Source organism: Felis catus, chromosome F1 (genome assembly GCF_018350175.1).
Source record: "Felis catus isolate Fca126 chromosome F1, F.catus_Fca126_mat1.0, whole genome shotgun sequence".
Taxonomy (NCBI): domain Eukaryota; kingdom Metazoa; phylum Chordata; class Mammalia; order Carnivora; family Felidae; genus Felis; species Felis catus.
The window spans coordinates 68,405,200-68,527,095 of NC_058384.1; the positions used below are offsets into that span (position 1 = coordinate 68,405,200).

The window sequence follows — 121,896 nt, forward strand, 5'->3', positions numbered from 1 at the left end:
CGAGGCTGCCCTCTCCTCTTATGAGGCCCACATCATGGAGACGCCTCGTGGAAGGAGATGTGTTTGGGAGGGGGGTGGTACAGTACGTCCAATCCCTGGGGGCAGACTCCGGGGGGGGGGGGGGGGGCCGGCTTACTAAAGCCGGAGGGAGAGCCTTGCACCAAACCCGGCCTTGGTCCAGGAAACTCCCACACACGTGGTCCGGGAGATCCAGAGAACCAGGTACCGGATCGGGGTTTAGGAGCTTGTCCGCACACGGGTCCGTACCGGGGTGGGGATGAGGTGTCTGACGTCACCGCCGTCCCCTTTCCCAGCTCCTGCAGCATCTGAAGAAGATCATCTCCGACCTGTGTAAGCTGTACAACCTCCCTCAGCACCCAGATGTGGAGATGCTGGACCAGCCCCTGCCGGCCGAGCAGGTGAGCAGTCGGGGCTCTGGGCCCGGTGGATACCTGTTCGCGGAGACGTGCCTGCGGTAATTCCTCCGCACTTCCAGCCACTCCAGACACCTGCACGGGTCGCGACTCTTGGCCCTTGTCCTTCAGGTGGGGATGTAGCTAGATGGGCACTGGTGCCCCCAGAACTTCCCCGGGGGCAGCGAGCTCCGTGTCGAGAGGAGGGGGAGTTTTTACCACTGGCGGTAGCAGTTGGTGGCCTTTGGGGACCCAGGCTGCTGGGGGAACCGACGGCTGGTGTGAGTCTAGAGACGATCGAGTCAAGGAGAGGCTCCTCGGACCGGGACGCGGGAGGTGGGTCGTGCGGCCCCTGTCCTCTTAACGTGTGCACGTGGTAGGAGAAGGACGGGCCGGTAGTGAGGTCACTCCCTGGGCTGTGGCTCCATCCTGACCGGCTGGCGGCACGAGGCAGGGACACAGCCGCCAGACCCCGGGCTCCAGGGCGGAGGTCAGAGGCCACGTGCTGAGGCTCTGATCGCTGTCTTTCCCTCCCGGCCGCAGTGCACACAGGAGGACGTGTCTTCGGAGGACGAAGACGAGGAGATGCCTGAGGTAGGGTTGTGCCCCGGGGCGGCAGTGGCGGGAAGCTCTCTGTCGGCAGCACTGAGCACCCGCTGTATACAGCGTTCCAATGTAGACCGGGGAGAGAAAGGACTGAGGACGGGTTTACTGGCCTAGAGGAGCGGCCAGTGTAGTGGGAGACAGGCCCCCCGCAAGCACCGAGGACAGCCAGGTGCTGAGGTCTTTAAGCCAAGTAGTCCACGAGGTCACTTTAGGGGCCTTTGGAGTCAGACCTGGGCTCCCATCCTGTACCCAACTGGGGAAGTGACTCCCCCAGCTGCGGTTTCCTCGTTTCCAAGGCAGCTTGTGACACCTAGTACGTATGAGCGTCGTGAGGGTGAAACGCGGCGCCGCGTCTAAAACGCCCCACGTGGTCTCTGACGAATACTAAGTAACTTTGGTCCGTTCTCCAAAAACGTAGGCGCTTTTACAGAAAGTAACGTAGTAGTTAAGAACCCGAGCTTCGGAGCCACTCGGAGTCCGACTCACATCTTAGCTCCGCCGAGGGTTGTGCGGCTTTGGGCACGATGATGAACCTCAGTAGGCCTTAGCTTGCTCCTCTGTAAAACGGGAGTAACGGCGGAACAGCAGCACGGCGATTGTGGGACGTCAGCCGGGGCGTGTGGGGTCCGCGACAGCACCCGGCTCGGGACAGGTGTTCGTGGATGTCCGCGGCTGGCGTCGGAATTAGGAGGTTGGTGGTAGCTGCGTTGTGCCATGGTGAGGACGCCGCTCCGGTGACACTTCTGCTCCTGAGCGGCTCTGCTGGGACCTTAGACGCACGAAGGGCCGTCACACATCTCTCGGCCGCCGGCCTCTGCGCCGCCCCACGCACAGCGAGCTCCCTGCCCACCTGGGTTGGGGTGGAGGAGGGCCCAGTCCTCTTCCTGACCTCCTCCACCTCGTTCCCCTTGGCATAGGCGCCTCCGCAGACCTGACCCGGGCCCCGCGCCCACGGGGAGGGCGGGAGACTCGTGCCCCCGTCTTCACTACTCCTGGGAATCGTAGCGACCCGGTGAGAAGTGAGTTCTGAGCCACGGTGTCAGGCCAGCGTCATTCCAGGACTACAGAGGGGCCGCTGCTATCAAGGGAGAGTGTCAGGGACAGCTGGAGAGGGGTCGGTCTCGGGGACAAGATGGCCGAGTCCCCACTTGCCTTCCTGGGTCCTGGCGGGGTCCTGCCGCCTGAGACCGACCAGGAGATTTTCTTGGTGGGCGTGGGGCCGGGGCACTCTGGACCCGGAGCTGGCTGTGTCCATCCGTCGGCCTGCTGGACCGACCATTGTCCTGTACCCTTTGACCCCGGCCAGGTGGGACCGGGAAGGCAGTGGCCCTTGTGCATAACCTGTGTTGGTTCTTTCCTCCCCACCCCACCCCACCCCCGTCCCGTGCCCCCCCAGGACACGGAAGACCTAGACCACTATGAGATGAAAGAGGAGGAGCCGGCTGAGGGCAAGAAACCCGAAGACGACGGCATCGGCAAGGAAAACTTGGCCATACTAGAGAAGATCAAAAAGAACCAGAGGCAAGATTACCTGAACGTACGTGCCTCCCGGGGAGAGGCCGGGCCGAGGGGTTGGAGGGTCCTGGCCGGGAGAGGCCGGGCCGAGGGGTTGGAGGGTCCTGGCCGGGAGGGGGGGTGGGGAGAGGCCGGGCCGAGGGGTTGGAGGGTCCTGGCCAGGACGGAGGCCGGGGAGAGGCCGGGCCAAGGGGTTGGAGGGTCCTGGCCGGGAGAGGCCAGGCCGAGGGGTTGGAGGGTCCTGGCTGGGAGGGGGGTGCGGGGAGAGGCCAGGCCGAGGGGTTGGAGGGTCCTGGCCGGGAGAGGCCCGGCCGAGGGGTTGGAGGGTCCTGGCTGGGAGGGGGGTGCGGGGAGAGGCCAGGCCGAGGGGTTGGAGGGTCCTGGCCGGGAGGGGGGGTGGGGAGAGGCCGGGCCGAGGGGTTGGAGGGTCCTGGCCAGGACGGAGGCCGGGGAGAGGCCGGGCCGAGGGGTTGGAGGGTCCTGGCCGGGAGGGGCGTGCGGGGAGAGGCCGGGCCAAGGGGTTGGAGGGTCCTGGCCGGGAGGGGGGGTGGGGAGAGGCCGGGCTGAGGGTTTGGAGGGTCCTGGCCGGGACGGAGGCCGGGGAGAGGCCGGGCCGAGGGGTTGGAGGGTCCTGGCCGGGAGAGGCCAGGCCAAGGGGTTGGACGGTCCTGGCCGGGAGAGGGGGCGGCTGCGGGGCATCCGTGTCGGGAGCAGGCCCCTTCTCCGGGTGGGCTGATCCAGGGCGCCTGCCGGGCCGCCCCCCTGTCGCGCGCGGCCCCCACTCAGGAGCCCGGATGTTTGTGTCCTGTTCCTCGCAGGGGGCGGTGTCTGGCTCGGTGCAGGCCACTGACCGGCTGATGAAGGAGCTCAGGGATATCTACCGGTCACAGAGTTTCAAAGGCGGTGAGTGCGGGGCGCCAGGGGGCATCGGAGTCTTGATTTCGGCTCAGGTCACCACCTCATGGTTTGTGGGTTTGAGCCCCACATCGGGCTCTGCTGACAGTGTGGAGCCTGCTTGGGATATTCTCTCTCTCTCTCTCTCTCTCTCTCTCTCTCTGTCTCCTCTTCTCCGACTCGTGCATGGGTACTTACTCTTTCTCCCTCTCAAAATAAATAAACTTAAAAAAAGAAGTTCTGGGATACGTGAACGTTTATGAACTTTCCAGTCCCAAGAATGCAGCTTTTCAAGCTATTGGCTGAGACTGGGTGTTTGTCCATCGGGGTGAACCTGGAGTCTTTGATCTGTGTTCTGTCGGCCCGGGAGGGGGGTCTGCATCGGGGACTGTCCCCCAACCATCCTAACCGCACCTGTCGTCTTCCCTCCTTCCAGGAAACTATGCAGTTGAACTCGTGAATGACAGTCTGTACGATTGGAACGTCAAACTCCTCAAGTGCGTGGGGCTGGGCAGCCAGTGGGGGGGGCGTGGGCATCTCTGGGGTGCGGAGGGGCTCATCCCTGAGCTGCCAGCGGTTGGCCGGGAGAGCGGGAGCCGGGACCAGGGGTCTGAGCCCAGGCTTGTTGCCTCAGAGTCGACCAGGACAGCGCTTTGCACAATGATCTCCAGATCCTCAAAGAGAAAGAAGGAGCCGACTTCATTCTACTTAACTTTTCTTTCAAAGTAAGGCTTCTGTTTGTGCGGCTCCCCCCGAGCCAGGCTCCTTCCCTGCCCCGCAGAGGGCGGTCCTGCAGGCACTGGCCCCTCTGATTTCTCTCTTTCCTCTCAGGACAACTTCCCCTTTGACCCGCCATTTGTCAGGGTCGTGTCCCCGGTCCTCTCCGGAGGGTGAGTGGCTGCTCGGCAGGGGCGGGGGGTGGGGAAGGGGTGCGGAGCTCTTGACGGGCAAGCCGCCGACTCACCTCCCTCCTGCAGGTACGTTCTGGGCGGAGGCGCCATCTGCATGGAACTTCTCACCAAGCAGGTGAGCCTGCGTCCCGCGGTGGCCCAGGAGGGGCTGCGCTGACCGCAGCGCACGCTTGACGCTCGGGTGACAGGCAGGGCTTGCGCCCGCGACCCACACGGACAGCCGAGGGCTGGCCCCGAGGTGCCCCCGCCGGTGGAGGGGGGCGGTGTCAGGCATCGGGGCCCTCCGGACACCCTCCTGACCCGCGCGCTCCGGCGCCCCCGTCCCCAGGGCTGGAGCAGCGCCTACTCCATAGAGTCTGTGATCATGCAGATCAGTGCCACGCTGGTGAAGGGGAAGGCGCGAGTGCAGTTTGGAGCCAACAAAGTAAGCCGCCCGGCCCCGGCCGCTCGCGCCCAGGGCCGAGGGCCGGAGGCCTCCGGCTGGTCGGCGGGGAGGGCGGTGGGGCCGTGGTCCCCAGGCAGAGGGTCCTGGGGCGGGAGCCGGGGTCTCTGGGGGGCAGCTGTGGAAGGTGGCGGCCGTCGGGCCGCGGCCGGCCGTGCTGACGGTGGCGTCCTGTCCCAGTCCCAGTACAGCCTGACGAGAGCACAGCAGTCCTACAAGTCCCTGGTGCAGATCCACGAGAAGAACGGTGAGGCCCGGGCCCGGGGGTCGCACTTCCCGCCACAGCAAGGACCCCTTCCTTGGGTTTCTAAGCCTTTACCGCCCATCACACGGCGCCTGCCCCCGTCCCGCTGTTCCCCCCATTCCCCCCATTCTCCCCCGCCCCCGTTCTCCGGAGAAGGGCCCGAGGGGGTAGCGTCCACACCCCTGCCCCGGAGAAGCACCGCCCGCCCAGCACACGGGTGCAGGCCCTCCTGACCACCCTTCCAGAATGCTCGTCTCACTGGGTCATCTCAGGTCGGGCGCCTCGTTCTCCCCGTCTTCGTGGCCTCCAGCGGGCAGTTTCCCAGCTCCCCGACACCACCTGCGTCCCGATGACCCCGGAGGTGCCCTCCCTCGGTATTGGGGCCAGGAGGGGGGGCTGGGGCCTCCACCCGGTGACTGTCCCCTCACTTTCTCTGCAGGCTGGTACACACCCCCGAAGGAAGATGGCTAAGCCCGGGGAGCCGCCCTCCTCCTCCCCAGGCGCCACTGGACCAATTACCTTTGAATGCTGTGTTCGGATCTCACGCCGCCTCCGTGGTCCCTCCCTCACTTTTCCCGGACGTGACATAGCTCTGCCTCTCGCGGGACAATGACGGCTATTGTAGGCGCTAAGGGAAAACAGAACTGTCAAGTACTCAAGACTGACTTACAGACCAACCAACCACCTGGCTGGAACCCCTGCTAGCAGGCACTCTTATAAAAGAAACTTTCGAGCCTCCTTATATTGCTGGAAACTCAGCTGTGCTCCAGACTAGAGCCTCCTTACCTATGCTATGGATTTTTAATTTATTTTCTCTTATTTCATGTACACTGCTTTTTTTGGTTACAGTGTATGATGGATGTGTATGAAAAAAATGTATCTTTGGGAAAACAATTACAGTTTGTTAATTTGAAGATGCTGGTCTTGACTCCTCTTTTTCTTCCCGCCTCCTGCCCCCCCCCCCCCGCCCCGCCCCGTGCCTCCCCGGCAGTGGGGGAGGGGCAGGGCCCAGCCGGCCAGGGGAGAGGCTGGAGCACTGGGCTCGCCCCCAGGTCTCTCCCCGCGGCCACCAGCACTTGCCACCCCCCCGCGAAACGCAAAGCCCAGCATAGCTGCTAAACCACAGCGGAGCCAGCCGCAACGATGACCTTGATTCTTAGCACTTTTCTTCCCTAGTCGCAGATGTTTCCAAATTTCTAAGAAAAAGATAGATTTTAGAGGCCGCTTCAGAGAATTGCTTCTACATGAATCGAGGGGGTGGGGGGATGAGGCCCTCCCTGGGGAAGGTGGCTTCGACCAGCTCCCAGTGACTGCGGATGCCCCCTCGCTCCGGCCTCCCGCCTCATCTGGGCTCAGCCCGGAAGCACGTCGTCTGGCCCGGAGAATCCGGGTTCTCTGAAGGCGCTCGCCTAACGGGTCCTGCTGGAAGGGTTAGCTTCGGGGGCTCGCTCTGTACCCGGGTTCCCCACCCGGGCTCTGGACACTGCTGGTCCGGGGCGTGGGGTGGGGGGGAGGCCTGCCTCTGGCCCCGCTCACGCACGCTCGCCTCGGGGCTGCGGCGGCCCCTGGGGACTCCTCTGCCTGCAGACTGGGTGCCGGGCCAGGCGAGGCTAGCGCAGCCGCTAGTGTTAGGAAGCCCGGACCCAGGACGCCACCTGCGAACCTGCAGCCTGCCAGCACCCCGCCCTGTCGCGTGGGGGACCCGGCCGGTCTCCGTTTCCTCGCACGGATTTGAAGCCCCGCCGCGGCTGGACAGCTGCCCACTCCGCCCGGGGCTGCGCTGACTGCCCACGCCCACCTGATCTGGGTGCTGACAGACGCGGAGGGGGCCCCCGGGGTGGGAGGGGGGCGGGGAGAGACCCGCCAGAGAGCGGGGGAACTTACACCAGCCCTGAGCGGGGTGTAGACTGTGTTTTTAGTAACGTGTGTCCTCTGTATAATGTATTTTGTAATGTATTTTTCTCACCTACCAAAGGATGAAACAAAATTATTTAAATAGTTTGGCTCTAATAAAACTAATTACTTTTTTATTTGTAAATATTTAAACAATGTCTGCACCCAACCTGGGGCTGGAAGTCACAACCCTAGCATGAAGAGTCACGTGCTCCACCAGCCACGGGTCCCACTAATACAATTATTTATCTTTTTTAAGTCTGTTTATTTTAGGAGAAAGAGTGTAAGCACAAGCAGGGGAGGGGCAGACAGAGAATCCCAAGCAGGCTCCATGCTGTCAACAAAAAAGAATCGACACGGGGCTCAAACCCACAAACCGTGACCTTGTGACCTGGGCAGAAATCAAGAGCCAGATGCTTAACGGACTGAGCCACCCAGGCGCCTCACTAGTGAAATTGAACAGCGCAGGGGCGCCTAGGTGGCTCAGTCGGTTGAGCGTCCGACTCTTGATCTCAGCTCAGGTCTGGACCTCAGGGTCATGAGTTCAAGCCCTGCACCGAGCTCCACGCTGGGCATGGAACCTGCTTAAGATCTTTTAAAAATAAAGGAACAGAGGGGTCCATGTTCCCGGACATGAGGGGGAGCGCCAGCTCTGGTGAGTGGAGACCAACTCGAAGGGAGCCCTCCACCTTTCCGCTCAAACTCCACTCCCCCTTCCTGACCTTGAGTCGAGGGCTCTCTTGAAGCTGCAAAGCACAGAAGAGAAACGAGGCTGTACCGTCCTGAGCATGGAACGCCCAGGGCTCTTCTCTGCACCAGGACAAACGAGCTGCTCAGGACGGCGGGGTCCCGGGGGGCCGCGGGGGGCAGGCACACCACAGCGGCTCTGGTCTCACAGGGCAGGGCCGGGGACGGTGGCCACACAGAAGGATCAACACCCAGATTCACGAAACGTGCCGGCATTTATTCGAGGTGACCGCTCGGCGCTTAAGTGCTCCCCAATCCCACCCGGGAAGGCCAGGAAGACCCGACGCCGGGCCGCTCTGTTCCTCAGAACCACAGGGCAACAACGCCCATCCTGTCATGCTCCGGGTGCACAGAGGAGGCGTGGGGAGGGCCCGCCGGCTGCCTCAGGCTTCAACCTCACGGAGGCTCCAGACACAGGACACACGGAGACGTCTGCCTCTTCTGAGGGGTGAGCTGGGGGCCAGGCCACGTGCGAGTGGCAGCAGCTGTGGGTGCCGGGGCCTCTTCGTCCCAAGGTCTCGAGAGTGCAACGCGTCTGAGGACGGGGCAGGCAGACTGGGACAGGGAGGGCGCACGGTGGCCGTGTCATTTAAACTCTCCGAACATCAGGATGCCCGACTGGAAGAGAGAGAGTCGGTCTTCGTGGAAAGGAAGGACCGCCCGGCCCGTCCACCCAACCCCTGGAGAAGTTCAGTTTGTTTCTTTAGGGGAAATGCCAGGTGACGGTGCGGCACGGGAGGGCGCACAGACAGACACGGGGCAGGTACCTCCAAGTTCAAAACACCAGTGACGGATCGCCTGGTCCGAACTCACAATGCCTGCAGAACGCAACAAGGGCACCTTGGTGGCACCAGGTCGGGTCACAGAGAAGGAAGGGGAGGCTGCGGTGGCTGCGAGGACATTGGGGGGGGGGGCTCCTGCTACAGGGCCCGGAGAAGATTGCTGGTGGGGGGGGGACCATAAAGAAAGAGCATGTAAAAGTAGGTCTATTATCGTCGCTAAAATTATTGCCGGGATCTGGGATTTTACATCGTCCGGTGGGAAATCCTGGGGACAGAAGGCCGTGTTTGTTCAACTCTGCTCTCGGGGTTCTGGCGCCAGGGTGGACGCTGGAAGGCAGGGAAGCCTTCACCAAGCGGGGCAGGCGAGCGAGGGCGCTTGCCAGAAACCCACCCTCTGGGAGCCCTTCCCCCACTCAGAGCCCGCCCACCCGCGCCAACCCCGGGCCTCCTGTGTGTGTAAACTGGCCTCACGGAGGGGACCTCGGGTCTGTCCCCAGCTGTGCTGTTTCGTTTTTACGAAAGTGAGGAAGTTCCTTTCACCTTTCTGAGCCTTATTCTCCTCATCCTTAAAGGGGGACATCGTATACCTGGGCCTGTGACTCCCCAGCCTGGGCAGCAGGGGCCCTGTGCATGCAGTGACCCGAGACGACCTCTGGGTGGAGCCCACGCCCCGGGGGCGCAGCCGTCCGAGGCCCCCTGGCCGCTGCTCTTGGGGGAGCGCCTCTCCATCCTCCTTCCCTTCCTTCTTCACCGCCGCTTCCCCTCCTGAACTGCCCGCCCCCCCAGCATTCTCTCCCCCGTTCACACTTCATCTAACCCGACCCCGACCCCGACCTCGACAGAAGCACAAAGACAAAGGCCGAGAAGAGGCGTCTCCATCCCGAGGGTGTGGAAACCGAGGCCCGACAGGCGTCTGGCCCCAAAGAAACCACGCGTGTCAGGAGACCCCGTGTCCGGTGCTCATCTATCGTGGCTTTCAGATTCTACTTTTCCTCTGAACAGAACCCTTTCCCGGGGAAATCAACACACATGAACCAGACAAAAGCTGAGCAGCTCTGGCAAGAGTTTGGGGGGGGGGGGCCCTGTGCCCACAAGCAGGCCCTGCGGTCCCTCTCAGGCACCCAGCAAATACGCCAGGGGCCGATCCGGAAATTGGGGTGAGATCACAGAAGACACCCCGAAAGGCACCCAGAGGCCCCGGCCCCCCTCAGCTGCCCCCTGGTCACCCCTCTGGTCGCCCCGCAACCCCCCTCAGCTGCCCCCTGGTCACTCCCGGCTGCCCCTCAGCTGCCCCCTGGTCTCCTGGTCACCCCCCAGCTCCCCTCTGCTGCCCCCTGGCCTCCCCTCAGCTGCCCCCTGGTCTCACCCCTGGTCGCCCCCGGCCACCCCTCAGATGTCCCCTGGTTGCCCCCTGGCCGCCCTCCAGCCGCCCCCTCCCCGGCCGTCCTGCTGAGGCCCCTTGCATCTCAGGAGGGTGGAGGGCGGCTCACCTTTGTCCAGCATGAATGGCTGAGTCAGAGGGGGGATGGCCCTGAAGTTGTCACTGTCCAGGCCGCACAGGGACTGCACGGGGAGGGTGGCCGACCGGCCGAGGTCGACGAACATGACCACAGCCCAGGCGCCCGCCCCGTCCAGCACCCAGCACCTGGCCGAGGGAGGGACGGGCGAGGGGACAGTGTTCAGCCACCATGGCGGCCCTCGACGGGGCGGCTGGAGGTCGGGGCCAGGAGCACCTTCCCCAGCCGCGAAGTGTGTCAGCAGAGGGACCTCGAGAGGACGCGGCAGTGGAGAAGCCAGAGTCCAGGGAGGAGGAAGCAGCCCCAGGGCGCTCGCCCGACCCTGCCTGGCTCACACCTGTCCCAGGCCGCCCCAAGCCCCCGAGGTGGCACTGGGCCGCACGGTGGAGTCAGGCAGGCAGGGCCAGCACGTGGAACAGCGTCTGCGTGTTCAGGCGCCGGACCCGCAGGCCGCACGAGGGACACACGCGTGTGTGGACGCCACCCCTCCGCCAGCACGGCTCGTCTGCCCTGCGCGACTGAGGGCGAGCAGGGAGAACCGGCAGCACGCCCTCCCCGGCAAGGCCCCGCAGCCCGAGGGGGCGGCCAGCAAGCCCAGCCGAAGGGGGTCCGAGGGACGATACGGGTCACCAGCAGCCCCACCTCCCCTCCCCTCCGACGTGGTGATGGCGGCCGGCCAGCCCCGGTCCCAGAAGCATCCCCTCGGCAGCAGGGCGTGGAAGGAAGGAGCCTCTGGGTCAAGAGCCGGAGCAAAGGGCGGGAGGGTGGGGTCTCCGCCAGCAGGAGCCCCCCTCCCCCGCCGCAAGACAGACAAGTGCCCGACGCCGAGCAAGACAGCGCCGTGCTGGGGGCACGCCAGGCCACGGCGACTCCCCGTGACCCAGGACACAGTCCTCACCCCCAGGCACTGCCCCCCGTGTTCAGGCGCACCCCAAACCTCCCGCCACTCCGCCAACCACCGCCTCAGCCACACGTGCTCAGCAAGCTTTGAAAAGCCCGCCAACCACTCATCCCACAGCGTTTCCGGTCACACTCTGGCGTCCCCGCCCGGGGACCCACACCTACCACGCCGGCCACAGGCCACCACCGCACAGAGCGGGGGACGGCCTCAGAGCCCGGATCTGCTGGCAGAGTTCCTGAAAACGGCCCCCACCCCTGCCCCACCTGCCAGGGGCCAAGTGACGTGCAGTCACATTTCCCTGGGGGTGGCGCCGCATCTCGGCGTACCTCAACTCCACGGGAGCCGCGTACAAGGCTGCCCCCCAGGTCTCGGTCGCACAGGGGTCACGAGGAGCCTTACGAGTGAGCCGGGTACAAGCTGGAAAGCAGACGGTGGAGTCCCGCAGGCCCCAGGACCATCGCTCGACCACCACACCCCTGCCCCCCTCAGACGCCGGCCCTGCCCTCGGAGGCGGAATGACGTGGGGGGTGAAAGTACTCTTTCCACACCTCAGCCTCCGGACCCTCAGCTGCGTGCGTCCCTCTCTGGATGGGTCTCCGCAACCCAGAAAGCACCCTCGGGGAATAGGAAGGGATTCCTCCTACACTGGCACAACCCGGGGGCGCTGCTGGGGTGGGGAGGTCGGGAGCTGCAAAGACATATCCTGGGCACAGAGGGCAGCTGGGATCTCCCGGGAGGTCCTGGCCAGTCCTCGAGCAGAAGCTTTGTCCAAAACCTACAAAGAGAAAACGTACTGGTCAGTGTTTGTTTCCCTCCGGGCAGACCTGGAGACAGAAGGCATCGATGGCATCCGACTTTGGGGCTCCCCCACATTCGTGCATGCTAGGACCCTGAGCCGACCCAAGGAAGGGCATCCAGACACAGGGAGGTGGGGAGGGCAGCGGCCGGGAGGGCTCCACCAGGGTCACAGGATCCGGGACCGCGGAGGGAGAGGGTCACGCTGGAGGCCAGCTGGTGCAGAGAGAGGCCGGGCGCCCCTCCTCTCACCGCAGCCCTGCGCCCCCCAAGCCGCGCTGGCGTCTCCGGCCCCGGGCAAGCCCACGAGCTGACCGCTGCCAGAGAACGCAAACGGCCACCGTCCCTAACGGCCACAAGGCCACAATCCCAGCAGACGTTTACTTCCTTCTCTCCAGACGGACACCCCTCACCCACTCCCCTGTCCTCAAACTCACAACACGCCCCACTCGACCTCTGATGCAGCAAATACACCTCAGACTCCGCGTCCGGGTGTCCGACCCGAGTCACCGTCGGGGACTCTGCTCGGACGTGCAGGTGACGGCCACACGGGACGACGCTCAGCCTGTCAATGTCAGGAAACGTGTCACCACCCACCTACTGGCCCAGGCCAGACTCCCCTCTCTCCCCAGCTCCGGAAGTCAAATCCATCGGCAAGCCAAGCCAGCAATTGCTCCAGAGCACACAGAGCTCGCAGACCCCCCTCTGCCCGCCCTGCCCCAGGACCCCAGCAGCGGCACCCATGGCGGCGGCCCCCCTCCCCCCAGGACCCCAGCAGCGGCACCCATCGCGGCGGCCCCCCCTCCCCCCCCAGGACCCCAGCAGCGGCACCCATCGCGGCAGCCGCCCCGCAGACTACACGGCCCCTCACACACCGAGCTCAGATCCCATTACTCCCGATCAAAACCTTCCAACAACGCCCCGCTGTGCTCACAAATAAAACCCAGAGTCTCCACTGTGACTCAGGAGGCCATGATCTGACCCTCCTTCCCACACGCCTCCCCTGTGCCCGCTCTCCCCTCACCCCTGCCAAGTCACACACTGCGGCATCTGCACATGCTCCCTCTGTCTGGAGTGTTCTGGAATGTTCTTCCCCTGGCCTTCACACGCTTGGCTCTGACCTGTCATCTAGACCTCGGCAAAGGTGCCTCCCTCAGCGTCATCTAAAGAAGTGACCCCCCTTCATCACAGCGCCTCACTTTATTTCTGTCTGGCATTTTCCTACTTATTTACTGGTTGACTGTCGGTCCCTTCCCGCAAGCCCACAGGCATGGCGAGAACCTGGGTCATATTTGAGGTGGCCCCGCAGCCGAGAACACGGTCTGCTCGGCACACACACAGACGGAAGGGACAGAAGGGACGGAAGGGACGGAAGGGACCTGGGGCCGGGTTCCCTCTTGCGCAGCGTGAAGCTCACCTGAACCGATGTGAGGGTTTAGCGGGCTGGCACCGTCTCAGTCCCGGCCCCAGAGCGGACGGGCCCATGCCGGCAGGCTGGGTACCAGTGCAGGATGGGGGCCTCGGCAAGTTGCACCTGCTGCTGCAACACAACAGCTTCCCACGGCAAAGCAGCTGGAACGAGGCCCGCAGAGCCAGCGCTCCACGAGACCAACCGCTGACGCGGAGCAGCGAGACCAGACCGATCCTGGCCCGGAGCCACCTGTCCTGGAGCTGCAACGGCCCCTGGTGCCAACGGCCCCCCAGCCAAGCCCGGGAGGCGCCTTCTTAGAATCTCCTCCGCTCCCAAGAGCCAATTACCGGCAGTGACTCCAAACTGAGAATCGTTAACATAGAAACATGTAAAGCCATTCTTGGTCTAATTATTATTCCCCATAATTTAAGAGAGAAATACAACAATCCCATCTTGACAGGTGGTGAAATTAAACTTCAGGAGAAAATCCACAATTATGATCCGGCCGCCAGACCAGGCACGTCACCCCAACAACCCTCAACGCCTCGGGGTGTATTCCTGAGACAGAAGGGGCCCACTTCAATTCACCACAAGCACAGTGACCCTCATGCCCAGACCCCTCGACAGCCGCCAACAGTCTTCCCTTTGTTCTGGGCGTTTCCACCAGCTGCTCGAGTGCCCTGGGAGCTGTCGCCTGCCCCCGACTTAAGCCGGCGAGTCCGAGCCGTGGGACAGAAGACGCAGGACACAAAGGTCAGCGACCACAGCTCTGGGGTGGAGGGGCGTCCAACCCGTCTCCGGACACACCCCAGGGAGAAGCGCTCACACCGGCACGTGCAGGGGTGCGGCCTCACATAACCCTCCGAACAGCAGAGGCCTCTCTGCGGCCTCCACGTCCCCACGGGGCCACACACTGGGCCAGTGCTGGTCACTCTGTGCCGTCTCTTCCTGGGGACCCTGTTTGTATCCGGGGAGCTGATGGGCACATCCTGGCGGAAATTCACACCTACGGCGGTGACCCCCAAGCCCTGTCACCCACGCACCACCCCTCGCGTGTCTGCTGTGAGCAGGTACATAGCAACAGAGATAAAAGACCCCAGACCTTGCTTGCTCTCGGGGACCCCACACGAGGCACCCCGCAAACGCGGATGAGGCATGTGCTCGGCCATGAAGCCCACAGTTCAGTAGGTGCAGTAAGTACACAGGGGGTATTATGTCTGCTGACTGTAGGGCAAGGAGGGGGACAAAGAGCGCCCCGAGGGACAGGGGTCACAGTCCTGAATGAAGTGAGAGAGCAAACCCCGCACACATGGGGCCAGAGCTGGGGACGCGCTCGGCACGTCAGGACCAGCGCTGGACCTCCTGAGACGGGTCTTCCTGCCTGGACTCAGGCCCCGACTCGAACCCACGGGGCCGCCTTGAATCTGGGGGGATGTGCGAAGATGGCGGCACGTCCAGAGGGCAGAATGTCCTGGAACCACCTGGAGGGATCTCAGGCGCATTCTGAGAGAGACGCCAGCCACGAAGCGTGCACACAGCAGGACCCCATGCACACGAAACCCTACAACAGATGAACCTCACCGAAAGTGACAGGAAGCAGGCGAGTGGTGGCCTGGGGCCACAAAGGGGGACAGGAGAGCCTTCTGCAGACCCAGAATGTTCCATGTGCACCACCGTCGACCCAACTAACAGTACACCTGAAACAGGTTCATTTGATTCCGTGTAAATAATGCTTCAATTAATGCATCTATGTACTTTGTGTACTTAATGCTCCAATAAGGTTGTTTTATATAAATTGATTAAACCTGGTCGTCTTGCTTTCGCCAGCCCTCCAGCGCTCCCATTGCTGTGTGACTATGAATCAAGTTATGTGCTATGAAAAGAAAAAAGGTTCAAGATTTTTAGAAGTTATGTTATGATTACTTTTGTTCTTACACAACCTCCTCCAGGTATTAACTGTTACTTTTTTCTTTCTCCATTCACTTGAGTTTGCTTAAATCCCTGGCTAAGGTCTCCCACACCCCCGACTCACAGCCTCTCTCCACCCTGGTCTCCATTTTTCTTCATAGGCCATCACCCTGGAGTCTCACACAGTCCTGCTCCGTCTGGGACTGGCTGTTGCATGGACATTCCCCAGCGGTGGGAGGGCTCTGGTCCATTCTACTGGAGCACATCCCTCCATAGTTTTTTGTTTTTTGAGGTAGGGGAAGGGTGAGAGAGAGAGAATCCCAAGGAGGCTCTGCACCGTCAGCACAGAGCCCAGAGCAGGGCTCGAACTCACAAACCACAAGATCATAACCTGAGCCGAACTCAGGAGTTGAATGCTGAGTCACCCAGGCACCCCGCCCCACTTTATGGCTCTTTGAGAACACGGGTGTGGGCCATACATCTTTCGAGACCCTACCTATCAGAACAAGTCCCAATTTTACCTTCACTCTAGAGTAATTTAAGAATAGATTTGGGGGGCACCTGGGTGGCTCAGTCGGTTGAGCGTCCGACGTCGGCTCAGGTCATGATCCCGCAGTCTGTGGGTTCGAGCCCCGCGTCAAGCTCTGTGCTGACAGCTCAGAGCCTGGAGCCTGCTTCCGATTCTGTGTCTCCCTCTCTCTCTGCCCCTCCCCTGCTCAGGCTCTGTCTCTCTCTCTGTCAAAAATAAATAAACATTAAAAAAAAAAAAAAAAAAAAAAAGAATAGATTTGGGTTGGGAATGCAAGCTGGTGCAGCCGCTCTGGAAAACAGTATGGAGGTTCCTCAAAAAACTCAAAATAGAACTACCCCACGACGCAGCAATTGCACTACTAGGCATTTCTCCACGGGATACAGGTGGGCTGTTTCGAAGGGACACACGCACCCCCATGTTTACAGCAGCACTGTCGACAACAGCCAAAGGACGGAAGGAGCCCAAATGTCCCTCGATGGATGAATGGATTAAGGATATGTGGTATATATATATATATATATATATATAGAGAGAGAGAGAGAGAGAGAGAGAGAGAGAGAGAGAGATGCAATGGAGTATTACTCGGCAATCAAAAAGAATGAAATCTTGCCATTTGCAGCTACGTGGATGGAACTGGAGGCTATGATGCTAAGTGAAATTAGTCAGAGAAAGACAAAAATCACAGGACTTCACTCATAGGAGGACTTTAAGAGACAAAACAGGAACATAAGGGAAGGGAAACAAAAATAATATGAAAACAGGGAGGGGGACAAAACCGAAGAGACTCTTAAATACGGAGAACAAACAGGGGGGCTGGAGGGGCTGTGGGGGGGATGGGCTAAATGGGGGAGGGGCACTAAGGAATCTACTCCTGAAATCATTGTTGCACCATATGCTAATTTGGATGCAAATTTTTCAAAATAAAAAGTTAAATTAAAAAAAAAAAGAATAGATTTGCGTTCGGACATTACGTTCTTCCAAAATTCAGGGACACGACCCCATCCTCCACCCGCCGATGTGGATTCTCTCCCTGAAGCTTTATCCAATATTCTAAAATATTTCCACAACACGTCTTGGTGTAGCTCTTACTTTCCCATTCATTATCATGGGTACTGGCTGGAGGCTTTCAGTCTGAGAGCTCACATCCTTCACCTCTGGGATATCTTGTTCTAACACTCAGTGCTTCCTCCCTGGTGCTGACCTGACTCTCCTGGGGGTGCGGCACCCCCCCGCCCCGTGGCTGAGCCTTTAATTGTCCCTTTTCTCTTTTCTAAAACAATCCTACTACAAAAGATTTTAATTGACACATCCTGTTCCCAAAAAGCAGTAATAAAACTTGACAGAACTGTTAAAGACCAGCATCTCAGGATACTAGAGGTTGACCAGAAGCCTTCAATGCACGGAGAGCCCTCGTCGGGCACAAGACGGAGCTCCTCCCGGCCGCTGGGCAGCAGGTGGACGAGCCTCGCGAGTCTGGCTGTCGTAGAACTGGCGGTCCCCGGCGAGTAGATGGGAGGGCCGCTCGGCAGCCCGGGGACGCGCCCCTGCGGCTCTCATGCCTCCTTGTCTAGGAAAAACCTATTTCCAGCTCTTACCTAACCTTCTATCAGGTTGTCTCCTTTTCTCATCGATCTCCAGCTTTGACTTTTCTTTTTTAGAGAGTGAGAGCAGGGGAGGGGCAGAGGGAGACAGAGTCCCAAGCAGGCTCCACGCTCAGCACAGAGGCCGACACGGGGCTCAATCCCACGACCCTGGGATCATGACCTGAGCCAAAATGAAAAGTGGATGCTGCACCCACTGGGCCACCAGGTGCCCCTCTTTTTGCTTGTTTTTAAAAAACATCCTTGGGGCACCTGGGTGGTTTGGTCCGTTAAGCGTCTGACTTCAGCCAAGGTCATAATCCCGTGCGATTCAGGAGTTTGAGCCTCACATCGGTCTCTCTGCTGTTAACACAGAGCCTGCTCAGATCCTCTGTCCCCCTCTCTGCCCCTGCCCCGCTCGCACCTGCTCTCTCTCAAAAATAAACAAACATTTTAAAAAATTCTTTTTAAATGTTCTGGATCTTAATCCAGAAAAACGTTTTGCTGACAGTAAATACTTCAGGCCCTTCGACAACGTGGTCCCTGCCACTGTGTAGAAGTGGAGACAAAGTGTAAATGGGTGAGGCTGTTTTCCAATAAAACTTTGTAGACACTGAAATTTGAATTTCATATAATTTTCATGTGTCATAAAATAACATTCTTCAAAAAAAATTTTCGCCATTTAAAAATGTAAAAACCATTCTTAGAACTTGTACTCTGGGAAGATGCTATAAATGTACCTTTCCCTATTCCTTCTGCTAAACACCGGACCTTACACATAAAACAGACAGAAGGCAACTCTGACCTTGGGACCAAAGGACAACATGGTGATGAATTCCCTGGGTTTTCTTCCCGCCTCCCGTGTCCTAGACTTAGAGCCAAAGAACCCACGAGCGCCAACAGGCACAGACCGGAAAAGCCCCAACAGAAGCCTGCTCTCTCCCGCGACGGGACCAGAAAAGGGGAAGCCTCGCGTGGCAGCAAACTTCCGAACAACTGTTGTACTCCAGCCACACACACACACACACACACACACACACACACACACACACTAGCCCCGAGTCCACGCACCCAGCAGAGACAGCAGGGAGCCCGCGCAGCCGGGACAAGTGAGCCCACAGCTCCCACCCAGTTATGTTGCAGAAAGCCGACGGGGCAGGCGGAACTCTGTCCCGCTATCCAGTAATGACACGGGCCCCTGCCACTGGGACCGGTGATGGCCACTGGGGAAGTGGACACCCACAGCACACAGCACTAGGCGCCCCTGCCCCGAAGACCGGCAGTGTCAGAGGAGTGCTGTTGGAGAGTCAGGACTCTCCTGAGTGGTGACCAAGCCACCTATAGCGGGTACCAGGGGAGACCCCGTGCAGAGCCAGACCTCCTAACCCCACGACAGTAAACGGGGCCTCATAAGGGGAACCTGAATTTCTACGTCAGCCGGCAGTATCGATGGGGCACCCTGCTGGAGCCGAGTCAGAGAAAGCCAGGTGAAACAGAAGGTTTGCACAAAAGCTAAAGTCTCGGGGCGCCTGGGGGCTCAGTCAGTTCAGCATCTGACTTCAGCTCAGGTCATGATCTCGCAGTTCATGAGTTCGAGCCCCGCATCGGGCTCTGTGCCGACAGCTCAGAGCCCGGAGCCTGCTTCGGATTCTGTGTCTCCTTCTCTCTCTGCCCCTCCCCTGCTTGTGTGCGTGCTCTCTTTCTCTGTCTCAAAAATAAATAAACATAAAAAAAAAGCTAAAGTCTCATAGTAAGTAAATGTCCAGGTTTCAATTGAAACTCACTTGTCATACCAAGAACCGGAAAAGTCTCAAACCAATGAGAAAAGACAATACCTGCCAATACCAACATCAACAGATGTTAGAATTACCCGACAAACATTTTATTTTTATTTATTTTTTAAACATACATATATATGTATATATATATATATATAAATATATATATATTTAAATTTACATCCACATTAGTTAGCAAACAGTGCAATAATGATTTCAGAAATATAATCCAGTGATTCCTCCCCCATATATAACCCCCAGTGCTCCTCCCAACAAGTGTCTTCCTTAATGCCCCTCCCCCATTTAGCCCATCCCCCCTCCCACCACCCCTCCAGCAACCCTCAGTTTGTTCTCCGTATTTAAGAGTCTCTTCGGTTTTGTCCCCCTCCCTGTTTTTATATTATTTTTGTTTCCCTTCCCTTATGTTCCTCTGTTTTGGCTCTTACAGTCCTCAGATGAGTGAAGTCATATGATTTTTGTCTTTCTCTGACTGACTAATTTCACTTAGCACAATACCCTCCAGTTCCATCCACGTAGCTGCAAATGGCAAGATTTCATTCTTTTTGATTGCCGAGTAATACTCCATCGTATATATAGACCACATCTTCTTTATCCATTCATCCGTCAATGGACATTGGGCTCTTTCCATCCTTTGGCTATTGTTGATAGCGCTGCTATAAACATGGGGGTGCATGTGTCCCTTCGAAACAGCACACCTGTATCCCTTGGATAAATACCTAGTAGTGCAATTGCTGGGTGGTAGGGTAGTTCTACTTTTAATTTTTTCAGGAACCTCCACACTGTTTTCCAGAATGGCTGCACCAGTTTGCATTCCCACCAGCAGTCCGCACCCTCACCAACATCTGTTGTTGCCCGAGTTGTTAGCCATTCTGACAGGTGTAACGTGGTATCTCATTGTATTTCCCTGATGAGGAGTGAAGTTGAGCATTTTTTCATGTGTTGGCCACCTGGATGTCTTCTTTAGAGAAGTGTCTATTCAGGTCTTTTGCCCATTTCTTCACTGGGTTGTTTTTTGGGTGTTGAGTTTGATAAGCTCTTTATAGATTTTGGATACTAACACTTTATCTGCTATGTCATTTGCAAATATCTTCTCCCATTCCGTCAGTGGCCTTTTAGTTTTGCTGATTGTTTCCTTTGCTGTGCAGAAGCTTTTTATTTTGATGAGGTCCCAGTAGTTCATTTTTGCTTTTGTTTCCCTTGCCTCCGGAGACGTGTTGAGTAAGAAGTTGCTGCGGCTGAGGTCAAATAAGTTTTTGCCTGCTTTCTCCTCGAGGATTTTGATGGCTTCCTGTCTTACATTTAGGTCTTTCATCCATGTTGAGTTTATTTTTGTGTCTGGTGTAAGGAAGTGGCCCAGGTTCCATTCTTCTGCATGTCGCTGTCCAGTATTCCCAGCACCACTTGCTGAAAAGACTGTCTTTATTCCATTGGATATTCTTTCCTGCTTTGTCGAAGATTAGTTGGCCATACGTTTGTGGGTCCATTTCTGGGTTCTCTATTCTGTTCCATTGATCTGAGTGTCTGTTTTTGTGCCGGTACCATACTGTCTTGATGATGACAGCTTTGTAGTGTAGCTTGAAGTCTGGGATTGTGATGCCTCCTGCTTTGGTTTTCTTTTTCAGGATTGCTTTGGCTGTTTGGGGTCTTTTCTAGTTCCATAAAAATTTTAAGATTGTTTGTTCTAGCTCTGTGAAGAATGCTGGTGTTATTTTGATAGGGATTGCATTGAATGTGTAGATTGCTTTGGGTAGTATCGACATTCTAACAATATTTGTTCTTCCTATCCAGGCGCATGGAATATTTTTCCATTTTTTTGTGTCTTCTTCAATTTCTTTCATAGCTGTCTATAGTTTTCAGTGTATAAATTTTTCACCTCTTTGGTTAGGTTTATTCCGAGGTATTTCATGGTTTTTGGTGCAATTGCAAATGGGATCGATTCCTTGATTTCTCTTGCTGCTGCTTCATTATTGGTGTAAAGAAACACAACCGATTTCTGTGCGTTGATTTTATATCCTGCGACTTAGCTGAATTCATGGATCAGTGCTAGCAGTTGTTTTTTCTTTCTAATTTCTTTAATCTTTATTTATTTTTGAGAGAGACAGAGTGCGAGGGAGGGAGGGGCAGAGAGAGACACAGACACAGAATCTGAAGGAGGCTCCAGGCTCTGAGCCGTCAGCCCAGAGTCTGATGCGGGGCTTGAACTCACAAACCATGAGATCATGACCTGAGCCAATGTCTGACAACCAACGGAGCCACCCAAGTGCCCCAGTTCTAGCAGTTTTTTGGTGGAAACTTTTGGGTTTTCTATATAGAGTATCACGTTGACCTGACAAACATTAAAAAAAAATTTTTTTTAATGTTGATTTATTTCTGAGAGAGACAGAGTGTGAGATGGGGAAGGGCAGAGAGAGAGAGGGAGACACAGACTCTGAAGCAGGCTCCAGGCTCTGAGCTGTCAGCACAGAGCCCGATGCGGGGCTTGAGTCCATGAACTGTGAGATCATGACCTGAGCCAAAGCCAGACACCCAACCCACTGAGCCACCCAGGCGCCCCAGACCTGACAAACATTTTAAAGTAGCCATGATAAAATGCGTCAACAAACAATTACAAATACCCTTAAAAAGAATGAATAAATAGAAATGCTCATGAAAGAAATAGAAAGTCTCAGGGAAAAAAAAAAGATATAACAAATGGGGGAATTTAGGGGTGTGTGGGTGGCTCAGTCAGTTAAGCATCTGACTCTTGGTTTCGGCTCAGGTCACGGTCTCACAGTTCATAAATTCAAGCTCCACACCAGGCTTTCTGCTGTCAGCAAGGAGCCTGCTTCAGATCTTTCTTTCTTCCTTTCTCTCTCTCTCTCTCTCTTTCTCTCTCCCTCCTCCTCCTCTCTCTCTCTCTCTCTGTCAAAAATAAACATTAAAAAAAAGAGAGAGAGAGAAAAACAATTTGAATGACAGTGGGTTTCTCATCAGAAACCATGGAGGCCAGAAGGAAATGACATGCTATTTTTCAAATGCTAAAAGAAAAGATCTGTATTCTTAGTGAAAATATCCTTCAGGAAAGAAGGGGAAATTAAGACATTCTCAAATGAAGGAAAACAAAGAATTTGTCACCAGCAGACCTACCCTTAAAAAATGGCCAAAGGAAGTTCTCCAAACACAGAGGAAATGATAAAAGAAGGAGCTTTGAAACATCAGGAAATAAGAAAGAACATGGTAAGGAAAATATGGGTAAATACAATAGGCTTCTTTCCCTTGAGTTTTCTGAATTATGTCTGACAGTTGGAACAAAAATTATAACACTGTCTGAGACGGTTCTAAATGAACACAGAGGAAATATTTAAGACAATTACATTTTAAGTGAGGAGAGTAAAGGGAAGTAAAGTTTCTATACTTCACTTGAATAATGTCAACGGGCGTAGACTATGATAAGTTATGTGCAAATAATGTAACATCTTCAGTTTTTTTAATGTTTATTTTTTTATTTTGAGAGAGAGCAGGGGAGGGGCAGAGAGAGGGAGAGAGAGAATCCTGAGCAGGTTCTGTGCAGTCAGCACAGAGCCCAGTGTGGGGCTCAATCCCACAAACCACGTGATCCTGACCTGAGCTGAAATCAAGTCGGACGCTCAACTGACTGAGCCACCCAGGCACCCCACATCTTCAGTTTTAAGATACACTTAAAAATGCTACAGATAAATCAAAATTGAACTGTAAAAAATGTCCAAGTAAATGACAGGAAAACAGAGAAACAAAAAAACAGGAAAAAATAAAATGGCAGACTAGAGTCCTAACATATCGATAATTACATTAAATGTAAATGGTCTAAAAAATTACAAATTTAAAGACAAAGACTGTCAGTGTGGATTAAAAAACATGATCCAGGGGCGCCTGGGTGGCTCAGTCGGTTGAGCGTCCGACTTCGGCTCAGGTCATGATCTCACGGTGTGTGAGTTCGAGCCCCGCGTCGGGCTCTGTGCTGACGGCTCGGAGCCTGGAGCCTGCTTCAGATTCTGTGTCTCCCTCTCTCTCTCTGCCCCTCCCCTGCTCATGCTCTGTCTCTCTCTGTCTCAAAAATAAATAAAAACATTAAAAAAATTTTTTTAATAAATAAATTAAAAAATAAAAAACATGATCCAACTATATGATGTCTACAAAATGCTCACTTCAAACATAATGATATAGTCAGGTTTAAATTTTTTTTTTTCAACGTTTATTTATTTTTGGGACAGAGAGAGACAGAGCATGAACGGGGGAGGGGCAGAGAGAGAGGGAGACACAGAATCCGAAACAGGCTCCAGGCTCTGAGCCATCAGCCCAGAGCCCGACGCGGGGCTCGAACTCACGGACCGCGAGATCGTGACCTGGCTGAAGTCGGACACTTAACCGACTGCGCCACCCAGGCGCCCCTAGTCAGGTTTAAAGTAAAAAGATAGGAAAATAATAAAATAAAAAGACAGGAAAAGATATGTCATGTAAACATCAATCAGAGAAAAGCAGACATACCTATTTAATATCAGATAAAACACATCTCAGAGTAAAATCACTAAGAAGATCATAGAGAGGGATACTAGATTAATCCATCAAGAACACATCACAATCCTAAATATATATGCAGCAAACAATATATGATGTGAAAACTAATCGAACCGGAAGGAGAAATACACAAAACCACAATTATAATTGTAGACTTCAACACCGTTCTCTCAACAACTGACAGAACGTCAGCGAGGAGAGAGAAGAACGCAATACTATGAACCAACAGCGTCCAGTCGATGGGTACAGGACACGGTGCCCAACAGCTGAATACACATCTTTTCAATTGTCCACAGAACATAGGCACCAAGGCTATAACCTGGGCCGTGAAGTAAGTCTCAATTAAGAGAACTCAAGTCATATGCAGTGTGCTATCTAACCACAGCAGAAGTAAACCAGAAATCAATAGCAGAAAATATGTGGAAATCTCCAAATACTTGGAAACTAACATGCTTCCAAATAACCCACAGAATGAAGAAATCAAAAGGAAAACTAGAAATATTTTGAGCTGAATGGACATTAAAACACAAATTAAAATTAAAAACAATATCAAGGTATGAGATGTAGATAAAGCATCACCTAAAGAGACATTCATAGCATTAAAAGCCTGTATTGGGAAATAAGAACGCTTAGAAATTACTCACCTCAGCTTTGACCCTAAAGGAAAAACAGAAGAAGAAAAGCAACTGAAACCCAAAGAACACAGAACAAAGGAAGTAACTGACATAAAAGCAGAAATCAAGGAAAAACAATAGAGGAAAATCAGTGAAACAAGGACTAGTTCTTTGAAAGGATCGACAAAATTAATACAAAATTAATCCAGCAAGACTGAAAAAGAGAAAGAGGGGACAGATTACCAATGTCAGGAACGAAACAGGACAGACCCCAGGACATCCAAAGGACGTGAGTGAAGGGAGTGCCGAGAACAACTTTGCAGGGACATCCACAGGCCAAAACGTCAAGCATGCAGTTAGACAACTTAGGCAACACTTACCCTTCCTCAAAAACTCAAACTGTCACAACCCACCCAATCTGAAACAGATCGTTGGAATTAACGATTAAAGAAACTGAACTCGTAATTAAAAGCGTTCCAAAACAGAAATATCCAAGCCCAGATGGTCTCACTAGAGAATTCTAGCAAACAATTAAAGAAAAATTAACATCAGGTCTACACAGTCTCTTCCCAGAGGAGGAAACTCTTCACAATTCATTTTATGAAGCTGGTATCGCCATAATACTAACACCAGAGACACTACAAAATAAATGAAAACAACTACAGACCAACATCCTTCATGAAAAATGCAAAAATCCTTAACAAAGTGTTAAAAAGTAATTTAATAGTAGTATTAAACGTTAGGAATTTGGGGCTCCTGGGGGCTCCTGGGGGCTCAGTCGGTTGGGCGTCCAACTATGTCAGCTGGGCTGACAGCTCAGAGCCCGGAGCCTGCTTCGGATTCTGTGTCTCCCTCTCTCTCTGCCCCTCCCCCGCTTGTGTTTTCTCTCTCTCTCTCTCTCTCTCTCAAAAACATTAAAAGATGTTGAAAAAAAGAAAAAGCAATCACTATAATCCACCATATCAACCAGCTAAAGAAGAAAAATCACACGATCACATCATCCAATACAGAAAAAGCATTTGACAAAATTCAACATCTGCTATTGGTTGAATTATGTCCCCCCAAAGCATATGTTGCAGTTCTAACTGCCAGCACATTAGAATGTGGCCTTGTTTGGAAACAGGGTCTTTACAGAGGTATAACTTAAAACAAGGTCACTAGGGTGGTCCTAATCCAGTATGACTGCGTCCTTATGCAAAGAGGAAATCTGGACACACAGACACAGAGGAAAGACCATGTGAAGACACAAGACTTGAATGATGTACCTGTAAGCAAAGAACACTGAAGATCACGGACAGATCGCTGGAAGCTAGGAAGAGGTGGGGACGAGTCCCCCACAGGTTTTAGACGGACACCTTGACTTTGGACGTGGAGCCTCCAGAATCATGAGAAAAGAAATACTAGTTTATGGTTTTTTTTTTTTTTTTATAGCAGGGCTAAGAAACTAATACAAACCCCATTCGTGATTAAAACTGTCAAAGATTAAGAATAGAGAAGAACTTCTTCAACTTGATAAGGAACATCAACAAAAGAGCTATGGATGACATTGTATTTCATTGTGGAAGACTGAACAGTCCCTACCCTAAGGGACTGAGCCAAGGGCTCCCAGACTCCCTGTTCTAATTCAACACAGTGCCGGAAACTCCAGCCGGTACTAAGGCAGAAACGTAACAGAAGGCATATAGGTCACAAAGGGAAAACAAGAAAACCAAAAAACCGGCCCTATTTGCAAACGATGTGATTGTCTACATAGAAAAACGAACACAGGTATAACGCAACTCCTATCGGAATCCCGGCCAAAACTTTGTAGGCACAGGCAAGATTATTCTAAAATGTATAGGCATAGGCAAAGGAACTAGAACAGCTAAAACAATTTTGAAAAAGAATAAAGTGGGGATGGGGCGTCCGTCTTCCAAGTTTCCACACTTCATAGACAGCCACAGTAGCCGAGGCTGTGTGACCCCAGCGCAGGCAGAGATCCACGTATCAGTGCAAGAAACTGAGAATCCAGAAATAAAGCCACACAAATATGCCCCCACTGATCCTTGATAAAGCTGCAAAGGCAATTTAACGGAGAAAACGGTCTTTTCGACAAACGGTGCTACAGCGGTTGGCCATCGATAGGCCAAGAAACAGAAAAGAGAAAAGAAACAGAGGAAGAGAGGAAGGAAGTTACCCTAAGTTTCACGGCTTATACAAAAATTAACTCCAAATGGATTGTGGGCCTGGGGCACCTGGGTGAGTCACTTAGGCGTCCGGCTCTTGGTTTCCGCTCAGGTCACGACCTCACCGTTTGTGAGTTCGAGCCCCACGCCGGGAAGTGTAGGCTCATCATTTCTTTTGCCCATTTTCTAATTGGATTGTTTGGGTTTTTTGTTGTTGAGTTTTGAGAGTTCTTTATATATTTTAGATACTAGTTCTTTGTTGGATATGTCGTTTGCAAATATTTTTCTCCCACTCTGTAGCTTTTCATCCTCTTAACAGGGTTATTTTTATAGACTAAAGTTTTTAATTTAAATAAAGTCCAATTTATCGATTTTTTCCTGTTTCTCCATTTACAAATGGTGATTTTATTGTCACGACTAAGAGGTTTTCGGCCAGCCCTAGATCCCAAAGATTTTTTGCTGAAAAAAAAAAAAAAATATATATATATATATATATTATATATTATATATATATATATACATATATATATATTTATTTATTATTATTATTATTATTATTTTAGGGGCACCTGGGTGGCTCAGTCGGTTGAGCATCTGACTCTTGATTTCAGCTCAGGTCACCATCTCATGGTTCATGGGATCAATCCCCATGTTAGGCTCTGTGCTGAGCATGGGGACTGCTTGGGATTCTTTCTCCCTCTCTCTCTGCCCCTCTCTCTGCTCACTTGTGCCCTCTCTAAAAATAAGTATTTTTTAAAAGTTACATTACTTTACACTTTTTAAAGCCCACAATCCATTTCCTTAAGTTTATTTATTTATTTTGAGACACAGAGAGAATGTGCACCCGCAGGCACCGTCGAGGAAGGGGAAGAGGGGGAGAGAGAGAATCCCAGACAAGCTCCGCGCCGTCAGCGCAGAGCCGGACTCCAGGCTCGATCTCACGAAGTGTGAGACCATGACCTGAGCTGAAATCAAGACTCAGACGGATGCTCAACTGACTGAGCCAAGCAGGGGCCCCATTTCTATAACCTCCTTGAAGTCCTGAAATTGTACAGAGAAGTTGTTGTCAGGGGCTGGGGGGTGGGGGCGGGGATGGGAGCGGAAGTGGGCGTGTCTATAAAAAGGCCACAGGAGGTAGCCCTGCGGTGGCAGAGATGCTGGTACGTTGACTGTATCAATGTCAGCACCCTGGTTGCAATACTGTTTCAAAAGATGTTACCATTGGGAGAAACCGGGTGAACAGCACACTGGGCCTCTGTGTACTGTTTCTTTTTTTTTTTAAGTTTATTTTTGAGACAGAGACAGAGCATGAACGGGGGAGGGTCAGAGAGAGGGAGACACAGAATTCGAAACAGGTTCCAGGCTCTGAGCTGTCAGCACAGAGCCCGACGGGGGGCTCGAACTCAGGGACCGTGAGATCATGACCTGAGCCGAAGTCAGATGCCCAACCGACCGAGCCACCCAGGCGCCCCTGTGTACTGTTTCTTAAACTGCGTGCGCATCTCCAATGACCTCAAACGAAAAGTAAAACTGAGAAGGAAAAAAGCCTTCCTCGCTTGCCAACAGGACAAAGCCGGGCGCCCAAGGGTGCGGACCTCGCTCCCGATCCCTCGCTGGTCGTATTACCGCAGTAGGTTCTCCCAGGTTTTGGCTTGAATTTATCTTCCTTTACGTTATCTTTCAAAAGATAAGCTCTTAACCTTCTTAATTCGTGCATCTTTTCTTTTTCACTGACCTCTACATCTTAACGAATCTTATCCTATTCTGAGGCCATAGAGATTCTTCTACATTTTTTTGGTAAAGGTTTTAAAGTTTTGTCTTTCATATTAACTCTAGCCAACCTAGTGCCTACTTTTGTGCAGGAGGGAAAGCAGGTTATAGTTTCGCGTCCTTCTACTTGAATACGCAATCGTGCCCGATCCGTAACGGGCACGTTCAGCCTTTCGCCTCAGACCCACAGCTACAGGAATACGGACGGCTGCTGCATTTCCCTGAGCCTCTTTCTGGGGCTCTCTGTTGTCTGGCATTGGTCACACCGTCTACTCGGGCCAACACCGCACCTGTCGGCAGCACAAGGCCTCCCACCTTCCTCTTCAGGAAGAAGGGTCTGAAATACTCTGGGCTTTTGCTCTTCCGTACAAATCGTGGAACCAGCCTGTCCCATTCCTGAGAAAACCCTGTGGGAACTTTTATTGGAATTCTACAGAAGCCAGAGGTAGTTTGGGGACAGTGACTCTGTGAAGTAACTCTTACAGCACCTTGCTAGCCACAGACTAGGAAGGAATCAGCTTTGCTGATTTAAGTCTTCCTTAGAAAGACTTTCAGTAGGGGCGCCTGGCGGGCTCCATCGGTCAAGCGTCAGACTCTTGATTTCAGCTCAGGTCATGGTCTCACGGTTCATGGGCTCTGTGCTGACAGTGCAGAGGGCTGCCTGGGATTCTCTCTCTTTCTCTCTCTCTCTCTCTCTCTCTCTCTCTCAAAATAAATAAAAATAAACTTCTTTTTGAAAGAAGACTCTCAGTCAAGTTCAGGGGCACCTAGGTGGCTTAGTCGGTTAGCTTCCGACTCCGACTCAGGTCACGATCTCGCTGTTCGTGAGTCTGAGCCCAGCATCAAGCTCTGTGCTGTCAGCGTGGGGCCGGCTTGGGATTCTCTCTCCCTCTCTCTCCCCCTCCCCCTCCCATAGCTGTCATTCTTCCATCTGTTAGTGAAAAACATTTATGGTTTCCTTAATAGTAAACTACTTCTGCATTTGCGGGGGGGGGGGGGGGGGGGGAGAAACCACTTGTCATGATACACTACCTTCATTAGCCAATTCTGACTGTGATCATTTGGCCAACGATGTGTTGAGAGACGTTGCCTGTGTATTCATGAGTGAAACTTGCCGACAATGTTTCTTTCTGATGCTATCCTGTCTGGTCTGGTTTCGGGGTTATCATCCTGGCCTCACAGAATGAGTCGGGGAGTGTCTCTATTTTATTCTCTGGAAGAAGTTTTGTAATACTGGAATTTCCTGTCCCTTGAAAATTTGGTAAATTTGCCCGTAAAACAACTGACCTGAGTTTTCTTCGTGAGAAGATGATAACGTAGGTGGGATTCAACTACTTTGCAGACCATCAGGGTTCTTCTGTTCGTTTTAAAAACGGTGCTTTCAGAAGTATGTCTGTTTCTGGGGCGCCTGGGGGGCTCCGTCGGTTGAGCGTCTGACTTCGGCTCAGGTCATGAGCTCACCGTCCATGAGTTCGAGCCCCGTGTCGGGCTCTGTGCTGACAGCTCGGAGCCTGGAGCCCGCTTCGGATTCAGTGTCTCCCTCTCTCTCTGTTCCTCTCCCTCTGTCTCTCTCTCTCTCTCTCTAAAATAAATAACACATTAAAAAATTTTTAAAGAAGTATGTCTATTCTAAGTTTTAAAATTACAGCATCTTACATTTTAGTTCCTGCTGGATCTATAGCTATGATCTCTTTTTCATCACTAACTTATTGACCTTCTCCTCTTTTCTCGATTAATCATGCTATTTTTTTTTTTTTATATTTCACTCATTTCTTTAAAGAATGACATCTTGGCTTTACTGATACCCCTACTGCAGCTTGGTTTTTATGTGCCCCACCCCCCACCCCTGGTTTTATGGGGCTACGACTGGCATAAAACTACAGCTTTGTTTACAAAATTTTAAATTAAAAACAAACGTTTTTAAAATTTTTGTCTGCTCCCTACTCGGGTTTATTTCCTTTTTATCTACTTCTCCAATCAACTCTTAGCTTCTGAATTTTCAACCTGCCTTCTTTCCGCATGAAGCGCTCAGTGCTGGGCGTGTCCTGCTTCACCGCACCCCGCAACTTCTGACGCTAAGTTTTCCTGTTCAGCTCTAATTTATTTTTAAATTTCTGTTAGGATTTCTTCTGTCACTCGTGCTGTTGACTTGGGGACGGTTTCTCTAAATTTCCAAATGTACAGATATTTGCGTTCCTCTTTTGACTACTTATTTCTAATGTCGAGGTAGCTGGAGTGGTCCTGGGAAACCACGTCATCCCCACGGAAGCCACGCCAGCCCGTGACACTCATTCCTGGTGCCCGACTCTAGCGTGACACGCCTCACTGTTCCACCCAAACAACTCCAGACTTGGACAGAATACAGGAACTGACCGTCTCTGGCCCACGCTGGCAGCTGTGGGCAGAAGAGGGCAGTCTGTCCGAGGGAAGGAAAGTGGGCTAGGTGGGCACCACCTTTGCTCCGGCCTGCTGCCCGGGGCAAGCGTGGAAAAGCATGGGAAAGGGAAGCAGAGAGGGCAGTTAGCGGGCGTCTCTCTGGGCAGAAGAAACACAGGTAGGAGCGTGGGTGCCAGGAATCGTGGGACGGGGTACCGGACAGGAAGGAGCCCCAGAAAAGCCCCAGACACGTAGGGGCCCCCCTCAGGCCCTGAGCCCTGAGCTGCGGGTCCGGAGAGGTCCCGCAGGGGAGGGCGCTGTCGGGAGGGGACAGGGAGCCCAGACAGGGACACGATCAGCTCCAACAGAACCAGAGCAGGGAGACCTCGGTGAGCACCCTGAGACCCTCCCCTGAGACCCTCCCCTGAGACCCTCCGAGGCCAAGCCAGGTCCATCTGGAAGAGCAGGAGAGCCAGGTTCAGCTGGGAGTGGGGTCTGCAGGATCAGCCCCAGGGGGTTAAAGGAGGTAAGGGCCTTTGAACTAAGGCATCCAAGCCACGAAGGGAGTGAAGGGTGGAGAGTGTCGAACAGGGAAGGAGCGGTGGGGGTGGCGGATCCGGGGCCTGACGTGCCCCATCGCTGGACTGGGGGTGTAGAGCCCTGGCCTCTCCAAATGCGGGCCCACCTGGCACTGGGGCAGGTCCTCGGGCCTGGACACAGGGCCCGCGTCTCTGCGGCCCGGACTCAGCCCCTAGGCTGTGTCTCCTGCTGCTCAAGTCTGAGAACCACTCCCACAGAAGGAAAGCACGGGGCGGGGGGGGGGGGGGCACCGGGCCGAGCCACAGCCAGGGGAGGGCAGGACTGTGAAGGGGGCAGTAGTCTAGGAAACGAGGGGCTGGAGGACGGGTCATCCACACAGACGCCGAATTTGAGTGACCACAGGAGAGGGCGACAGTGAGCCAGATGCCGAAGTCACCAGAGAGCAGGGGCGTGACACAGGGACAACCCACGGGGCCAGGCTTCGGGAGAAAGGGAGACTTGTAGTTTGAAGTCCTCCTTGCGGCTTCCCACCCACCGTCTGCTCCCACCTCCGGCCGCCCCGCCCCACTCGCCCCTGCCCTGCAGACGGGCCTCGGGTTCCGCAACCGCGTGCCCGATTTTAAAGCCACGTTTCCCAGCCTCCTCGACTTAAGGCCAGGAGTCACAGTTCTGTCCAACAGAACAGAAGCGCGGTCGTGGCCCAGGCTTCCGAGGGGTGCCTCTCATGAGGACACAGGCACTTTGCTCTACCTCCCCTTCTGCAGGGACCGAGCCTCCCGCCGCCACAGGGAGGAAGGAGGAGACGACAAATCTCACAACCTGTTCCCCAGGTCTCAGGTCGCCCGCCGGCTGATCTGCCATCACCTGAACGCACACACAAGAAAACCGTGCAGGGCGCAGGCTCTGTGCAAGGTGCCGGGGGTCCAGACACGAGCCTGGCCTTCGGCTGGAGCTCAGCGCCCAGGGGGCCGCAGGCAGGTCAGGGTCAGAGGCCACCGCAGGGCAATGGGTCAGACCCAGAACTGGAGGGAAAGGAGGTGGCCCAGACAGGCTCCCAGGAGGAAGTGGCTTTTGAACGGATGAGGAACGCAGGCTAGGTCCCTCTCATCTCTAGGCTGCAAGGCCACCGCGGTCTGGTCTCATCTGCGTCCCGCACACACGCGAGCCTTATGCCGAGTGATGCCGCGCAGGCGGCCCGGCACCTGGGCCTCAGGGCCCAGCGGGGGACACACACAGGCGGCGCAGGGGAAGAGGAGGCTGCTTCTGGGCCAGGCCCCCCCGCCCCACTGCCCCGGATGTGGTCTGGCCTCCATCCCCAGGGCCCCCGGGCCCCTCCTGCCCCCTCCTGTCCCTGGGCCCCTCCTGCCCCCTCTGGCTCCGGCCCTTCTTCCCCAAGGCCGGGGGTGCTCCGCCGCCCATGGTTTGGCTTTTCCCGGACCTCCTCTCCACTCTGACCAGCGCCCTCCACCTCCACCTCCTGTAGCTTCCGACCCACCCGGTACCCATCTCCTCACCATGATGAAGATCAATCTTTCCCCACAAAATTTCATTTTGGAAAAACGTATATTTATACCATCTTTTTATTTTATTTTTAATGTTTATTTATTTTTGAGAGAGAGAGCATGAGTGGGGGAAGGGCAGAGAGAGGGGAGACACAGAATCCGAAGCAGGATCCAGACTCCAAGCTGTCAGCACAGAGCTCAACGCGGGGCTCGAACCCACGAACCATGAGGTCATGACCTGAGCCGAAGTCGGACACTTAACTGACTGAGCCACCCAGGTACTCCATGGTATTTCTATTTTTAGTATTTTTCTTTAAATTTTTTTACAGTTATTTATTTATCTATTTATTTATTCTTGACAGACAGAGGGAGACAGAGCACGAGCAGAGGAGGGGCAGAGAGAGAGGGAGACACAGAATCCGAAGCGGGCTCCAGGCTCTGAGCTGTCAGCACAGAGCCCAATGCGGGGCTGGAACTCACACACCGCGAGATCATGACCTGAGCCCAAGTCGGATGCTTCACCGACTGAGCCACCCAGACGCCCCATCAACCACCTTCTTTTAAAAGCAGCTCTTACCCACCTAAAATCACTCTGCTGGCTTAAGAAAGAGGGACGCATAATCTGAAACTAATTTTTCTCAGTCTGCGTGCTTATGTTACGTTTAAATTCAACGTTTCTCATTTGCTTCAGTTTTAAATATTTAACATTTATCACACACGAATTCATAAGATGAGGAGCACCAAGCACGTGTGCCCGGCATTTACAACGTGTGAAACGTGTTCACGTACCTTATCGCACTCGCCTTTACAATCATGCTGCACGGTACGTTATTACTGTCCTTTCTCTGAAGCACAAGGACTGGAGAGCCTAAGTGACTTCCCTCAGGCCACACAGCAAATTTAGAGCAGAATTCGAACCCAGGGCTTCTAACTCCAAATCCTACGCTCTTTTCATTGTATCACACAAAACCACAGCGTCCTTCTCTTCAGATTTGACCATTAGTAAGTGAAATAGGAAACTAACATTTTTACATCTTCTACAGCGAGTGTCAGGAAACCACAGCCTTGAGCCAAATCCGACCCACCAGCTTTCTGTAACTGAAGTCTTACTGGAACAGAGCCGCACGCGTTCCCGCACTTCCAGCCGCTTCCACGCGGCAGAGGAGAGGATGTGCCGGCAGAGCACAGAGCGGCCACCATCTGACCTCTGACCCCTTACGGAAAGAGCCGGGCAGCCCGCGTCGTGAAGCCTTGGCTCTCACTCTGATCGTGCGTTCAGCCGAGAGTCGCTTTTTCTTTCCTTTTTAAACCACCAATGCAATGCCTGGCCCGTCCCAGAGGGACACAGCGAGAATCTCTGGGGCTGGTCCTACAGCATCAGTGTTTTTTAAGAGCTCCCCAGGGGATTTTAATACCAGCCGAGGTCAAACACTACGGTTCCACGGGATCGTGCAGATTCAGAAACACCGGTTTCCAGGAAGTGTGCTTGAGGGTGGGAGGAGAGAGGAACCACCCCCACTGCACACGCCCTCTGACCCCACCGTCTTTCCACCTGCGAACTTCGGCCAGGGTCATCGCCAAGGTCGCCCATCCGCAGGTGCTGTGCACGGCGACTGTTGTCATTAGAACTCCTAGAATCGGAAGGCAGGCCCCAATGGTGAGATTTTTTTTCGGCCCCATACTTTATTTAAAAAAATTTCTAGTGTAGACTTGACAGGAGGCTCGGTACACTGGAGCTAAAATTGCCTCCTGTCTCCTACGCAATCTTTTGCACCTCATTTTAAATAATGAAAATAACTTATTAGAAAATTTTAGTTACGGGGCGCCAGGGTGGCTCAGTCGGTTAAGCATCCGACTCTTGATCTCAGGTCACGATCTCACGATTCATGAGTTCGAGCCCCGAGTCAGGCTCTGTGCTGACCGTGCGGAACGTGCTTGGGATTCTCTCTCCACCCTCCATCTCTGCCCCCCGCCCCGCCCCGTGCTCAGGCTCTCATGCACTCTCTCTCTCAACATAAATAAGTAAACATAAAAAGTTATTTAAAAATAAGATTTTTTTGTTATAAAAGGACTGAATGTTTATTACAGAAACATAGAAACTACAAAACGAAGTTTAAAATATACGTACTTTCCGCTTCGTAACCTATTTCACTTAATGATATATTCCTTTCAATCAACCACTACCAAAAATACCACTTAAGGGGTCTCCAGTCTGCTACTAAGTCAGGCCCCAGCATTTACGGACCACTGACTTCACACCAAACAGGTGGAGGTTATGCCGTGACCGTCCACGCCATCAGAACGCAGCCAGACAACGGAGGAGCTGCTGAGGCCGCTGGGGGCGTGTGGACCGAGTGGCCCTGATCCCACACCCGGCACGCGTCCTGGAGACACTCACATGTGTGCACGTGGACACATTCAAGCCAGTTCCCTGAAGCTCTGGTGACAGCAGAAAAAGCTGGGAAACTACTCATTTGAACCATGCAAAACTGAACAGACTTGTTTGGTAACACCAGCCATTTTGTCCCGTACAACCTAGGTGTGTGTGTGTGTGTGCGGACACAGACGTGTGGTTATGAGTGTATCGGGGGATAAAAGCCACAGACACACACAGACGAGGGACTGCCAGCGTCCCCACGGCCTGTGTCCCCACCTCGCCAGTGGCCACGCCGCCCCCAGATGCCTTCCCAGCCCGCGCCCTGCACCACCGGGACCCTCCCGGGCTCTGCTGCTCCCGCCCAGCTGGCCACCGGGTTCCGATTTCACTGGAAACAGAGATGAATCAGAAGGGAACTCTGCACGCGGCCAGCCCCACATCGGTCATCTCCCTGCACCCCGGGATGCACCCCCACCGGGAAGACCTGTCCTTGCTCTGGACGCCGCCTCTCCCAGCTTCTCAAGGCCTTGGACACATCATTCCTCTCGCCTGCCTCAATTCACCTGCTCCCTGGACAGCAGGCGGAGGCACACTGGTGCCTGCTGTCCCCACACTGATACCTAATGCCCTCCGCCTCACCCAACACTTCAGGTGCCATGAACAGAGCGCACAAACCCCTCTCTCCCGGGGCTTCTCTTCTCTGGAGAAGACAACAGGACGAGTGAGTAGCGCGCCTGGTGAGTCTGTAAGTGAAACACACAAAGTCAGAGAGGGGACGGGAGGGAAGGGACGGAGGGCTCGGCAGCGGCAGCGTGGCCAGCCAGGCCCTTTGAGAGACTGACAACTGAACAAAGAGCGTGAAGGGCGTGGTGAAGCAGGGAAGGGGGGGCAGCAAGTGCAAAGGCCCTGGGGCAAGGAGGCCAGGGAGGCGGAGCAAGGGAAAGGGATGGGAAGGAGGTGCAGGCTCAGGCTGCAGGGGACGGCCCAGGCGGGGGGCCCAGGGGGCTCGGCTCTTCCTAACAAGAGGGAGGCAGCGGAGTAAAGACCTAGGACCTACCTCCCGACATGGGTTCGCCGCGGCTGTGGGGATCAGGGCAGAAGAGAAACACAAGGAGGCCGTGGCGACCCAGGTGGGATGATGGTGACATGGGACAGCGTGAGGCAGCGGGGGGCATGACAGTGTTCGGATTCTGCGGATGCTGAACTCTTCGTGACAAAACATTCCGCAGACACGGAGAAAGAGAGCACGATGAGCCCCCACGAGCCCATCCCCACGTCTCAAGAACCATCGACATCTTGCCGGAATGGTTTCCCCCACCCGCCCCCCCACTTGCCGAAGTCTCACATCCTCTCCCCCGAACAGTGCGTGTGCGCATCTCAAAAAAGGGCATTTTCTTATGTAAATAGAGTGCCGTTACCAAACTAAAAAAATTAAGGATAACTTTTTACTATCAAATAACGGGCGAATTTCACCAAGTGTTTCAGAAATACCTTTTCGTGGTCTTGTCCAAACGTCTACTCGTTGTCATTTCTCTTAGGTCTACATAGGTCTGCACCAGACCTCTCAGCCCCCCAGGCCCCTGTGTTTGGAGGCAGGTCGGCCGTCCTTAGACAGGGGTGCTGTGGCAGGGGCCGCACGAACCCCGTCTCTCCTTCAGACTGGAAATTCACAACTGAGTTTTAGATACGGGCTATTCTTGGCTAGAATACTTTAGAGACGGTGTGATCTTCAACAACATTGAAGGGAGCTTACACCCGTTCGTCTCACTTTTAGCGATGCCGAAGTAATCAGCAAGTGTAGATGGTGATGGCCTGCTCCCTCCATCATAAAACGGCCATCAACATCTGACCCAAGCAGGGGCGCCCGGGTGGCTCAGCCGGTTGAGCCCCTGACACCAGCTCAGGTCACGATCTCGATGTTCATGAGCCCGAGCCCCGTGGCGGGCTCCGTGCCGACAGCTCGGAGCCTGGAACCCGCTTCGGATTCTGTGTCTCCCTCTCTCTCTGCCCCTCCCCTGCTCACGCTCAGTCCCTCTCTGTCTCAAAAATAAGTAAACATTAACAAAGAATTGTTTTAAATATCTGATCCAAGGAGTTCACGAGTCTGAAACAGGCATTTTATTACGGCTTACAAAATGATTCTCTACTCCCATGGTTTCTTCTGCGCCTACGAGCCAGAGTGTGGCTTAAAACAGCAACTGTAGGGGCGCCTGGGTGGCTCAGTCGGTTGAGCGTCCGACTTCAGCTCAGGTCACGATCTCACGGTCCGCGAGTTCGAGCCCCGCGTCGGACTCTGGGCTGATGGCTCAGAGCCTGGAGCCTGTTTCCGATTCTGTGTCTCCCTCTCTCTCTGTCCCTGCCCCGTTCATGCTCTGTCTCTCTCTGTCCCAAAAATAAATAAACGTTGAAAAAAAAACCAACAAAACAGCAACTGTGCTGGGAAAGAGTACTTATTCATTCCCTTTAACGACCAAGTTTTATGTTAACGAATTACTGTCTTCCCACTTCCAATTTTGTCCAGTGAAGTTTATTTCCTTCTCCTTTCTTTAGCTGTCATTACAAATGATTGCTTTGCTACCATCAGGAAGTTGTAGTTTTTTGTTTTTTGTTTTTTGTTTTTTTTAATGTTACTTGAGAGAAAGGCAGAGAGAGGGGGAGAGAGAATCCCAAGCAGGCTCTGTGCCCAACACGGGGCTCCATCTCATGAAACGTGAGATCCTCACCTCAGCTGGAATCGAGAGTCGGCCGCTCGACTGACTGAGCCACCCCGGGGCCCTGCCATCGGTGAGTTTCAACCAAATGCAGTCATTTGTAGTTCTGGTGCTCAAAGTGTCCCATCTTCAGCCCGCGGGGCCTCCCCTGTGCTAGATGGTGTGTCTCCTGACTTTATTTGGAAACTTTCAAACACGTACGGGAAACTGTGTGACAAACCCTAGTTACCGCCTCGACTTCAGTGATTCTCGCGGACGGCCCACGTCCACGTGCACCCTCCTGCCACCAGGCCTCAAACACCACACCGCTTCACGTGCAAACGCGCTGGCATACAGCCCTAGGGAGCAAGCACCCCGCCCCTAATACAACCTCCCTGTCCTTTCCACCGAAGCCCAAAGCTCTCTAGTTGTCTGGCATAACAGCTCGGGCCTAGAAGCTTCCGTGAGAAGGGCTGGATCCTCTCCGGAGAATGGCATTTCAGAGCGAACCACGTAGGAAACAGCAGCACTTGAAGGTTTTTAGTCCATTTGGCATCGTGTAGGTGACCTGTATTCTCAGCCAGAAACTCAGAAAACTAGTGAAGGGAGGGTACGGGGCGCCTGGGTGGCTCAGTCGGTTGAGCGTCCGACCCTGGCTCCAGTCACGATCTCCCAGCCCACGGGTTTGAGCCCCACGTCGGGCTCTGTGCTCCTAGCGCGGAGCCTGCTTGGGACTCTTGCTCTCCTTCCCTCTGCCCCTCCCCTGCTTGCGCGGTCTCTCTCTCAAGATAAGCCAACTTAAAACAAGTTTGAAAGTAGAAAGCACACCAGTGGTTAACAGAGCAAGCGGGTGATGGATTTCAACGCTCACGATGCGGCTGGAGTTGGCAGACGCGGCGACGGCACAAAGACAGACGTCGTGACCGATGCGGGAGAGCCACGGCCCGGAAATCAACGGAGTTTTAACCAGCGTGCCACGAGGATTCAACGGACAAAGATGGGGACAGCCGGACGTCCACGTGAAGAAAGAGGCTGACCCCGACCTCACACAACAAGAACACGTTCAAAAAGATCACAGACCTAAATGTAACAACTAAAACTATAAAACTCTTAGAAGAGGACAGAAGTGGGGCGCCTGGGTGGCTCAGTCGGTTAGGCGGCCGTCTTCGGCTCAGGTCACGATCTCGCGGTCCGTGAGTTCGAGCCCCGCGTCAGGCTCTGTGCTGACCGCTCAGAGCCTGGAGCCTGTTTCAGATTCTGTGTCTCCCTCTCTCTCTGCCCCTCCCCCGTTCATGCTCTGTCTCTCTCTGTCTCAAAAATAAATAAACGTTACGGGGCGCCTGGGTGGCTCGGTCGGTTAAGCATCCGACTTCGGCTCAGGTCATGATCTCACGGTCCGTGAGTTCGAGCCCCGCGTCCGGCTCTGTGCTGACCGCTCAGAGCCTGGAGCCTGTTTCAGATTCTGTGTCTCCCTCTCTCTCTGCCCCTCCCCCGTTCATGCTCTGTCTCTCTCTGTCTCAAAAATAAACGTTACGGGGCACCTGGGTGGCTTGGTCGGTTAAGCGTCCGACTTCGGCTCAGGTCATGATCTCACGGTCCGTGAGTTCGAGCCCCGCGTCCGGCTCTGTGCTGACCGCTCAGAGCCTGGAGCCTGTTTCAGATTCTGTGTCTCCCTCTCTCTCTGCCCCTCCCCCGTTCATGCTCTGTCTCTCTCTGTCTCAAAAATAAATAAACGTTAAAAAAAGAATTAAAAAAAAAAGACAGAAGTATAAATCTTCCTGATCTTGGATAAGGCAACGGATTCTTAGATAGGGCGCCTAAAGCATGAGCAAACGAGGAAGAAGAAATCAGAATCCCTCCAGGGGCACCTGGGTGGTTCAGTCGGTTAAGTGTTGGACTCTGGACTTTGGCTCCGGTCATGACCTCGCAGTCTGTGGGATCGAGCCCTGTGTCAGGCTCTGTGCTGACGGCGCAGAGCCTACTTGGGATTCTCTCTCTCCCCCTCTCTCTGCTTCTCCCTGGCTCACACGTGCACATGTGCTCTCTAAATAGACTTTATAAAAAATTGGAATTCACCAAAATTAAACACTCCTGTGTACCAAAGGGCGCTACAGACCGTGACCTGACGGAGTATTTGCAGAAATTTGTATCCAGAATGTACAAAAACTCTTGCAAGTCAGTGATAAGAAGACAGATGAGCCAGGTCAAACGTGGACAAAGAATCCGAGCAGGTATTCGTCCAAAGAAGATTCGCAGACAGCCAGTAAGCACATGGAGAGACGCTCCTTAGTTCTTAAGGAAATGCCGGAGGCAACCCTAACGAGCTGCCACTTCTGCCCCACTAGGCGGCTGGAATCGGAAGACAGACAAGAGATCCTGGCGAGGAACTTGGAGGATGGGAGCCGTCCACACCGCGGGTGTAGAGCGTAAGGCAGGGCAGCCGCCGGAGACCGCGTGGCCTGGAGTTGTCATGTGACCTAGGCGCACACCCAGGACAGCGGGACGTGTCCACACACACGCCTGCACACCGACACTCACGGCGTGATTCGTGACAGCCAAAAAACTGCCAGTAACGCAAATGTCCACCAAACGGTGAACGGACACACCGTGACACGCCCACAGAGTATCGTTCGGCCATAAAAAGGAACCAAGCCCTGAGACACGGGGACGCGGACGAGCCCTGAGAACATACACTAAGGGAAAGAAAACAGAGAAGGCCACATGTTGTCGGATTTCACTTACAGGAAATTCTGGGATAGGTGAATCCACACGGAATGGACATTAGCGGCTGCCGGAGGCGGGGAAGAGAAGGAAGCTGGGGGAGGACTCAGGGTTTATTTGAGGTGACGAAAATTTCCTGGAATTAGTGGTACTGGTTGCACATCCTCGTGAATGTACTCGAAACCACGGAATTGTACATTTTTTAAAGGGTCATTTATTTTGAGAGACAGAGAATCCGAAGCAAACTCCACGCGGTCAGCAGGGAGCCCGACGCGGGGCTCGATCCCATGACCCTGAGATCACGATCTGAACCAAAATCAAGAGACGGACGCTTAACCGACAGAGCCACCCAGGTGCCCCCTGAATTGTACATCTTGAGCCGTGGCTTCTACGGACGTGAGGTAGATCTCAGTTTTAAAAAGAAAGGTTAATTCGGGAATGCAAGCTGGTGCAGCCACTCCGGAAAACACGATGGAGGTTCCTCAAAAAACTAAAAATAGAACTACCCTACGACCCAGCAATTGCCTGCTAGGCGTTTCTCCACGGGATACAGGTGGGCTGTTTCGAAGGGACACACGCACCCCCACGTTTACAGCAGCGCTGTCGACAGCAGCCAAAGGATGGAAAGAGCCCAAATGTCCCTCGATGGATGAGTGGATAAAGAAGATGTGATACACACACACACACACACACACACACACACACACACACACACACACTGGAGTATTACTCGGCAATCAAAAAGAACGAAATCTTGCCATTTGCAGCTACGTGGATGGAACTGGAGGCTCTTATTAGTGAAATTAGCTAAGTGAAATTAGTCAGAGAAAGACAAAAATCATAGGACTTCACTCATAGGAGGACTTTAAGAAACAAAACAGATGAATGTAAGGGAAGGGAAGCAAAAATAATATAAAAACAGGGAGGGGGACAAAACAGAAGAGACTCATAAATATGGAGATCAAACTGAGGGTTACGGGAGGGATGGTGGGAGAGGGAATGGGCTAAATGGGTAAGAATTAAGGAATCTACTCCTGAAAACATTGTTGCACTCTATGCTAATTTAGATGTAAATTAAAAAAAAATAAAAAATAAAATTAAAGACAACAAAAGAAAACAAAAAATAAAAAGAAAGGTTAATGCAGTGAAAACTAGAAAGAAAACGGAAAGGCCAGTGCTGTTACTGCCGTGAGCAATTAATTGCCTTTTATCCCCGACTGAGGCTTTCCATGTTCTGCCAGCACCTGGAAAGTGTGCCACTGGTCAGTTCACCTGCAAACAGTGAGTCTCTCCCACTTCACAGCTCCTGATCGGGCAGGGGGGCTACCGTCAGAAACTTCTCAAGGGGTGCCTGGGGGGCTCGGTCAGTTGAGCGGCCAACTTCGGCTCGGGTCATGATCTCGTGGTCTGTGGATTCGAGCCCTGGGTCGGGCTCTGTGCTGACAGCTCGGAGCCTGGAGCCTGGAGTCTGGAGCCTGAAGCCTGGAGCCTGCTTCGGTTCTGTGTCTCCCTCTCTCTGCCCGTCCCCTGCTCATACTCTGTCTCTCTCTCTCTCTCAAAAAAAAAAAAAAAAAAAAACCATCAAAAAAAAGCCCCAGAAACTTCTCCTTAAAATCCTACTTCTTCAGGGCGCCCAGCTGGCTCAGTCGGAGGAACGTGTGACTCTTGACTTCAGGGTTGTGAGTTCGAGACCCATGGTGGATGTGGAAGTAAATAAAAAAAAGAGTTTTTTTAGTTATAAAATCCTACTTCTTTAGCTCAAGCGTTTCCTCCTCTCTGGGGCTGCAATGAGTTTGTAAGTTGACAGAAGGCACTGTGGGGGAGGCTACTGCCCTCCTGTGAGGGGACAAGGACCACAGGTCCCCTCTGCCACCATGTGGGACGGCAAGGCCAGGAAACCCCCGTTAATGGAGCACTGGGGACAGGGGACGAGGAGCACTGAGAGAGGGGACACGGAGCATGGGCACAGGGGATAAGGAGCACTGGGGGGAGGCAGCAGAGCCCCTGCCCAGACGCCACAGGAGCTCCTGTCCCATTTCATTTCGAGTGACAGGTGGCACCAGCCCGCCAGGAACGGAGGGGACAGCCCCAGTGCCCCATCAGGCGTCAAGAATCCCCCGGCCCGCCCCTGTGACCCTGTGACCGACTAGGATTTCACGGGTTACGAAGTCATTAATTCTGACCCACTCAGCGCTCCAATACCAGTCGTCTTCTCGGTCACACAACTTGATAGGCCCACCTTTTGCTATGACAGGTTACTTACATAGCTCACCGGTCACGTGGTTTGGTGCCTGGCGGCGACGGGGGACGTGCATTCAATTGTTGGCCGAGGGATCCAACCTCCAGCTTCTTCGTCCCCAAGAGGGAGTCGCCACCCGCCGCCCAGGGTTGTTCTAAGAACGTGACAGAACCACGCCGTTGCAGCATTCGGCCGACTTCCTGGAGCGGTCCTGATAATTACAACAGAGCGGGTGGCGCAGAAGGAGTCAAGTACAACCGGGCAGGCAGCTTGGCAGTGACGGGCAGGCAGAACCGGGCAGTGACGTTCACTGCTTGGCAAGGAGGGCACAGGCCGGCAAACCCCCGAGAGACGCGTGGCCTGCGGCGGGCCCCCGGAGGTTAGCTGCTCTCCTCTGTCGTCCCGGACTAAGCTGCAGTGCGAGAGCTAGGTCACCATCTTTAAGCGTGCTGCGTCTCAGGCTCGTCATTCTGCAGAATGTACAAAATACAAACACCCCACAAAAGGCCAGGGGCAGCTTAAGTCAGTAAATTACGCTTCGTTTTCCACCGTCTGTCCTTGCGATGCACCATTTCAGGCAGGGATGGCGCTCCGAGAATTTCAGGCTGTCGCCCGCCTCCCCAGACAGTACGATTCCTGGGGTCAGACTCCGCTGTTCGTGTTCTAGTCTCCAAGTGCACAGCCAACTGACCGAACCGGTTCGTTTCAAAATCATATGGTGCAGCTTTTTGGCTGAAACCCACCCCTTCCTGGGACCGGGGGGGCAGGCACTTACACCCTGGCGAGCCCCCTCCATCCAGAGCAGCAGGCAGGGTGACCCCCACTCAGGGTCACGTGGGGCGGGAAGGGGAAGCGTGCGAGGCACAGAACTTTCTGGGCCCAAACTGGCCACGTCCAAGGCAGACGGGGGGAGCCGATGAGCCTCCTCACCGGCACGTCCACGTTTCTGAAGTGTCTTTCGGTCCTGGTGACATCAGGTGACCGCAGGCTGCTAAGTCATAAAGGGGGGCCAAGGACGAGCAGCGGTGGACAGAAGAACACCTCAAGGTTTCAGGGGAAGGTTGCCGACGCACACCTCCGTCTCTCTTCTCCGACATCCTAAGGAGAAACAGTACACAGAGGTGTAAGTTTAGGGGACTTAGGGGGTCGGAGCAGGTGATAAAAGTCCCCGCCTCGTGAATAATAAATGCCGACATCGCACGCAAGCCCCCGGCAGACACCTGTGATACTGCATCGTGTGGACATGACCGCCTTCCGTGGCCCTGGGTGGGGGGCACACTGGGAGCAGGGGGCTGAGTTCGAGCTCCCGAGGTGCCGAGGAGAAAGGAGGGGTGCAGGGCAGGAGGGCGGTGGGATGGGGCCGGCAGAGGGAGCAGCTCCTGCCCAGGCTGGTGTGCAGGCAATATTCAGGCAGTGTAGGGAGAGGAGGGAGGGAGAGGAGGGGGGAGAGGAGGGGGGGAGAGGAGGGAGGGAGAGGAGGGGGGAGAGGAGGTAGGGGGAGGGGGGAGAGGAGGCAGGGGAAGAGGGGGAGAGGAAGTGGGGGGAGAGGAGGTGGGGGGTGGAGAGGGGGGAGAGGAGCGGGGATAGAAGGTGGGGGAGAGGAGGTGGGGTAGAGAAGGTGGGAGGGGGGAGGGGAGGGAGGTGAGGAGGCAGGGGGGAAGGGGGAGAGGAGGAGGTGGGAGGGGGAGAGAGGAGGGGAGAGAGAAGGGGGAGAGGAGGGGGGAGAGGCAGCGGAGGGGAAGAGGTGGGGGGAGAGGCAGCGGGGGGAGGATGTGGGGGGAGAGGAGATGGGGAGGGGGAGAGGAGGTGGGGGAGGGGGAGAGGAGGTGGGGGAGGGAGAGAGAAGGTGGGGGGAGAGGAGGCGGGGGGGGGAAGGGGGAGAGGAGGTGGGAGAGGAGGCAGGGGGAGGGAGAGAGGAGGTGGGGGAGAGGAGGCGTGAGGGGAGAGGAGGCGGGAGGGGGGAGAGGAGGCGGGAAGGGGGGAGAGGAGGCGGGAGGGGGAGAGGAGGCGGGGGGGAGAGGAGGCGGGGGGGGCGAGAGGAGGCGGGAGGGGGGGAGAGGAGGCGGGAGGGGGGAGAGGAGGCGAGAGGGGGGAGAGGCGGCAAGAGGTGGGGGCAGGAGAAGGGGGAGAGAGGCCCCTTTCTGTCCCAGGAAATCGGGGCTGCCCCGCGGCACCCGCCTCTCCCCCCCGGTGTTCTCCGCCTGCGGGTTGGAGAAAGACGGGTCTGGAGAGGGTGGAGGGTGGCGTGGAAGAAGGAGGGGAGTGAAGAGGCAATGGCGCCAGGACCGCAGGTGCACAGCGAGGGGGGTCTGCGCAGTGGCAGCGGCTGGGGACACGTCGCCAGGCGAAAGCAGCGCGCCGCTGATGGGGGCGAGACACGCTGGCCGGCCCCCACGTCCAGGCCCGAGCAGACACGGGGTCGGTTACTAGGACCCAGGTCAGGGATGGGGACCCCCGGGCTGACCCACCAAGGGATCCCTGCCCCTCCAAGGCTCCATTCTTCGCACGCTTCCGCGGAGGCCGCGAAGTCACCGCCGCCCCAGGACCTGCCACACACGGGTCTCAGCGTCCCACTCGCCAAGCCCAGACTCCAACAGAAGCAGCAGAACCCTGCATAAGCCGCGATGCCCGCTTCCTCCTGCCAGACTCGGGTCCCAAGCGCTCCACTCAGCTGCTGATGGTTACAGCACTTGAGGGAGACGCTGGGGTGATTCCGAGCTCCAGAGCTCCAGCCAGGTGCCGCAGGACCAGGGGAGACCAAAGGCTGTGGGGCAAGAGAAGGATGGCTTATCGGCGAGAGGAAGCAACTCACACACTGCCCGTTTCTTCCAGAAGGCTCTCCTGCAGAGCCAGCCACAGTCAGAGGGTGCCGGCACAATTCGCCATCACACAAGTACTAAGCAGGTCCTGTGGCAGGCAGAGTAACGGGGGCCCCAGGGTGGTCAACGTCCTAACCCTTGGAGCGTGTTAAGGGTCCCGGTCCAAATTCCAATGTGGTGGGAATGGGGTTCACCGCACCAGGCAATTCTCCAGATACCCAGCTTGGTGTCCAAAATTCAGTTCGGTTCTGGCACTGTCTCTCCAGGGACAGCCTCAGATCTCACAGACTAAGGGCTCAGCCCCCCAAGTTCAACTTCAGACGCCAGTCAAGGCAAGGCTAGACTGTCACCTGTGCTTTTGACTGACCAGCTATAGATCGGAGGTTCCCATGACCCCCTCCTTGGGTTCAGTTCATTTGGTACAGCGACTCCTGGACCATTTTCCTTCCTGGACTACAGGTTTATTTCGAGGGATGGAAGCCCGGAACAGCCAGGTGGAAGAAACGCAGAGGGGAAATGGAGGTGGGAGGGGTGCCTGGGGGGCTCAGGCAGGTGAGCATCTGACTTGGGCTCAGGTCATGATCTCACGGTTTGTGAGTTCGAGCCCCACGTTGGGCTCTCTGCTGTCCGCACGGAGCCTGGAGCCCGCTTTGGATCCTCTGTCTCCCTGTCTCTCTGCCCCTCCCCTGCTCATTCTGTCTCCTTCTCAAAAATAAACTTAAAAAAAAAACCTTTAAGAGAAAAAAAGACATACACGTAGAAAAAGGCACAGAGCGTCTGTGCCCTCCAGGAGCACCATTCTCCCCAAATCCCTACGAGTTCACCAACCCTGAGGCTCCCTGAACCCCATCTTTGGGGTTTTGTAGAGGCTTCATGACACACGCTCGGTTGCTTAACTCATTGGCCGCTGGGGATGGATGGACCCTCTCCCCTCCCTGGAGGAACTTCCAGTCCCACCCTCCAGTCCCTGGGTTCCTTCCCGGCACCGGCCAGCATCCTGGTCACCTAGCGGCTTCCCCAGCCACCTCATTAGCATAAGAAAAGACACCTTTGTGGCTCTCACCCCAGGAACTTCCAAGGGCTTTCCGAGCCCCGTGCCAGGAACGGGACAAAAACCAAGTCCGCATTTCGTATAAGCCACACTATCACACCTCCAAATCTGTTGGGTCACATGGCAAACAGAATTGGAGTTGCTTATCAGCTGATCTTAAAATAGATTCTCGGTGGGCCTAATGCAGTCAAGAGGGGCCCTGGAGAGTGCTGGGGGACCAGAAGAGGGTCGGTAAAAAGATGTGACTGCAGAAGCAAGAGTAAAGCAAAGCAGGCTGGGGAGAACTCTGCCGGCCCCTCCAGCCACTGGCGAGGCCAGGAGCTGGGTTCTCCCCTGGGTCCTCCGGACAGGACGGGGCCCCGCGCACACCCTGATTTGCGCTCAGCCACCCGTGGCAGACCGCAGGACTACGGTGCCGTAGCTTGGGTTAAGCCACTAAAAAGGAGGTAATCTGTTACACGACAGCAAACAGGAAACTATTCCCGGGACCGGGAGCAATTCTGAAATCACACCCCCGGGGCGCAAGGGCCAGGCTGCGACACAAACACAGAACCTCGGAAAGGCGCCTTTCGGCTTCCACACAGCCCCAAGCCCAGCGCGGGGCCCTGGGTGCGGTTAACCTGTCGAGCGGGAATCCAAACACCTGTGCCATAGTCCCCGGGGTGGGTGACACCCCAAAGCACTCCACCTGTGAAGAGCAGCCGCCGTGTCCATCCGTTCGCACTTCCCTGGCGCGTTCCCACGAATGCGGTATTCTGTGCTATTACTTTCGCATTTGACGGACGGAAAAGGCTGATTATAAACGATACTGAGGGACCTCAGGTCTATGGCTCTGAAGACTGGGTTTTTTCCCTATACGTAAGGAGACGCTCAAAGTCACCTTAAAGGGATTTTTTTTTTTAATTTTAGGAGAAACACAAATTAAAACATTAAATTTCGGTTTTTTTTAACGTTTTTTATTTATTTTTGGGACAGAGAGAGAGCATGGACAGGGGAGGGGCAGAGAGAGAGGGAGACACAGAATCGGAAACAGGCTCCAGGCTCTGAGCCATCAGCCCAGAGCCTGACGCGGGGCTCGAACTCACGGACCACGAGATCGTGACCTGGCTGAAGTCGGACGCTTAACCGACTGCGCCACCCAGGCGCCCCTAAAACATTAAATTTCGGAAGAAAATGGTAATGCCTCCAAATCGTCCCCAGCTGTGGGTCAGCTGCAACTAAATTGAAACCAACTACAAGTAATTGAGATCATTAGAAGACGCAGGTATGGACGAACAGAGAGGTTTATGGGCGCATCAGGGTTACGGTGTCACTGTCCCAGGAATCCCTGGAAAAGTCTGTGGGCTGAACGGGGCGGGCACCCTCACCTCCAAGCCAAGGCCCTCCCTAAATCTTTCAAAGGTACCTGTAGGGTCTGCCAGGTGCAAATTCGCAGTCTCATTTAACCCTCACGGAAACCCTAAAAGCTAGGCAGCAATACCCACCGTGCAGGTGAAACCCCGGAGCCCAGAGATGACAACCTGGCAGGTCTGTCCAAGACCGCGTGATCTCTGCTCGTGAATGGAGAAGCCTGCTTTTGAATCTGGACCACAGAACTCCAACGTCATGAACTTCCCCTCCCTGTTTGCTCTGCAGTAGGATCTTATTTGTGTGTTCGAAAAGACAAAGAACTTAGGGGCGTCTGACTTCCGCTCAGCTCATGATCTCAGGGTTCTTGAGTTTGAGCCCAGCGTCGGGCTCTGTGCTGATAGCTCGGAGCCTGGGGCCTGCTTCAGATTCTGTGTCTCCCTCTCTTTCTGCCCCTCCCCTGCTCATGCTCTCCCTCTCTCTCAAAAATAAACATTAAATAAGGTGTTTTTTTTTTTAAGACAAAGAATACATAAAGAACTCATGCAACTCAATAACAAAAGAATAAACCAATTAAAAAGGGGGCAATTTGGGGCGCCTGGGTGGCTCAGTCGGTTAAACGGCCGACTTCAGCTCGGGTCATGATCTTGCGGTCCGTGAGTTCGAGCCCCGCGTCGGGCTCTGTGCTGACAGCTCAGAGCCTGGAGCCTGTTTCGGATTCTGTCTCCCTCTCTCTCTGACCCTCCCCCGTTCATGCTCTGTCTCTCTGTCTCAAAAATAAATGTTAAAAAAAATTTAAAAAAAAAAGGGGGGGGGGCAATTTGATAGACATTTCTCCAAAGATACAAAAGTGGCCAAGAAACACATGAAGACACCTGACCTCTCCTCCTTCCCGGACGAAGGGAAATGCAAGTCAAGGCCATAAGGATACCAGCCCCATGCACCTGGAGGGCTGGAAGTAAAGAGACAGACAACAGTAAGTGTCGAGGCTGTGAAGAAATGGAAACCCCCACACCGCTGGTAGGAACGTAACCTGGCCACAGCCACTTTAACAATTTGGGAGTTTCTCAAAAAGTCAAAGAACTCCCTATGCCCCAACAATTCCACTCCGGGTTGTCTACTCAAGATAACTAGAACCTACCTGCGCGCAAAGACTTGTACGTGGCAGTCCTGTTCACCAAACCCCAAACTGCAAACAACGATGAATGGATGGACTGGTTAAGTCAAACCACTGTATACGCACACAATGGAGTATTATCTGGCAACATAAAAGGACAGAAGCATTGATAAATGCCACTACCTGGACGAATATCAAAAACATGATGGTAGGAGGGGGAAAAGCCGGAGGCAAAAGGCGGAGTACTGCATTGTTCCATTTCCAGGAAGCGTCCAGAACAAACTTGTAGAGACAGAAAGTAAATCAGTGGCTGCGGGGAGGGATCGCTACTGGGCACGAGGTTTCCTTTCGGAACGGTGGAAATGCTCCAAAATTAGATTGTGATGCCTGCACCGCAAACACAATAAATACCTGTGAAGTGTACACGTAAAACGGGTGAATTTTACGGTGCGGAAATTATGTCTCAATAAAGCTATTTTGTAAACAGCCAGGACACATTTCCAAGAACGGCTGGTGTCGGCAGGCATGTTTTTGTCACCCGTCGCACAGAGCCCCGTGGCCCCTCCGCCAGGACTCAGGACGTAGGGCGTCGCCCTCGGCAGCAAGTTTACTCTTAGGCTGGAAGTTTTCTGAATTGCTTCTCAACGGGAGGGGGCTCGCGGGGCCCCCAGTCAGGTGAAGTGCCCCCGGGCGTGCAGACGCCCCACCGCAACTTCCGCAGACGCAGCCAGCGCGAGCAAGCGACTGCCCCGGGGGTGACCGCGCGCGCGCCCCGCCACCCCGGAGTGGAAATGGGGGTGCGGCTTGCGCAGCCGCCCCCCAACGCCGCGGGCCCGCCACCCCCCGCCCCGCCGCCTGGGGCCCGGGGACCGCCACGCCGTACCTGCCCGGGCCCCTCGCGTCCACCTGCCGCCGCGACGCCGCGACGCCGCGCCCGGGTTGCGCGCTCCGCCCACCCCACCCCCCCGAACCCCCCCTCCCGAATCCCCCCACCCCCGCAGTGGCCGGCGGGGCGGGGCCGTAAGGGAGGGGGTCGGCTCCCGCACCGGGGGGCCCCCACCCCACCCCCACCGTCGACGGCCCACGCGCAGAGCGGCTCGTGGGACCGCGCGGGGGCCGCTCCGCGCGGGTGCGGGGCGCTGCGCGAGCGCGGGGGGGCCCCGGGCCGGCACGTGCGCCCCCTCTCCTCCCCCCTCCCTCCTCCCCGCCCCGGGCGCAGGCGCCGACCCCGGCGGATCTGGGCGGGAGGCGCCAGCCGCCGAGGGAGGGGCGCGCCGAGGGTGGGCGGCCTGTCGTCGGTCCCCGGTCGGTCGCGGCGCCGTCCCCTGTCGCCCCGGCGAGCGTGGGCAGGGCTGTCCCGCCGCGGGGGTGGTGGGGAGGGAAGAGCAGGGACGCCCCGCAGGGCCCGGGCCCGGGCCCCCGCCCCGCCCCGCCGGGCTGCGCGCCGGCCGGCTGGGGACGCGGAGCAGCCCCGGGGAATGCGGCGGCCGCGACCCCTGGCGCCCCTCCGCGAGTGCGCCGCGCCCCTCGGCCGCCTGCCCCGCGGGCCCCCCCCATGGCGGCGCGGTGGTTCAAGGAGTTTCCGCTGAACCTGAAGACGGCGTCCGAGCGCGCCCGGCCCGGTGGCGGCGGCGGCCGACTGCGCAAGAACTCGGAGGCGGGCGGCGCCGCGCCGGCCCCCGGCAAGGGCCGCAAGAACTCGGCGGCCGAGCTGGGGAGCGGCCGGGCGGGCGGCGGCGCCCCCAGGGACAGCCGGCCGCCCCGGGACAGCCTGCAGGGCCTGATCCAGGCCGCCGCGGGCAAGGGCCGCAAGAACTCGCGGGCCGCCGAGGACGAGCCGCACCGGGGCGTGGCCAGGAGCGCGGGCTGCAGCACCTACATCAGCAGGCTCATCAAGGTGGACGCGCAGGAGAAGAACTGCGGCGGCGGCGGCGGCGGCGGCAGTAGCAGCCCCAGCTCCAGCGCCTCTTCCTCCGCGTCCTCTTCCCCTGCCTCCCTGGGCCCCGAACCGGACAAGGGCAAGGTCGTGAGGCAGCAAGACACGGTAAGAATGCGGCCTCCCTGGGACCACCTGTCCCTGCAGAAGCGAGCCGGCGAAGGGAGCGCGGAGCACCTGCTGGGCGCGAGGCTCCTCTAGGCCGCGGGGCGGGCGAGGGGGGCTCCCCCCCGACATCTGGGGACGGTTAAGACACCATTTAAAGTCGTTTCGGCCTTTTTATCGTCTTGAGAAAATCTTCGTTTTCAGGAGAGGGAACTTTGCGGAAACTTGCTCTCCGTTTAATTTTGTTGGCAGTTTGGGAGAGTAACTGAAGGAGACCTTCCTGCTTTGTTGAATGTGACCCCCTTATAGATGTGCTGTGGTTTTAAATCCAGGGGGATGTGCAAAGCTAGATGCGTTCAGACGTTTATGGTCTGCACCCCTCAGGTAATGGGTTTCAGAACCTGGGGAACAGGCAGACCGCCCGCCCCAGGCCGTCTGCTGGTTTGGAAGTTCTAGGCACAGTTCACCCAGCACCCCAAGATTGCAGCCCTTTCATTCATTCCGTGAACGTGTGATGTGCAGCCGCGCGTAGGATGAGGGGCGCAGGGCTCCAGGGGCTGCGGAGGGTAGAGTGGGACCCGGAAACGCCCGTGAGGAAATCACAGCCTGGGAGGGAAGGTGTTTCCTGCTTCTCGGACCCCCCCCCCCCAGGGCTTCTGGGCGCTGACCCTTGTGAGGCGCTTAACGGAGAGGAGCGGGACCCTGTGAGGAGACCCCCTCCATTCTTACAGCGATGAGTTGGGGTTTTGTTTGCTTGTTTTTTAAACCCACCCTTCTGTGTGGAAAGGAAGAGAAGAGCTCAGCCCCCAGCCCAGGCTGTCACTTCCTGTCGTGGGAACTTGAACTTTCTCTTGCCGCCTGCTCCGGGCACTCTGTTCATCCCTCCGCTCATTCCTCCCGCAAACACTCCCAGCTTGCCTCTGTGGCGCCGGGCACGGGGCTGGGGAACCAGGTGGAAAGATGACCAAGGACCCAGCTGTTAGCCAGTGGTGCCCCTGACCGTTGGACTTGATGGGAAGCACCTTGCAGCCGAGGGCCGAGGGCTGAGTCGTCTGTGTTCCTGGGAATGGGGCTCACGTGGCGGGCAGTGAGAGGACGGAGACGGGGGTGCTGTGCAGTGGTGCGAGGGCCTCACTTCGGGATGCCCCATGTTTCTCAGGCCACCTCCTCCAGGCAGGCGGCCCCCGCCCTCCTCGTCTCTCCCTGTTGGTGTCACTTTCCCTGCCGGCCCAAGCGATTCCCTGCCGCGAGTTCTGATGCGATCAGAGACCGTAGCAGGTCTGGGGCCTCCCCTTAGTTGGATTCACCTTTCTTTGCCTTTTGGTTCTTATTCCTCTTTCTCTTCCGCTGGAGCAGGTAGTTTACACGGTCCCAGCTGTTTACTCTGGAGCCACGCTGACAATAGGGCAGGGGCTGTGCTTTTTGTCCCCCCCGCTCTCCCTGCAAAACTGTTGCCCCCTGAGAAGAGCCTGTCAGGCTCCGGTCCCCGAACCTCCCGTGTCGTCAGCCAGCAACTGCAGCCTAGAACCCATCACACACGCCACCTCTCCGGGCACCTTTCTGGTTTTGGAAGATGTTTTTGTGCCAAGTACAGACCAGAACTCTGTCGCTTGGGGAGACCTGTGTGCCTGTGAGTTATGGAAGCTAGACCTCCCCAGTGCTGTTCAGTTCTGACTGCGTCTCAGACTTCTGAAGCCTTCTCTTCGGAGGTTCCGGATCGCTGAAGGACGAGACCCAGGCTTGGTTCCACTTGGCTCCGTCACAGCGCCTCGCCGGTGCCGGTGGACGCTCAGTGCTCACTGGGCGACTGGCTGACTTTCGCCTGTGTCGCCCACCAGATTGGCATTAAGGACCAAAGTCAGAGGGAAGGTGCTAGACCAGTCCAACAGTCACCTCTGTCTTCCACCAGCAAATGCGTCACCGCCTGGGGAGACGACAGACCTGGAGACGAGCTTGGGGTCGAGCAAGGTTTGGGTGACTTGTTGCCGGTCGGTTTTGCCACCGACAGATCACGTGGCTGTCCACCTGTGACACGATCCAGCACGACCAGATCCGTTCGGAACTGGCTGGGGATCTTTTTGGCTCTGCAGAGTTTTAGTAGGTTTCGATCCCATGGCCGCCTGGTGTGCGATCACCCCCGGCAGCTCTCCTCTCTGGTTCTTTTAAGGTCATCATTTTAGAAGACTACGCTGATCCTTACGATGCCACGCGGACAAAAGGTCAGAGGGACGCGGAGAGAGTGGGAGAGAATGACGGGTACATGGAGCCCTATGACGCGCAGCAGATGATAACAGGTTTGTGGGCAGAGCGCCGGGCGGGTGAGAGGCGCTAACCTGGGCTTGGGGGACAGGTGACGCGGTTCCATCGGGTCTGTTGACCAGGAAAACAGAAGTCGGAAACAAAAGCAAGCTCAAAGTATCTAGTTAACTATCTTTATGGTTTCGTATCTTTCGGCTTTAGGGTCTGCAGAGTCTTTAACATCTTTCTAATTCTGTGCAAAGTGACACTTGTGAGTTTGCAGATGTGCTCAGGTCGTGACCTTCAGGGTTGAGGTGGTTGACATGCGTTTCTTGGCCGCTTTGACGCTCGTGAGGGGGGTCAGGGATCTCTCCCAGGGACTGAAACACACCTCAAGGATTTCACGTGGTTAGAAAGCACGGACGTGACACGGTCCCCTGTGTCACAGCAGAAGGTTGATCTCTCGACAAGCTCTACGGCGTGGGAGCAAAAAATTAACCACCAGTCACTGTTGTGAGCCAGGCCGTGTGGCTCAGACCTCCCGAAACCACAGTCCGCTGTTCCCGTGACGTCGCGGGCAGAGCTAACGTGTGAGCTAAGCAGTCCCTGTCGTCTCCAGCACCCAACTTTGCCCTTTTATTCACGGTTGTCTCAATTTCCTGTAAGTGATACTTAAAAATAATATGAGCTGGTTGTTTAGATTTATTTGTGAAACTTAGAGTAAAATAACCTATTCACCGTTTTCCCTTAAATGCTCTTTAATCCGTAAGGAAAAATGTGTTTCCAAGGGCTGACCCCAGGCACCCTTGTTTGGGCGTTTCGTGCCTGGGGAGGGACGCGTGGGCCACACGCAGAGCCCGTGGCTCCCGTTTCGGGACAGATTGGGAAGCCGGCAGCCCCGGCGCGGAGCCACGGCCCGGAGGGGGGAGCACAGGGAAGCCGGCACCCTGGACGGGTCAAGACAGGCTTCAGGATGAAAATGAGCTACAGCAGGAAAGGGGGGCCGCGTCCTGTTTGCCTGCTTACAGAGATAAGGCTGCGCTTTGGGGAGGGTGTACCCTGGCCGGGCTGCGACCCCGAAGGTCACTGGACTGTGACCTCTAATGAAATCTGTGAATGAAAGGAAGTGAAAATGAACTTAGTCAGAATTTTAAAAAATATCAGAGGCTTGAAAGGAATAGAGGAAAAGATTTACATAAAATTGAGGGAAAAGATTTTTTTTTTAAGGCTTAATTTTGATTTCTTTCTTTTGTCTTTTTGGTTTTTATTCGTTTCTTTCTCTTTAACCAGAATAGGTGGTTTATCTGTACTGTCCCCAGTCGGTATTTGTGGAGCCACACTAATGATGGGAAAATGCCATGATCCCCACAGGACTGTGCTCAGAGACCCCAGCCCTTTCCCCTTTTACAGAATCAGAGATTCTGACTTTGTAAGAGACACAGCAGAAATTAGCGCCTAGATCTCCTCCGGGTCGGGTGGTCAGCTTCCCCCACCACGTGGCCTCGGGACACGTTTGAAATGACGTAGGAAAAGCACTTTAAATTTTACACATAATTGGGGCGCCTGGGTGGCTCAGTCGGTTAAGCGTCTGACTTCAGCTCAGGTCATGATCTCGCGGTCTGTGAGTTCAAGCCCCGCGTCGGGCTCTGTGCTGACAGCTCGGAGCCTGGAGCCTGCTTCGGATTCTGTGTCTCCCTCTCTCTCCGCCCCTCCCGTGCTTGTTCTCTGTGTCTCTCTCCTTCAAAGATAAATAAACGTTAATTGTTTTTTAAATCTTACTCATAAGTGAGGCACCTTTCCGCTCAGGCTCATAAAGAAGGTTGTATGGAAAAATCAGAAATGTCCAACATGAAATAAACGCGATAATAATAGCTAACATTTCATATTCAAGTATTTGTTAAGTGCCAGGCTCTGTTCTACAGTTCATGTGAGTACGTTTATTTAGGAGTACAAGATTAATATATCCAATTGGAGAATAAATTCAAATTCACTAAACATTTAAATTACTAACTGTTCAATATTAATAGCTTATTTTGTCTTAAGAAAATCCGTGAATTTTAAAACCTCATTTAAAACATGTATCAAAACACCTTTTCAGTCAGTGCAGAGAATATACCTCTGATTCTACCCGTGGGCTCCACAGCTGGACAGAATAACAGGAAGTGAGTTTATCGGAAGCTGGAAATAAAAGATTTGCTGCTGGTTTTGTTTTTTTTTTTTTGTTTTTTTTTAAACCTTCTGCCTTTTTGTTCAGTTTGGTTCTTATGTGCTTGGTTGTCCTGTGCAATCTCAGAAACGGCTCCTTTTTCTTGAAAAACGTTAGAGAATTTTCTTTAGTTTCACATTTTCAGGAGATGGTGAGGACACCAGCCCCTGTCCTTGCTGTCCTGTGAGATGGCGGGACCGTGCCCGGCGTTAACGCCCTTTGAGATGTCAGCACCTCCAGCAAGTGCTTCTCAGGCAAGTACTCGAGCCTGGCCCCGTGCTGGGCTCCAGGCTTACCAGAAACAAGACCACGTGACCCATGTCCTTATGGACTGACCTCGCCTCCCAAGAGGCAGACAGACCCGACACCAGCAGACAAGAAAACGTGTCATTGAGCGTAAGTGAAGTTTATAAATAAATCCTCCCTTAGACGTACCCAAGGATCGTTCAAAAAAATTAGATTACGAACGGTGGTATCGGTGTCAGTCTCCCCGTTGTTCGGCTAAGGTGACAGCAACATTTTAGCTACATAATGGGCAGAAATATTCTAGCTGATTTAGCACGATGCGTTCAAGTGAAACCTTTAGCCCAGGAAGGGTGTTCATCCCCGAGACCGCCCGCGTTCCGTGTGGGAACTGCTTCCGGTGGTGGTGCTCTGGTGCCCGGCCCACCAGTTACCTGGCCAACCCCGCAGCCCGTGCAGTGGTGTTGGAAGTCTGGCCGGCAGTGAGGACACGAGAGTTTGGAACCATTCAGCAACGTGTCTGCGTGGCTCGGCGGGAAAGTGGAGGCACCAGGCTGTTCACCTGGACTGGTCAATACCTGTCTGCCTGTCTAAGTTCTGTGCTCACTGTGGGGCTTGAACTCACGACCCCAAGATCAAGAGTCACTCACTCCACCAACTGAGCCAGCCAGGTGCCCCTGAATAGTCAAATCTGAAGGAGAGCCTCATTGTTGGGGTGTCCATTAAACCCTCTATGGAGGGGTGCCTGGGTGGCTCAGTCAGTTGAGTGCCCGACTTCGGCTCAGGTTACGATCTGGTTTGTGAGTTTGAGCCCCGCGTCGGGCTCTGTGCTGACAGCTCGGAGCCTGGAGCCTGCTTCGGATTCTGTGTCTCCCTCTCTCTCTGCCCCTCCTCTGCTCGTGCTTTCTCTCTGTTTCTCTTTTTCTCTCTCTGTCTCTCAAACACGAGTAAACATTTTTAAAAATCCATTCTGGAAAAAAACAAAAATAGAAGACTTTGATTTATCTAATTTGCCTATACTTTATTTGTGAAACTTAAAGTTCAGGGTTCCTCAATTTTATGTGCTTTTGTTCAGGTATTTAGACTTATTTGATAGGGAAATATTCAAATCATTTTATCTTTTTAAGTTTTTTAACTTAAGTTTTTTATTTCCATGTTCATTATTTTTTTTTGCATTTTTATTTTTACTTAGTTTTTTTTTTTTTTTTAAGAGACAGAGCGTGAGCGGGGGAGGGGCAAGGAGAGAGGGAGACATAGAATCCGAAGCAGGCTCCAGGCTCTGAGCTGTCAGCACAGAGCTTGACGTGGGGTTCGAACTCCCAGACCGCGAGATCATGACCTGAGCCGAAGTCGGACATTTAACTGACTGAGCCCCCAGGTGCCCCTAAAATATTCAAATCATTTTAAATCAAAAGCTTGAGCGCTAATAAAACCTGTGCCTAAAAACATCTTTGAGGGGAAAACAGTTTGTAAGCGTATTTGAAAGCATTGGGAGATGGGTTGGGGGACAGGTGCGTTACAGAAATGTTGTGGACATTCTGCATGAAGTCTTTGGGGCACAGAGCGAGCATGCAGTGCCCAGGTCCACTGAGGCCACGCGGCCTCGTCTACGTCCCTGCGAGAAGGGGCTGACCTGTGTGTCGCCGCTCACCGGGCCTCACGGACGTGCTGCTGTAACGCGCCTAGTGCGCGCACGTCCAGTAAATTCGGCCGTTATTTAGACACTCTGGAGAGAGAGTTGCGTCTTCACAGGGAGTTCTGGACCCGCGTAGCGGACTGTTCACCGCCAGTTGCACTGCACTTAGTGAAGGAAAGTCCTGGTCCTGTTCCTGGTCCTGAGCCGTTGAGCCAGGGCGGGCAGCCTGGAGGGTGGGGTGTATCTGCGGGCCCCGAGGTCTGTTGTCCGAGGTAAAGGCCTCTATCAGCAGGGCCGGGGCGTAGCTTCCTCTCGCCGTTTCCTCCTTCTCAGGCCCGTTTCCTCCCGGAGCCAGCCCTGCACGTCAGGGCTGTTCTCCAGCGGGAAGGTCGGCCCGCTGGGTGATTGTTTCTGTTTCTATGGCGCCTCAGGCTGGGGGCAGCAGGTGCCGGAATGGAGTGCAGGGCGACTCCCTCGCAGGGCCACCGCTCAGGCCCTTGTTTCCCCTAATTAAATGGCGCTTCTCGGATCTCCCCGCCCCCCGGGCCACCCGGGAAAGAGCGCTTCCCAGGGACTCCCGTGTGCCCCGGCCTCGCTCGAGACCCCGATCATTGACATCATTTCAGCACAGGCACTGAGATTTCCTTGTGGGCAGGGCTGAGCTGAGGCGAGGACCTGGGGCAGGGTCACCGTCTAAACTGACGGTAAGCCTGGGGTTTGGTCAGAAACTTACAGTTTCTAGGTTCATGCTTTGAATTCCGTCCTGCCTTCTCTTTCCTTCTTCTTAGCTCTATAGAAACATTGTTTTAAAAAAATTCCAGCCCGATCTTCACTGAACCAGGAACGGAGTGGGGATGTTGTTCCCCATAATTTCATCTAGAGTAGTGAAAACGAGGCGCAGTATTGAAGGTCGAGAGGCTTGGATGGAGACGCACCTGCGCCAGCGCCCGTCCCGGCCCCGGAGCCTGCTCGCTCGGACACGGAGGGCTTGGCTCCAGGAGAACCCCAGGACGGGGACAGGCAGGAGGCGCTCGGATGGGGGCACAGGGACCGAAGGCGGGCCCGTGCTCCTCAGGCTCAGCCTCCCCTGAGAACCCCCACACCCCAGACCCATTACGCCCAGACCCCCACACGCGGGGCTGGAGCCGGCTGCGGCCGGGCCCTGGGAACCGACACTGTGGTTCTGAACTTAGTGTCCTGACTGTCACTCGCCCTTCAAAGTTTCATTTGTTGCTCTCGCTGTGATACGAGTCTCTCCTTCAGTGACTCTTCTCCGAGTGTCACCGTGCCCACGTTAGTTGTGGTCGTCCGACCCTCCCGCTTACCTGGCCCTTCTCTGCCCCTGCGGGCACGCCGGGGTGGGGGGGGGGGAGGCACCGCCCCCACCCACCCTGAGCTGGGAGCCCCGGCTCTGCCTTTGACCCTGTCCTTGTCTCCGGGGTTCCCACGGCACTAACAGCCTTCGTGTGTGTGAGCGTGCACCTGTGACTCAGAAGGGAGGTGGGCAGGAGAGAGGAGGGGACTCTGGGTAAGGTTTTCACACGTGAGGGGTCGTGGCCGAGCAGCTGGCCCTTGTACGAAGGCCGTTGAGAGCCCCGAGCGGGTTCAGGCGGACTGAGGTGCGCGCACTTGGAAAGGCTCCTGGCGGCGTCCCGGCGGGCGTTCGGAGCAGCCACGACATGGTGCGTCCACGTCACCGGCTCGGGCTGCCCAGACGCCGCCTGCCGAGGCCTCTGGACCTCGAGCTGGTCGGTCCCAGACACTCCTGGCTCCTTCCCACGTGGCTCGTAGCTTCTGCGTGGTTTTTGCATCCTTAGCTTCCAGTGGCACGTGAACGTAATTGTTATCGCCTGCTAAGAAAACGTAAGGTGAATCGCATCCAGAACGACCTGAACTGTGTATCCTTGCCTTTAAAACTCGTGTGTCTGGGGCGCCTCGGGGGCTCAGTTGGTTAAGTCTCCAACTTTGGCTCGGGTCCTGATCTCACGGTTTGTGCGTTCCAGCCCTCACGTCGGGCTCTGTGCTGACAGCTCAAAGCCTGGAGCCTGTTTTGGATTCTGTGTGTCTCTCTCTGTCCCTCCCCGCGGCGCGCGTGCGCTCTCTCTCAAAAGTAAATAAATAAAACTTGTGTGTTTGGAGCCCAGCGTGCCCACCGTCCAGCCCCCCACCGTCCCCCCTCTCCTGCCTCTGTCCTTTGAACTTCCCTGTCAATTCCGCGCTATGGGAACAGGCCCTCTGCGGTCCCCACCTCCCTGTCTCCCCTCAGGCAGCTTCCTCCCTTGGGCGTGACCTCCTCTGTCAGGGTGAGCCCATCTTCCACGGGGAGTGTGTCCACGTGCAGTGGCTGAGAGCACGGCTTCCAGAACCCAGCTTCCTGCTTGTGTGTCCAGCGCGTCCCGGCTTTGCCACGTGCTGCTGAGGACAATTGCCTTGAGCTTTGTGGCTAGCTTTCCCTTCTGTGACATTAGGAAACCACAGTACCCGTCTCACGGGGCTGTTGTGAAAGCCACAGAGTGCACCGTCCGTGACGTTAGCGGTCGTTTTTTCTTATTAGCCCGCCACATACTGTTTGTGAACGTGTCTAGCTTCCTCAGTGTTTTGAAACCCCCTAGAAGTCAGGAACTCTGTCCTGTGCACGTAACCGTCTTCCCTCAGTGCGTGTGGCCCGGTGCAGAATGTAACGGCCCGTCGACTTTTATTAAAATACTGTGGTCTCAGCCCTCCACGAAGGTGGACCCTGGGCTGTGGGGCACGTCTCCTGTGGCCATTTCTCCTTCCACAGGCTGCACGTGGCCCCGAGACGCCTGTCCTCAGGTGATGCCTGGTTGTCGGGCCGGATGGCGCGCCCGCCCAGGTGCCCGGAGAGGAGCCGTAGGTCCTCGCGCGGACAGGCGGCCCCTTCGCATCTGGGCCGGGAGGCAGTGTGGCTGTTCTCTGCCGCCTTCCCCGGACAGCAGGAGGCGGGAGCGCGTTGGTTACTGGCTTCCGTGGCACCCCGCCGTCGAGGTCTTACGTACGGGTGTTTTCCAGAAATCCGACGCCGAGGTTCCAAGGATCCCTTGGTGAAGGCTCTTCAGCTGCTGGACGGTCCCTGCGAGGCGGGCGACACCGGCACGAAATCGGAGACGTCAGCCAAGAGACGGAGCTCCAAGGACCTCCTGGGGAAGCCCCCCCAGCTGTACGACACGCCTTACGAGCCCACGGACGGCGGCCCCAGGACAGAGGAGCGGAGGACACGACTGCCCGCGGGGGACGAGCGGCCAGCGGCCGAGTACGAGCAGCCCTGGGAGTGGAAGAAGGAGCAGATCGCCAGGGCCCTGTCAGGTGAGGGCTGCCCCCAGGCGCCGGGAACATCTCGTGCGGCTGGAAGGCCACGCGAGGCCGAGCCCCGGAGGCCCGAGACTCTGGGCGCCGAGCGCCTTCAGTGGCTTGAAACGCGCGCGTGGCCGCTGCTCTGTCCCCACACGTCTCAAGCCGTCAGGTCGGGAGCGGCTTCTCCCGGCTCCTGCTCGAGGCCGCCCCTCACGCCTGGTGAAAGTCCCACTGAGGAAAAGGCAGCACTGGGTGCGGTGCGCTGCAGGGGCCCCTCCTTGAGGCGCGAGTGTGCAGAATAGCTTAGGAGACGCGGGCGATCGGGCTCGGTGTGAAAGGTGGTCTCCCTCTGTTTGGCCGACAGCCTCTTTTTCCTCGGAGTGGGAAGAGTCAGGGGTGTCTTTTTCCCTCCACCAGCGAAGCCAGGCTGGTGGTGCCGGTGTGGTCCACACGCAGGCTCAGTGGAGTTCGGTTTCCGTCCTGTTTTCCGCCGACCCCGTGGCCACCTGCTGTGCTGCGTGTCGCTCGTTCGTGTCTCTGCTCCGTGCGGCCTCGGTGGCGTAGCGTCCAAGGCGCCGTTCGTAGTTTCTGTTTCCAGGTTGATCTGTGTATTATTTCATAGTAAAAGCGGCTTATTAGGTTTCCTAGAATGACACGCTCTTATCTTTTATCCTAAATTTACTGAAAGTTTTTAGAAGTACACGCTAGGCGCACTCTGGAGGCCCCCAGGACGCACCCCACCCTGGGTGGTCGGCACGTGTCACCCCCGCGCAGGGGGCTTCCTTCCCGAGGCGAGGCCGGCAGGGAGGCTGCGGCTTTGGCATCCGCCCCGGCCACCCCTGTGGCCTCCGTGTTAAACGAGCCTTCTTTCCAGTTCAGTTTGAAGGCTCTGAGCGACCTTCCGTCAAGGAGGACGCGGTGAGGCCGCACCCCCGTCAGAAGAGCTGGACCCCCAAGGTCTTGAAGCCGGCCGCCTCCGAGCACGGCGAGGGCGAGAAGGTGGACCCAGCCCTGCCGCTGGGGAAGCAGCCGTGAGTCTCTTCGGCACTCGGGGACGAAGGGTGGCCGGAGCTTTTGCGGGCAGGGGGAGCACTTTGCACGATGAGTTTTGCTCGTGAATACTTGGTGGGTGGGGCTTAACGAACACCTGTTTTCAAAGCCTGTCATTTGTGCAGAGCGGAAAGGGCACTGCATCCCGGAGCCGGATTTCAAATTTCGTTCCCCCGTGTGGACTGAAAACTCTTCAGTGACACCAGCCCCGTTAGCTCCCTCTCATGCCTGATCCGTTTTGTGATCCACGTTTACCCAAATCTATGTCTCGTCTTTTCTGAGCGTGAAGCAGAATCTAGTTCAGGCTCTGCAGCTCCCACCAGAAGTGCATTACAAATGATATGTTTTGGGGGCGCCTGGGGGGCTCAGTGGGCTCAGCGTCCGGCTTCGGCTCAGGTCATGACCTCACGGTTCATGAGTTCGAGCCCCGCATCGGGCTCTGTGCCGACAGCTCGGAGCCCGGAGCCTGCTTCGGATTCTGTGTCTCCCTCTCTCTCTGCCCCTCTCCCGCCCTCCCTCCGTGTCTCTCTCTCTCTCTCTCTCTCTCTCTCTCTCTCTCTCTCTCTCTCTCTCAAAAGTAAATAAAAACAGTAAAAGAAAATTTTAAATGATACTATTTTATGGAGCGAGGCCCTGTCTGGATTCGTTCTCTGATGTTGGTGCCCCCTTTACAGTTGGTACCATGGCGCCATCACCCGTGCGGAGGCCGAGAGCCGGCTGCAGCCCTGCAGGGAAGCTGCCTACCTGGTCCGCAGCAGTGAGTCCGGGAGCAGCAGGTACACCATCGCACTGAAGTGAGTACCGAGGCCGCGAGCGCTCTGCTCGGGAGGCGGGCGGTGCGCCCCGCGGCCCTGTCCCGTCGCGGGCAGGTGGCTTCTTCAAAGAGGTACAATTTGAAGGCGGTGCGCAGGGGTGCGCCGGCTCGGACGACGGGGTGTGAGGGCTGGGGCTGGAACGCGGGGCTGGGATGGGGTAGATGCGCCAGCATCTCCGGGGACGGCGAGCGCCTCTGCTCTCACCCGTCGGTCGGTGTCCGCCTCGCCCTACCGGATCCCACGAGGTCCCCCCCGTGGGTCCAGCAGAGAGAAAATCCCGACAAGAAGAGGAATTTCCAGTGGGACGGTTCAGTTGTTTTATTTCCTAGTGTTGGAGACTTCAGTACATCAGGTCCCTTGATGTCAAAATGCCAACTCCAGTTGCACACCAGCTTCTCGTGGGGAAGAGGGAGACGCTGGCCGGCTGTCCCCCCCCCCCCCGCACTCCCCCCCTCCCCCGCCACCGTAACCGAGCGCTCGCTCTGGCCCAGCGGAGCTCCTGTCATGGAAATTCTCGCGGCTGTGGGCCCAGTGCTAGAGGATCATTGTCAGAGTCCCTAACAGCATTTCCTTCCTGAGGAAGCGGAGCCCCTGAAACAATCAGGCTGGAGAGAGAGAGGCTGGGCTGGTCGGGCGACGCGGTCCGGAGCGGGCCTGCCGGCAGACACACAATGGCAGGAACAGCGCCACTGCGTTCCTGATGCGGGGCTCGTGCGCACATCTCGGCCTGGGTGCCGGCTGTCGTCCGTCCTATTCAACCAGGGACAGTCTTCCCAGTTTGGGGGGTGGGAGGGAAGGAAGGAGGAAACTGGGTTTTTCTCCTTCTTCTTTTCCTTAACCTATTCTGCGGGGAAGAAGGGAGGAAAGGACCTCACGTCCTGGCCCCGTGACGAGGAGGGGGCTTAAAGGGGATTTAAACCTCACCTTAGCGGTCTCCTGCTTGGGCTTAAGCACTAGCCTGGCAATTTGGGGACTGGGCTTTTTTTCCCCCCCTTTTGTCTTTTTGGTCCAGTCCCTGATGACCTGTGTGTTACGGACAAACAGCCCAAGTCTGACCCACCTTTGGCCGAGGCCTCGAAGCCTCCCAGAGCCCCTGGAGAGCGGGATACGTTTCTGTTCGCGTTTGTAACGGTTCCCGGCACGAGTGAGAACGCGTCTGCCTGTGACCCTGGCCGGGATTGTTGTCCGTGGGGGACGACCCCCCGCTCGCTCGGTCCCATCTCCTCCTCGATTCTGTCTCGTTTCAGGACTAGCCAAGGGTGTGTCCACATCATAGTGGCCCAGACCAAAGACAGCAAGTACACGCTGGACCAGACGAGCGCGGTCTTTGGCAGCATCCCTGAAGTGGTGCACCACTACTCCAGCGAGAAGTTGCCTTTCAAGGGGGCGGAACACATGAGCTTGCTGCACCCCGTGCACAGCAAGCTGCACTAAGGTCCGGCCAGCAAAGCGCCGGCCAGGCCCCTCCTCCCGCGGCGTCGGCACCCAACCAGCATCGGGGGGGGGTGAGGCGGGGACCGCACCCCGGGACTTGGTGCCAAGTGAGTCTCCGTCTAGAAGGCATCCTAAATCCGTTCCGTGACACTCGGTCGCTGACCTGTTGCTTTTCCACAATGAGAAATCATGATTTACCGGCTGCCTCCGCTCTCTGGGGTAGGTGTTCTGTTTGGGGGAGGGGAGACTCTCAGGAAAGGTGAGTCAGGAGTCCAGGAATATTGTTTTCCAAAAATGTGCTAGTTGTCACGTGGGGGACCTGGTCTCTAAACAAACCAACAGAAATGCAATTGGCCTCAATACGAGGCAATAAAAACGGTCACGTGGGCCAGGGAGCGCAGGTCACGGACCCCTTTTCGGGGAAACGGACGAAGAGTGGAAAATGAGTGAACGGCAGGTGATTTGGAGAAAGCTGTGGAGTCCGTGAAGATTCACAACTCTGACAAGATTACTTTGTTGCTCAGCCTTCTAAGAAAGCTGTGTTTTCTCAATCTCTGGGGACTTTTTTATCATTATTCATAGAAGCATAAACAGGCAGGAAGACGCCCCTGACTTAAGAATCAGCAGTATAAATTAAGCCTTGGCATCGTTTTAGTTCTGAATTCTAGAATGAAATATACAACAAATCTGAAAATTTGAAAAGCTCAGCAGCCTCGAGCTGGATGATTTTTTTGCAGAACCCGAGTCCCTTCGTTCCATCCTCGGGCATTTCGGTTGTGGGGGCTGGTTTTTAATATTTGCTCCCTAGTTTGATTTGCTTTGTGTTTGGGAGTAAATGCTACGTATATGCATGTGTGTACCTCTCTCCGTCCGTCTCTAGGACGTGACTGCCCGTGCTCCCCTCCGAAACGTGCAGTGTCTCCTGGGCTATGCAGAGCAGGCCGGCTCCCGGCATAAAAATATTTCTAAAGAGACCAAGGTTTCCCTATTAAGATATCAGATTAACATTCCTAGTCTGCTTACCTTCATGGTTTATTGGGAACTTACATTGACCGTTGGCTTACTGTGAAAAAATTATGTAAAAAACCACGAGAATGGCTTCCTGAGAGGAGACCCCGGGGACGGCCAGCGGTTAGAGCCGAGCAGACGCTTCTGTGTTCCGGGTCTGCCGCGTGGACCCCAGAACTGGCCCGCGCACACGTGCACCGCCACCCACGAGAAGCTCGTTTTTGTGGCTCCTTTTAAATACACGGAAGAAGCCGATTCGGTTAATTTTGGGGAGAGCGTATCTTTCTGGTTAGTAGTTATTCTGTCACGATTTAGAGGTTAGTAAATCCTTGCTTTTTTATTCAGTTAAGGTTGTCGCCAACGGGTTGTGTGATCTTGGATTTAAAAACTCGAGAGGAACCTTTTCTTACCGAATCTCAGTGATTTTATTAGTAAGAGTCTCCTGTGTTTTAAATACTGACAGAATGTTTTCAGTGTGTATTCACTGTGTGTGACATCTTTGGCACAAGATTTTTTTTGTTACTTTTAGCATCTACAGTTCCAATTCCAAATCAACAAATATTTATTACCTTCCATATACAAATCACTTATTAAACTTATTTTTAGTTCAACATTCTCAAAGTGAAACCTTATTTTCTACTTAAACTTATTCTACAGAATACAGCGGTTATCCTGATTGTAATAAATGTTAAAAGCTTTGTACAGTTTTTCCTTGTGCACTAAATGGTTTCTGTCGCCCCCGCCCCCCAACTGAGGAGTGTGCAGCGAAATGACATTTCGACAGCAAACCTGATGCGTTACGTGTTCATGAAGCTTCGATCACACGCTCAGTATTGTGCTTTCTCTGCAGTCGTGACTCGTGACCTCCTTCGTGCGCCTGGAGGTAGACATGTGGGCTTGTAAATGGTCCAGCTCCCTCAAACCAGACGGGAGGTTGTAACAGGAAGGGACGGAGTAAGTCAGGAGGGGGCCCGCCTGCTGTGCTCTTCCCCAGGCAGAGGAAAGCCAGGGGCTTCCCGGCTTCGGGGCACCATGTGCCCTGGAATCACTTCGGCCCAGCAGGTGTCGCTAGCGGCTTCCTGGGGTTGGGGGCGCGGCTCCTGGGCCAGCTGATCCGAAACCCTGTGACGCGTTTCCACTCCGGGCTCTGAGTGCTTGGGTTTTTTGTCATCTTGTCGTGATGCAAGTATTTGCCCATAGTCTTCATCCTTGTGCGTTATACCCCGGTCTCCCAGGGTATTTTCCGATTCCTCCTAAAGAGGATCATGTCCTCTAGCAAATTTGTGCTCCCCGGCCTTGAATACGGCATCCTCGGGCTTCGTCCGTCTGTGACCCTTCTCCGTCACCGGCCCGTTTAAAAAATGATGAATTTAGTAACTTCATTTCCGGCCTATAGGACGTTCCTTTTTACTTTGCTACCATAGCTGTTTCTATCAGGATGGATTTCAACCAGTGGAGTTGCAGGATTTCAGTAAGTAGGAGTAGAATAACGGAGCGTTACCATGTGTCCAAAAAGGAGAGTATTGATGTGCCGCCTCTGTCGGGGAGAGAAGTGTCCTTTTAAGTTTTCCAAAGTACTTTCTTCTTAAGTGTTTAAAAAAAGAGCCTTTATTCTTTGCTGACTCGTCCGTCATTCATTGGCCTCTGCCGGAGGCCGGGGCCGCGAGCAGAAGTTGGAACGGGTGGGGAAATAGTTCTGATCGTTGCAGGGATTATTTGACCGTAATATTATTCCGTTAACGGTCATTGTTAGTAAACCACACTTGATTCCGAAGAAGTGAGCACCTGAGATAGTCTTTAGTTGCTTGGTGAACAAGGGCAGCCTTTCTGTTCTATTAAAATGCCCTTTTTCAGTCGGAGGTCCGTGCCTCCTGTTTCCTTCCGTTGAGGGGAGAAGGCAGACTCCCTTGTCCGCCACGTGCACCAGTTCGCGACACGTCTTTGGCGCCTGCCTCACAGACTTCTCTCCGTCAGTAGTCGTCTGCCCGCCGTTTTCCCTAAGCAGCCCTGTTCTCTGGCTTCCGTGCCGGCCACCCGATGACCGTGCGTCCAGGTGGCGCGTGCCCGCCGCCTAGCGGAGGGAGAGCGAACTGCAGGCGGCCCGATGGCGCGCCTCGCTTGCCATCTGGAAACGTGGCCTTCCCTGCCGCCTCGGTGGTTTGCAGACTGTGACTGGATAACGTCGCCTAGAACCTGAGCCGTGTTTTCATGAAGCTGCAGGCGGGCATCTCATTGGTCGAGTCCTTGACCGTCCGGCTACCTTGTTGGCGGGCTTTACCGTTTTCCCACAACTAACACATACGTTTAGCTTTTGAAAATGCTGTTAGGACGTGTGTGACCCCAGCACCCACGTGTGGCACTTGAGTCATTTATGCCCGAGACATTGTATAAAATTCCAGCCCTCCTGAAGGTTTTACTCTCAGATGCCGCTTCAAATAAACACCGTTCCAAGAAAACTAGTGTTTTTGCTCTCGGGTTAGTTCTGAGAATCCCGCCCTTTATAAGCACCTCCTGCGGCGAGGGCAGCAGCCAGGGGCCCCTTCCACCTGCCGTCATTGCTGACCTGTGGCAGGGAACCGCTGGACCCACCGGCAGACCCGATCCTACTTTTTTCTCCCGGGGCACCTGTCTGGCTTCTTCCCGAACCAGACGTAGTGTCGTGAGCACCCCCCCCCCCCGTCCCCATTTCCTCGGCATCTTGTGCGTGGACAGCTGTGGCCTGTGTCCTCACCTCTTACTCGGCTGTCATCGTACAGGTGCCCCTGTCCCACCCATGGGAGGTGATGCTTCAGTCTGTGGTGAAGCTTGAAATGTATAATTTTTTAAACTTGTACCAGGTGATCCTGATACCCAGCCGTGGCCGAGCACCCCCAGTGGAAGGTGCTGTTTAGGACAAGTGCGCAAATACATCCATTGAGGTTCTAGAAGAAGGCTGTCGTGTTGAGTCCTTCAGGATCAAATGTTTTTTTTTAAGTTTACCTATTTTGAGAGAGAGCACGAGCAGGGGAGGGAGGGAGAGAGAGAATCCCAAGACTCAGCACTGTCAGCACAGAGCCCGACGCGGGGCTCGAACTCCCGAACTGTGAGATCGTGACCTGAGCCAAAGTCGGACGCTTAACCGACTGAGCCACCCAGGCGCCCTTCAGGATCCAATTTTTAATTCCCGTCGAACGTTCACGTAATTGGCCCGGCGGTACAAGTGCCTATTGTGTCTTCCCATCTGTGCGTAACGAAAGGAAGCTCGCGTTGAAAATGAGGTCCCCACCCCCCAGCAGTCAGAGTAACGTTTTTCAGGATCCAGGTTGAACGCGCGTGTGAGAGCCCAGGCTGTGGCCGTTGAGCGTCAGGCTCCGACCCTGTGGACCGTCAAGGTGAGGACCCGGTGTTTTGCTGAAGTGCTTCCTTGCTACCTTCCCGCTCTCGGGTCCCGCGCAGCTCGCCGAGCCAGGCCGGGGCCCCCCCGTCTCCAGATCCGCACACTCGGAAGAATCTGGCAGCTCGTCCCGGGCGAGTCACGGCGGAGGGCGCCGACCGCAGCCTGCTCCTCACGGCCTGCGCCCTCCCCTCCCGCAGAGAGAGCAGGCCAGGCCGCAGAATCCCCCACCTTTGAAGGACACACACTAGCGGGGTGACGGGTGTGAGCTAGCCGCGTGGTTTTGGTTAACAAGTGAAGCATCAAGTTAAGAGCGACACCAAGCCAACAGCCAAGACGTGGAAGCAACTCACGAGCCCACGGACTGAGGAGCGGGCAAAACCAGGCGTGCTCACGACAGAACGGGACGGTAGTCGGCCTTAAACGGAAGGAAACGCGGACGCGTACTTCGGTGCGGGTGGGCCCGGAGGGTGCGTGCGGAGTGACGAGCCAGGCACGAGGGGACACGTGTGGTAGGACTGCACGTATAGGACCCCCAAGTTCACAGAAACGGTGAGGAGGATGGCGGGCGCCAGGCTGGGCACGGCGGGCAGTGGGGGGCTCTTTAATGGCACAGGGGATGGGCTCTGCGAGACGAAATGCTCCGGAGGCCGTTAACGCCACGGTGCAAAGATACGTACCGCCTCCACCGAACTGCACGCACAGAAATGGTCCAGTGAAAATTTTATTATGTCTTTTACCGGGGGATAAAACCCAAAACGGTGCCGGTCTGTTCGACGTCCAGAGACCAACGGGTTCTCTCCCCGTGTGTGAGCCTCGTGGGCTCGGGCCGGGAGAGTAGGGATCGGGTGTGAGGTATGGTCTCCACCACCGGACCGGTCAAACCTGTGCTGGGTCTGGCAGGTTGGCTCTGAGGGCCTATCCTTTCCCCGGCTTGGGAGAGGCTCTCCTCGAAGGAGCGATGGTCTGAGGCCCTGATAGTCAACGTACTCTTAGGCATTGAGGGGATTCGGGCTGCAGAGTGCAGGTTATCACCTCCAGACCCACACGGGGCCCCGGAATTCCGGCCCCCACGCTGTGAATCGTGATGGGATGAGTCACCAGGCCGTCTTGGTGCAGACTTACAGTGCTTCCCACGTGATATTTTTTTTAATGATTCAGATTGCCTTCTGATTTGCGTTCATAAACGGGATTCCTGAGTTGGATTCATGAGCGAAACATACGTCACTTGTGCCTATAAAAGCTAATCAGTTTAGGGGCATCTGGGTGGCTCAGTCGGTTGAGCGTCCGACTTCGGCTCGGGTCATGATCTCACAGTTCGTGAGTTCGAGCCCCGCGTCGGGCTCTGTGCTGACAGCTCAGAGCCTGTTTTGGATTCTGTGTCTCCCTCTCTCTCTGCCCCTTCCCTGCTCATTCTGTGTCTCTGTCTCAAAAATAAACATTAAAAAAAAAATTAAAAAAAAAAAAAAAAGCTAATCAGTTTATCAGGGTATCAACCAGCATGTTGTTGACCAGCGTGCATCATGGTCTCGGTGAATGACAAGACAGACACGTCGGTACTCATTTTGGGCTGTTTTCAGTGGTATGTTTGCAAGTGAAACATCACCCCTCAGATCCTTGCAGTTTTTAGAACGGAGGATGTCGGGGCTTTGGAAAGACTCTCCCAAGGAGCCGCCCCCACCAGCCTCAGCGCGGCCGCCTCGTCGCCACCTTTGGTTAACCCACGGCCGCACCTCCCTGCGCTCCGTGAACATTCTTCGTACTCAGCGTGGCTCCGCTCTTCCGCACCAGGGGGATTATAATTGCTAAATGAAAAGCTTTCTTCCATTGTGAAAAAACATACATGCTCATGAAAAAAAACCCAGTGCGTGAAAGAAAACAGGAGCATCCGTCATCTTCGTGACTTCCCAGGCTCTGGAAAGTCACAGAACTGCTCAGCTAGTGCGTGTACTGGGCACCCTTGGCAAGCCTCTCCCTGCGAGGCCACAGTCTGCCTGTCCACCTGCACCTCACACCGGACTGGCCACCCGCTCCTAGAGATGGCATCTGCTCAGAACTGTGGTGGGCACCCGGCGCCCTCCCATGTCCCCGCGGCCGCCCCCTCCCGTGTCCCCGCGGCCGCGTCCTCCCGTGTCCCCGCGGCCGCCCCCTCCCGTGTCCCCGCGGCCGCATCCTCCCGTGTCCCCGTGGCCGCCCCTCCCGGGCCACCCCCTCCCGTGTTCCCCGCGGCCGCGTCCTCCCGTGTCCCCGCGGCCGCCCCCTCCCATGTCCCCGCGGCCGCGTCCTCCCGTGTCCCCGCGGCCGCCCCCTCCCGTGTCCCTGTGGCCAGTGCCCTAACGCGAGGACACAGCACTGGTCAGGCAGACCGGGTTGGCGGCCTCGTTCAGCCTCTTAACTAGCCCGGAGTCTTGGGCCACTGCCTTCACCCCCGCCACCTCGTCTGTAAGCTGGCGAGGACACTCACCTTGCCGCGCCATGAGGCCGAGAGAGACTATCCCGTTTGTGCAGCATGTGCTGGACGGTCCACAAGTGGCAGCCGCCATTAGCGAATTGTAATAGGTCCTTTCTACCAAAAAGGGGCCATGAACTTCCCGGCGGCCAGTGTGGCCGGTGCCGTCCCTCTCTGCTGTCCACAGATTTTGTTTCCAGTTAATACTATACGCTGCCACAGAAGCCCGCTCCGGCCTCGTGGCCTCCGGCACAGAGACCCTCACTTCTGGCTGCACAGAGGGGGACCTGGGGGCTCCCACTCAGGCCCGGGGACTCGGCTATCGTGAGTCAGCGGTCTGGGACTGGGGCGGGAGCTCCTCAGACCCTCGGACCTGTCCCCGGAAACGGGCTGAAGGACGCCACGTCCCGAAATGTGAAGCCCCCACAGCACCCGCCTCCTCCTAGAAATGGTCACATTTCAGTCACCCTGGGGCTCGCGACCACCTTCCTCAGAACCACCTGGGGACCGACTTACCTTTCTGCGCCCACATCAGACCCACCCACGGAGTCCCTACGGTGCACCTGTGCGGGTCTGGGCCCGGGCGGGCCGACACAGGGTGCCATCTGTCCCCCAGCCTCTCCCTCACTCTTGCTGGGCACACACCCCAGGAAGTCACACAACACCGAACGTTGCAAAGTCCCTGTTGCGCAGAACAGAAACTCGAAGCCCGAAATAGAGAACGAGTGTCCTCCTGACCAATTCCATTCTTCAAACAGGCGTCACGCAGTGTTAAAATGCAGCTTCCGTGACTCAGTGAGCGATCCGTGAGCCCTGAGCGGCCGTGTTAAGCGATCTGAAGTCGCCTTAGCCGAGGATTTCATGCGTCTATGGTATGAACCTTTCACGATTTTACTGAAAAAACTCTATTCGTGTGGATTGTCGCCTAAAGCTTGTTACGAAACAGGACGTGGGTGAGGTGGTGTTTTGTTTTCTAAGTGACACATTTGCGGAAGGCAGGGGCTCCCGCAACGAAAACGCGGACTGGTCCGCATTTGGAGGACGGTACGGGGCTCACGGTCCCTGACTGTCACTGCTTGTGCACCCGCCCCGCGGCCAGCCCGCCTGCCACCACCCCGCGCTGCCGGGCCACATCTGAAAGCTCGGGGCCTTAGGGCGCCCGCGGGCTCCGTCGGTGGGGTGCTCGGACTCGATCTCGGGGTCGTGAGTTCCAGCCCCACGTGGGGTGTAGAGATCGCTTTAAAGAAAAAACTTTTTGAATTAAAAGGAAGAAAGCTCGGGGCCTTTGAAGAGCACACAGGCCGGCGGCTTCCCGCCTGTGGCCGCTTCTGCTCACGGACCCCGAGAAAGGCCGGGCGTCCTTGCGCCTCACGAGCAGGGAAGGGCTTCCTAAGCGGCTCCTCCAACAGCCGCGTGTCTTTGGCCTCCTGAGACTCGCCCAGCGCTCGCCCGGGTCTCGCAGAAAAGAGCGCTGTGACCGACAGCGACGCCTGGAGAAGAGCGGGGCACCTCCTTCTCCCCCCTCCCGCCCCCTGCGGACATCTTCCTGTGGCGCCTTCTGCCGGACCGGGACCAAGGGACCAAGCTCGAAGGAGACGGTGGCGCCCTGGAGGCGGTGGGCCGGGCAGGCGCGGCCGTGGCTTCCGTGGCTTCCCTCCGGGCGCCCCGCGGGGCCTCGGCTCGCAGCCCGAGCCACCCAGTCTCTGGGCCCCCAGCCTGGCGCCGCTGACACAGAGCTGCTGCGGGATGGCTCTCGTCCGTCGGGGAGGCGCGGGCGGGCTGCGGCCCGGGTTTTCCTGCCAAAGACCCTTGGCGAGAGGGGACGGTTCCAGGCTGCCGCTCAGGAGGCCGCGGCAGCTTTGTGATCCCGCTGACGCCCCCTGTTCAGTAAACAGCCTCCCGATGAGCCGCGGCCCATCCCCTTCCTTCCCCGCCGGGACGGTAAACGTGGCACCGGCACCCACACCCTTCCGGAAGCCCCGGGATTCGTTTGGGGAAACATTTGTACAATTAAAGTCTTTCGAGAAATTGCTATTGTTTCTTGGACTTATCTGATTCTTTCTAGAGGCGACTCGGTCCTGCACGGGGCGAGCAGGGGGCAAGGGCTCCACTCGCTTTTAAGCCCTTGTCCCCTTTCATCAGGCAAGTCCTTCCTCTAAGCAGCCCGGTGCCCGAGGCATAACTGCATCTCAAGCATATTTGTAGAAATTATTTATTTCAGACACTTACAGTTTTCGCTTTAAACACAAAATAGCTGATAAAAAAAAAATATTGAAAACCATCATACTGACCCTTTGCCCCACATACAGACATCAGCGTTTGGTGTTTGCTTTCAGGCAATTAGGTAAAAAATAAACACAAAAATTAAAACTATTATTTCTCTCAAAAAACACCAACCACATTGTAAAGTTGAGGTATTGTGTTTAACAGACACGTGACGCCATCCAGGTGTGGTTTCTGCACGCACAGCCTTGCTACATGCTGTTCCTTTCTAAAGCGGGGACGTTCGCAGACTGGCAGTATTTCCTGATAATCATTAAGGTTGTCATAGAAACTCTGAGGCCCTCTGAGGCCCTGCGGGGGACGCTCAGAGGCTTCTGGTGCAGAGCCTGAACCCGCTGGCCCACCTGCCGGCAACAGCCCCGTTGCAGCCGGGGAAGCCAGGAAGGGCCACCCGGTGCCCGTGTCTCCAGATTGAGACAGCAACTCCCCCTGACGCCGGCTGCCAGCCTCGTGCCCAAGTGGGTCAGCCTTCAGGGCCCGTGACGAGGCGATACAGCTCAGCTGGGCAAGACATTCTTGAACATTCTGCAGGAAACCCACCTGGCATGAGCACTCCCAGCCTGCTCTGTTCACCACCAGGCGGGCTCCAGCAGCCGACGGCACGCGTGATGATGGTGACCCACCCCGGGGCGGGGGGCAGGGATTCTGTGAGCCCGGAGCCCGGCAAACGGAAGGGCAAGGCCCCATCTGAGCAAGGAGCTCTCGGAGTTCCCAAAGGCTCTGCAGACACATTCAACGCTACCCCCCGGACATCTCCAACGGATTTTCATTAATGCTACAGGAATTACTGACCACGTTAACTGACCTGGAACCGGGGCATGTTCAACTTTTCCCACCCGGCAGGATGGGCCGTCATTTCACACGTGACCGCTGCGGCGGCCGGTGTCAGGTGGGTAACATCGCCGTGGAGGCGTCACGGGCCCGGGAGGCGGCCGTCGATTGGCACACAGAGAGAGAGCTTGGCAGGGGCCCCTGTGCCCGCCAAGCAGCCTACAACCCAGAGGAAAACGCTCTTCCTTCATTTGCACTAGCTTATAAAGAAAGAAAGGGAGAAAACCCTCTTCAACACACACACACAAAAGGCAGTTTCATTACAATAATAACGAAAGCGGTAACGGCGTGGAGATCACAGCGGCACTGGCGCCCTCAGCAGCCCAGAGCTCCGGATCGCCATCTTCCGCCCACGGCTCAGCCTGCCACCAGGGTAGAGCCCCGTGAAGAGTCAAGGACCCACAGGCACAGAGTCACCCTTTCTCACGCACACACTGGCTTTTCGTATTTCCCGTTCACAGCGTTTCTGCCGTGCTCAGAGAAACGGTATAGAAAAACAACAACAACAACAAAACCCCTGCCTAACTTCTGTCGGCTTAAGACCGGTTGCCAAAAGCAGCATCAGGGCCTGAGAGCTGCCCACAGCATGGCAACGAAACCCGCCCGCCGGGGCAGGGACAGTGTGAGCCCGGCGAACAGCGAGCGACTCGTGGTCATTCCACCCCGCTGCCGCCTGTCTGGTGCTGGTGGTTGTTTTTCTAAAAAGGTAGCTGATGAGAAAAGTCTGTGGTTCCTAAGTTTTCAGCCGTGGCCACAAGGCTGACTGATCACAGCTTCATCCTGGGACAGCCCATGCTGCTGGAGGGCACTTGCTGGGGGAAACCTTGAGCGTCCCCCGGTTGTCACGGCCACACGCTCCGCGCTGCTCCCATCCCAGCTGAGCTGAACCGAATTCAAGGAACTGAAGAAGGCTCCGCAGAAGCAGACTTTGTAAGAAGGCCACCACCCCCCCCCCCCCCGTGCCCGGGGCTGGGGTGGGGGCTGGACAGCGTGTCCCCTGAGGCTGCCTGGGGGGGAACAGCTGCTTCGCCCCAAGTTCGAAAAGAGGCAGTTGTTTTAGGACAAAAAAACAAGACAGAGAATGAAACCTGACTCTGCTCAAAAAGGAAAATTGTCTTTTCTCCTCCTTCTCCGCTTGATGCAGTTTTGTGCTACACAAGCGTCCTCGTCCTCACCAAAGTGACTCCTGTCCCGACACAGGGCGAACGCGGGCTCTCGCGCCCTCTCAACATCAAACAGCAGTTCTCGTAAAAAGCAGGTTAACATCCATTCTTGCTTTCTGTCTTTTCACATAAATATCATCTTCCCTTGTTTCCTCGGGCTCAGCTGAAAACAAAGTAGACGGAGGCGGAGCAAAGCGGGTGTGAACCCCTCACCGCCACGGAGGAGGCCCCCGCTGCCAGTTCTTGGGGGGACGAGGAGGCCTGTCCCCAGCACCTGCCCCCCTTTTCGTCTCTCCTCCTTTAGTCCTGGGGTCCAGACGGGGAACTGGAGCCAGTGCACCTGCTTGCGGTCCAGCCAGTGCCCAGCATCACCCTTCCCATGCAGCACGATGCGAGTGAGGAAGTGAGTACGATTCCACTTCAGACCCCCAGGCCCTGAGACGCTCTCCGACCCGTCTGGGCTGTTTTCAGGTGTGGGGAAGGCAGGCGAGCCCTCTCCCGCCCTCGGACCTGAGAAGACTGGATTTTGAAGGCACTTAGGACTCCAGCTGGGAGGTGGCTCGGTGCAGGGCACCGGGGGGCCGGCGGCTGGGGGTCCCACCTGCCGCAGGCTGCAGCTCGTGGAGGCGAGCGGGGTGTGCGGACGGCCAGCAGGTCAAGTACGCCAAGCCTGCACAGCCCACACCCGGCTCTGCTGCCCCGAGCGTCCAGCACGGTGGACCCACGAGCCTGCGTGGGCTCGGGCCCCTCGGGGGCGTGTGGGAAGGGGCGGTTCCCGGACACCGGCAGGGGCCGCACGCCTGTTCCAGGAAGCCAAGCGCCTCCTGCGAGGCCGCCCCGCGCCGCCGGCGCCCGAGAGGGGCCGGCTGGCGCTCTGTCCCGCACACGGCAGGGCCGGCCTGGCCCCCGCCTGCCCCGCGCGCCCAGCCAGCTATCTGGGTAAGAAGTAGTCTCGGTTAGTGATGTCGTAAGCGCTCCGGGGGCCCCTGGCGTCCGGCCGGCCGTGCCCCGACGTGTTGTCAGACCCGAGGCTGCCGGGGTTCACGGGAGGAGAGAGGAGGGGGACGAGCCCCGGCCTGGGCTGGGGCCTCTCGGGGACCAGCTGCCCCAGAGCATACGGCGGCTGTGTGCTGGCCTTGCCTTCCTTCAGGGCCTGCAGCTTCCACGTCTTCCTGAACCTTCACGGAGACAGACAAAGACAAAGCACACGGCCGTTAGTGCCCCGGGGACGGACCCGAGTGAGAAACGCCGGCCGCTGGCTCCCCCGGGGGCCCGGCGCCGGCCTCCCGCTCAGAGGAGCGAGAGCCGTCTACCCCATCACAGGGGCTTACACGGCACAGCGCTCTGAAGAGCTGGGGGTTTCAAAAACACGCCAAGGGACACGTGTGTACTGTTGGTCCCACTTACAAACGGGGAAACTGAGGCACACGTGGCCAGGCGTGTCCCTTCACTGCACTAAGCACGTCATCGGTCCTGTGCCACAGGCTGCGCACAGGTGCACCGTGGGTCCCAAGCCCATTCGCTTGGAAAAGAGAGGAGGGAAAACGGGCCTGTGGGTCAAGCTCCGGCCAGCGGGGCCGACGGCTGGCAGCCTCCATTCAGCAGGGGCAGGGCTGCCCCTCCGTCCGCAGCCCTGCTCCTCTGGGCCACTCCAGCCACGCTGGTGAGTCCGCACAGACCCCGCCGTGGGCACCGTCGGGCACAAGTGACTCATCTGACAGGAAAGCAGATCTTCGGCAGGAAGGAGATAAGCATCTCCGATCACGGCTCCCCTCAGGCTGCTCTGCGCCGGGCCCACGGCCAGGGCGCAGGGGCCGAGAGAGTCACTCGCGGGCCAGAGTCTCCAAAGATACATCAGGCCCCTTCCTGAGGGGCCCCGTGACCACGCGGCCGGCACCCCGCTGCCACCGCTGCCCCGCTCCCCTCTGTCACCTCCCTCGGCCCCACCTGACGTCAGCGGCTCCAGGAAGGGCTTGGAGGGAGGAGGGAAACCAGTGTCAAAAACAAGGTTTGGGGATTTTCCTTGGGTTTCTTTTTATATCAACAGGCTATTCCTGTTCTGGTGACGATAAATCATTGAGAGTTGGCTCCAATCTGCCATTGGCTGCTAGCCTGTTACCCAAATGGAATAAACAATCTTCAGAATGTTCCTGAAGGCTCCGCCATTCGGGCACCGGGCCGGGAAGGCAGCGGGGCCCTGGGGGGGAGTTACCCTCCCTCAGGGGAGAGCCGAGGGCAGGCATGACACTCTGCGTTTCAAAATATTCAGACCCTCTGACCCAGGAGTTCCATTTCTGAGAAAACACCCCGAGGAAATAGCAGGGCTGCGGGAAAGCGTTCCGCGCGAAGATGTCAGACTCGGCGGCGTCCGTGGAAGCAGACCCGCCCGAACGCCCGTCGAAGGCTGCTGGAGCGAGCCTGGGCACAGCGGCCCGACAGCGGCTCCGGAATTTCCCGAAGTTCAGGAAAGTGAGGTGTAACGGCAGCGAAACGATGCGGGAAAGCGCTTGGGTTGTAACTGAGGCCAAATTCACAAGGCAGGACTCACGGCTGTGCACACAGGACAGTCACGGCGCCGCGAGGACAGAACTGAGCTGAGGACGAGGCTCGGGAAACGCATCCAAACGCCACGGTTCTCGATCGGGCTGTGGACCACACGCTCACTTCGCGCAAGCTCGTGGACCTGCCGGCTTGGGACGTGTGCGCTTGTCTGCATCGGCCGGACTTCGACCACATTCACGTTTTAACAAGCAAAAAGGCCGTCTTTGGATACCGCGGGATTTTTTCTTCCTTCTACCTATCACCATTTAGCAAACAAATTTGTTTTGAAGCCTCTGTCGACGTTATTTAACCTACAGGGAGAGCAGCGTCTGCTTTTGACCTCTTTTTTCCAAAGCAACTAACTGGATGGGTAACTAAGAACGACGAGCTTTTCTTCTCTTGAAATATTTTGAGTGAATGAGACGCTTCCCACAAATGACTAGGCTCAAAGGGACTTTGGTTGCAGCCAGCCTGGGGGGGCGTCCACGGCAGGCACTGCTCCGGCCTGAGCGGGGGGTCTGGGCAGGCCGGGGGCTGGAGAGGTTGGGACACGGGGGCAAAGAACCAAGCTGAGCGGCCAGACTTCATGCACCCCAGTCGCCACCTCGTGTCTTACCTATTTGGGCTTCATAATGTTTTAAGAAAAGTTTCTGCAGCTAAAAGAAAAATTTTAAAACATTTAGAACAACTGTCACTCTTTTAAACAAGTAACCCAGTGAGAAGCGACACACAAGGTGGTTTTAAAACATCGGGATGAGGGGCGCCTGGGTGGCTCAGTCGGTTGAGCGTCCGACTTCGGCTCAGGTCATGATCTCACAGTCTGTGAGTTCGAGCCCCGCGTCGGGCTCTGAGCTGATGGCTCGGAGCCTGGAGCCTGCTTCCGAGTCTGTGTCTCCCCCTCTCTCTGCCCCTCCCCTGCTTGCTTTTTTTCTCTCTCTCTCTCAAAAATAAACATTTTAAAAAATTAAAAAAAAAAAAAAAGAACTGGCCTGTTTCCAAATAAATTTGCCTGAGACGAGAGAAAATGGAAAGTCACCAGGCGAGGAAATAAATTACTGTGTGTTCTCAACACGAGGCTCGTAGCAACCACCCAGAGTCCAAGCACCATCCGCAGGTGAGCAAACAAGCTTTCTGACGAACGGCAGGCGGTTAGCGCCCGGCCTAACGCTTCTCGCTCAGTGGTGAACGGCACAGCGAGATGGGGCTGCCGGTCAGTGAAGCCACAGGCCAGGAGCGGACGGGCCGCACTCCCCGGGCCCACGTCGGCCACAGCAGGCTAGCCTGGTGGGCGGGGACTCTCGGGGCTCGGGCTCTAGTCCTGGCTCCAGGCACAAAGTCACCCTACTTCTCAGGTCCGCTCTCTCATTTGTAAAAGTAAAGAACTTCCCTAAACGACCGTGACGGCCACATCCACAGAACATGAGCTTGGGGTTTGAATCCTGGCCTTTGCAGCCGCTGTCTCCCACGCTCCCCCAGCTCCAGCCTCCTCGCAGGCCAAGTGGAGGCCCCGACGGTTCCTCGGTGGGGTCCGTGGCGGCCCGCAGGCGGCAGGAGAGGGGCGGTGAGTGCTGGCAGGGCCCCTCTCTGCTCCAAACGTGTAAGAGCTGGTGAGACCTCGGCCTCCCGCGCTCTGGCCTCACCCGCACACCCTCCACACGACCGGCTCGCCACTGCGCTGGGCGTCCAAGCGGACGCCACCCCGAACGCAGTCTGAGTCGTCACCCGGACCACCACGGTGCCACGGCCGCTCCCGAGACTGCGCAAGGGCCCCGGGAGCGTGGCGGTTGCTCGCCCCCAAGCCTCCCCTCACGATCACCAGCGACAACCCGGACAGCCGCCACCAGACAAGAGGCAGGAGGGACAGGCTCCAGTTTGCCCTGCGCTGGTCCAGCCACCGGCCAAGCCTCCCGAGACCTCAGCACAGGCAACACCGTGAGCTCCCGCCAAGGCCACGAACACGCCTCCTGCCCACGCCTCAGGAGCACTGCTGGCTGACGTGTCCGCAAGCTCAGTGTGAGTGACAAAGCCGACGGCCACCCGGTGGGAGAGGCCACGTGAAGGGGGCACGGTGCCCATCGGCCTGTGTGTTTCCTAACCTCAGCTGGAGAGGTGCGAGGACACAGCACTGAAAGGTGACCCCTGCAGGTCCCCGGGAGGTGTGGCCAGGCCCCTCGGACTCGCCCGGGGACAGACTTCCGTGCTGATGCCCGCGTGGCACCCTCCCCACGTCTGTACACGGCTCCCGTGAGACAGACCACGTGGAACGGCACTGCAGCCCCAGGGCCTGACGCCTCACTTCTGTGTCTCGCACACACCCCACCCCCCTCTGATCTGTCAGCACGGTTCCCGGCTCCCCTTTGCGTCTACACAACCTTCCCGTGTTGGAATTCCACACGGATTGTCCTGGCCTTGCCCGCACCCTATCTACATGCTCGCAGTCTCCGCGAGACTGACAATCCACCACGCACCCAGCTGCTGAGGCAAGAGACCTGAGGGTCACACTGGACCCTTGCCCCTCCTGCTGCTCATCTGATCCGTCTTCAAATCTGGCCAGTTCTTCCTCTAAAACACATGCCGCCACCAGCAACACAAGCTAGATGAGGAGGGGGAGGCCAGCACGGGCCCCCCCGGGCCCCGCTCACCACGGGATGAGGCCACGGGCCCCTTGGACCCCGCTCACCACGGGACGAGGCCACGGCCCCCCGGGCCCCACTCACCACGGGACGAGGCCACGGTCCCCCGGGCCCCGCTCACCACGGGACGAGGCCACGGCCCCCCCGGGCCCCGCTCACCACGGGATGAGGCCACGGCTCCCCCGGGCCCCGCTCACCACGGGACGAGGCCACGGGCCCCCAGGACCCCGCTCACCACGGGACGAGGCCACGGGCCCCCCTGGGCCCCGCTCACCACGGGACGAGGCCACAGGCCCCCCAGACCCCACTCACCACAGGACGAGGCCATGGGCCCCCCCGGACCCTGCTCACCATGGGACGAGGCCACGGGCCCCCCTGGGCCCCGCTCACCACGGGACGAGGCCACGGGCCCCCCAGACCCCACTCACCACAGGACGAGGCCATGGGCCCCCCCGGACCCTGCTCACCATGGGACGAGGCCACGGCCCCCCGGGCCCCACTCACCACGGGACGAGGCCACGGTCCCCCGGGCCCCGCTCACCACGGGACGAGGCCACGGTCCCCCCGGGCCCCGCTCACCACGGGACGAGGCCACGGTCCCCCCGGGCCCCGTTCACCACGGGACGAGGCCACGGTCCCCCCGGGCCCCGTTCACCACGGGACGAGGCCACGGGCCCCCAGGACCCTGCTCACCACGGGATGAGGCCACGGGCCCCCCTGGGCCCTGCTCACCACGGGACGAGGCCACGGGCCCCCCAGACCCCACTCACCACAGGACGAGGCCATGGGCCCCCCCGGACCCTGCTCACCTTGGGACGAGGCCACGGTCCCCCGGGCCCCGCTCACCATGGGACAAGGCCACGGGCCCCCCTGGGCCCTGCTCACCACGAGACAAGGCCACGGGCCCCCCGGACCCCGCTCACCATGGGACGAGGCCACGGGTCCCCCAGACCCTGCTCACCTTTGACGAGGCCACGGGCCCCCCAGACCCTGCTCACCACAGGACGAGGCCATGGGTCCCCCGGACCCTGCTCACCTCAGGATGAGGCCATGGGCCCCCCAGACCCCACTCACCACAGGACGAGGCCACGGGCACCCCTGGGCCCCACTCACCACGGGACGAGGCCACGGGCCCCCCAGACCCCGCTCACCACAGGACAAGACCACGGGTCCCCCGGACCCCGCTCACCACAGGACGAGGCCACGGCCCCCCGGGCCCCACTCACCACGGGACGAGGCCACGGTCCCCCGGGCCCCGCTCACCACGGGACGAGGCCACGGCCCCCCGGGCCCCGCTCACCACGGGATGAGGCCATGGCTCCCCCGGGCCCCGCTCACCACGGGACGAGGCCACGGGCCCCCAGGACCCTGCTCACCACGGGACGAGGCCACGGGCCCCCCTGGGCCCCGCTCACCACGGGACGAGGCCACAGGCCCCCCAGACCCCACTCACCACAGGACAAGGCCATGGGCCCCCCCGGACCCTGCTCACCTTGGGACGAGGCCACGGTCCCCCGGGCCCCGCTCACCATGGGACGAGGCCACGGGCCCCCCTGGGCCCTGCTCACCACGAGACAAGGCCACGGGTCCCCCGGACCCCGCTCACCATGGGACGAGGCCACGGGTCCCCCAGACCCTGCTCACCACAGGACGAGGCCATGGGTCCCCCGGACCCTGCTCACCTCAGGATGAGGCCATGGGCCCCCCAGACCCCGCTCACCACAGGACGAGGCCACGGGCACCCCGGACCCCGCTCACCACAGGACGAGGCCACGGGCCCCCAGGGCCCTGCTCACCACAGGACGAGGCCACGGGCCCCCCGGACCCTGCTCACCTCGGGACGAGGCCACGGGTCCCCCGGACCCCGCTCACCTCGGGACGAGGCCACTGCCCCCCCGGACCCCGCTCACCATGGGACGAGGCCACGGGCCCCCCCGGGCCCCGCTCACCACGAGACGAGGCCACGGGCTCCCCAGACCCTGCTCACCATGAGACAAGGCCACGGGCCCCCCGGACCCCGCTCACCACGGGACGAGGCCACAGGTCCCCCAGACCCTGCTCACCTTGGGATGAGGCCACGGGCCCCCCAGACCCCGCTCACCACAGGACAAGGCCATGTGTCCCCCGGACCCTGCTCACCTCAGGATGAGGCCATGGGCCCCCCGGACCCCACTCACCACAGGACGAGGCCACGGGCCCCCCGGGCCCCGCTCACCACAGGACAAGGCCATGGGCCCCCCGGACCCCACTCACCACAGGACGAGACCACGGGTCCCCCGGACCCCGCTCACCTTGGGACGAGGCCACGGGCCCCCAGGGCCCTGCTCACCACAGGACGAGGCCACGGGCCCCCCGGACCCTGCTCACCTCGGGAGGAGGCCATGGGCCCCCCGGACCCTGCTCACCTCGGGACGAGGCCACTGCCTCCCGGACCCTGCTCACCACGGGACAAGGCCACAGGCCCCCCGGACCCCGCTCACCATGGGACGAGGCCACGGGCCCCCTGGACCCTGCTCACCACGGGACGAGGCCACGGGTCCCCCGGACCCTGCTCACCTCAGGACGAGGCCAACGCACAGGAGCGTTCCGAAGGCCAGGCTTCCTCCGGCCACTAGGAAGGTGGGCAGTGGCACCGAAGAGTCTTGCACTAGGAGGAGAGAGAACAGGAGGAGGAACAGGAAACCAGGTGCTGTCAGGACCCGAGGGAACCTCGCCCCGGAGGCCTGCTAGCCCGCCAGAGCTGGCTCCAGAGGACTCGGCCCAGCCCAGTGCGACCCCGGGGTCCCAGCCCTGGCGAGAGAGCCCCCCCCTCCACTGAACAGCTCTGGCCCGGCCCCCAAGGCACGGGGGTGCAACAGCCTGGAGGCTTTGGGGACCCCGTCGACGCAGCTCCACTGAGGACGGTGTCAGGGGCTCAGGCAGGTGAAATCAAGCTTTCTCCACTGGGGTGTCACCTGTCACCCCACTTGGTCCTCAAGCCCCAGCCACGTGGACCTCATTTGTCCGCCACGTGCCATGTTCCTGCTCCTTCCGGAGCCCCCCCGCCCCCAGTCTCCTTCCCTTCCAGAATGCTCTTCCCGCCTGAGCCGTCCAGCCCCAACCAGACCTTTGGCGTCACAAGAGGTGATGCCATTTCCTCTGCGGAGCGACCTCGCTCCAGGCGCCCGCGGGCACCTCTCCAGCTGCAGCTCGAGCTCCCGGCAGCGGGACCACGGGTGTCCCCACGGTCAACCCCCCCTGCTCATGCGGAGCCCGCACACAGCAGGCTCTGCGGGGACCGAAAGAACAAACTGGTCCGTGGGCAACCACGTCCCCTCCCACAGCTGCCACACGGAGCTGGTGCCCGGAGTCCACACTCTGTGGCTGGGCCCGCACACCCTCACGGCTCCCGGGCTCCTCCAGGCGTGTCCACCATGGGCCGCGATGCCTCCTGACGCTCATCACTTCGAGCGCCCGCTGGACGCGGCTGTCAGGAGCCCAGACCGGGCACCGGCTGCAGGACGGGTGTCCCCGCACCTGGCAGAGACGGCCGTGTAACAGAGGCAGTATGACTGGCTTCCTCACTAACACTTCACCGTCTTTGATATTTGTTCCTTCCCTCATTCAACAAATGTTTATTGACTATTTATCGATAGAAGTCTCTGTTCGGAGCCACAGGGATACAGGCTGACAGAAAAGCTCCCGCCTTCCTGGATCTTACATTCTAATCAACAGAGAGACAAACAAATAAATGTCACGTGACCTTAGCAGGGACAAGGGCAATGACGACAAAGAAAGCAGAGGAAGGTCAAGGAGTGACAGGGGTGGGGGCTGGGGGTGGGGTGTCAGACGTAGGACAGGCCCCTAGCAGAGGGCTCCGAGCAGAGGCCTGGCTGTGTAAAGGAGCTGGCCAGGTCAGGGGAAGAGCACACGGGCAGAGCAGGCAGCGTGTGCAAAGGCCCTGAGGTAGAGAATGTGAGTGCAGGCAGCGTGTGCAAAGGCCCCGAGGTAGAGAATGTGAGTGCAGAGCGAGCGACAGGGAGAGTGGACAAGGTGAGGTCTGAGACAGGCACTGACCCCACAGAGACCAGAGCCCAGATCTGTGACTGCACAGTCGCTCTGGCTGCTGGCTGAAGAGGGTCTGTTGGGGGTTAGGAGGAAAAGACGGGAGACCCGCACCAGCTCCTGAAGTCCTGGCAGAGGGGACGAGTCCCTGGGAACAGCAGGGCTCAGGGACTGGACGTGGGGCAGGGGTAGAAGAGGACATGCGCTCGACCCCCTCCGCCCGCCCCCGACCGCCCTGAGCGGCCCAGTGCATGTGGCACCGGTTCCCAAGACGAGGAGGATGGAAAAGGAGAGACTGGGGCTGGAAAGGGCCAGGGGCATCAAGTGCTCAGTTTCCGACATAAGTATGAAATTCCCAGCGAGCATCAGGCCACGGGCACATGCCCACTGGGCACTGGGCAGGGAGCCTGGCCATCGATGGACCCACGGACGGCCTTCCCGGAGACAGGGCTGGAGGAGCTCCTCGCTGAGGCCCCTCCCCACCGCAGCCCCTGAACTGCACCCCACCCCCACCCTACCACTCGAGGCCCATTCAAACGGCACCTCCCCCAGAACGTTCTGTGATCCCAACTGCACACACCCTCGGACATCTCCAAACTCCCCTCGCTTTATCGATGCCTCTGCTTTGGCCGTCTCCACACCGCTCTCCACCGCACTCCCTGCTCTCCTCCATCGGAGCCTGACCCCGGGAGGGTGGGGTGGCTTCGGTCCCCCCGAGCCCCCAGCTGTGCAGAACTCGGGCCCGGGTAGTCAGCAGGTCCTTCCCAGGTGCATTGTAGCAGGGCCTGCAACCGGGATGGGGCCTGGGCAGCCAGCATCCGGTGGGGCGAGGGCTTCCACAGAGAGCCAGGAGCCGTGCTGAGGCCCACCCAGCCTGCGCTCCGGGAGCCCCACACGTATGGCGGACCCGGGTCCTTCCTGACGCTGGTGAGCTTTCCTGCTCTTGCAGGTACACGGGGGCCGAGCACCGAAATCCAGGCTCCCAGAGAGTTCCGCCGGCCTGCATTCCGTGTCAGACTCCAACCCTTTTGTTTGTATTCTAGGCAAGCTGGGGCATATTTCACTGATCTGTGCCATTCTCCCTATGGTTCCCTCACCCTACGTCAGCCGACGGCCTCAGACGGGGGCCTGCAAAGTAGCGTCTCTGTCACAGCTCCTCCCCTTCAGCAGACTGGCCTTCTGCCAACACTTCCGAATAAGAACGGACGTGATGCAGAGAAGTCCCTGTGCCCCTGATATCACCGGAGTGTGAATACACCCAGTCCTTACCTGGGAGGCTGGTTGCATTTGCAGAATCTTTCAAGAGATTATTTTCATCGTCTCCATTAGTAGTCGGTGCCTAAAACAGAGATCCCCCCTGTAAGCGCGTTTCTGCAGATTCCGCCATCATCTGGGACCAGCTCAGACCTCCTCCTCAGCCCTCTATGGTCCATCCATGGCATCCTTCGCTGTGCCTCCGGGACCTCTCCACTCCTGACCTGAGCCTCTCGACGTCTGCACCGTCATTTCGTTATTTGTATCTATACCTCGCCAGCAAGAGGCAGGACTCCTTCCCGGCTGCCTCTCCACCAGGGCTTGGGGCACGGCACCTCTCCCAAAGGAGAGGCTCCCCGGACGGGCTACAGCAGCACTGTCCCCCACGTCCCATGCCAGGGTGCGGGTGCCCCCATCTCCTGGGAAAACCGCGGGCCAGAATCCTGGACCCCCCACTTACCAGCTCTGTGACCTTGGACAGATCCTGTAACCCACGTGGGTATCTGTTTTCCTCCCTCGCAGGCACCACCGCCTTAGCTCTGAACCCCGGCTAACGACAGGATCAAACGGGACTGCGGGTACAGGGCTCAGCACCGAGCACATCTGGGCTGGCCCTCAGCCAGCGCCCACCCCGCACCTGGCCACACGGCACAGGCTGTACCCGGAGCCTCTTCCGCCGGTGCCTGGGAAGCCCTGCATCGGCCACGTATGAGGTGCGAGGCCGGGGCTCCTTCCCTGGGCTGCTGGCTCCAGGAGGGGCTGAGCCTCCCAGTTTAGCTGGCCCTCAGGGGATTAAGGACCACAGGACAGGCAGCTGGGTGGGAAATTGGATTACCCAAAGATTTGTTAAGCAGCTTCAGAGGTAATCCTCTTTCCAGAAAATTATGACACCGGGAGCCCACAGAGGAAAGGCTCAGATGCACCGAATTTGATTCCGAGCTCAGTGGCGTCTCTCAGATCAGAGACGAGACCTCGGCCACGAGGCACAGGGCGTTCTTCGAGCCAGGCCAGCCAACTCCACAGACCACCGTGGCCGCGACAGTCCTGGGACAACCGAACTGCTCTGACCCCGTTGTACAGAGGCTCAAAGACAGCACGTGACCGGCCCGTGGCCACATTTCCAGTAAGCGGCAGGGCTGGGATCTGAACCAAGTTCCGTCCGGTGCCAGCCCACAATCCCCAGCCCAGGTGCTGCTGTCCTGGCCACTCACCTGCGTGGAGGGGGGCGCCTCCGTCTTGGCTGGGGGGCTCCTGGGTTCTGTGGGCGGAAGAGTCACAATTAATGATGGACAGACCCCGAACTCTCCCAGAGTAAGCTCGCTGCCGTGTTGGCGAAAAGAACGTTACGCTAGAATAAGCTGGTAGCCAGCCCTAGACAATTAGTTATGTAAGTATATACAAATACTACATACAAAACCACATATAAGTATATAATTAAATTCGTTACATAAATTAAATAGTTATATAAGTTAGGAGATAGCCATAGGTTGCAACAGTCTTTAAAAATAAAGGAGAGGGGCCCTTGGGTGGCTCGGTCGCTTGGGCGGCCGACTTCGGCTCAGGTCATGATCTCACGGTCTGTGAGTTCGAGCCCCGCGTCGGGCTCTGGGCTGACAGCTCAGAGCCTGGAGCCTGTTTCAGATTCTGTGTCTCCCTCTCTCTCTGCCCCTCCCCTGTTCATGCTCTGTCTGTCTCTGTCTCAAAAATAAATAAACATTAAAAAAAATAAATTAAAAAAAAAAAGAAAGAAAAATAAAGGAGAAAAATGTTGAGAATATAGTTACACGAAAAATACAAGACAAGGGAGGCTCATACGGTCTGATGTAAAGTCCCTAAAGAAAGAGATTTAGTCCACGGTCATACCACCCTGAACACGCCCGATCTCATCTGATCTCGGAAGCTAAGCAGGGTTGGGCCTAGTTAGTACTTGGATGGGAAGAAAGAGATTTATGTCACTGTTTATTATACATTATATACATACATATATATTTACACACAGGGAGCAAACAAACAGAACACGTCGCTGGATGGAAGCACTATTGACATTAAAATTTTTTTTTTTAATTTTTTAAATGTTTATTTTTGAGAGAGAGAGAGAGAGAGAGAGACAGAGGTGAGTGGGGGAGGGGCAGAGAGAGAGACAGAGGATCCAAAGGAGGCTCCAGGCTCTGAGCTGTCAGCACAGAGCCAGATATGGGGCTCGAACCCAAAAACCATGAGATCATGACCTGAGCCCCCCAGGCACCCCAACATTTTAATTTTCTTCTATTCACCTTTCACAATAAAAAATAGTTAAGTTCTCATCCACCCGGGTGGGTTTGGTAGGCTTTGCCCAGTAAGGGACATGGTCCAGGCACACAGGAGGCCCCCCTTCCTGGGAACAGTATTTCTGCAGAACCCCGCCCCCCACCCCCCACCCCCCCGCCACAGGAGGCCAGGCATCAAAGAGCACCAACAAGAGGACAGGCCTTGCGGCAAGCGTGGGCCCGAGGGACCAGGGCCTGAACTGTGACAGGCCACGGGTGGAATGCTCTGGGGTTTAAATATTTTCTTTCCAGCCCATCATTTTTCCGTTGAGAAGTTAAAAACACTACGGAAACAGTTTACACAAAGATACGGAGCCTAACCTGAACCAGGAGTAGAATAAGGGGACGGAGAAGGTGACCACGCTTCTGCTCAGGAGGGAATGTCCAGCAGGACAGTGCTGTCCCCAGGAGGGGAGGAAACCCACAGCAGCAGCCCCGGAGGGGACACCAGAGCATGTTCACCATCCCATCGTGCAGAGGAAACAGAGCCCAGAGAGGGAGAGCAGCGAGTCCAAGATCACACAGCCGGTCAGCCCGAGATCAGCCTGGGGACGACGGGGAGGAGCCAGTGCCTAGCGGAGAACATGCAGGTACACCGCGGGTGACGGCCGGCCGCGCACAGGGCACGGGGCACTGACGAGAGCTGAAACCAGGGGTCGGGGCAGCCCTGCCGGGACATACAGCTGACCACAGACGGCCACTCGGTCCAGGGCTTCCCAAACCCGGCCACGTTCCCTCCCTGGGTGGCTCTTTAGATCCCTTCCTTGGTCAGTGGCCTCAGAACCTCGGGGCTGGGACCCAGATATCGGGGCTTTTAAAGGCTCTACAGGCGCGCCTGGGTGGCTCGGTCGTTAAGCATCCGACGCTTGGCTTCGACTCGGGTCGTGATCTCAGGGTCCCGAGTTCAAGCCCCTCGTCAGGCTCCGTGCTGACAGCACGGAGCCCTCTCGGGATCCTCTCTCTCCCTCTCTCTCTCTGCCCCTTCCCAGCTCGTTCTCTCTTTCTCTCTCTCTCTCAAAATAAACAAACATTAGTAACAAAATACCTTAAAATTAAGTCTCACATAACGAGACTTTTTAAAAGTCTTAGGTGACCTTGATGACCATGGGGCCCCGATTCAGACCATTGTGTCCCCAGAGAGAGAAGGTAAAGTCTTTTGCGTTGTTCTGAATAAAAACCATTTCCACTTTACAGACGGACACACCGGGGCTCAAGGGCAGTCAGGCCAAGACCACCAGTAAAGTATCACGAACGCTGCCGGGACCGGCCTTTGGGGACGGCCACGACGCACCAGCCCCGAGGCGTCCAGGCGCCTGAAGTTCTGTCCCGTCTTACACCCAGTGTCCCCAGGAGGCAGGCACCGTGAGCTCAGGTTTACAAAGACACTGAGGCTCAGAGAGACGTTGCCCACGTCAGGGAGCGCGGTGCGTTTTCCTGTTTAGGCAGAAGCATTTCTATTTCCTAACATCTCCCTCCGGCCGGCGAGTTGGGCGAGAGAAGGAACGCACACCCGTGTCCCCGTATCCCCGTGTCCCCGCAGCTCCGTATCCCCGTGTCCCTCGTGTCCCCGCGGCCCCGGAAGTGGCTGTGGCGGTAACGAGAGCCTGCATTTACGGAGCACCTACCACGTGCCAGCCTCCTACTTCACATGACTTCACAAGTCCAGGCTTCAGGACAGCACTCGGTCACTCTGTCACAGTCCCGTTACTCACCCCCATTCCACAGATGGGGAAACAGCCCCAGGGACGTTCAACGACTTGTCCGGTTTTGTAAGAAGTGAGTGACCCATCTTTCTGGCTCTAAAAACGCACTTTTTTTCTTTATTTTAAACCCATCTCTAGATTGAACATTTCCCAGATTCAGAGACTGTATTTGCTCATCTCTGTGAACCTAGTATTTAACACATTTTTCTCAAGAACCGTGTAGTTAGTAAAATTTCGATTATGGAAAAGCACTTAGGAAAAAGACTACTCGAAACATGAAGCGTGTTGCCACTGCGGGTTTTCCTTGTGTGACTATTTCCGAGACGACAGGAGGCACTTTCACATTCCTAACAAAATTGGTGAACACACATGAGTTTTGGGCGTTTTTTTCACACGAGTTCTTAAAACAAGAAACTTCTTTCCGTTAACTTGAGGGTTGGTCTGAGTCTGTCTGCTCGGGTTTTGGAACAGAGAAGTCCAGGGTAAAGAAGGCAGAGGCCTTCAGGACCAGTAAACAGACAATCTGGTCAAGACACCAAACCTCTCTTAGACACCGTCTCCTCACTTCTGAGCAAGGCGGACAGCTTCCTCCGGGACAGATCACCTGAGATCACGTGCGCGGAAAGTACCCCAGCCTGGTGCACGGTATTTGTTTTAAAACGGACCTGGGGTGCCTGGGGGGCTCAGTCAGTTGAGTATCCAGCTTCAGCTCAGGTCATGATCTCGCAGTTTGTGGGTTCGAGCCCCTCGTCGGGCTGTGTGCTGACAGCTCAGAGCCTGGAGCCCGCTTTGGATTCTGTGTCTCCTTCTGTCTCTGCCCCTCCCCCGCTCACACGCTCTCTCTCAAAAATGAATAAACATTAGCCTCTACTACAAAGCTGTCATCATCAAGACAGCATGGTATTGGCACAAAAACAGACACATAGACCAATGGAATGGAATAGAAACCCCAGAACTAGACCCACAAACGTATGGCCAACTCATCTTTGACAAAGCAGGAAAGAACATCCAATGGAAAAAAGACAGCCTCTTTAACAAATGGTGCTGGGAGAACTGGACAGCAACATGCAGAAGGTTGAAACTAGACCGCTTTCTCACACCATTCACAAAAATAAACTCAAAATGGATAAAGGACCTAAATGTGAGACAGGGAACCATCAAAACCTTAGAGGAGAAAGCAGGAAAAGACCTCTCTGACCTCAGCCGTAGCAATCTCTTACTCGACACATCCCCAAAGGCAAGGGAATTAAAAGCAAAAGTGAATTACTGGGACCTTATGAAGATAAAAAGCTTCTGCACAGCAAAGGAAACAACCAACAAAACTAAAAGGCAACCAACGGAATGGGAAAAGATATTCGCAAATGACATATCGGACAAAGGGCTAGTATCCAAAATCTATAAAGAGCTCACCAAACTCCACACCCGAAAAACAAATAACCCAGTGAAGAAATGGGCAGAAAACATGAATAGACACTTCTCTAAAGAAGACATCCGGATGGCCAACAGGCACATGAAAAGATGTTCAGCGTCGCTCCTCATCAGGGAAATACAAATCAAAACCACACTCAGGTATCACCTCACGCCAGTCAGAGTGGCCAAAATGAACAAATCAGGAGACTATAGATGCTGGAGAGGATGTGGAGAAACGGGAACCCTCTTGCACTGTTGGTGGGAATGCAAATTGGTGCAGCCGCTCTGGAAAGCAGTGTGGAGGTTCCTCAGAAAATTAAAAATAGACCTACCCTATGACCCAGCAATAGCACTGCTAGGAATTTATCCAAGGGATACAGGAGTACTGATGCATAGGGCCACTTGTACCCCAATGTTCATAGCAGCACTCTCAACAATAGCCAAATTATGGAAAGAGCCTAAATGTCCATCAACTGATGAATGGATAAAGAAATTGTGGTTTATATACACAATGGAATATTACGTGGCAATGAGAAAAAATGAAATATGGCCTTTTGTAGCAACGTGGATGGAACTGGAGAGTGTGATGCTAAGTGAAATAAGCCATACAGAGAAAGACAGATACCATATGGTCTCACTCTTATGTGGATCCTGAGAAACTTAACAGGAACCCATGGGGGAGGGGAAGGAAAAAAAAAAAAAAAAGAGGTTAGAGTGGGAGAGAGCCAAAGCATAAGAGACTGTTAAAAACTGAGAACAAACTGAGGGTTGATGGGGGGTGGGAGGGAGGAGAGGGTGGGTGATGGGTATTGAGGAGGGCACCTTTTGGGATGAGCACTGGGTGTTGTATGGAAACCAATCTGTCAATAAATTTCATATAAAAAAAAAAGAATAAACATTAAAATAAATAAATAAATAAATAAATAAATAAATAAATAAATAAATAAATAAGAACTGACCTCAGAATTGGGAACAAAGAACGTAACAAGTCCTGGGGGCCGGGGTTGCCTGGCTGGCTCAGTGGGTTAAGCGTCCACCTCTTGATTTCAGCTCAGATCACGATCTCTCAGTTCGTGAGTTCGAGCCCCACCTCAGGCTGTGTGCTGGCAGCTCAGAGCCTGCTTGGGATTCTCTCTCTCCGTCCCTCCCATGCACTCTCTCAAAATAAATAAAGAAACTTTGTAAACATTTTTTACAAAATAACAACAAGTCCTGGGGATGTGATGCACGGTACAGCGACCACAGTGAACAGTGCCCACATTGCTTATTTGAAAGTTGCCGAGACTGGATCTTAGAAGCTCTCATCACAAGAGACACACTATCTGTAACCATGTGTGGTGACGGACAGACGGTGTGATCATCATTCAGCAACATATACAAATACCAAGTCATTAAGTTGTACATCTGAAACTAATACGACATGATATGTCAATTATATCTCAATAAAACCGGGGAGGTGCAGAGAACATACATTTTTTTCTAACAAAATATTTTTAAGTTGCATATTATGACCAGTTAAGGGCAGGGCTCAGGGGTAGGAGTACAGAGAGCGAAACAAGTGGGCCAAGAATAAAAAGCGGAAAAAGAAAAAAGGAGGCCGAGGTTGCAGAGAGGGGAGGGGACAGGGACAGGGGGACGAACCACAGAGCCAGACGCCTGCAGGAAGGGGGCCAGGGGACAGCTGTCTGCAGGGCCACCCCCTCTGGGCTCAGTCCCTGCCTCCCACCTGCCTACACAGGCCACAAACCACCAACCAGAAAGTCAATCACTGCTCCTCCCGTGGTGCAAACACCAAAGCCCTCACGGAGGCGCTGACAGTCCCCTGCGGCCGGGCCCCAAGCACCCCTGGGTGGTCTGCAGAGAGCCCCCTAGTCTGAGGCCACAGGAGAAAACCTCGGGGGAGCAGCTTGGCTGCCGAAGCGTCTCACCCCTTCTTTATGACACGATGGAAAATGGCAATATGGCAACAGCTACATTTTACTTAACTATTCACATCCTTACTGAGCAAAATTAAAAGTTGGCAACCACCGGGCGCCTGGGTGGCTCAGCCCGTTGAGCGTCCGACCTCGGCTCAAGTCATGATCTCGCAGTCCGGGAGTTCAAGCCCCGCATCAGGCTCTGTGCTGACGGCTCGGAGCCCGGAGCCTGCTTCGGATTCTGTGTCTCCCCCTCTCTCTGCCCCTCCCCTGCTCACACTGTCTCTGTCTGTCTCTCTCTCTCTCTCTCTCTCTCTCTCTCAAAAATGAATGAACCTCTAAAGATTGGCAACCTTATATGGCCCTAAAGCTCTCTTCAGAAATGTCACAGCCGGTGGAGGCCCAGCGCGCAGGAGTGAGTGCACCGGGCAGCGTGCAGGCAGGGCTCACCGGTGCGGCCCCCCCAGGTGGTGGGACACACGTGTGCAGGTGCCTGGGGCCGCTGGAATGGGGAGGTGAGTGAGCGGCCAGGCGTGGGGGTCAGCTGGCAGCCGCCCTGGGAGGCCCCTCGGGGCACAGCCTCTGCAGAAACCTGTGCCCGACGGGCTCCTGAACCCTGGCCGTTCCCACCTGGGCTCGGGGAGGCCACCAGCTCCGACCTCGGGACACCCCAAGGGCTCCTGTGCCCGCAAGCCCCAGCACCCGCCCGGGGCCAGGCTGCACGCGGTGAGCATGCTGTGGGAGCGGGTCCGAAGGGCTGCCCAGGCCCCCGCCCCACGCTCGCTCTGCAAAGGGGCTCGCTCGATGCCACCCTGTCGGGGCCGCGGGAGGAGGGGCCTGGAGGGCGGCCTCCCACTCGAGAGGGGCTGACCGCCCCTCTCACTTGGGGGGCTCACTTGGCCTCCCGGAGCAGCTCGGGGTGGGGGTGGGGGGATCCAAGCCGCACGGGCCCTCTCCACCCTGCACCAGACCCCCCTGCCTGGAACGGGCCTTCCGGCACCTGCCTCATCCCAAGCCACCTTGTGCAGGTGCTGGACCTTCTGCTCGCTGCACGGCCGGCCTGCTGTCCCCTTCTCTGTGGGGACAGTCCCACACACCCTCCGGGACTCGACACAACCCCTCCCCCCACCCCCGTGAAGCTTCCCCGGCTCTGTCTGGGCCGCCCTGCGGCCGCCGCGGCCCCACAATGCCCCGTGTGCGGAAGGGCGTCTCCTCTCCGGCTTCGTGCAGACTTTGACCAGGGCTCTCGGTCCCGGCCGGCCTGGCGGCCGCACAAGACAACCACCGGACCTCCAGGCTCCGACACGCCAGGACAGGAGGCAGTACGTGCCCGGCCACGAGCAGACAGGCAAAGCGACACTGGGCGTGCTCATCGACACCCGCCTGCCCTGCGGGACCCGGGCACAGAGCACCGAGCAGGGCCGCCGGGACCCACGCGCACAGAGGACACGCCGGGCGCACACGTTGGCTCCCCCGATCCACGCGGATGTGACGGCACCGGAAGCCGGGACAGACCGGCAGAAAGTACGTCACCAGGAGCATTTGCTTCGGAAAACAGGCTGCAGCGCGTTTTACGGACGGCTCCCCGAAGGGAACGAGACGCACCGCAGCGTCCCCACTTTCCCCACGGCCCGGCCGAGGCTCTGACGGGTCGCCAGCCCTGACTCCGCGCTCCGCCGTGCTCCCCGCGACCCCCGCGTCCCCAGAGGTCAGCACCCCCAGGCCGAGGCCAGGGGGCAGGCGCGGCCTGCACGCGGGGGTCCTGCGCTTGGGGAGCGCCCCGGCGCCAGGGCACAGACAAGCCCAACGGCCCTGGGACTGGGCCGGCGGTGGGGCGCTAACCCTCGCTCCCACGGCGCTCCCTGGTGTCCAGCCCAAAGCCCCTGGCACGTCCCCCGGCTCTGCCCTTCACGGCGGGGGAACAGCCGGCCGTCTCTCGGCGTCTTTACCGCTGGGGCTCTGGAGACCCCCCGAAACCACACACGCACAGGACGGGGTCTCCGCGCTTCCGAGGCTGATGCGAGAAGCAGCCAGGTGCGGTGTGTGAGCCCCACGCTCGCTCCAGCCACAGGAACGACAGAGGCTGTCCTCGGGGCTGGCGCTCCCTCTGTGGGGACGGGGTCAGTCATTTAAAGAGGGACATCCGCAAGGGAGACCGGGTGCGGGAAAAGGCAGCCAGACGGGGAGTCCCGCGGGTCGGGCCGGCTGCACCACAGCCCGGAAAGAGAAAGGCAGGCGGACGCGGGGCCCGGAGGCCCACAGAGCAGACCAGCCGACGGGCTCGGGTTACCCCGGAGGGCAGCGCTGGGTTGACACGAGGAAGAACTTTCTTCTTGAACAGACACTCCTCCAAAGAAGATGCACCCGTGGCCAGAAGCACACAGAAAGTTGCTCACCACCACTAATCATTACGGAAAAGCAAATCAAAACCACAGTACTGCCTCACGGCCAGTGGGACGGCGAGTCTCAAAACAAACAAACAAACAAACAAAACCGGAAAATAACAAGTGTCATGAGGATGTGAAGAAACTGGAACCCTGTTCGTTGCTGATAAGAACTCAAAACGGTGCGGGGGCACCTGGGTGGCTTAGGTGAGCAGTTGAGCGTCTGACTCTTGATTTCGGCTCAGGCCACGATCTCACGGTTTGTGGGTTCGAGCCCCATGTCGGGCTCTGCACTGACAGTGCGGAGCCTGCGTGGGATTCTCTCTCTCCCCGTCTGCCCCTCCCCTGCTTGCACCTGCACACACGCTCTCTCTCAAAATAAACTTAAAGAAAGAAGAATGCTGGGGCGCCTGGGTGGCTTGGTCGGTTAAGCGTCCGACTTCGGCTCAGGTCACGATCTCGAAGTCCGTGAGTTCGAGCCCCGCTTCGGGCTCTGTGCTGACAGCTCAGAGCCTGGAGCCTGTTTCACATTCTGTGTTTCCCTCTCTCTCTGCCCTTCCCCTGTTCATGCTCTGTCTCTCTCTGTCTCAAAAATAAATAAACGTTAAAAAAAAAAAGAGAGAAGAATGTAAAATGGCGCAGCCACTGTGGAAAACAGTCCGACAGTTCCTCAAAAGAATTAAAAATAGAGCTACTATATGATTCAGCAATTCCACTTCTGGGTCTGTACTCAACAGAACGGGAAGCAGGGGACCAAACAGATACGTACACAGCGTGTTCACAGCGGCATTTTTCACAACAGAGATAAGGTGGAAGGAACCCAAGTGCCCGACCACAGAGGAGCAGTTACGCAAGACGCGGTGTCTTCATACGATGGAATATTATTCAGCCTCAAACAGGAAGGAGATTCTGACACGTGTTACACAGATGAACTCGACGCTACGGAAACAGGCCAGTCACGAGGACAGACGCGGGGTGTCCACTTATATGAGGCCCGGCAGCAGCGAAACGCATAGAGACGACGGCGACACCAGGGGCGGGGGCGGGGGCGCTGTTTAACGGGGACAGAGTTTCAGTTTCGCAGGATGAAGAGTTCTGGGACATGGACGGTGTGACAGCCGCACAGCGGTGTGGACGTGGGGACGTACTTTCTACCATTTTAATACACTTACAAACGGTTACCACGTAAATTTTAAGTCATGTGTACAAATTGCACCACGATTAAACATTTCTAAAGAGAAAGAACTTTCCCACAAAGCAATTTCTTGGAGCCGTTTGCGACCATCTGAATCCAGTGGTTGAGCGAAGAGGTGTGCGTCCGAAGCATTTCCCGCACACGGGGGCTGTGCACAGCTCTCTCCCCTCGCAAAGGCTCCGGGGCCCCGGTCAGGTTCAGCACTCAGGAGATGAGCGTGTTTGGGCTCCAAGTGTGTACAAATCGAACCGTGGACAGGTCACCACGATCTAGCCTGAGGGATGTCCCAATGGATTTAAACGGTCCCCCTAAGTAAGAGAGAGGACTCAGGCCTCCCTCCGCACCCAAGTCTTTGTGGGAAATAGGCTTTGGGAAGAGGGTCCGGCAGAAACCCGCCTGCCGCCCCTGACGGACGGGTGACGGGAAAAGGGCCGGCGAAGATCTGAGCCTGCACCGGACGTTAAGCGCGTCCAACTAGGAAGAGCCCACGGCGACTCGTCCGGCTCCCCCGGGACACGAAAGGCACGGGCCTCATGTGGCAAAGCAGGGGGGAAGGGGGAACGCCGCGTCTCTTCCGGGGGAAGAACACCAACCTCTGTGTGCGAGCCTTCCCCCCGGGGCTGCGGTGCGAGGACGTGCCAGCCAGGTGGGCCTGGGCAATCGCCTTTTTCCCCTCCTTTCTACCTTTTCCTCTTTATCCACGTGTCTTCAATAAACGGGTACTGTATTCCCTTTTTTGTCTTACTTGCCTGGAATTTAAGAGCAACTCATTTGTTTCGATCGTGCTTCTGGGGGGACGAGAGCTCAGCCGGAAGCCCGTGTGGAAGCCGTTCTATAATGGAAACACTGCGAACAATGGAGTGGGCTGCTGCAGTGGGTAGTGAGCTCTCCACCTCTGGAAGCATCCAACCAGAGGCCGGACGGCCCCTCTACGCACTGCGATCTGAGAAGTTCCTGCGCTGGCTCTGGGTCTGCTGAATCCTAATCGTTCACAGCAAGGAATCAAGATGTCTCAAGACATCTCAAATCGTTTCCTCAGGAAAAAGGCAAGGCAGCTGTGTTGGCCTGCTGCTCGGAGTTCGGGAGGCACCAGCAGAACGAGGAGCATCAGGCCAAGCAGCTTCCTCTGCAAAAGCAGGACTGGAGGTGGCCAGTGGGGGACACGGGCCACTGTTCCCAGAAGCCCTGCTTTGCTTCTTCGCCGTGAGAGCGTACTAACTTGATGAAAATTTCGGAAGACAAGACAAGACACTGGGGGCACCTGGGTGGCCCAGTGGTTGAGCGTCCAACTCTTGATCTCGGCTCAGGTCGTGATCCCAGTGTCATGAGTTCCAGCCCCACGTCCTGCTCTGTACTGATAGTGTGGAGCCTGCTTCCGAGTCTGAGTCTCCCTCTCTCAGCTTCTGCCCCACTCTCTCTCTCTCTCTCTCTCTCTCAAAAGAAATAAACACTTAAGAAAACATTAACCGTGCAGTTACTACACAATACATTTCCAAAAGTATTTAATGTGAGAATGCTCACAGTATTCTCCCCCCACTCACACACATATTTAAGGAAAGGAAAGAAACCTATGAAAATGTTCTCTCTCACTGGTTTTCTCTAGGTGGCAAAAATACTGATGATAATTTTTCTCATATTTTTGCAGAATTTTTCATGTTCTATCACAACCACAGTAATTTCAATCATTCCCCAAAGGCAATTATTTTTACCTGTAACATCTTTTTTTTAATGTTTGTTTATTTATTTTTTAACGTTTATTTATTTTTGAGAGAGAGGAAGACAGAGCATGAATGGGGAGGGTCCGAGAGAGGGAGGCATAGAATCTGAAACAGGCTCCAGGCTCTGGGCTGTCAGCACAGCAGGGCTCAAACCCACAAACTGTGAGATCACGACCTGAGCCGAAGTCGGTCGCTCAACTGACTGAGCCACCCAGGCACCCCTGCCTTTAACATCTTTTTAAAAATAGGAAATATTAGTAACTGTGGTTCACTAAATACAGCTACAGATTCTCTGAGGAGCCCCAGCTGTGGAGCGATCCCCCCCCACCCCCGCCTCCGCTCGCGTCCCAGTGGCCACAGGACAGCAGCACGCGTCGCCAGGGACCCACAGGCAGCACAGGAGAGGCCAGGCTGGCCTCTCTCCAAAGTGGCTGCTGTTTCAGCACTGGATTTGGGCTGACTTTGCTAAGACCGGGGTACCCGCCCAAACCCCACTCGGTACCTGTCCACGGGGCGCCCGCGGCCTCCGGGCTCCACGCGCTCCAGGAGCCGTGCCCAAACTCCTCCCGGGCCCGGACCTGCACCCTGTGCCTCGCGCCTCTCCAGGCGTCGTGGATGATGCAGTGATGCTGCAGCTCCTTGACCTGGGGTGGGGGGAGGGGGCTCGGGTCGGCGGCTCCCCGGGGACAGCGTGCCCTCGGCGCCCCACGCCCCAGCTGCACCGTCTCAGGCCCCGTGAGCGACTTGGCCGCACCGTCACCCCTGCGGCCCAGAGCGGGCCAGGCCCCCCGCCCCTGTAGGCAGAAGCTGTATGTCGTGCTCACAGAAGCCCGCCTGTCACACCCGCGGCACACCTGCCTCCCCGGGTCACACTCATCCTCCCACACAGAGCCTCGAAGAGGAGGGCCCCATGCCATCATTCCTGCCTGACAGACGGGACGACGGAGGCTCAGAACGGTTCAGGGACTCACCCACAGCCACTCGGGCGGCGACTCACAAAGCAGGACCCGGAGCCGCGTTGTTCTTTCCAGAACCTTCCCACTGCCCCCGAGGACCCAGTGCCCTTCTCCGTCCGGAAGTCGAAGGAGAACTTACCATCCACGTTGTGAACGTCTTCGACCGCTCGGCCCGGTATCGGAGCTCAAACTGCAGCCTGTAGAAGTAGGAGTTCCAGGACGGGGGGTCCCGCCAGGTGACCCTGAGCCAGCGGGGGTTTCCGGGCACAGCAGTGACGGTGACATTGACAGGCGGGTCAGGCTGCACTGTGGGGAAAGAGCAGGCACGCTGGAGCCGAGCCGGGGAGCAGGCAGGACCCCAGCCCAGCCCCCTCTCCCTCCCCCCTCCCCCAGCCCCCTTCCCCTCTGGCAAGTAAGGGCCCAGAGGCACCAGCTCAGCAGACCCCACAGCCAGCCCCTCCCTGCCCCCCACGAAGTCTCGAGGGGCCCTCGGTCAGAGGGGACAGAGGCAGCTGAGGGCGGGGGTCCCAAAGAGCCTACTCACGGATTCCGTAGCCCTCAAACGTTTGGGGATGGCTGGACTTGCTCCCAGCGGCGTTGCTGACGCACAGGGACACCACGTACAAGGAGTTGTCCCCCTCAGGGACTGCCAGCTGGCAGGAGAAGGTCTGCGGCCCCGGAAAGTACTGGCACGGCTCCTCCGAGTCTCCCATGGGGCTGGTCCCGCTGCACACAGGACACGCAGCCTCACCACCAGCTCCTGCCCCTTCTGGGAGGGGGGTGGGCAGCCGGGCACACAGCCTCCTGCAGGCCGAGTGCTCTTGGCCCTCCCCCCCCTCCCCCGCCCCTCAGGGGACCAGGACAGCCTTCACGGTCAGTGCGGGGATCAAGGCCAGGCCCGATCACGATCACTATCACCATCACGAGGAGGGAGAGAGTTTCTGGCAGGCTGACGAAATATTCACATACTCGAGGTGAGTCAGATCGGGGCCTACCTGGCTCAGAGGCCTGAGACTTCCCCACTTACGACATGTGTGGGCATGCAAGGCCCAGCCACTCGCCCTGCCTCAGGGGGACAGATCACTGCTAATTCAGGTTTAGACCCCGGGCCCAGGGCAAATTCTCTCCTTCTGGGAAACCTGCTCCTGCGTTCCCAGTGGGAGTCATCGCCTCTTTCCCTCCAACGCGATCCTACCTCCATCCGGGGTGGGGGTGGAGGGGTGGGGCTCTAGTAAGCGCCTAGCCCAAGGCTCTTGCTGACCTCACCCAGCACTCGAGGGAAGGACCGGGGAGACAGAACAGGGGGTGAGGGTGTCCCCACGTGCACGTGCCTCTTCCCAGGGGCCCGTGTGATCCCCCCGGGCGCAGGGCCCTGTGGCGGCTCCCCTCCCCCTTGGTCACTTCAGGAGGGGGCCCAGGTGCCAGCAGCTGCTGGAGGGAAGCATGAGCCCCCACGCAAAGTCCGCCAGCTCAAGCGTCACCTGGGTCAGCCCTCTGCCCCGAGCAGGCTGCGCACGAACACCTGCCAGGCCCCAGACTGTCACCCGAACGACCCGGCTGTAGGTTCCAGATGGTCCCGATTCTCCCTATGGGCCGCGGTGCCTCTGCAGACAGGCAGTCTACACAGCTCTACGTGGAGCCCGAAGCATTAATATTAGCACGCGACACTCTGCCAACAGACCCGGCAGAGACCAGTCCCCCGGTGCAGTCACTGCTTGGATTTCCTGACGCTCTGAAAACTCAGCTCAGACTCCCTTGCAAATGCCCGGAGCAAGGGCTGAGGCTCTGGGACAGAGAGGGACTAACCACAGGGTCATCTTCCACCTCCTGCCCCAGCCCCGCTCCCCCGGGCCCCAGCCTACTCCTCTCCAGGCCTTTCTAGTGGAAGGAGCCTGATAAAGGCTCCCAGTCAAGGCCGATGAGGAGCCGATAAGGAGCCGGCCGGCGCTCTCCTGGCATTGGGACATCTCTCCCTGGGGGCAACGCCCAAGATCTGGCATTTTGAATAAAACCAGACAGGCTGGGATGTGATTCCTAGGAGAGCAACTACCAGCAAGATGGCCTCAAACAAGTTAATCAGTCTCTCAACCTCAGCTTCTCCGTCTGCTAAACAAGGAAAATGACCATGACACCCCCCCCCCCCGCTGGTGGCATGGCTGGAAGCGCAGCCCTGCCCCGCCCTGGCCAGTCCCCCGCTCCCTCCTCCCCACCCAAAGGATGACTTTGCATTGATGACAAGGATGTCTGGGAACTGCTGGCCGCCAGTGCCCCCCGCGGGGCCGCTGTGGGGGGGGGGGGCGCAGTGAGGATGCAGACACACACCCCGACCCAGATACTCACAACTTCCTCACCAGAAGCGTGGCCCTGGTCGTCCCGGAGGGGGGGCTCCGAGGACCCCACTCACAGGCCACCTTGCTGAGGGGGCTCTTCCGGAAGCAGGTGATCTGGGGCTCCTCGGGAGGGGCTGAAGGGAAAGGGTGGCCAGTGTGAGGGGGGCACGGCCCTGAGGCCAAACAGCCCCCCCCACACACTCACTCATTCAATCTCTGCAACAACTCCAAGTAAGTAAAAAATTAACCACATTTGGGGCGCCCGGGTGGCTCAGTCGGGTGAAGTGTCTGACATCAGCTCAGGTTATGATCTTGGATCTCGCCGTTTGTGACTTCGAGACCGGCGTCGGGCTCTGTGCTGACCGCTCAGAGCCTGGAGCCTGCTTCGGATTCTGTGTCTCCCTCTCTCTCTGCTTTTCCCTCGCTCATTCTCTCTCTCTCTCTCCCAAAAATAAATAAATATCAAAAAAAAAAACTAAAAAGGGGCGCCTGGGTGGCTCAGTCGGTTGAACGTCTGACTTCAGCTCAGGTCATGATCTCATGGTTTGTGGGTTCGAGCCCCACATCAGGCTCTGTGCTGACAGCCTGGAGCCTGGAGCCTGCTTTGGATTCTGTCTCTCTCTCTCTCTCTCTCTCTGCCCCTCCCCCCCCTCAAAAATAAATAAAAAACATTAAAAATTTTAAAAAAAATTAACCACAGGGGCGCCTGGGTGGCGCAGTCAGTTAAGCGTCCGACTTCAGCCAGGTCACGATCTCGCGGTCCGTGAGTTCGAGCCCCGCGTCAGGCTCTGGGCTGATGGCTCGGAGCCTGGAGCCTGTTTCTGATTCTGTGTCTCCCTCTCTCTCTGCCCCTCCCCCGTTCATGCTCTGTCTCTCTCTGTCCCAAAAAAATAAATAAACGTTGAAAAAAAAAAATTAAAAAAAAAAAAAATTAACCACATTTGCCAGCGAGGACACCGAGGGGACAGAGGTGAAGCCGTGAAGGAGGAGCACTCCAGGCCTCCAGCTGTCAACCCGGCCTCGGGCAGCAGGGTGGGGTCCCTGTCAGCCACGCGCCCCCACCCACGAGGAGCCTCCTCCAGTCTCACTGCTGGCAGATGTCAGTGGGTCTTCCCCTGTAGGTGTCGGGCCAAAGAAATAACAGCAGTTGGAAGGGACAGCTGGGGCGCTCTGAGCACACAACTGACCTTCCACCAGCAAAGGCACGGTTCCAGCCAGGCTGCCGTCGTCGCGGTAACAGGAGTAGTTTCCAGAGTCGCTGAGCTGCACCGACCTCAGAAGAAGCCTCCCTCCCACGCCAGCACCCCGTTCCTGCTGTGAGCCTGGGACCCGATTCCTCAGCAGCCAGTGAATCGTGGCACTGTCTCCAGGCTCCTCGCCCGGGCAGGTCAGGGTCACGTTGGCCCCAGGCCGGGCGGTCACCACATCACTCAGCACCTCTGGGGACAGAGAGGACACCCCGTAAGCCCACAGCAACCAGGAAGGACTCTGCTTCTGACCCGAGAAGCCACAGGAGTCAGAACTGCCCACCTGTTGAGACCGCCCGCCGGCCGGCCCCCCGGGCCACAGCTACCTCGGCCTGATTAGGGCAACGGCCTCCCACCCCCCCACCCTCCGAAGCCGCCCCGGCCCCCGACTCCTTCGATTAGAAAACCCATCAAGGCTTGGTGTTGTCCCGGTGTGAGTCCCCAGCGTGAGGCCGGGCGCACAGGGACTTCTGCCTCCTGGTCCCCCCCCCCCCCAACACTCCCCGCGCGACTTCCTGTGTCAGGTCTCAGCCTGACTATCCCCTCCCTGAGGCCGTCCCTCAGCCCCCAGCTGGACTAGCCCCCCCCCCCCCCCCCCCCCCCCGGCTGCTGTCTCCCTCACGCTATCTCCCATCCCACACTGAGGGCGGCAGGTCCTTTCCAGGGTTTTCTATGTCGCAGCGTGGCTCTCGACTTTCTCACGTGCAGCGCTGGGTCATTTGCCCAAGACTCCCCCCGAGAGGTACTCGGACGTGTCACACGTGTCCTTTTGCTTCAGGACTGAACACACAGTCCAGTGTGTTTAAGCCGAAGGTCCCCTGATGGGCATGTCCGGTCCACATGATGACTTGCACGTGCGCCCGAATGAGGTTATGCTTAGAAGACCAGACCCACCCAACACTTTTTTTTTTAAGACTTACTTCATTTTTAAGTAATCTCTACACCAAAGTGGGGCTTGAACTCATGGCCCTGAGATCAAGGGTCACATGCTCCAACCAGGCAGCCAAGTTCATTTTTTTATTTTTAAGATTTTATTTTTACCACTCAACACTTTTCATCACCACATCCACAGTGCTACTTTTCCGTTTTCCACCGACAACGCGGCTCTGGGGATAAAACTTCACACGGACGTCAAGCTCACGCACAAATCGCCAGCACTGTGGGAAGGAGGACGAGACCCTGCCACGCGGACTGCCTGCTGGTGTGCGTGGTGCTTACAGCACCCTACAGACAGGGGGCCGCGTGCGGGTCCAGGTGGAGGTCAAGGGCTCACGCTTTCACTGGCACCTTCACAGGACACTGTCCCCATCCCCAACCATGACTGCGAGACGGTGAGCTCCCGCTAGCACTCATCAAAGAACTTGGCAGGTGCTTACTAAACGCTTAATGTAGGGTGCCTGCGAGGCACCCTCGGGCACAGGGGCTCCGCACGGAAAGCACCCCCCTGCCCCCCCCCCCGGTGCTGGGTTCCCACGTGCCCCGGGAAGCCCCACGCTGGGCAGCGGGGAGCCTGGCACAACCCGGAGACGCTGTGGAGCCGGAGGGAGCCCCCTTCTGCACTTGCCGGCTCTGGGGGTCACCTCCCCCCACCCCGCCCACGGAAGCTCCTGCCGCGTGTGGGACCAGCCTGAACGACAGGCTGTTCCTTCCCCGCTCGCTCTAACAATGGCAAAGCACTGGCCAGCTCAGAGAAATAGCAAATAAATAGGCTTTTCTTCTCGTCCACAAAAACAGAGCTCTGGGAGCAGCGTGAGGGCCTCCCTCTGACAAGGAGCTTGAGTAATGGTTTTCTGAATCTTTAAAACTGAGTCACTGGTTTTTTTTTTTTGTTTTTTTTTTTTTTAATGAGGGTGATTAATCATAAACCAGCTATTGGCAACTATTGCTTGTTCCAGTCCTTCTTCAAAAGATGGCTCTTCTAGGGGCACGTGGCTGGCTCAGTAGGTACAGCCTGCGACTCTTGATCTCAAGGCCGAGGGTTCAAGCCCCACGCTGGGCAGAGCCTACTGAAAAAAAAACTGTGCGAGGTACATTTCTTGCAGAACCTGTGAACAGCACTGTGTTAACTATGCTTCTGAAAGCAGTACGCACTGGACGGACAGACAGACAAGAAAGACCGACAGGAAACAAACATGCTGAAGCCAACCCAGCCACCCACTCGGCCCACGCCTGACGAGGCTCTGAGCCGGGCCGTGGCACCGCGTAGCCGAGCGGGAGCCTCGGGGCCCCTGGCCTCCTGCCACGTCTGCCCAGCCCTCCAGAGGCTGAGACTAGAGTGATCTCCTCCCGTCTTCCTGTACTTTGGGGATTTTCTACGAGCCGCGTCACTCTCAGAATGAACGTGTGCAGGTGCTTAAGACAAAGAAGCAAACGTAGCCTGGGTCTGTCCAAGTCATTCAGCCTCAGGAGGAGGGAAGGTGGGGCAGGGAACAAGGGGACAGGGGACAGGAAAGGGTGACAGTGGGCTCCTTCAGGTGGGGGAGAGTGCGTTCCCCGGCCCTCGGGCCCTGTGCTCCCTCACCGCCCTGGGGCCCTCAGCCCCGCTGGCCCCATCCCCTGGGCCACTCAAGGTCATGGTCCCTCCCCGTGTGCCTCTGTTTGTCTGCTCCCTGGAGCAGCCAGGAACCCCCCCTCCCGAAGCAAGTCTCCCGGAGAGGGAAGGGCCAAAGGAAGGAGACACAGCGGGTGAGCAGAGTGCCCCCGAGAGTCCCTTCTTGTTCAGTCGCTCCCCCCGCCCCCCGGCGAAGGGGCGCCAGGCGGAGCTGACCCTGCGCACCGACACCGAACAGGCAGCACCCCTGTAGCACCTGCCAGCTGTGTGGGGCCAGGGACTGCCCTCCTGAAGAACTCAGGATGGTTGTGCCCGTCCTGTGCCAGGCCAGAAGTGCTCAGGGAGCACTCACAGCAAACACCTACTATGCACCAAGCCTCCTCTTTGTCCACACTGCCATCCTCGAACCCCACACAAAACCCTGCAGGGAACCTACAACGGCCTGTAATACAGGCCGCCCTGACATAAACATCAGGACGTGTGGAGGGATCCAGGGAGGGGACACTGAGTGGGGGGGGGGTCTGACCAGTGGAGCCGCAGGGAGGGGCATCCCATCAGGACTCAACAGCTGGAAAAGGCACCAAACAGAAAGGCCACAGAGGGCAGCAGCTGGGGTCCTCAGGGGCCGAGACAGAAGCCAGAAGAGCAGGAGACTCCAGCCCCAGCCCCTGACGGGAGCCAGCCCTGTCTTTCCTTCTGTGTATCCTCCAATCACCTGGAGAACAAACCAGCTGTCCCCCCCTCCCCTCCGGCTCCACCAGGACGCGCCACAGAGTCAGGGGAGGGGAGGCGGGCAGTCCAGGGCCGGGAGCTTTCTTCCTTCTTCCCATGGCTAGTGTCAGACGCACGACGGCACCCTGCTCCCCAGCTTCCTGTGAAGGAAAGGGTCCCGCAGAGGCCATAAGACGTCACCGGGGCCCAAGATCTGAAGAGTGTCCTCTCCCCAAAACAAGCTCCAACATCTCCTCCCCGAATGCCAGGCACTTGTGGGCCGCCGACGGGGGCAGCCCGGCGTGGAGGGGACAGGAGGCCCGAGCCCATCCCCGGTCTCATCAACGATTCACAGGCCCCAGGCCAAGCCCCAGTCTCTGTCTGTGAAGTCTGAAGGTCCCTCTCTGCTGCCCCCACTCCTGCCTCCGGCATCTTGCCACGTGGGGTCGTCAGCTCTCGGAGGTCAGGAAGCACGTCTATTATCTGCCTCAGCTTGAAAACACACAATTGACAGATTTATTATTTAATAGCTGATGACTTTGCTTTGGACAGGGATGTAGCCGGACCCCTGTGCCCTTAGACAGACGCTTGTCTTCTCCCCGCGAAGCCCTAAGGGAGGGGGTCCACAGCCTCCCTGCCTCCCCTTCCTCAAGAGGAAGAGAGCCGAGGCCCTATAGCCCCACGCAAGCCCACTCCCCGGGGCACTGGAGCCCCCTTGTGGGGGGGGGGGGCTCTACGGCACAGCTCCGGGAAGCGGGGAGGAGCCCCATTCCAGACCTAAGGTCAGGTGCCAGAAACCGAAACAGCTTTGCTGTTTTTCTACTTTTTTTTCCCTCCTCAAGTAAACTTGCAAATGTCAATAATCAGAAAAACATGCCCACGGAGATAAATTTCTCAACTCTGTTGCAGCTCGCGGCCGCTCTTGCCAGCAAAAACAGGCTTGCTTCCCCGCCCCACTTACGCAAGCGGTGAACCGGCTCCCCAGCGCACGGCCGCGGAGGACCCAGGCTTAGTGCACGCCTGCGAATCCCACCCCTGCTTTCTGAGCAGGGACTCGGGTCTGGCTGACCAGCCGGCTGGCACCACAGGACGGACTCCAGCCTCTCCGGCTGCAGAGGCCCAGGGTCTCAGAAGGGGTCACGGAGAAACCAGGTCCCTTCTCGGCAATAAAGGCCTTGAACTGGAAGAGAGTGGCTGCTGCGAAGCCTCCAGAGGAACGTGGGTACCTGTGTCCAGAAGCGGAATTCGGTCCCGGGGAGCCCAGAAGACGTCCCCAGCGCTCTCCGTCTACCAGCTGGAACACACGTCCTGGTCTCCACGTGACAATCGTAACGCTCACCACCGATCGTGAGCTCAGCGGCTCACCCACGAGCCCGCTGCTCCTCGCGATCACCTCGCTGGGAAGGCAAAGCCCGTCCCATATCACGGCTGAGGTGACACAAGTTCAGGGAAGTTCAGGAACTTGCCCAATTCGCACAGCTATCGAGGGCAGTAGTCTGCATCGACTCCAGGTATCTGGCCACGTGTCTCTCTCCTCCGGGCAGGGGCCTCTCTGGGCCCCCCCCGCCGGCTCCCCCTTCTCCGGGCTGCCTGCCAACCGTCTCTCCCCACTCTTCCCGTGCCTTTCCACCCATCACGGAGGCTGGTGGAGGGGAGCCCTGGGTGAGAGGGACCTGAGGGCAGCAGGCCCCCTCGGCAGAGCCCCCCACCGGAGTAGTGGGTGCAGGGCTCTTACAGGAGTCAGGGGCCAAGCACCCTGACCGTCCCCCGGGGCAGCAGCTTGTGAGACCCTCCACACACGCGCACACACACACACACACACACACACACACACACACACACACACTCCTGCTCTCACAGGGCACCCACTCACAGGCCTAAACTCCCCGGGACGCAGGGAGAGGCCAGCCACCTTCTCTAGCTCAGCCCCCCACCCCACCTCTTCCCCTGCCCGCGGCCGCACCCCTCCTCTCTCTCGTTTGCGGTGCTGTACCTGCTTGTATTTGCCTTGTATCTGGCAGAGCCCTGTGTACCTTGGCTCTGCACTGTGACCACGCCCTGCGCGGGGAGAGGAGGCTCCTCAGGACCCACACAAAGGTGCTGCTGGATGCCTGGCCCGCGGACCAGCACCCGGACCAAGTCCTCCAGAGACAAGCCCAGGACCCTGCCCCGGCGGCCTCGGAGGGAATGTGCTGGCCCCGCCCAGGTCTGGCCCGGTCACCTCTCAGAGATTAGCACCCAATTAGAGGAAAAGATACGGAAGGGCCGCCCCTCAGGCCAACTGGGGCCAGGTGCCCATGGACGGCAGCAGCTTGGGGGGGACTAGACCCTGCCCTCCGCCCCCCCTGGTCGTGTCCACCCCTCGGCCGGCCCGGAGCACAGCCAGTCCTGTCTCCGAACTCGGCCAGCTCGCGGATGGCACCACCAGGCGCCCCCCAAACACTGCCCACCGCCCTCCACTCTAGACCTGTGGAACTAACGGTTTGAGGCACCACAGCATGGGGGGGGGGGTGGCCTGGTCGTGTCTGCTCCTCATCTGAGGGGCAACCGCAGGGGCACGCCATCTGTGACAATTCACCAAGCTGCAGGTTTACGCTGAGCACGCCGGTCTGTGCGTGAGGCACGGCCATGCACATTCTAATGAAGGCCCCAAGTCAGCTCCCAAGGTCCCACCGCTGCCTGAGCCCGGGCCTACGACCCCTCCCCACGCGGGCGTGCACACGCACCACGCACCTGCACGCACACACACACGCCTGCACGCACATGCACCTGTGAGCCACAGCCATCGGTCCAGCTCGCCCCGTGTCCCCAAGAAGGAGGCGGCTCCGAACCGGCAGCAGGCAGCCGCAAAGCCAGGAAGGACCCCGGCCCCCCAGCCCCGCCATGTGCTGAGACAGGAGGACGCGGCATCGTGAATGGCAGTGCTCCCTACACCCATCTCCAAACTCCACGTGACCCTAATAAAAATACCAAGAGGAATGTTTTGGACTGGACACACGGATTCTAGAGTTCAAGCGCAGCCAGAACGATTCTGAGCAAGTGGAGGGAGGGGATGGGAATCAGCCCACCACACCTGCAAGCCACAGTTGTGAGAGCAGCAGGCACTGGCACTAACGGACTGAAGCATGAAAAAGACTAGAAATGGTTCAGAAATAACAACCCAAACAGCTTAGTCTGCACTAACGAACTGCACACTTTAAAATGGCTAAGATGAGGGGCACCTGGGTGCCTCAGTTGGTTAAGACTCCAGCTCTTGATTTTGGCTCAGGTCATGATCTCATGGTCATGCGATGGAGCCTCACGTGGGGCTCTGCACTGACAGCACAGAGTCTGCTTAGGATTCTCTCTCTCTCCCTCTCCCCGGCTCACACTCTCTCTATCAAAATAAATAAATAAACTTTAAAAAATAAAATGGCTAAAATGATAAATTTTATGTGTACTTTTTTTTATAATTTTAATTTTTTTTAACGTTTATTTATTTTTGAGATAGAGAGAGACAGAGCATGAACGGGGGACGGTCAGAGAGAGAGGGAGACACAGAATCGGAAACAGGCTCCAGGCTCTGAGCCATCAGCCCAGAGCCCGACGCGGGGCTCGAACTCACCGACCGCGAGATCGTGACCTGAGCTGAAGTCGGACGCTTAACCGATTGAGCCACCCAGGCGCCCCAAATTTTATGTGTACTTTACCACAATTTTTATTTATTTATTTATTTTTATTTTTTTATTTATTTTTTATTTTTTTTTTCAACGTTTATTTTTTGGGGACAGAGAGAGACAGAGCATAAACGGGGGAGGGGCAGAGAGAGAGGGAGACACAGAATCTGAAGCAGGCTCCAGGCTCTGAGCCATCAGCCCAGAGCCTGACGCGGGGCTCAAACTCCCGGACCGCGAGATCGTGACCTGGCTGATGTCGGACGCTTAGCCGACTGCACCACCCAGGCACCCCTACCACAATTTTTAAAAAGTAGTTCATGGGGCACTGGATGGCTCAGTCGGTTGAGCGTCTGACTTGAGCTCAGCTCTTCAGCTCAGGTCATGACCTCACAGTTCCTGAGTTCGAGCCCCGTGCCGGGCTCTGTGCTGACGGCTGCTTTGGATTCTGCATCTCCCTCTCTCTCTGCCCCTCCCCCACTCACACTCTGTCTCTCTCTCAAAAATAAACATTAAAAAAATTTTTTAAAGTAGGACACAAAACCTAGACATCGTAAAAGAGATTGATAAATCTAACTACAGTAAAAATAATCTGCACAGCAAACACCATCTCCCCCCAAAAAGTCAAAAGACAAATGACAAACTGGAGAAAAATATTCATAACTCACATCATAAAGTCCTTAACACATGAAGAGTTCCCATAAACAATAAAAGACCCACAGCCCAATGAACGCGAACACACAGTCCATAGAAAGAGACGAGGCAGACGTCTGTCAAACATGAAAACACCGGGGCGCCTGGGTGGCGCAGTCGGTTAAGCGTCCGACTTTAGCCAGGTCACGATCTCGCGGTCCGTGAGTTCGAGCCCCGCGTCAGGCTCTGGGCTGATGGCTCGGAGCCTGGAGCCTGTTTCCGATTCTGTGTCTCCCTCTCTCTCTGCCCCTCCCCCGTTCATGCTCTGTCTCTCTCTGTCCCAAAAATAAATAAAAACGTTGAAAAAAAATTAAAAAAAAAAACATGAAAACACCTGCACAGTCTCACTCAGATAAAGTGAACGCGAATTAATTCCACACAGACACCATTTTCCACGGAGCAACCAGCTCAGTAACACACTTGGCAAAGGTGCAGGGGTCACAGCCGTTCTCCCCTCGCTGCTGGGGGTAGCTGCTGTCCTCTCTCAGAATTACAAACGCACACGCCCCGGGACCCGCGTTCACCCCGCGAGGAGTCTGCCCTGCGTGTCCCCACACGCCTGCACCAGGAGGGGCGGGGCTCGTCCCCTGCAGCCCTGCAGACAGCAGCACAGCGAGGCCGGCCGTAAGCAGGGGCCTGTGAGAGGGACCCGGCAGATCCACACAATGAAACACCGCAACATTCGCGAGCAAGTTCTTTGTCTGAACTCTCTCCTAGTCCGCTGGGTGCGGGCTCCGGGGCCAAGCCCCAGCCCCGGCCGTCACTCACAGCCGTGAGCCTCCTCTTAGCCTCTCCATAAAATGGAAACATAAGAACACCTCCTTCAAAGGCCGCGTCGAGGATTACACTAGACGACTGCGGTGAGAACCTCAGCGCTATTTTCCAGATGCACCTGATCTCTCCAGAAACGCAAGCAGTCGTAAGTGCTACACCCGCTGCCCGAGCGTCTCTCCCCTCTTCCGCAGCAAAGTCCTGCTGTGGCCTCCCCTCCTCCCGCCGGGTGCGCTCTCAGGGCCAGTGACACCCATCAAGCCCCACTTCCGGGTGAGAAGTCTCGTCCGCCTCGGCTTCAGGTGCCCTGCCCCGAGTGGGCAGCAGCAGAAGGCCTGGACCACCGGCCCCACGCAGACCAGCTGCCTCTCTTCGGGAGAGCTCGCTTCGGGAGACCACGCTTGCAACGGCGTGGGAGAAAGTGATGCGGACGCCCACGAGGGAGGGGGCGCTGAGCACGGTTCAGTCAGTGAGAGGAGGCAACAGGACCCTCCCTCTGGGCCACAGCGCGCTGTCTCCGCCACACCCACGGCATGGTGTTGCTGAGTCTCTGACGAGGATGCTGTGAAGAGAAGGTGACCTTGGCATCCTTGAACTTCGGGGGCCGGCGGGGGTGGAATCGGCCACACACACGATTTAGTGCCAAGAGCAGGGTTCGGAGTCTCGCCTGCCACTTCCCTGCTGTGTGAGCTCGGGCAGGCTGCGAACCTCTCTGAGCCCTATTTCCTCCCACCCACTCAAGGATACTGCTTCAGCAGCCTCTCACCTCTGTCCACTTTTGGTCTGTGCCGCCTCACTCCCGTGAGCATGCAAGCGGGCAGACGGTCCGGTCATCTTTCTAGAAATCCTTTTGCTGGATCCCACTCGTCCGGCTAAGGCACACTCCATTTCTTCACCCCCTTTACAGCTAACCTCCTCACAAGAGGAGCCTACGCCCGCGGTGCTGTTTCCCCACTCCCGTCCGCTCATGAATCCACTCCAGGCTTTCCGCCTCCACCCAAGCGCACTACTGGCCCAGCCGTCCTCACGGGGCCTCCAACTCTCCTGGCTGCCCCTGACCTCACTGCTCTCACCTCCTGGGTCCCCTCCTCTGCCAGCCTCACACGCTCGGCCGGGCCTCTCCTCTCCAGCCACACTCGCCCCGCGTGAGGCCGGCCACTCTCAAGGCTGGGTAGGACACGTCTCTTAGAGACTCCCACATTCACACCTCGAGCCCGGTCCTCGTTCCCAAACCGCAGGTTCCCGCATCCCATCTCATCGGCGTCCGTCATCGGTTGTCCGATAGACGTCTCCATTCCAGCGCGTCCAAAACCGACCTCCGGGTCTCCCCTCCAACGAAACGTGCCGTCCCACGGCCCACCCCACGTGCGCCAGGGGTCCAACCCCGGGGTCCAGCGCCTTCGGCTGCCGTGAGGGGTGGAACTGCGCACACCTCTCTGTGTAACCGTTACTGTAACACATTCGGAGGAGAGACCGAAGGATGCTTCTCAGGAAGGGGACTTGGGAGCCGGAGGGAAACCGAGAGCAGGTGCGGGGGAGGCAGCCTGGACGCAGGGCCTTGGGGCCCCAGAGCAGAGCCAGCAGAGGGCAGGTGAGAGCGGGGGGCCTGCTAGGGGCAGAGACGTCAAGCCTGGACCCGGCACCACCTGGCACCACCTGGCCCTGCCCGGGGCTGCGGACCTCTCTGGATCTCGAGCCCAGAGAGCAAAGCACACAGGTTAATCATCCACAGGAAGCTCCTGGGGCTTGGTGGGGGCGGGGGGGGGGGGGGGGGAGGGGGGTCTGAGAGCTAAAAGCCTTCCTCTATGACTCCAGGCCTCCAGGTTCTCTTCTAAAGACTCCTGCCACATGGCAGTTAATGATGCGACATTTAGCACTTCCTGTCCAGCTAGTGTCCCCAGGGAGCCCTCTGCTCCAGGCCCTCAGGATCAGAGAGCATCACAGCGCTAAAGAGGACGGACTTTCCCTGCCAAACCGGTGTCTAAGGGATCCCTGAATGCTTTCGTATTCCCTTCAGGCCCTCATCCAAATATCATCCTCTCCGTGAGAACTTGCCTGGCCTTCCCTCAGAAAGGTCCACGCTATAGGCCCCTATATCTACACACAGTTCCAACCCCCTCTTACTCTTCCTCCTTGGCCCTAGTAACCATCACATTATGTATCAAGCTCACATCTCCGTAGGATGAAGCCCCAGTGAGCCAGGATTTTTGTCTGTTTTGCTCATTTTAGCATCCACAATTCTGAGAGCAGCAGCTGGAACAGACGAGGAGCTCAAAATACTTTTTCAAGGGGCGCCTGGGGGGCTCAGTCGGCTGAGCATCTGACGCCTGGTTTCGTTCGGCTCAGGTCGTGATCTCACGGTTCATGAGATCAGCCCCAGGTCGGGCTCTGCGCTGACAGTTCAGAGCCTGCTTGGGATTCTCTCTCTCTGCCCCTCCTCCGCTCTCAAAGTAAGTAAACATTTTTTAAAAGCTTTAAAACTACTTTTCTCAAATGTGTGGATTATTAGCTATATATTGTTCAGCACCTGCTCTGCATCATGGACTGTTCTATACACTCTGCATAATATTTTCTTTCCTCTTTACAACCACTCGCTTAGCTGGTACAATGATTTCTATTTTCTAGATGAGAACAGTGAGTCTCCAAGAGGCAAATTCACTCACACAAACTCACATCATCTCTACACGGCAGGACTGGGCAGAGATCTGTCCCCACACCTGAACCATCACCGGTGACGATGGGCCATGTTCAGGCGAAGAGAAGGTCCAGAGAGGGGTAAAGGAAGAAGCAGCAGAAAGGGTCCGGAAGAAACTGTTTCGTGCTCTACAGCAGCAGCACGTCCCACAGAACTTTCTGCCGTGATGGACGTGCTGTGTGCAAGACGTCAGCCACTACTCACAGGTACCACAGAGCACCTGACACGTAGCTAGTCCAACAAAGGAACTACATTGTGTGTGTTATCTTGTTTTTGTTTTTTGTTTTTTTGGTGGGGGGGAGGGGAAGCAAGCACACACACGAGCGGGGAGAGGAGCACAGGGAGAGAGAGAGTGGAGCTTGGTCCCAGGACCCTGGGATCATGACCTGAGCCCAAATCAAGAGTTGGCAAAAACAGAAACAAAAAGAACCAAAAAAAGAGTCGGACACTCAACTGACTGAGCCACCCAGGCACCCCAAGGAACTACATTTTTAACTAGACTCCATTGTAATTAATTCATTTAGTTTTTTTTTTATGTTTATTTATTTTTGAAAGAGAGAGGGACAGAGCGTGAGCAGGGGAGGGGCAGAGAGAGAGGGAGACACAGAATCTGAAGCAGGCTCCAGGCTCCCAGCTGTCAGCACAGAGCCCGACACAGGGTTCAAACCCACGAACTTCGAGATCATGACCTGAGCCTAAGTCAGATACTCAGCTCAACCAACTGAGCCCCCAGACAGCTTTGGTGTCACTGATGTAAATATAAATAGACACACCTGGTAAGTGGCTGCAGGACAGGGGAAGGAGGGGAGAGGGGAAGGGGGTGCATATCTACAGCAGTGAGCTCCCCGCCCCGGGCTGCTCCCAGTTTGGTTTACCCACCTGCACCTGCTGCCTGGGGTCCCCTCGCCCCTCAAGGAGCTTCCTCTCTGCACCCTCCCCCACCCCAGACAATCTGTCTTTGGGAAGTTGGTACCAAAGGCCTTTAGGCAGCTGGATTTTCTCAGCCTCTCTCTGGGATTTACATTTGGCCATTTTCAAGCTCCTTTTAGGGTGGAGTCTGGGTAGCTGGTCCCACACAGGCCCCACAGGGCTTTACGCGGACTCAGCGTCTGCTGCGACGAATAAACAAGGGCAGAGGGAAAGCAGGAGAGATTTCTGGCAACTAGAAGCCTGGCTTCAGCTCCTCAAGCACACCCTTCCGTGGGTCATCCTCAGACCCACGACTCACAAACAGTATGGGTTGGAAAGGACTCTTCCCGAGCCTCACTTCCAGATACTTCTCTTCAATAAATCTAGGGTGGGGAACGGGACTTGGCCAACGCGCGTGCACACACGTGCGTACACACACACACACACACACACACACACCCCAATTCTGATGCAACCAGCCCCAGTGCTACCCTTCTGAGAAATACTGATTCAGGGTGAGGCTGGGAACAGGGGGACACCGGGGGCAGGAAGAAGGCGCCCTAAAGGGGAGTTCAGCAGTTGAGAAAGGACTTTTGAGAGACCTCAAGTTGTACGTGCTTGTTTTGTGTGCCAGCTCGCTCTGCAGAAGGCGGAAGGAACCTGAGTCACCCGTGTCCAGGCCTTCCACGCCCAACACCTGAGTCCCCGCCTGTCTGGGCCCCAGGTTCACCTGAGCGGTCCTGCGGGCTCCGGGCTCAGGCTCGCGGGCAGCGCTGGCTGGCGGGGGAAGCACGCCTCCTGGCTACAAGAGCCGCAGCCTGGAGAAGCAGCGGGGTTCCCCCTCTAACTCAGCTCCCTCCAGCCTCTGCTGCCCCCTCACTTCCCCAAAGCCAGCGCTTCTCAGCCATCTGCTGTGCGCTTCCTGTACAGTGTCTTTATGTCTCCTCTCCCGCTCGCGGGCTGTGTGGGTGTGGGAGGAGAGCTGGGTATTTTCTACTTCTCGGCATTTTCCTTCTGAGCTGCGCTTTCACTTCCTCCCCCAATTCTCAGTTCTGCCTTTCGTGGGCCGCCCAGGCCTGGAGACCACCTCGCCCGTCCCTCTGGAGCACCAGGGGATAGAGACTGACTGCAGTGGGCGGCCCTTTGCAATGCCCAGCGGCCAGGCCACTTAGGAGCCAGAGGGCACAGGAACCGCAGCAGGAAGCTTCCCAGGGCAGGTGCCCTGGGGTGTGGTGTGAGGAGCCAGACGCAGGCAGGCCGGGGAACCTTGCTCCCTCCCGGGGGTGGGGGGAGAGTGTGGCCTCAACCCTGCCTGGCACACCTCTGGCACCACAGCGGACAAGCCCAGGCCTCACTTCCCTTCCCTTGCCCCTCCTGCCCCCGTCCTCAGCCAGCAGGCAGGGCTCTCAGATCAGCTCAGGCAGAGGACTAGCTCTACTGTTGGGAATCTCGGGCCCGCCTCCACCAAGGGCCTGACCGTATCCCATCCCAGCCTCTCTGAGCCTGTGTCCGCTTTGGGTCGAAGTATATCATATATATATATATATATATATATATATATGTGTGTGTGTGTGTGTGTGTGTGTGTATATATACGTATATATATACACGTATGTATATGTATATATATACGTGTATACATATACACGTATGTATATGTATATATGCATACGAGTATATATATGTATATGCACGTACACGTGTAACATGTATATACATACATATATGTATATACACGTGTATATATATATGTAAATATATATTTACATTTAGTTATTTTTGAGAGACAGAGAGAGAGCACAAGTGGGGGAGGAGTAGAGACAGAAGGAGACACAGAATCCAAAGCAGGCTCCCGGCTCCGAGCTGTCAGCACAGAGCTGGACGCAAGGCTCGAACTCACAAACCATGAGATCATGACCCGATCCCCAGTCAGATGCTTAACCGACTGAGCCACCCAGGAACCCCAGGAACCAAGTATATTTCAGATCCAGCAGACAACAAGAACACATGTGGAAGGTACCTGAAGCCTCGGTCAGCAGTGGCTGCCACCTGCAGGGGTTCCCAGTGTGTGCTGAGAAGGGGGGCCCCTCCATTCTCCTCTGTGCAGCACAAGGGGCACCGCCGTCCAGAAAGCAAAGCGCTCACCCCCCTATAGCTTCTGGAGTCCCCTCTCCCAGCAGAGAGACGGCTGGGCTGAGGATGTCTGCCCAAGACAGGACCCACCTGCTCCCAGAAACCTGCAAGCCGCTCCTCAAAGAGGCCCCCATACCCGAAAAGAAGTCTCTGGAGAAGCGGTGGCCGGAGAGCCCGGACACAACTGGGCGCGTGGCCAGAACCCATGGACGGGCTTGGCTGCCAGGGGCCGATTACAGTCAACAGGAGCAAAAGTGTCCGCTGCCCTCTGCCCCGCCCCTCCTGTCCTCTGGCCAGGGAGCCCAGCGTGCGCCAGCCCCAAGGCTCCCGACTCCCCTCCCGGGCCAACCTCCCCACCGGGGTTAAATTCTTAAATTCTCGGGGGCCGCGAGAAGTGCCAGCCCCCTCGCAGTCGGGGTTGTGACACACACACACACACACACACACACACACACACACACACACACACACACACGCGTGCACCCGGGACCGAGGCGGAGGGGGAAGGGCCAGCGACGCGGCCCCCAAAGCCAACGCCGAGAGCGGCGCCGGTGCCCCGGCCGCCCCCGCGGGAATGCGCCCCCCTGGGCCTGCGCCGCCCCCCACCCCGCGTCAAGACCCCCGGGGGCGCAGAGAAGGAGGTTCGAGACGCGGCCCCCCGACCACACGCCAAGTCGGCGGCCACGGAAGAGGGGTGCCGCCCCCCTCCCCCCGCCGGCCGCCCCCGCCCTCCAGGTGCGCGCGAAGACCTTACCCGGCGCGGGACAGCCCCCGGGGGTCAGGGCGGCCCCTGGCGCGGCCAGCAGGGCGGTGAGCAGCGCGCAGCGCAGGGCCAGCATGCTTCCTCCGCGGCTGACGCGCCGAGGTCCCGGGGCGGCGGGGCCGGGCGGCCGGGCGGCCGGGCGGCGGGGCGGGGCGGGGCGGGGCGCGCGGTGGGGCGGGCTCAGGCCCCGAGCGCGGCCGCCGTCCCCCGGGTCCCCGCGCTCTCCCGGCCCGGGCTCCGCGGCAGCGTGACTTCCCGCTCGCACATGACTCAGCCGCCGACCGTGCCGGCCGCGAAGGAAAGCCCTGGCGGAGCGGGAGCGGGAGCGTCCCCGCCGGCCCGGGGCGCTGTTGCGAAAGCCGAGCGCGCGCGCCGCCCGTCGGGGAGCCGCTTCCGGCCGCGAGCGCCGCACCTGGGCCGCGGGCGCCTCGCCTGGGCCGCGGGCGCCTCGCCTGGGCCGCGGGCGCCGCCCCAACCTCCCCAGGGCCCCCTGTCGCGCGCGGTTTCGACTTTTGGTGAGGAGACCGGGACCGGGACTTTGCCGTGAAAGGAACACCTGGACGAGGCGAAGGGACTGAGCGTGCCGGTGATGCCGTTTCACGCCCCGGGTGGCCCCCTTGGAATCACCTGGGGAGCCCTCATAACCACCCTCAGAGATTCCGATTTGACGGATCTGGGATGAGGCTTGGGCAACCGAACCCTGCATTCTCTTACTGGCCCCTCCCGCCCCGAGCGTGCAGTCCCGGCTTTGGAGGCAAGCACAGCAGCCCCCGGCCCGGGCAGACCTCCCCCTACTGTTTCTGCCACTGCTGTTCCCACTCTGGGTTTTCATTTTCCTCATCCGTCAGACACAGATAAGAGCGGCTAGCCTGGTCAGGGAGATTGTGAAGATCCCAGATGATGTCTGCACATCTGGACAGGTCTGGGCCATAGGTGATCAGAGATGTCAGAACCTGCACATCCGCCCTCCTGATCTGACGGAAACTGGTACTTGACTTTCAGGAGCAACCGCAAAGAGCTCTTGAAAGGCCCCACCAGTTTTCCCCAGGGAGCCTGAAGCTGCCAGGGTGGCCTCAGAGCTCAGCTTGAGGGGGGTGGGTGGGGGTGGAAATCCTGAAATAAGGTCTAGGCTGAGAAGTTTCTGGACAACCAGCAACAACATGCTAATTAGAATGTGCGTTTCCGCTTTGGGCTTCAGGCTGGTCCTAACCCAAATCAAGGTCATGGGACAGCTGGAATGGGCCTGTGCTGACAGGAGCTCCCAAGTGGATAGAATCTGACAGGAAGGGACAGAGCTCCTGAAATGCAACCTGCCAGACCCCATGCATCTAGGTCTCTCTGTGGGAACCACCCATCTGCAGGACCGGCTCTCACCAGGAGGGAGCCACGGACACAGGACAAGGACACTCCGTCACACGCAGGCACTCCAGGATAGGCAGGCTGGGGACAGTGGAAGAGTAGGAGCTGGCACTGGGGATGCCCTTTTTTTGGGCCCCCAGCCCCCTGTCCCCAACCAGGGCGTGTTCCTGCAGTCAGTCACCCTTTGTCTCCCCAGGGAAGCTAAGGGCTGGATCACTTTTATCAGACGCTTCCTGCCTGCCAGCCCCCTCTCACCTTGGACCTGGAAGCTAACCTCTTAAAGTTTGCCACCAACAGGGCTCCATTAGAGACCTCCCAGAATAAATACACGGATTGTTTTGAATCCAAAAGGTACTCATTCACGTCTGTTCCTCCTCCCTTGGGCCTCAAGAGGTAGGATGGTTCCCCAAAGGGGCCGGCCAGTCAAGACCCCTAGACCCTAACTCAAAGAGGGTGTGTTTTCTCTTTTCAATTGCCCCACCCCCACCCCTCAGCCTTGGGCCGAAGCGTTGACTGGGAGAGTTCAAACAATACCCTTTGTTCTCTGTCACCTATAGAGGCTATGACCCTAAGTGCTGGGTGGGTTGGGCTGACAAGCAGACCCCTCCTCTGGCCTCTGGCCCTAACACATCAATAACTGCCAGAAAGTGCCCTTTATTTCCCCGAAACCTTCCCCTCCCTTTCTTGTCAGCCTGGGAGGAAGCTGTGTGGCCAGCTGAGGTATCATACAGGGTCCCTCTGATCAGCAGAACTCAGTGTCCCAGGCCAGTGGCACCCCCTAGAGTCAAGCCCCAGACAGGGCCCGGTGCCCTCAGCCTTCCTGGGGACACCTGTCCACTTTCACCATCAGGGGGTGCGGCATCCCCGGTCTGGTTCACCCCACGCACCACCTGCAGCAGAGTTCTGCCTTCTGCTGACTCGCCAGCTGAGTTTACCCCCAGAGAAGGGATTTCTAGCACCGTTGTCACAAGGGGGTTATAACATCTCGCACCGTTGTCACAAGGGGGTTATAACATCTCCCCTTCTGGTAACATCTACAGAATGTCGGGATTTTGTAACCGTTCAGAAGCAACATAGTTAAAATTAAATATAGACTTATCATATGACCTAAGCTCGTGATTTGGGGCTTACATACAAAAGACTTGAAAGCAGGGACTTGAACAGATATTTGCGCCCATGTTCATGGCAGGATTGTTCACAATGGCCAAGCGGTGGAAACAACCCAAGTGCCCAGCCACGGATGACCGGATAAACAAAATCCGCGATCTCTATACAAGCGAATATTATTCAGTCTTAAAAAGGGAGGCAGTTCTGACACACGCTCGAACATGAATGAACTTTGAAGACATTATGCTGAGAGAAATAAGTCAGACACAGGACAAACACTAAATGACTTCGCTTGCATAAAGAAGCCGGAGTGGTGAACTCATAGCGACAGAGTCCGGCGGTGGCCGCCAGAGGCTGGAAACAAGACCGGCATTACTGTGGGATGTGCGTGGGGCTTTACTTTTGCAAAATGAAAAGCGTTTTAGACACGGGTGGTGGTGATGGCCGCACAGCAGTGTGAGTGTGCACGCTGGACTGTGCACTTAAACGTGGTTCAGACGGAGCTTCCGGGCTGGTGGCGCGTTGGGGGTGGGGGTGGGGGGAGGGGCACCCGGAGGGCTGGGAAGTCCACGCCCACCCCTCTTCTATCTGACTTCTCAGTTACATCCTTTTAAAATGAACCTGTGGCCTTGCGGCAGATTTGTAGCATGTGGCATCCAGAAATCACTGTAATTGTGACAGCATCTCATGCAACTGTGGAAGAGTATTCTCTGTTCAAGGATTTAAAAACACTTTTCTAATGTTTTTAGGACTCCCTTTGTGTTACTGAAGGTTCATTTTTCTAGATCATTCCTAATTTTCATGGCATATACTCTTGGCCAACTTTTTTTTTGTTTGTTTTTAATTTTTTTCAAGTTTATTTATTTTGAGAGAGAGAGACAGAGAGGGTGAGTGGGGAAGGGGCAGAGAGACAGGTAGAGACAGAATCCCAAGTAAGCCCCTCACTGTCAGAGTGGGGCCCGATGCAGGGCTCGAACTCACAAACCATGAAATCCTGACCTGAGCCGAAACCAAGGGTTGGACGCTCAACCGACTGAGCCACCCAGGCGTCCCAACTCTTGGCCAACTTTTTAAAAAGAAGACCCACTAGTCCATGAGCAGAAGCACCGTGATGCACAGATAAAGCATGTCATGGGGCGCCTGGATCGGCTCAGGTCATGATCTCGAGATTCCTGTGTTCGAGCCCCTTGTGGGTTCAGGCTTTGCGCTGACAGCTCAGAGTCTGGAGCCTGCTTCAGATTCTGTGTCTCCCTCTCTCTCTGCCCCTCCCGTTCTTTGCTCTCTCTGCCTCTCTCTCTCTGCCTGTCTCTCGCTCTCAAAATATATAAACATTAAAAAAAAAGAAAAAAAGCACGTCCTGATTCCATTGCTCAAAAAGAAGGTGCGATCTTACTGCTAACTGGCCAAGGTCGCTCCAGAAAAACAAGGGCTGAAGCATAGTTGCCGCCCCTGGGAGCCCAAACCTGGGGTCCTGGTGTTTGAAGAACACAACACCATTGACTCATGGCAGCTGTGTCAGAAATCCAATGGGCATGAACTAAAGTTACTTCATTTGCTTGAAAATTATCTCTACTAAAATGAACTCAACCTTTGTTTCTGTTTTTAATACTTTTTTTTTAGTTTATTTATTTATTTTGAGAGACAGAGAGAGAGACAGAGAGAGAGAGAGAGAGAGAGAGAGAGAGAATCCCAAGCAGGCTCCAAACTGCTAGCACAAAGCCCGACATGGGGCTCAAACTCACAAACCATGAGATCATGACCTGAACTGAAATCAAGAGTCTGACATTCAACTGACTGAGCTACCCAGGCACCCCAGTACTTTTTCTTTTTTTTTAATAGGCTACATGCCCAACATGGGGCTTGAACTCACCACCCTGAGATTAAGAGTCACATGCTCTACCAACGGAGCCAGCCAGGCACCCCTCAACCTTTTTTTTTCCAAAAATAAATAAATACCAGCACACTATCTCCTAACCTGTGTTCCCCTGAATTAACTGTAGTGGGGTAATGGAATACAGTGTATGTCTTCTTCTTCTTCTTTTTTTTTTTTTTGAAATAGTGTGAGCAGGAGAGGGACAGAGA

The 121,896-nt window shown here is 56.8% G+C and overlaps 3 protein-coding genes, 2 long non-coding RNA genes and 1 pseudogene across 10 annotated transcripts in view; 3 read left to right on the forward strand and 3 right to left on the reverse strand.

The window, feature by feature from the left end:
• The window catches only part of UBE2Q1 (ubiquitin conjugating enzyme E2 Q1), an 8,613-nt gene extending 2,674 nt beyond the window's left edge, over positions 1 to 5,939 (forward strand). Inside the window, exons 3-13 of the mRNA XM_023247296.2 lie at positions 315 to 419; positions 957 to 1,007; positions 2,416 to 2,556; positions 3,353 to 3,437; positions 3,865 to 3,925; positions 4,063 to 4,153; positions 4,260 to 4,318; positions 4,406 to 4,454; positions 4,668 to 4,763; positions 4,962 to 5,028; positions 5,465 to 5,939. Coding sequence (XP_023103064.1) covers positions 315 to 419; positions 957 to 1,007; positions 2,416 to 2,556; positions 3,353 to 3,437; positions 3,865 to 3,925; positions 4,063 to 4,153; positions 4,260 to 4,318; positions 4,406 to 4,454; positions 4,668 to 4,763; positions 4,962 to 5,028; positions 5,465 to 5,496 — 837 coding nt within the window. The 3' untranslated portion in view covers positions 5,497 to 5,939. The remainder of the gene's footprint in view (positions 1 to 314; positions 420 to 956; positions 1,008 to 2,415; positions 2,557 to 3,352; positions 3,438 to 3,864; positions 3,926 to 4,062; positions 4,154 to 4,259; positions 4,319 to 4,405; positions 4,455 to 4,667; positions 4,764 to 4,961; positions 5,029 to 5,464) is intronic.
• Positions 5,940 to 7,861: 1,922 nt separating this feature from the next.
• On the reverse strand, positions 7,862 to 9,647 carry LOC111558363. Its single transcript, XR_002739164.2, has 2 exons — positions 8,433 to 9,647; positions 7,862 to 8,283 (listed from the first exon to the last, which is right to left on the reverse strand). It is a non-coding gene; the product is annotated as an uncharacterized LOC111558363 (long non-coding RNA).
• A 205-nt stretch (positions 9,648 to 9,852) lies between these two features.
• On the reverse strand, positions 9,853 to 49,703 carry LOC111558387. 6 transcript variants are annotated; one of them, XR_006591746.1, is made up of 4 exons: positions 49,635 to 49,703; positions 48,776 to 48,892; positions 44,886 to 45,181; positions 41,685 to 43,515 (listed from the first exon to the last, which is right to left on the reverse strand). It is a non-coding gene; the product is annotated as an uncharacterized LOC111558387 (long non-coding RNA). The 6 variants fall into 6 exon arrangements; XR_006591743.1 differs by lacking the exons at positions 44,886 to 45,181; positions 49,635 to 49,703 and adding an exon at positions 9,853 to 11,640 and having other exon boundaries at positions 42,442 to 43,515; positions 48,776 to 49,597; XR_006591745.1 differs by lacking the exons at positions 44,886 to 45,181; positions 49,635 to 49,703 and adding an exon at positions 29,507 to 29,554 and having other exon boundaries at positions 42,442 to 43,515; positions 48,776 to 49,598.
• Positions 49,704 to 50,021: 318 nt separating this feature from the next.
• Positions 50,022 to 65,441, forward strand: SHE (Src homology 2 domain containing E). Its single transcript, XM_006943205.4, has 6 exons — positions 50,022 to 50,795; positions 52,960 to 53,086; positions 60,146 to 60,439; positions 61,302 to 61,458; positions 62,152 to 62,271; positions 63,540 to 65,441. Exons 1-6 carry the CDS (start codon positions 50,307 to 50,309, stop codon positions 63,724 to 63,726), a joined length of 1,374 nt encoding a protein of 457 aa, XP_006943267.4. The 5' UTR covers positions 50,022 to 50,306; the 3' UTR covers positions 63,727 to 65,441.
• A 7,311-nt stretch (positions 65,442 to 72,752) lies between these two features.
• On the reverse strand, positions 72,753 to 118,030 carry IL6R (interleukin 6 receptor). Its single transcript, XM_023248073.2, has 10 exons — positions 117,340 to 118,030; positions 102,411 to 102,662; positions 101,234 to 101,357; positions 99,438 to 99,619; positions 99,033 to 99,199; positions 98,440 to 98,581; positions 86,517 to 86,563; positions 85,321 to 85,390; positions 82,564 to 82,654; positions 72,753 to 76,011 (listed from the first exon to the last, which is right to left on the reverse strand). The coding sequence occupies exons 1-10, from the start codon at positions 117,422 to 117,424 to the stop codon at positions 75,765 to 75,767; spliced, it is 1,407 nt and encodes a 468-aa protein (XP_023103841.2). The 5' UTR covers positions 117,425 to 118,030; the 3' UTR covers positions 72,753 to 75,764.
• LOC111558435 lies at positions 87,155 to 87,269 on the forward strand (annotated as a pseudogene).
• Positions 118,031 to 121,896: the final 3,866 nt, after the last annotated feature.

Coding starts and splice junctions, on each gene's coding strand:
- SHE (XM_006943205.4), top strand. CDS start 50,307: ATGGCGGCGCGGTGGTTCAAGGAGTTTCCGCTGAACCTGAAGACGGCG. Junction 53,087..60,145: donor CGCGCAGCAGATGATAACAG/GTTTGTGGGCAG, acceptor GGTGTTTTCCAG/AAATCCGACGCCGAGGTTCC. Junction 60,440..61,301: donor GATCGCCAGGGCCCTGTCAG/GTGAGGGCTGCC, acceptor CCTTCTTTCCAG/TTCAGTTTGAAGGCTCTGAG.
- IL6R (XM_023248073.2), bottom strand. CDS start 117,424: ATGCTGGCCCTGCGCTGCGCGCTGCTCACCGCCCTGCTGGCCGCGCCA. Junction 102,663..117,339: donor CGGGGGCTGTCCCGCGCCGG/GTAAGGTCTTCG, acceptor CTCTGTCCCCAG/AGGTGCTGAGTGATGTGGTG. Junction 99,200..99,437: donor GTTTGAGGGCTACGGAATCC/GTGAGTAGGCTC, acceptor CTTTCCCCACAG/TGCAGCCTGACCCGCCTGTC.